The sequence below is a fragment of the Lycium barbarum genome, chromosome 12 (assembly GCF_019175385.1).
Source record: "Lycium barbarum isolate Lr01 chromosome 12, ASM1917538v2, whole genome shotgun sequence".
NCBI classification, from domain to species: domain Eukaryota; kingdom Viridiplantae; phylum Streptophyta; class Magnoliopsida; order Solanales; family Solanaceae; genus Lycium; species Lycium barbarum.
The window spans coordinates 98,966,058-99,110,236 of NC_083348.1; the positions used below are offsets into that span (position 1 = coordinate 98,966,058).

General features: G+C 35.3%; 8 protein-coding genes and 2 pseudogenes across 15 annotated transcripts; 6 read left to right on the forward strand and 4 right to left on the reverse strand.

The window, feature by feature from the left end:
- Window positions 1-27,857: 27,857 nt before the first annotated feature.
- On the forward strand, window positions 27,858-32,572 carry LOC132623233 (uncharacterized). The gene is made up of 11 exons (XM_060337967.1): window positions 27,858-28,089; window positions 28,194-28,275; window positions 28,598-28,702; window positions 28,806-28,922; window positions 29,415-29,945; window positions 30,404-30,759; window positions 30,855-30,954; window positions 31,039-31,098; window positions 31,200-31,283; window positions 31,403-31,519; window positions 31,836-32,572. Exons 2-11 carry the CDS (start codon window positions 28,216-28,218, stop codon window positions 32,136-32,138), a joined length of 1,833 nt encoding a protein of 610 aa, XP_060193950.1. The 5' UTR covers window positions 27,858-28,089; window positions 28,194-28,215; the 3' UTR covers window positions 32,139-32,572.
- An 866-nt stretch (window positions 32,573-33,438) lies between these two features.
- Window positions 33,439-37,563, reverse strand: LOC132622466 (uncharacterized). 2 transcript variants are annotated; one of them, XM_060337073.1, is made up of 4 exons: window positions 37,331-37,563; window positions 35,816-36,741; window positions 35,394-35,722; window positions 33,439-35,309 (listed from the first exon to the last, which is right to left on the reverse strand). In XM_060337073.1, the coding sequence occupies exons 2-4, from the start codon at window positions 36,007-36,009 to the stop codon at window positions 34,711-34,713; spliced, it is 1,122 nt and encodes a 373-aa protein (XP_060193056.1). In that variant the 5' UTR covers window positions 36,010-36,741; window positions 37,331-37,563; the 3' UTR covers window positions 33,439-34,710. The 2 variants fall into 2 exon arrangements, with proteins under 2 accessions (XP_060193056.1, XP_060193057.1); XM_060337074.1 differs by lacking the exon at window positions 37,331-37,563 and having other exon boundaries at window positions 35,816-37,200.
- An 850-nt stretch (window positions 37,564-38,413) lies between these two features.
- On the reverse strand, window positions 38,414-62,059 carry LOC132622073 (uncharacterized). 3 transcript variants are annotated; one of them, XM_060336596.1, is made up of 25 exons: window positions 61,952-62,059; window positions 61,543-61,689; window positions 60,703-60,812; window positions 56,600-56,765; window positions 55,563-55,663; window positions 55,388-55,460; window positions 55,154-55,289; window positions 54,543-54,703; window positions 52,869-52,993; window positions 52,696-52,795; window positions 51,365-51,461; window positions 49,241-49,292; window positions 48,134-48,235; window positions 47,905-48,051; window positions 47,645-47,807; window positions 47,304-47,531; window positions 47,070-47,224; window positions 46,790-46,918; window positions 46,567-46,684; window positions 46,224-46,419; window positions 44,714-44,825; window positions 44,192-44,346; window positions 41,542-42,952; window positions 40,115-40,309; window positions 38,414-39,173 (listed from the first exon to the last, which is right to left on the reverse strand). In XM_060336596.1, exons 2-25 carry the CDS (start codon window positions 61,673-61,675, stop codon window positions 38,703-38,705), a joined length of 4,836 nt encoding a protein of 1,611 aa, XP_060192579.1. In that variant the 5' UTR covers window positions 61,676-61,689; window positions 61,952-62,059; the 3' UTR covers window positions 38,414-38,702. The 3 variants fall into 3 exon arrangements, with proteins under 3 accessions (XP_060192579.1, XP_060192578.1, XP_060192577.1); XM_060336595.1 differs by having other exon boundaries at window positions 61,851-62,020; XM_060336594.1 differs by having other exon boundaries at window positions 61,847-62,020.
- On the reverse strand, window positions 53,802-53,912 carry LOC132625291 (U6 spliceosomal RNA; annotated as a pseudogene).
- Window positions 62,060-72,423: 10,364 nt separating the features above from the next.
- On the forward strand, window positions 72,424-75,720 carry LOC132624719 (putative calcium-transporting ATPase 13, plasma membrane-type; annotated as a pseudogene).
- A 27,218-nt stretch (window positions 75,721-102,938) lies between these two features.
- Window positions 102,939-106,426, forward strand: LOC132623599 (uncharacterized). Its single transcript, XM_060338375.1, has 5 exons — window positions 102,939-103,244; window positions 103,487-103,752; window positions 103,867-103,960; window positions 104,050-104,161; window positions 105,921-106,426. The coding sequence occupies exons 1-5, from the start codon at window positions 103,109-103,111 to the stop codon at window positions 106,105-106,107; spliced, it is 795 nt and encodes a 264-aa protein (XP_060194358.1). The 5' UTR covers window positions 102,939-103,108; the 3' UTR covers window positions 106,108-106,426.
- Window positions 106,427-107,900: 1,474 nt separating this feature from the next.
- LOC132621687 (zinc finger CCCH domain-containing protein 62) lies at window positions 107,901-116,090 on the reverse strand. 4 transcript variants are annotated; one of them, XM_060336036.1, is made up of 9 exons: window positions 115,707-116,072; window positions 115,547-115,644; window positions 114,342-114,480; window positions 109,998-110,059; window positions 109,829-109,880; window positions 109,632-109,737; window positions 109,291-109,389; window positions 109,075-109,207; window positions 107,901-108,977 (listed from the first exon to the last, which is right to left on the reverse strand). In XM_060336036.1, exons 1-9 carry the CDS (start codon window positions 115,844-115,846, stop codon window positions 108,433-108,435), a joined length of 1,374 nt encoding a protein of 457 aa, XP_060192019.1. In that variant the 5' UTR covers window positions 115,847-116,072; the 3' UTR covers window positions 107,901-108,432. The 4 variants fall into 4 exon arrangements, with proteins under 4 accessions (XP_060192019.1, XP_060192020.1, XP_060192022.1 ...); XM_060336037.1 differs by lacking the exon at window positions 115,707-116,072 and adding an exon at window positions 114,730-114,977; XM_060336039.1 differs by lacking the exon at window positions 115,707-116,072 and adding an exon at window positions 114,713-114,977.
- Window positions 116,091-121,026: 4,936 nt separating this feature from the next.
- Window positions 121,027-122,994, forward strand: LOC132624720 (uncharacterized). Its single transcript, XM_060339455.1, has one exon. The coding sequence runs from the start codon at window positions 121,027-121,029 to the stop codon at window positions 122,992-122,994; it is 1,968 nt and encodes a 655-aa protein (XP_060195438.1).
- Window positions 122,995-123,028: 34 nt separating this feature from the next.
- Window positions 123,029-124,649, forward strand: LOC132624721 (uncharacterized). Its single transcript, XM_060339456.1, has 4 exons — window positions 123,029-123,189; window positions 123,277-123,591; window positions 123,681-123,780; window positions 123,864-124,649. The coding sequence occupies exons 1-4, from the start codon at window positions 123,029-123,031 to the stop codon at window positions 124,647-124,649; spliced, it is 1,362 nt and encodes a 453-aa protein (XP_060195439.1).
- A 3,143-nt stretch (window positions 124,650-127,792) lies between these two features.
- LOC132624027 (uncharacterized) lies at window positions 127,793-131,601 on the forward strand. Of its 2 annotated transcripts, none has more exons than XM_060338848.1 (6): window positions 127,793-127,949; window positions 128,490-128,772; window positions 128,847-128,973; window positions 129,061-129,348; window positions 129,597-129,704; window positions 130,977-131,601. In XM_060338848.1, exons 1-6 carry the CDS (start codon window positions 127,808-127,810, stop codon window positions 131,424-131,426), a joined length of 1,398 nt encoding a protein of 465 aa, XP_060194831.1. In that variant the 5' UTR covers window positions 127,793-127,807; the 3' UTR covers window positions 131,427-131,601. The 2 variants fall into 2 exon arrangements, with proteins under 2 accessions (XP_060194831.1, XP_060194832.1); XM_060338849.1 differs by having other exon boundaries at window positions 129,238-129,348.
- The last annotated feature ends 12,578 nt before the right edge of the window (window positions 131,602-144,179 follow it).

Genomic DNA, 144,179 nt, shown 5'->3' on the forward strand with positions numbered 1-144,179 from the left:
AATTCTTTAAAGGTTTTTGTTTAATCAACTGCTGAAACGTACTTTTTAAGTACTTTACAAAATTAATACTACAATTTTTAGGTAGCTCTTGAGCTCTCGAAGGGTAATATAAATTTCTATAATGTAAAAGGGAATTGCTTTTTCGACTGGAAAGACCTTGTTTAAGAGTGTGCTACTGTTCTTTATGTTAAGCTTAGGGCTCCTGAATTTTCATTTAATTAATTTCCCATCTCACAGAAAACAAACAAACAAAAAAAAGGCACCGCACGCATTCATGATTATATTTTTAGAGTTTTTATAATATCATCTCATAACGTGATGGGTCTCGGAGTAATAGAAAAAATAATTTAAGGTATATACAAAGATGTAGAATGCAATTGCCTGGCTGGTAAAGGTTTCATATATTCTGCGAGCAATATATATGTTTGAATAGATTATGCGATTGGTTACCTTTCGGTCTAAAGCTTCTTTTGGTCGTAATAATTATTTTTTTTCCGATTAAAAAAATATGGATTATAGTATTAGTATTGAAGCTACTTAGAATGTGTACTTGACTTGTCTCCAAATATTCTTGTATAGTAAACTAGAAAAAAAAAATCGCTCACATTCTATAATAATTAGAATTGTAAAGTTTTTTTTCTTTTTCAAATTTAGTTGTCTAATTTAATAATTATAAAGCTATCTACTGTAATGCAAAAGTTAAGATATTACTTGGTTATTTCCCAAAATAATTTAAATTGGATAAACTGCAAATAAAAATAAACCTATTTAAAACGTAAGGGTTACATCGGCGTATGGAGTAATTTTGGAGTAACTAAGCGAATGGGAAAATCAGGATTCAGGACTATCGAACAATAAGTCAACAAGTGGCAACAAAAAAAAGTATTAAGTGCATATTTGGCTTATAATTAGGATAGTTTTTCAAGAAAATCTATCAAGGACATCACACATTGTGCAACCAATTACATGATGATTTTCTCAGGAATCGCATTCCTTTTTCCTCATGTCAAGCATATTTTCGAAATGAAAGGTTTTCTGTTCTGTCCTCATAATGTCCTCAGGCACAAAGGCGGGACTAGATCTTTCTGCACTTTTTCCTGTTGGGAATAAATTAAAAAGAGTTTAACATATCCACAAACATGCTGTGTAATTTTGTACCATGAGATAAGTAAATAGATAACTACATTCCATAAAAGTGAGATTGTTAAAATACATGCTCCTATGACAAGATAAAATATTGATCCTATAGAAAGATGAAAGTGAATTTACATTCGTATACGTATAAGATTTATATAAGAATAAGAAGAATCTTTATCTACTTTTTTTTTTTTTTTTGGTGACAAAGGAGTAACGGGCTTCTTTGGAGTAATATGGCTATTAAAATTCTAATATTCGTAGAGAAAGATCATAATAAATCTAAGGAAGAAACATATCTTTTACCCAATATATAATAAAGAGTTTGATCCAAGACTGATAGCATTTAAAAAAAAAAAAAAATAGACCATCAGTAAAACATAAGTCCAATCCAATTAGAAAAAAGGGTCACGAAATTTCTTAAGCAAGACTAGTATAGTATCATTAACATTGTAATATATAAAATGAGGACCCAATAAACACTGAAAATATATAATTATAATATATGGTTATACACTTGGAGTTGCGGCTAAATGTGCAGTGCCTTGGGAGCATGGAGAATATAGACAACTAGCAACTAACAAGTGAAGATAGATAGTGTGCCATGTGAGTTTTATTTTGTTGCTTCTTCACTAGGGGTCGGCCTTAATCACCAAAACCAAACCATCCGTTCTTACTTTACAAATTCATTCTTCTTTTGTTAATTTTCTTTATCTCAACAGGAATCTTCCCACTACTGAGGAGTTAGAGGACACAATCACATGTTCTTCCTTCATGTTCACTGGAAAAGGGCAAATGTAGAACAACTATGAAAATACATATTGTCCTCTTTTCGTGCCTATATATACTACAGTTGTAAATGTGTTTTAACATACAAATTAAAACCTTCTTGCTCCAATAACTTCCACAGTACTACTTTTCTCTTTACTGTACTCTACCATAAATAATATCATAAAGACAATGGCAGCAACAAACACTAGAACCATTAGCTTCCTTATTTTCTTCATTTTGTTGCTCTTAAGTCAAGAGATTTTACATGTAGAGGCAAGGCACCTCAAGTCTAAGCGCTGCAAACACTGTTCAAAAAATTTGAAAGTGAAAAACAGGGGAAATTATGAGCCAGCTTCTAATTTTGGGTCATCAACACAAGCAGCAAGTAGCAGTAAGGCTGAGAACGTTGACAGTTTTCAACCTTCAGGGCCCGGGCATAGTCCGGGTGTGGGTCATTCGATTCACAACTAGAAGTCAAAATATAGTTCTCATTTCTCTATGTGAAACAAGAAAAATGGCGTAGAGACTATTATTTTTAGTTGTATGAATGTATCATAAGTAATTGGTCGTAAGTTGCGACTTTATGTATATATTGTTGGCTTTTAACTTGAGATATATATTTCACTATTTTGAGCTAATTGTTGAAATAATAGTACTAGTACATGCACAAAATAGTACTCCTACCTAAAGTCAAAGCCAAGGATAATCCTTGCTACAGCCTAAAAATATATGTGCATGGAACTCTTAATTAATCTAAAATCAACACTTCCCCATCTACCGGTTACAACATTAATTGATGGAGAATGTAGCCACTAAGTCCTAAATCTTAGTTTCTATCCTGCAAAAAATGATAGATGGGTCATGGCCAACTATGAGCGTAATTATGTTTGTACATGAACTCCACCTGGAGCAAGAATTCGTGAAAATTAAAAATTTGTGAGTTGAGACCAGTATTTCAGTCGAAATACCCATCCTCAAACTGATATTTAGATATTACATTTAAAATTAAATAAATTCTGAAGTTTAACATTGCAAATAATCAAAGTCACTAATAAATGCTAATCTGGAAATACGGATCTATGCCCAACAGCCGAAACAGAATGTGTTTGGAATTTTAATAGTGAAACAAATAAAAAATACTAGTATCACTTATCCTTACTACACAAAGAGCGAGCTTGAAGGTTATTGTAAGTCATTGTGGGGTTAATTTAACTAATGGTCACTGAATTTACTTTTTGTAATATTAAAGTTATAAAATAGTTTTCTTAACAAAACGTACTAAGCTAACTGTTTGTAAAAATAAATTCGTATAATTGATTTTTATATAAATAGTAGAGTCACTAAACTATGTGATAGTTGCTTAGAAAATATATATCACCGGAAAGTATTTCCGGCTCCGAAAAAGACATGTCAACGCCACACCATCATTTTGCTACTGTGTACATACCATGCGAGAAAACATTTATCACAAAATCCACCTTTTCAAAGCCCATATTTTAAACGTAAATAATTAAAAACATAGAAATTGTAAAAATGAAATATAAAAACGATTTGCTGGAATCGTAAGCACAATATCAAGGCACGCTTCTTGCCAACGACGATCGCCCAGAATCAGTCGCTAATCCGGAAAAGTTTTTTTGTTTTCGTTTCCTGTAATTTTAATTTGTTAATGCCCTATACCTAAAATATAGGTTATGACAATGTGAACTTTTTAATTAAAAAAATCGCACGTGGCATGTAACAGTGGTAAAATGATAACATGACAATGACATGTTATTTTTTGGCATCAAAAAGTTGAGGGTCCCAAGCCTAAAGCACTAAAATACACAAAATAAATCAAAAGGGATGTTCCATTCCACAATATACCAAAAGGGATATAACGTGGACTGATCCACATTATACCATCTTTATTCATCTCAAAGGCTTATTCATCTTGCCTTCCAGAAGGCAACATCATTGGCAGGCGCGCGTGCGTGCGCGCGCGCGCACACATATATATATATATATATATATTACCCCGACGTTTTATAAAAATAGTTTGTAAGACATTGGCCAAATTTAAATCATATCCGGCTGTTTTTTTAATAAAAAACAATTTTAGTTATTTTTAAATTTTTAACTCAAACATACGCCACAAGTCATATAATAATTAACTCAAACAAATATTTCAACTCATACAATAATTAAATATGTGTTATATATGCGAACATAAAAAAAAAAAAAAAAACTAAAATATAAGTTAAATAAACGTCACGCATTAATTGAGTGTTTTAGTATTTAACTTATATTTGAGTATTTTTTTTTATGTTCGCATATATAACACATATTTAATTATTGTATGAGTTAAAATATTTGTTTGAGTTAATTATTATATGACTTGTGGCGTGTGTTTTGAATTAAAAATTTAAAAATCACTGAAATTTTTTTTTATTAAAAAAACAGCCAGATATGATTTAAATCTGACCAACCTTCTTTAAAATATCCTGAACAGTTCCTGTAGGTTGAGCCCCTTTTTCAAGGAAATATAAAATAGCAGGAATATTTAAATAAGTTTGATTCTTTATCGGATCATAAAAACCCACTTTACGAAGATCTTTTCCTTCTCTTCGGGATCGAACATCAATTGCAACGATTCGATAGATGGCTCATTGGGATAGATGTAGATGAACAACACTTCTTACAAACTATTTTTGTAAAACGTTGGGGGGGGGGGGGGGAGGGGGTTAAAATATATATATATATATATATATATATAATGTTGCCTTCTGGAAGGCAAGATGAATAAGGCTTTTGTGAGATGAATAAGGATTGTATAACATGGACTGATCCACGTTATACTTTTAATTTTTTATTTTTTTTGTGATCTAACATTAAAAACAAATTGGAGTATAACGTTGGCTCCTCCACGTTATACCCCTTTTGGTATATTGTGGAATGGAGCACCCCTTTTGGTTTATTTTGTGCATTTTAGTGTCCCTTAGGCTCCGGACTCGAGAAGTTGACTTTCTGCTAATTTTTTATTTTCTGGACAACTAGCACATAGTTTAGCAACTTTACAAAAACTAATTTTATGACTTTAGTGTTACCTATAGTTAGTTCACTGATTCTAAAAAAAAAAGAAACATAACTTTAATTTTATAAAGAATAAGACCTCATTTGTTTGCACTTATTGGAGGTCTGAATCTGAATGGTTCAGACCTTAAGCCATTAAGTGCATTTGTTTGCATTAAGATCTAAGCGCTTATTGGGTCTGAATAGGTCTTAATCATTAAGATCTTGAACCAAGTCTTAATATCATTAAGAGATATTTTTGTATGAAACTTTTTTATCACCAGCTCCAACCCCAACCCTCCACCTCAACCCCACCCCCACCCACTCTCCACTCCAACCTCACCCATCCACCTCAACCCTACCCACCCCACCACCCACCCACCTTCCACTCCAACCCCCCACTCCCCACCACCACCACCTCACCACCAACCCCAATCCCCACCCCCACTCCCCACTCCCACTACACCCATCTCCCACCACCAACCCCACCCCTACTCCCCACAAACCCCTACCCCACACCACCCAGCCCCACTCCTTACTAACCAACCTCCCACCCCCACCCCCACCCCCACCCCCACTACCTCCCACCCCTCACCCCAACCACCCACCACATACTCACCCCTCCACCCCCACTCACCACCCACCACGACTACAAAACATCTCCACCGTTACTAGTGAACATAAACGTTTCATTTTTTTTTATCAAATAATATATTTTTTTATTAAATTTGTATTTATTTTCTACTATTTAGTTACTTTTTAATTTGAACTATATATTTATTATGTTTAAATAAATACATTATACACGTTCAGATGTTAAAAAACAAACAGTCTTAATCATTCAGTGTTCAGATCTAGAGACAACATCTTAATCATCCAGATATGTGTTCAGATTCAGACGTCTTAATCTTAATGAATACAAATGAGGCCTAAGTTTAGTTACCACCGTGAACCGTGAAATTAACACAGTTATTATTTCGTGCACATGTATATATATTCCTAGTCAATGGGGCAATCATCTTTATTAGTGCGGTCGAACGTCCATTACTCGGTCCTCCAAAATGGAATTTGAAATTTTAGGACAAATATCTAACGCATGAGAATAAATTTTCGTAATTTTAGTCCAGAAAAGTATATAATCGCTTTGGAGACAATAAGCCGGAATAAAAAGACTGTTTGAAAAGACTCTCTGAGCATTTCGTTGAGGAAAAAAAGGTAAATAAGCAATAAAATCTTGACAAGAGGAATATTCTCAATAGGTAATAAAGAAATGGAGAGAGTTGCGAGGTGTCCCATAATAAAATCTTGACATATAGTTTATTGGCTCTAAATATATGGCAGAACAAAGTCAAGAGGAGCTGTCGATCGACAGCATGGACGGTGGTGCATTATAGTGATATTAGTTTGTGCGACATCCTTGGTGATCATGGCATTCCTATTGCTGAATTGATAAGAGGACGACACATTGTAAGTTGGGATTAGGGGTATTCGTAGGTCCAGATGTGGTACGGTTTTTAATATTTTGATTCAATATTTAATTTCTTAAAATAAAAATGCTATAATAATATTGTTATATGTAATTAAAGTCAATAATGATTTTTTTTTAAAATTTTTGTTTATTCGGTTAGATAACTTTGATTTGTTTGTAACCACCCTTTTTTTTACGAGGTAAAAGAATCTTGGACAAAATACTAAATTAAAGATATTATCTTGTGGAAATTTGTGGAGGACAAGATAAGGGAAGCGAGACTGAGATGGTTCAGACATGTGAAGAGGAGATGTGAGAAATTGGTGGTTGCAAGAGTTAGGAGAGGTAGAGGTAGGCCGAATAAGAATTGGGGGAGGTGATTAGACAAGATATGACACGGCTCCAGCTAACTGATGAGGACATGACCTTAGATAGCAAGATTTGGAGGTCGAGGATTTGGATAGAAGGTTAATAGGTAGTTGAGTTTTGTCGCGTTATGTGTGAGAGAGGTGGGGGGCTAGCCTTTCCATCTCCTCTTCTCCTTTTCTTAGTTGTATTATTTTGACATCGCGTAGATCATTATCTTTTTTTGTGTGCGCCATTTATTTTGTATCTTGATAACTTGTCTTATTTTTTCTTGCAATCCTGCATTGACTACGTTTCTTTTGAGCCGAGGGTCTATCGGAAACAACCTCTTTACCCCACAAATGTAGAAGTAAGGTCTGTGTACATTCTACCCTCCCCAAACCCCACTTGTGAGATTACACTGGGTATGTTGTAGTTATATCTTATGTAACATTCAGCTTTCTAGAGAGTGAGATAAAAGGAAGGCATGCGTGATCGTGTATGAATTATTAAACTACACTAGCTACCATCAGTACCGAAATAAATATAGATGAAAAACTGAAAATGTAATTTCGGATTTTTCAACCCTAAAGGTGGGATTGGAAAGTCCGAAAGATTGGTAGGTATAACAAAAATGAAGAAAAGATAAATATGATTTTGGCTCACTAATTCAGTATGTATCAAATTATGCACACCCTTAATTGACAATCTACTCTAATTTCCATCAAAATTATTACCTATTGAACTCACTGTATGCGACACTTGCATCTACAATTTTGACCACGCGATTAGACATGTCACATTTTATTAGCTTAATTATATTTTAATATGATCACTCAAGTGTGTTTTTTTATTTTTTTAAAGCAAATATTTTGGTGGAGGACTTCACGTTCTCATTCTTTCTGCATATGTACCTGGCCTAGTAAACAAAACTGTAGCTGTACTCAACGTTGAACGTACCTAGACGTTCTTTGTGTCTTAAGGGTGGGGAGAAGGGTACTTGGCTAACTAGCTAGCTCATATGCATTACAAGAGGCGCCAGGAAGATCTGTTCATATAAATTCTTTTCTATTTTGTTTCTTTACGGCTAAAATGATTGAACAAATGCAAAGTAGCTAAACTCCAAATACTACTGTATTGGTCCTCCTTTTTTAAATTTTAAGGCGATGTTTGGTAGGAAGGATAAATATAAATAGTTCTTGGATAAGAATTTAGTAATTTTTTATCCCTTGTTTGATTAGTAATTATGGGATAAGTTATCTTAGAAGTAAAAACAGTGCTGAGATAACTTATACCTGCCATAGGGTGGAATACGTTATTCCTAGATAAGTTATCCTGAGATAAGGAAGAAACCTCTTCTTTTTATAAATTATCCAATGTATAATACTTTTAATCCAACATATCAAACATTCAATAAAAAATAACTCCAGAATAACTAATCCCAGCATAACTTATCTCAACGCAATTAATCGTAATGTAATTTATTTTTGAACCAAACTACACCTAAGGAGTAAAATGAATTGACGTTTCCTAACCGTATGTAAAGATGGAATCTTAACGTTATTTTCTGCAAAGACAAAATTAGGTACAGTACTAGAATAGTATTGTAAGAAAGAAAGTACACATAAAGTTGTATTCCGAGTTTGGAGTTCTGAGCCCACGATTTAATTACGAATTTAGAGATAGTGGTAGTTAAGTTAGTTTATGATTAAGACATAAACTCCACATTGATACTTGAATTACCTTATTATTAAGGTCAAAGATGAGCGTACTAAATTAATTCCCTAGGTTAGTAGGTTGTCTGGGCCTAGATTCTAAGTGTCGGATTTCCTTTTTCATTTTGGACCCCGTCTCACATGGAGACAGAGGTTCATGGGTTGATTAACAAAATGAGCAAGTTGAAGCATGCGCATTAGAGTACGGCTTAGATTTCTGTTTGTCTTAAATATAATTTAATACTAATTCTTTTTCGATTAGGGCTAATTAGTACTTTCTTCATTTCAAATTATTTATCATAATTACTAAAAATAATTGCCTCAAATTATTTATCGTTTGAGAAGTTCAAGACACAATAAATTACTTTTTCCTCATTTTATCCTTAGTAAAATTGTCATTATTACATACAAATAGTGTAAACATTCAATGGAGAGAAATTATAATTTAGACATAAATAAAGATAAAATTAATTAAATATCTCTCCTAATTAATTTTTTTAAGGGACATGTAAAATAAAAAAACACAAATAATTTGAGACGCAGACAATATTGAAATTAAGTAAAAGATCCAGCTGGGACCCATCTACTAATTGGGAGGTTGAAAATGACAGCCCACAATTAGTGGAGATTCTTGATTTTGACTAGCTTAAAAGGGTGGTGAATTGTGATCCTTTCTATAGTCAAACCAAAATCAATATTGAATTAGCTGGTCTCTGCCGTTTTCAAGATTAGTCAACAAAGTACTGTAGTGAAGTAAAACATGGCCAGCAGAGTTGAAGTGTATTTGCTTGTTTCACTTTTCCACTCTATAAACAAGAGATTAAGGGATCTTTAGCTGTAAAGCCCATTAAAAGAATAAGTACGGCCAAACAGCACAGAAAGAAGTTGCCTACTATTAGTACTGAAGATGAAGGTCATAGTCCAGGTGTGGGACACAAGCCTCAAAATTGACCTGCACAAAACTGAACTTTTTTCTACCAGTTTTGTTCCTTCTGTTTTGTATGTGTGTTATTCCTGAACAAGCATAAGTTGTTCGGATTTGAGGGGATTGTTGTTGTTCGATGTTGACCTAATGGGCAAATCTACGTTTATGGGGTCGATAAATAGCTCTGACCTAGATCTTGTATTTGTGTTTAAAAGCCCACTTAATATATATAAATAATATATTCAAACTATAATTTTTCTATAATCTAGAATTCATAAACTCAAAATTCTTGTTCTGTTTATGTTTCTGCTTCCATTTGATTTAAGGAGTAATGTTGTACTCCTACTTGATATTTATACTATATTAGAAGCATGAGTTGGGGTGCTTTCGCCGTCCACCTCCAACTTATATAATTAAAAAAAAAAAAAAAAAGTGGAACCCCTACTAAAAAAATTAACCACTACAAAAAAAATTAAAAAAAAGTGGATCCCGTATTAAAAAAATCAAGCAATATAAAAATAAAAAAAAAAGTTGACCCCATATTAAAAAAACAAGCAATATCAAATGGAAAACAAAACGTGCACTCGATATTAAAAAATCAAACAGTATTCATGTAATTCAAAGTATCCCATTAAGTCAATAATGGTGGATTCATTGCCACATACGTATTAACCCATTAGTGCGAGTAAATGAAATTATTATACAGCAAAAAACGTGGACCCCATATTATTGCTTTTCTTCAAAAGGTTAAGTAGTCAAACCATACAATTTTCTTTCTTTTCTTATATTTGTCTGAGATCTAATCTAGATATTTAATTGTTGTATTTGTTATTCCGTCATGTCATTTATTTGTTATTTGTTATGTTTACTAAAATAATACTTAAAATATTTATATTTTAAAATAAGATAAATTTAATTACTTTTTCATTTTTATTCTTACTCTAATAAATGTGAAAAAAGATTAATGTTGTAAAAGGAAAAATAATATTAAATGAAGATCAAATAATAAATATGGTAAATTAGTCAAATTATAATTCTAATTGATGTTTTCTTAAAAAACGTGCAAAAGACAACATCACAAGTAAAATGAGCCAAACCAAGAATATTCACCAAAAATTAAAAAATTTCGTTTAAATAGAAAATCAGATTTCTACTTTGTTTTGTTTTAAGCATATAAAATTAATTTAATAATTTGAATTAGAATTATCCAAATCAAAATTTGATAAAAATAATAAGTATTGTTTATGTCCAATCTACATACATTAACAATAGAATATTTTACACCTTTAAATTAATCGAATTAAAATTCAAAGTATCAACTGATGCTTAAATATTGTTATTGTTTTGTCTCAAAGAGAGGAAAATAGTTTCCTTTTAAACAAGTCTTCTATTATAAAAAGTATTAACAAATTTTTGCAAACTTTGTATTCGTAGCAAACACAAATATAACAAAGTTTTGGATACGGAGCACAAACTACAAAGTTATATTAATCGTGTTTTGAACATAATGTGTGTGTGTGTGTATGCACAAAAATAGTGCAAACTTATGTATATTTATTAGCAATACAAAATATATATATTATCACTACCCAAACACAACTACATACACATAAATACACTATATTCCAAAGTGTTGGGCCCGTGCGCCGCATTAGCATACACCATCTAGTATACCATCAAACGACCATGGGTTCTAACGTATGCATTTATTTTTTTGAAGAAAATCTTATTTATATTTGTTACTCTATTTACATTTTTGCCACTTTCGTTAAAAGAGAAGAGAGTAATATATAGAAGGTGAAAGTTTTGGACTAGCACGCCGCACAACAAAAGGACATATATGATCAATCTGATGGAATACATGCATAAACAGAGAAAACAAATAGTTAGGATCGAACTTGCATGTAATATAGACAATGCATAATCAAGATATTAATCAAACATAAAATTGATACTTATCTCTTGAAGCGTGAATGCAACATCGAATCTAGCCTTCAAGCACGAGTAAAAACCATCCACGCGTTCATTCTCCAGTTCCACGATCTTCTACTATGTAACGTGAATAATACCAGAATAAAATACGGACTGAAATACGGCCCGTCTTTCAAAATCCGGCCAGCATTTTGTTGGGCGTAAAATTTAATGTTCCAGAACAGTATATGTTCGTCCATATCAGTCCAAATCATTATTTTTCAATCCTTCAAGCCCTAGAACGACCTCCTACCCTCTCTCATCATCAAGAACACCAAGGTAATCCTATATTATTCCAAGTTAATTCTAATATATATCCTTGTAATCTAAATAAGAAATCATTATTCCTAACCTAGGGTTTTCAAGAAAACGCATCTCAAGGTTCCAGATTCAAGATTTTGGAAATCTTTTTCAAAGTTTAAGTCTTTAATTCAAGTTTTGGAGCATTACCAGGTATGTAGAGTTTCTATCCACGTGTGGGAACATCTTTGTTCTTCCCCACACCACGTTCTTATAAGTAAATCATCTACTATATAAGTAAAGGACACATAAGTAAATCATCTCTATACACTAAATCATCTACTATATAAGTAAATGACACATATACCAATACATGATCTATTTAACACTTTATTAAAATTTGAATAAATAATTATTCTATAATAAATACTATATTCAAACACATGGTTAATAGTATATATCCCAACAATCTCCCACTTAGACTTTTAACCATGATAATTGTTAAAATATACCATATCTAAATGCATGGTTAATGGTATATACCCCAACACAATCAATTTAGCAGCAATACAATAAGAAGGAAAGAGAACAAGCTTCAATATTTGTAGTGGGAAAGCTAGAGACTTGCGGTCTTACTCTTAAGAGGTTAATATAATTCTTACTTTATTAAAACTTATTAAGAATATATGACAATATTGCCGATACAATAAAATCAAAAATTTCATAATACTGATTGCAGCAGCAACAACAACAACATATCCAGTGAAATCTACAAGTGGGGTTTGAAAAGGATAGAGTATATGCAGACCTTATCCTACATTAGGAGGTAGAGAGGTTATTTTTGATAGATCCTCGGCTTATAATACGTAATACTGATTGCATATATATAAATTGAACTGGAGGAACTAATAATGTTATAATACTATCCATGGCTCCGATATTTAGACAGCACCTAATTTGGAGATTTAGGACCTTAAGGCCCATTGGCTTTTCTAAACAAAAGGCTCCTATTCACATGAGTTTACATTGTTAGAGTCCATATGCTCTTCCGTGTCGGCCCAATGAATGAAAAACAGGTGAGTACAACAGTACAAGGTTCATTTGTACCTGAATTACTATTTCCAGTACAAATGGCATAACTATTTCAAATACAAATGGCATATCTCATTACATATGCAAGTCAATTACAATTTAGAATGTTGGTTAAGTGCAACCGAGAAAAGGGCAATTCTGCGAATTGCCCTTGTTTTGGAGTGGTCTTTAAATTTTGCCCTTCATATTTAAAATTTTTAAATTTTGCCCTTCGACTAAAACCCATGAGTTCCAGGTTCGAACCCCTACTCAGTGAATTTTTTTTTAAAAAAATCGCAAGGCAGAGTTTAAATTTCGCTATGCCCTCACCAGCATACACTTATTAAGGAATTACCAAAGTTATGCCGGACCCGGCATACTTATGCCTTTTGGGCAGACTTGGCATAAGTATGCCGGGTCCTGCATAACTTTGGTAATTCCTTCACAAGTTTATGCCGGGTTCAGCATACTTATGGGCAAATTTTTAGTTAAGCCTTAACTAAAAGTTTTTTCCTAGTTATGCCTTATGGGGCAGCTTTTTAGTTAAGGCATAACTAAAAGTATGCCCCATAAGGCATAACTTTTCCTTAAGACATATACTTTGTCTTATAGACAAATTTTTAGTTATACCTTAAGGAAAAATTCCGCCTTATGGGGCATACTTTTAGTTATGCCTTATGGGGCATACTTATGCCAAGTCTGCCCATAAGGCATGAGTATGCTGGGTCCGACATTACTTTGGTAATTCTTTAACAAGTGTATGTCGAGTCTAGCATACACGCGACCCAAACCTTGCCTTGCAATTTTTTATTTTTTTTAATTTATGCTTAAGTAGGGGTTCGAACTCAGAACCTCATGATTTCTGCGTGAATGCCCAGGGTTGCAACGCGAAGGGCAAAAATTAAAGACCAGCAACATGAGGGGCATAATTTAAAGATCACAAATATGAGGGGTAAAATTTAAAAACCACCCCAAAAGAAGGGCAATCCGCGCAAAAAAAAGCCGAGAAAGCATCAATTTTTGATAAGGCCCAAGTTATTGTCACACCAGACCCAAAGTTTTGGTGGTAACATTGGTCCAACTCCACTTCCCTAAAACCAAAATTTACAATACGGGAAGCTCTAGAAGCTAAATTAGTTTTCCAGTTTTCAAGAATATGTGCTATGCAATAATAGGAAGTTCAAGTTGTCACACTACTTGGCCTGCACTAAGACGTGCGTAAATATAATTACTTGTATTACAGGGTACATTTAGGCAAAGCAAATACAAGGGAAGTTCAGAATTTGTCAGTCCGTGGACCGTGGTGGTAGTTGGATAGCAGTGACTTACATCTCACATGTTGTCCCTAGCTGTAGTTAGTTACTGATAATGAGAGGATATATTATTACAATAGCAGAAGATAAGGCAGATGCCAATACTTGATGGTTACGAGAGAGAGGAGTGTCGTTGAAATTGTTTCGAAATAGCCGGCAATAAAGGGAACACAGAGAGTACTAATTAGTACACATTAAGCAACCAATATATGGTAGTAATGGTACTTTCCAAGAGGGGCCATCCTATTTACGGTGTCAAATGGGCCAGTTAATTTAAATTTGAGCGAATCAAAATTTCTTAAGTCAATAAAAAGTCATTAATCCGCCCAAAGTTAGTTGAACTGAGCCAAGATAGACCGCACAGTAGGTTATTGTCCAACCCGCTCAACTCTTAGCAAGTTTTAATTTCTTAGTTCGTTTTCTTATAATTTGTTTAATTGCCTATAATACTTTTTTTTTTCATTATGGCTATATATATATATAATATATCACACGAAAAAACCTTTTAAAAATTATTTTGACAAAATTTCTCATGGATCAATTTGGCTTACATATTTAGCCCAAGCAGTTTTGAGTTATGACTTTTAGATAAACTGAATTGAGCGGATCAAAATAAGCTAAATTAATAAATGAACGGGTTATGTTTTCAAGGGCTATAAGTTTGCTACCCCTAAACTTTCTTTCCCCCACAAATGCAAAATTAATTTATCCTTTATCAAGTAATTTAATTTGCTATAGAAGGACATTTAATTTGACACTGTAATAGTTTACGTTGTAAATGGGGGATCTTAGTCGCTCAGTTGGTTGACTACCTAAACTTTCACCTTGTTGGTGAGGGTTCGATTCCCGCCTTGTAATCCCTCCCACATTTCCACTTTTTCTACTCTATGTTAAAAAAAAAAAAAAATGCTGGCTCAGATAAATTGGAGCTTGGAGGATGAATAGGCCAATAGCAACGATTTGATTGGCTTCCATACAATCGCTTGTTGGTTCCATTAAATATCATATCACCTTGACAAATATGTGGTGATGTTTACAATTTTCTGTGAGATTATATTGGGCTCTAGCGACACATGGGATGTAACGCAGTTTTTCCATAAAAAATTTATTTTTTTCAGATTTTTATAAAAATCCAATTTTTCACATTTTGAAAAGAAAAAAAATTAGTGTTGTCCGTTAGTCAAGATTTTACTCGTTAAAATTTTTTTTTTCAAATTTAAAAAAATTCCAAGGTTTCAGATTTATTTTTAAAAGAATAAATCAATTTTTCAGTAATAAAATGTCATGTGCAATTTATTTTTTTTTTTTTTTAAAAAAATTAGTGTTGTCCGTTAGTCAAGGGGAATAAATGAGCCAAAAAGTTGAATTGAGGGGTAGTTTTAGCAAAATAGATGAATAAAGGGTATTTTTATACCTTTTCTAAAAGTTCAGGGGCATTTTTGTTCTTTTCCGTTAAATTTATTTGGGATTGTGACTAAAAGTGCACCACTTATGCAAACATAATGTACTATTAGTGCACCATGTGAAAGAATATGTATGATTTTGATCCAAACTCAAACATTATGGATGATTTTGGTCCTTTTCTCTTGAATGAAAGTGGTCCTTACAATTAAAGGGATATTAATCCAGCCAAGTGAAGGCGACTGATCGGATCCTGTTCAGACTCCTCTCAATTGGGGACCGCTCAAGCCAGCCCATTGCAAAAAAGTGATGATTGTTTGGATTAGGAACAGTAAATGCCGTAGAGAAATAGAGTAGTAGTAGCTAGAATATGCATAATCATTGGAAAAGTGGCCTTACATTTTCCAGGAAGGATTTGGTTGAGACAGATGTTCCTCCTGCAGAAGGGGTGGCAAAACTAGCCATAAAAATATGATGGCTTCAATTCGTCTAATTTAAAGTTGGGTTGAGTTTAACTAAATAGATAATTCAGATTGACCAATGAAATTTTTGTCAAAATCTTATTTTAATTTTTTAATTTGTTATATATAGTCATATTAAAGAAAGAAAGTTGTTAGCTTTGTTTGTTAATTAAACAAATTATAAGAAAATAGAAAGAAATTAAAACTTGATATGAGTTGTGTGACTTGGTCTATGAACTAATGTTTAACATTCCTTGACTCAGCCAAAATAATATTTGAGCAGATTATTTATCTTTTCATTTATTAAATCAATTCATTTTAACTAGTCCAAAGCTAATCAACTGTTCATTTGACACCACTACTTGAGAGCTGAATTGGCATATATCAATTGTGATTCAAGAGGGGAAAATGCCTTTGTTTAAAATTAGAGAGGAATTGAAATGTTTAGGCAAAATTAAAGAGATCTTTACACAAATAGCCGGCGAGAATTTTTGTTAGGCATTAAATGACACTTTCATTCCTATCTTTCTTTGGTAACCAACTCAGAACAAATGACCATTATTCTCCTCTCATTCCTTTATTTTCTTCAATACCTTCTCTTTCATCTTTCAATCCAGAACATGCATAACCTAATATTTTGCAAGTGAGGAATGGAGTCATTCTATCCTTTGTACGAAAACATTCTTTCATACTTAGAGTTCAGTAACTCCTACCATTCAATAATTGAAGACTTTGTTTAATGTCGTCCGTCCTCAATTATTAGTGGTTACCTAATAACACCAACATCAGACAACTAGCAACTAAAATTCGTGCTGCCAATTAGGCAAATATTTTTTAAGAATTTATGAAATTGCGGACTTTTAATTTATTAATTAATGATGTTGAAATTCGATTAGGTTGTTCGCAAGTAGATGGTAGTAGCTAGATAGACACCAAAAAATACTGGGTCCCGGGACAAGGCAGCAATTTGTGAATTGTCTTAGTTTAATTAGCTATATAGCTTGGACCCTTGGACTTCTAGAAATGGGCAATAGGCATCTGAAGTTTGCTAAAAATTGCAAGGCATATCCATATGACTATGACAATATAAAGTTATCCTCCTACTCCGTAAGTTAATTACGATCCGATTTTAATTAGAGGTCTCCAGACTTAGGAATGGAATTGCATTTGATAGAAAAAAAAAATCTACCCGTAAAATAGGATTTTCCATCGCAAATTCAAATTTGTGTCCCGAAGCAAATACCCGATGTCAAGGGAAAAACAAAAAGAAAAAGACTATCGCATATTCCATGTATATTTCCCGCGTTCTAGTAAAACTTGATTTTGTTTATTCGGTGTAATGGTCGCACCATTTAGTCAATTTTTCTGAAATTTAATTATTATCACTTGTTATCCCTATAATAACTTTATTGCATAATGGAAATGTTTGGTCGAAAGAAAGAGAACTTGCAATTTAAATTTTTGGGATATATTCATGCAAATTAAGTAATTATTTGTTTCCTTCATTTCTTCATTCTAAAATGTACGTACTACTACTTTTTTTACTATTACTATAGTTAATTTTCAAAAATGCACCAAGAATTGGTTACTCTACCCTGAAAGTTAATCGTTCATACAGTGGCGTGCTATTAATAGAAAAGAGAAGGCTGTAAGTATGTATTATTGGATGTGGTATGTAAATTTATTAGGCAAATAGAGACACATACATAGGTACAGCCACCATCAATTATTTTTTGTGCTGCTTTCATTATATTATAACCACCATAAATATATGAAGCATTATTATAGTGCAGTAATTGCATGCGGACGTGATACAATATTATATAGAATTGACCAGTAAAATTAATTTATTTACTAGTAGTTGCTTAGTTGGATTTTGAAGTAGAATATTTCTAATAGGGAAAAAGAAGAAGAATACTTGCATATACCTCAAACAATAGAATCAAACCAAACTTTAATGGACAACTATCAAAACGAAAAAAAAAGAGTACATTAGCACAGTTCATACCAAAGAAAAAAGTGATGAATACATTTTTCTAGAATAGGATACAATAGGAATGAGTCTTCAAAACATGTTCAAAAGTTGTTTTGGCTTTCTCCATTTCTTTTTGGAAGTTTGCTCGTTATGAGGAAAAGCTCTGACAGCATTTCGACTGCTAATTAAAGCACTAATGCATGCGCAAGTAAGAGAATTGGCACTATCACAAATACTTATTACTTAGGAGCCGTTTGAACATGATTTGAAATCATGAGATGAAATTATGTTTGGACATACAATTTGGATTTCTTAGGTTGTATTTTTTTCTTATAGACATAAAAACATCACAAATTGTGAAATCTATCAAAACTTTCTCAATTCTTATAAAATCTTACCAAATGAGCAAGTCATAGTTCATAACAAAATTAATACACTACTAGAAAGCCTTTCTAAAAAATACAACATCAATTGATCAAACTTTAGCTCAATAAAAAGGAAAATTTAACATGAATAGTAATGTAACTACTCTTTAATATAATCCTCCCACATGTTATGAACATAAATAACGGTTGGTAGAAGTTAATGAGATTGGTAAATGGTTGATGGGAGTAATTGTTAAAAATATCTACCAACTTATGGGTCAAGTTTTACATTTAAAAATTTTGAAATCATGATTTGAAATCCCAAATCATGCCTTTTTGGATGATTTGGGATTTCATCTCATGAGATGAAATTGCATGTCCAAACTCTGATTTGATCTCATGACTTGAAATCATGACATGAAATTGCATGTCCAAACACCTACTTAATATATAGATCAATAAGAATTATTATGTCACAAATATGTTACGTCAATATTTTATTTCTTCACCATATTTTTTTCTGGATGATAACCATATTAGGTTAAGAAAAAGAATTAAGATGGCATTTTGAGATTTAAGTATGCTTTTATATTATGAGATGGTTATATTAAATTATGTCGTGTCAAAATAAGTGATTAGTAAAAGAAGATGAAGAATTGCAGAGAAGCAGTGTGTATATTATGGAATTTTGAACTTCTTGAACTGAAAAGGGCACATGTGCACAATTATTAATATGTTTCAAAGCTGAAAATGTTCTATGGACAAGCATGGGGATATGTCTTCACGTGCTTTGCTCAATTAAATATAAGTTGTTTTTCACCTTATTTTTACTTTGTATAGTAAAAGTTATGCTATTTTAATGCATCCGGAATGCCTGGAAGTGGATCATTCTTTAAGAGAAGCCACGGATCCAAGTTTGATCGGTATGCAAAAGTAGGAGACCCTCTTTATAGGCTGTCAAAAATACTACTACTACTCGTATATATATAATACTTTGTTATGAAATATATTATGAATGTCCAATACATAAATATAATGCTTCTCCTCCATCGTCTTAATGGTTCCTCCATTTTCCTCCACCATCTTAATGGTTCCTCCATTTTCTCATATATTGAATGCATATGTAGCACTATAATTAGAGGCATAAGTTTTCATATGAAATACACTTGTAACACATTTTGGAGGAATAGTAAAAATCTCTCCTCTTTTGTCATTCTATTTCTATGGTTTTCATCCTTTAATATTGTGACTCTTTTAGCTTCATTTTATAACACGTTATCAGCACGAGACTCTACCTTGAGCAAATATTTTGAAACGATCAAAGTGCATTGGTTTAAAGATTCGTAGAGCGGTGAGAGTACCATTCTCAAACCAATTTCCAGGTAAGTAATTATGGTTGAATTTGAATCCGTATCTTTAAGCTAAATGATGAATGATATATCAAAACAGGTGGGATATATATCATCACCCATTAGTTGATGGTGATAATCTCTGTGTTACTTATTTTGTTGATTCTAGTGGTGTTAACAATAAGTAGATCTCAGTGGTATTGAAAGAAAAGGTATTGATACCTTGGAAATATTAATAAGCTACAGACATAGAATTCTTGGATATTACTCCTCGTTTGATGTTCATTGAAAATTTTGTTGCCATAATCTCCATAGTTGTTGGACATTAATTTTATGGTTCTTTGGTTGCCTTCGAGTATCAGCAGAATTCGTCACTTTCAAAGGTAATTTTTGTTATCCATTTAGTATTACCTTGTTAAGTTTATGATCACCAGAAGGGACAATATTTTCTATGCATTACTATGGCTACAGTTGAAGATGTGTTAGAGAAAAGTTTCTACATCATATATATGCCTCGATTTACTCCTGAAGTAGCAATATTTTGAAAGAAGCTCTAAAATATTACGGTTTGATATACTTAAGACACGTTCAAATGATTGTGTTCTATTCCTGAAGAATGAGAACTTTTGATAAAAGCTAAAAAATACAGATTCATTCCCTGAAGTGAATGTGATAATATTTAGTAAAGCTTATCAATACAGACGTGCTCTTGGTTGTGAAGAAATCACGACTCAACTCCAGAAGAGGTAGAATAATTGAGAAGAAATATTTTGAATATTCTATGCTTTACTCCCGAAGTAGTAAACTCATAAATCTGCTCCCGAAGTAGCAAACTTTGAACTCTACTTCGAATGTTGTAACCTCCGAGCTCTACTCCTCAAGTAGTAGAATTCTGAAATTTACTCTTGAAGTAGTAAATAACTCCGAGATCTACTCCTGAAGTAGTAAGACCTTAAAATTTACTCTCGAAGTAGTAAACATTTAAACTTTACTCCCGAAGTGGTAAAACTTTAAACTTTACTCATGAAGCAGAAAGAATCGGTAAAATATTTGAGAAATATTCTGAAGCAATATCTTCTTGTGCTTGAGGAAAATAACGAGTTATTGATAAATGTCGTATAGCAAGCACATTTGAATAATCAGGATTCATTTCCCGAAGTAAATGAAGAAATACCACAACCTATCTCTTAGAGAGATAAAATACAAGGAATATACATTTTATTTGTGTGGTATGAAATTAAGGCATTGCAACATGTACCTGTCGTATATAGAAACATCTTGAATAATTTTATTAAAGTATCATTTTAAAGAAAAAGGAAGCAGAATAAAGTGCTTTCTACTATAACCACATTGATAAATTATGGTTAGTTGTTATTGATTTCCTTGAAGGAAATAAACATTGGTGTATCCCTTTCCTGAAGGGTGTGATTACTATGTGGTTGTTGTTTTGTTTCAAAATATTCAGATGTTAATGGCTAGTCTCCTTGAAGGAGATATTTGAAATACTGAAGTTAGAACTTAATGTTTACTTTTCGTAATTTACAATTTATAATGTCCATTTAATTACTGTTTCTTTCATGACACCAGTAGTGTCTAACCAATTTTTTTCCCATGATACTAGCAGTATCTACGCAATATTTGGTGATACAAAAATCAAGGACTCCAGAAGAGATAATTGTTTGTTTACGAGTATCATGACACCAACAGTGTTCAAATAATATCTGACTATGAAAAATAAATTAAAGTCTCTTGAAGAGGTTATACATGATTGCACCATTTATCCCAGATCATAATTGTTATAAATCGTAGTAAACCTGAAGTTTACTAGCAATAAAATTGGTTATCACATTGGGACTACAAATGATTGAAAAATTGAATATTTTTAAGTTACTACGGGTAAGAAATATGTATATGAAACGTTACCCGAGTATGATGGATCACGTGTCACAATAAACCAGAAGTTTATGACATAAAATCTCATGCAATATTAAACCATAAGTTTACTAAAATAAATAGCACTCGTCATGGTAAACTTAAGTTTCACGGATATAGATAATTTTATTAGTTGGAAATACCATTTTGGTTGTCCTGATTTAAATATGATGTGCTAATTGAGTATTAAAAAACATATTGAAGAACTAGAAGATTCTTCAAAAATTTGTTTGTGTTGCTTATTCTCATGATAAGTTGATTACACCAGCTAATGTTGGGACTGAATCCCCAAAATTCTGAAAAATATAAAAGGTGAATGTGGGCCCCTTCACCTGCAATGTGATGTCTTAAATAGATGCATCTATGAGGCGGTCACATTTATGTTTATTGTCAACTGGCAGTTTGACATTTACGAAATTGCTTGCTCAAAATGATTGAGTTGGAAGCACAATTTTCAGAATACGTAATCAAGACAATCATCTTGATAATGCTGGTTTATATCTAAGTTGGTTTGGCATTAGATGCTTCCATAATACAGCTAAACCATTGCTTATGAGAACAGAGTTTCAGATGTTGGTCTGAGATATGATATATTGCATACAACAGCATTTGTATGCTTCAGATCAATAAATTTTGATAAATTCTCCCCTCATATTTGGTTCAGGGTCAGGAACTAGATATTTCCATCTTTTAGCATTTGATGTGCGGCACATAATTAATGGATATACCATGATGCACACAGATGGATTTTCCCAAAGAAAATGGGGACATATGTCACTAAAATAAGGGGGAGAGAATAAGCAGCTAAGAAATATGTTGTGAATTATCATCAGTATGATCCTCAGATAATTCAAGTCAAATGCTGAAAGCATTTGCTGACCCAACTATTTCATATTTCATCTGCAAAATGCTCCTAATGTCCCTGAAGGACAGAGTCTACAACATGCATGGAGCATGGTAGACCAATCGGTTCTAAATATAATAATCCTTGAAAAAGGGAGGAGCAAATGATCATAATAAGGAGGCAAAATGCTCTTGAAGAGCCGATGACATAACACTTCATGAAACCTTATGCGAGGTTCAGGTACCTGAAAATGATGAAGTGATGAGATCTCAGTAAGTTATGTCGAATTGCGAACCAATACAAAATGATATCTTGTCGACGATATCTTTGATACAATATGGCGCGCAATATTGTATAAGATTGTGAGGATCTGAGTACTACGTCTCTTAAAGCATGTTGATGTAGAAATAATTACCAAGTAAAATGATGCATCTTGGTAAACGTAATGTTTATTGGACCAGCAGTCCAAACATCAAAAAATGTCACATTATTTATACTGATGGATGCTGTCACAACCTATGTGGCTTACTTGATGAAATTTATATGAAAATTCATGAAGGATATAAAATTCCTGAAGCATTTGGTTTAAAGTCTCGGGAAATGTATTCAATCAGATTACAAAGATCATTATATGGTTTAAAACAATCAGGGCGCATGTGGTATAATCGCCTAAGTGAGTACTTGATAAATGAAGGATATATAAATGATGCCATTTGTCCATGTGTTTTTATTAAGAAAACAAAATCAGGATTCATTATACTTGCTGTTTATGTTGATGACATAAATCTCATTGGAACTCCAGAAGAGCTCCAAGAGGTGATTGAATATTTGAAGGAAGAATTTGAGATGAAAGATCTCGGAAAGACAAAACTCTGTCTTGGTCTGAAAATTGAACATTTCGCAAAAGGGATCTTTATCCATCAATCTGCCTATACTGAGAAAGTTTTAAAAAGATTTTACATGAACAATGCGCATCCTTTAAGTACTCCAATGGTTGTTCGCTCACTTGAAGTGAGTAAAGATCCGTTCCGACCTCAAGAAGAAAATGAAGAGCTTCTTGGTCCTGAAGTACCATATCTTAGTGCAATTGGTGCACTTATGTATCTTGCTAACGCTACAAGACTTGACATAGCGTTCTCTGTTAATTTGCTAGCAAGATATAGCTCTTCTCCTACATGAAGACATTGGAACAGAGTTAAGCATATATTGCGATATCTGAAGGGAACTAGCGATATGAGTCTGTTTTATACTAACAAAGGTACTGCTATATCATGGAGATCCACAAAGCAGTCCATTGTTGCTACTTCTTCGAATCATGCTGAGATAATAGCTATTCATGAAACAAGTAGAGAATGTGTGTGGTTAAGATCAGTGATACATTTCATCAGAGAAAAAAGTGGCTTGAAGTGTGATACAAAAATACCCACAGTATTATATGAAGATAATGCTGCATGCATAACTCAATTAAAGAGAGGATTTATAAAAGGAGATAGAACGAAGCACATTTCACCAAAGTTATTTTTCACACATGATCTCCAGAAGAATTGTGATCTTGATGTGCAACAAATTCGTTCAAGTGACAATCCTACAGATTTGTTCACCAAATCTTTGCCAACTTCAACTCTTGAGAAAATGATATTCAAGATTGGAATGCGAAGACTCCGACATCTGAATATTGGTCTTCGTCAGGGGGAGTGAAATACGTGTTGTACTCTTTTTTCCTTAACCAAGTTTTGTCCCATTGGGTTTTCTTGGTAAGGTTTTTAATGAGGCAACTCTCAAAGCGTATTACTAGATATGTGTACTCTTTTTCCTTCATTGAGGCTTTTTCCCACAGGGTTTTTCCCAATAAGGTTTTTAACGATGCACATCATCTATGGACATCCAAGGGGGAGTGTTATGAAATATATTATGGATGTCCAATACACAAATATAATGCTTCTCCTCCACCATCTTAATGGTTCCTCCATTTTCCTCCACCATCTTAATGGTTCCTCTATTTTCTCATATATTAAATGCATATGTAGCACTATAATTAGAGGCATAAGTTTTCATATGAAATACACTTGTAACACATTTTGGAAGAATAGTAAAAATCTCTCCTCTTTTGTCATTCTATTTCTATGGTTTTCATCCTTTAATATTGTGACTCTTTTAGCTTCATTTTATAACATACCTGTCATATTATTTGTCTTTTCAGATTTTTTACCATTTACCTCTCACCCGACTTATTAGATCAGTTATTAGTCAAAGGATAGATTTGAAAAGAAAAATTTATGCTTTCTTGCTTTCCTAGCGGATCAAATTTAAATTGACGACACTAAAAAATAGACCAGAGGTAGTACATAATAGTAATTGTAACTTTAATCCTGTCTTTTCGGGGAAGATTTAGATTGTAAATTTCTGCATATACCTTTCTTAATTTGGTGGCAACGTGATTCTTCAGTACTTAAATAAGCTTTTTCAGTGTCTGCTGCTACATTGAACATACTTTAGGAACAAGCAACACTTTTTGCACCTTAAATTCATATTCGCACATGGTTTTAAGTCTTTACTAATTAGTAGGAGTAATTTTTTTTCTAATTACTAATTGATAGTACCTTCTAGCAGTTTGTTCACATCTCTCATTAACAGGGGATTGGGTACTTATATTACTGATTTCTTGTCAATTTTTCCTTTTAATTATATTCAGAGATTCGATCTAGCTAGAAGGATTCTGAAAGAAATATTAAATAAATGCAATTAAATGAGCATTTGAAAATCTTGTGGATATGCCGAATTATGAATGAGGAAAGCATAAACCATGAGAAGGCCTTTTCGGAGTTGTACATATATACAGGTAATTAAGAGTTCTTTTTTCGATTGTGTGTGTAAAATTCCTCCATTAGAAGCAACAAAAATTTACAATGATTAAATGAATTTGGCAGACTTATCACACTGCTAATGCATGAGCAGTTTAGTAGTTGTTACGTAATTTCTGTTACAAATTAATGGTGCAAATTAATTGACAGGCGCATGATATAATTACCCAAAAAGAATATAACTGGCCTTTTACTACAAGTATTCTTAGAAGAACATAGTTTGGTACATGTATATCACACTGCTGTCTACTGTGGAACCCATGAAAAGTTTATCGCTTTCCTACGTAATTTTTGTAACAAATCAGACATACTTACAAATCGATTGAAATGTATGCAATAATTACTCCAAGAAGTCCCTACAATTAAATTACTTCTACTGCAAGAATTTTGAATGAATTTGGTACACATATATAAAGCTGCTGTCTACTCATGGGGAATGCACGAGTTTAGTCGTTTTGTACCGTAATTTTTGTGACAAATCAAAAGTGCGAATCAATTCACAGACGTACAATAATTATCAGAGGCGGAGCCAGAATTTGACGTTTGTGAGTTCAGGATTCTAATTCGTTTAAGGTATTGGGTTCTAAAGTCACAATTTGTACATATTCAACGAATTTTTCAAGACAAATACAGAATTTGAACCAAAATTATTGGGTTCGGCTGAACCCGAAAACCATATGCTGGCTCTGTGCCTGATAATTACCCGGAAAAAATATTCCTAAAAGTATTATTGAAGGCCCTATTGGAAATTTGGCATTACTTGCTTCCAAATACTTTATTATAGTATTTGCTACTTGGAACAAGGAGCCTGACTTGGCATTTTCTATTTATGTATGTGTATATTCGTATTATTTATCTTACAAATATTTGTCGTTTTTAATCTTTGGCGTCAGTTTGAACTTGAAATTTTACTTAAATTATATTGTATAAAACTGAAATTAATATCTATGAATAGTAGCAGCAACATAAAAATTGGTTTTGTTATTTGCATTGTGTTGAACAAATCTTTAGGACGATTTTATGAGAAAAAGGGACATTTGGATTATGATTAGGGCTTCATAGCATTGACACTTGCATTTTGAGCATCAATTAAACTTTCTTGAAGTACTATCTTCTGAAACATTTCGTTTTCTTCATATATTGACATACAAAAATAAGTTCAACTGAAAACATTATCCAAATATATATATATATATATATCTTCGTTTTTAATAATTAGAATATTGCATTATTATTTCGTCCATATATATGCGGTTTGTATATATACACAAGAGAGCCACCTCATCTCACATTTATGCAAAACAGCCAAAAAAGAAAAAGTAAGAAAATGAAGGGTGCAGGTCCATAGTGATGAGAGCTGGATAGCATATATATGCAGCTCCATGTTCCAACTGAATAATAGAGGGGCATAGAGAATATATCCCCATCAAACAAAATGAAAGACATGATTTATACATACTAGCATAAGGTTACTTTTAATATTTTATATACTCCATATTGAACTTATGTGCTAAAAAATGCTTAGTTAAATAGTGTCAAAGAAATTAAGATATAATCTCTTCTATTATGGATGATTGATATTTTTCCACTTTTAATTAGGGGTTTGAATTCTAACTCTGTGAATGAAAACTTTTTATAACATGTGTTTTGTTTTCTTGGTAGACCTATTGAACGCGAATCTGATCAATCAGCCCATGATTTCCAATATCAGATATTAAACCAATTTTGTCTTTTTTGTTATTGGGATCTATTTTAATCTCTATATCAATAGTATTATTATGTTGGGAGTTATCGTAATTAGTAACGAGTGATATATAACTTTCACCACCGTCCAGTCCACCTGACCTTCACTTTGTTCGTCCATATTCATTTGTTGTTTATTTACTGACGAAAGAAACTCTTTCCTATTCTTGGAGTCTCTGCTTTCTGTTACATACATTACCGACTTTTTCCGTCTTTTACTGTAATTTAGTAATGGGAAGCAGCAATAGCACCCTCACTTCCCTCCTCCTCTTCTGTTAATTCTCACGCCTCCCAATATCATAGGACAACTATTTTTTTTATTTTATGCATTTTGGTATTTAAAATTTATTGGAATCACTACATTTGGATTTATGCCACATAGACATTTAAAAGAGAAAGCAACTCTCTATCAGGAGTCCTTTTTTACTTTTTTGTCAAATGCTCGAGCTCGGGACTCAGATGGCCATTCATTCATCATATTCTTTGACGATCATATGACATACTATTATCAGCATATTACTACTGCGAGTTTAACTAATATCTACTGAGGATATAAATAATTTGTATATATCAGATCACCTTTACTTGTTATTTTTTGTAGGCAGAGGGGGATGGAGAGTACTAGTAATATTTACGAGATCGATGAACCCAATAACTTTTGTTTAGATTATATATTCGAATTAGAAAATTCATTAAACATGTATTAATATTTAATCATGAACCCAGTCACTATGATAATTATGGATTCGGTGGCAAGTTCAGAACCTATGAACTCTAAATTCTGCCTGTAGGTACCTTTTTCTAGACCCAACAGTGTATTTTTTTTTTTTAACGTATTTAAGTTAAAACTCTATTGCTAATTAGTGTGGTCAATACTCAATATCATACCACTATTAGTATATTAGTATTCAGACTACAACAAGAAACTACTTCCACTAATAAAATAGTGATATGAAGTTGGATCAGTAAGACAGTATACCCTTCATTTATACACAACACAAACAAAGATGCTTGCTACTATGCTCTAGTTCCCCAATCCCACTACTCCTTTTTCTGTGTTTCATCCTTTAACTTTCCCGCTCTCTCCTCTCTTCTTCCACACCCTTCTCCTCTCAATTTTCTTTCTTTCATTATCTCTGTCTGAACCTTTTCATGTATGTTGTTCTTCCACCTGTCTGAATTTAATTCTTCAAAATCCTTTGTATTGGTCTTTGGTTGGAATTTACCTTAAAAACTTTGATACTACCATTGTTTGCAGATTTTCAAGAAAATAAAAAGAAATGAATAATAGATTCAGACAGCCTCCGCAGTCCAAAAAAGTTCCTTTGAATCCTCAAAAGGTGAGTTGTTCTACTTTTGAAAAATCCAATTATTCTCCATGCTTCATCTCTGCTGTGCAACATACCTGATTATGCTAAATTATTGTGATTTCTTTTCTTTTTTTTTGTCTCCTTCCTCCTTTTTCTTTTTCTTCCTTTTTTGGCCATTGTCTTGATATTGTACACTATGAACTGTCATCTATACTGACAAAAGTTATCATCTTTGGATCCAATTTTTCTGAATTGGATGCTTTAATCATATTCTCAATACCCCTTTTAATTAGACATCCAGTTATGTTATTAAATTGGCTCTGATAGAATTGTTGAATCTAATTCTTGATAGGAGAAGAAGATGGAAATACAGCAAACCAAATTCTTGTCTTCAGAGAAGCCTAGAGCTAATAGGCGTCAAGCAGCAAAAGAAAGACAATTAGCCTTACTTCAAGATGTATTCTTGTCTCTTCTTTATATTCCTAACATGAAAATAATTCATTTTAATTCTGAAAATAGCTTCTTAAAATTTTCCTATGTTTTGGCTTTCAAATTGGCAGGTTGATAAGCTAAAGAAGAAGCTGAGGCATGAAGAAAATGTTCACAGAGCTTTGGAAAGGGCTTTCTACAGACCTTTAGGAACTTTACCTCGCCTTCCTCCTTATCTTCCCAAATATGTCAGTAGTTTCACCAACATTTCTCCTATTCTATTTTGATAAATAAGAAAAAACTAATTGCAGAAGTATCCATAAAAGTTGAAATTTCAACCTCTTAAGAGCATAGATGGATCCTGAACTGAAATTTGATGAATTCAACCTTTAAAGTTCTTAGCATGAACTTATTGTACTTTTGAAATTATGGGTTCAAGATTTAATATTTGTTGAAATTCTTGGGTGGGTTCAAAGAAAAAGAAAATTTAATAGCAGAATTATCATAAAAGTTTAAACTTTCAGCTGCTTAAGATCAGAGGTGGATCCCAAATTTACTTTTAAGGTTTTTAGCACTAAGCAACGGGGCTCAGAATTTAATATTTGTTGAATTTTATATTTTTTACAAATATAAAATTTATGTTCTGTTTAGAAATACTAGGTTTAATTGAACGAATTGAGTATAAGCTGCATTCTGGTCTATGAATTAATCTTCAATTTTGTGTGATGACAATAATGCAGACATTAGAGCTTCTTGCTGAGGTAGCTGTTTTAGAAGAAGAAGTGGTCCGGCTTGAAGTACAGGTTGTTAATTATAGACAAGGTCTCTATCAAGAAGCAGTTTCCACATGCTCAAGGAGAAATACGGATGATATCCATTTATCCGATTCATGCCCTCAGTTTCATGGTAAAGGTCCTAAGCAAAAGCATTCAAGATCATTGTCCATGAGTGAGGTCAATCTCGGGTCATCTGTTCCACATTCTTCTCCTTCTCTAAGTAGGAGTGCTTCAAGTAGAAAGTTGTTTTTAAAAGAATCCGTTTTTGATAGCTCGAGAATTTGCTATGATGTAACATCAAATAGCAGACAAACTGTTACGAAGAATTGCAATGATTCATTGAAAGATGGCTTGGGAAAAGAGAACCACTCGGCTGATACTTCTACTAAGGATAAGGCATCTCCACAGAAGCAAGTCAACACGATAAAAACTTCGTCGAAAAGGCCTCCGGTTAAGCCTGAATCAATCAGCCAAATAGCAGATGTTAGGCTGCAGGTATATACACTTACTCGAGATCTCACTTATCAGATTCCATCCTGTAAGACACAATTTTTTCTGAAGAATTTGCCATGATATACCTGATCCATGCATAATATCATGAAAAATGGATACAAATTTTTGACTGCTACTTAGTTATTAGCAATAGTTCTGAAAGTATTTTAAAATATCAAATTTGGATATTTGTACCCTGTCGAAGTAAGGAACCATGGCATATATGTTTGGAATAGATTCCATTTTGAGAGAGTTGAAAAAGCACTTTCTCGTAACTGGTTTGTCCTGGAAATATACATACCTATATTTTTCCGCTCGTCAGCCTGCTTCTATTTGTGTAGATGTAATCCAAGCAGGTTCAAGTGCCTGAAGAGCATATTTACCGACTAGGCAACCAGCAAGAAAGTTGGCATCTGAAGCTTCGCATGCGAATTGATCTTATTATAATTCTATCTGTTCAGTGCAGGGCTGTAGAACAGGCACAAGAGAGCTGTTTAGCTTCGTCAGATGACAGGGAATTCGAAGTTGAAAGCACAGAAAATAAAATTTCTGAAGAAATTTTGAAGTGCTTGTCTAGCATCTTAATAAGGTTGAGCACATCTAAAGGGAAGATAGCAAATCCAGAATCTTTTCGCTCGTTAGGAGCAAAAGCCTTCAATGAAAGCAATGGGGAGAGGGAGTTGCAAGATCCGTATTGCATCAGTTCAGAACTTAGGAAGCAAGATATTGGAGAATACAGATATATACTCAATATAGATGCTAACTCTGTTAATCTAAACCGGAAAATGAATGCTTCATTTCTGATTCACAGACTTAAGTAAGTTCCAGGCTATCATTCATTTTCTAGTAATTACGATTAAGGAATCTATGTATTTGTATGTCCTTATTGTGTTCTTCCATTTTAAACATAAGGATTCTCCTTGGCAAGCTATCATCTGTGAAATTAAAGGGTTTGACCCATCAGCAGAAGCTAGCATTCTGGATAAACACATACAATTCCTGTGTGATGAATGTAAGTGGCCTAATGCTTACTTAAAGTTTCAAATTATATTATACTCGATTTAGGAGATAATTCCTTTTGTCATGAATCTGTCAGGCATTTGTAGAGCATGGTATTCCAGAGACTACTGAACAAGTTGTCTCACTAATGCAAAAGGCAAGTTTCTTAGCCATTCTAGTCCATGCTTCGAATATCGCTGATGCTACAATAATTGATCAGTTACTACATGTATAATTATTAACGGATAATTTCATCAGGCAACAATTAATGTGGGAGGGCATTTGCTAAATGCAATCATGATTGAGCACTTTATCTTGAGGCTACCTTACCACTTAAAATATGTAAGTTACCTTTTCCATGTTCTTTAATCTGTTCTTCAGTTGTCTGAGCTTAGAGAAATTGTTTTTTGAAATTTTCTTTCATTTAACAAATTCTTAAGCTATTTTTCATCACTTGAAAGACATGCTCAAAGTCAACAAAAGACAATGAGCTGAAGGTTCGGACTGTTTTCGGCTTGGAGTGGTCTGAGCCTCTCGTCACATTTGCACTCTCCTGTGGAAGTTGGTCCTCCCCTGCAGTAAGTTCATCGACACATTTACATTACCTTTCAGTTTTAGCAAAATCATACGCTTGATTATTCATTTTCCTGAGCTGGAAACTTCAAAAAGTATATATTTCTAATGTGCCTTGAGATTATCCTTACATGTAAGGTTTTCTCAACATAATTAGAACTTCCTTCAGCCCAAAAAAAAGGCTACAAACAGAAATTAGGTAATTGCAATAATTAAGAAGTAAAAAAGCATAATGGTTGAGAAAAGAATTTTCACAAAGTCAAATGATGACAATAATTTTCGTAATTCTAATTGTATGTTGTGATCTTTTCCATACTGAAGGTGAGGGTGTACACTGCATCTCAAGTTGAGACTCAGTTGGAAACAGCAAAAAGAGATTATTTACAAGCAGCAGTTGGTATTTCTGCAACAAATAAGCTCATTATCCCCAAGTTGTTGGATTGGTATCTTCTTGATTTTGCAAAGGACTTAGATGCATTGTTAGACTGGGTGTGCCTGCAGCTACCAGATGAACTTAGAAATGAAACTATGAAAAGCCTCGAGAGACGAGGAAGAGAACCCCTTTCACAATTAGTGCAAGTAATGCCTTATAATTTCTGCTTCAGGTACCTCATACACCAATAAAATATTCTCATATATCTGAGCTTTCACAAGTTCCAGAGTTGGGGACAAATCTATACTAGCACAGAAGACTAAGTACAGGTATAGGAACTGTATGAGAAGCATACGGTTTCAGAGGAAAGTGTTTACGGACCAAGTGATGGTCATTGAATTTCCAGATACCAGTATAGGATGTAGCAAATTCAATTTGTGAAAATTCTTTGTATCCCCTAGACACCTAGAGTTAATAATCTCAACGAGATCATAATCTCGCGAGTCTAAACAAAAATGTTGCTTGCTGAAACAGAATGTGGAATCAGAGTATATGTGATATGATATGTGTAGATTTAATTCTGCGGCCAAGGTTGTGTGTCATTCGACTACACTTTGGGCACTGCCATCATATTTTACTTTCTCTGTCTCAATTTGTTTGACAATATCACTGTTTCGAGAGTCAATTTTTTTATTTGATTGTACAATTTTTCAAATACTTTGCCACAAAAAATTGTGATCAATACTCTATAGTGCCTTTTCTACAGTCTTGGAAAATGGCGGGCAAGCATTCTTTTGACATTCAATACTTGCTCTAGCTTGAAATATTACTAGTTGTCTATCTTGAAGTTCTCTATCTTTGGTCAAGAAGTCTATGCAGTTGACAGTATTAGGTAACTAAAATCATGTTGATTAGACCTTTTTGATCTCCCATTTTTCGCTTCACTTGCTCTCTTTCTCCTGTATTGCTTTGGATTATTCAACTATACTAGATTATCTTAAACTTCACCTTAAATATAGACTATAAAATAGCTTTTGTTTGAGTGAACAAAAAGGAACAAACAGGTAGAGTCCGGAGCCTAAAGGGCATAAAAATACACGGTATAAACCAAAAGAGGGCTGCCTTTCAGTTATATACCAAAACGGGTATAACGTGGAGGAGTCCACGTTATACCCCAATTTTTTTTTGCCATTGTCAGAATCACAACAAAAAAAAAAATTAAAAAAAATTAGTGGTATAGCGTGGACTGATCCACGTTATACAAAATTATTTGCATAACGTCGATCAGTCCACGTTTTACAACATATATATTTTTATCCCCAATGTTTTACAAAAATAGTTTGTAAGACGTTGACTCTATTTAAATCATATTCGGCTGTGTTTTTAATAAAAAAAATTATTGATTTTTTTAATTTTTAAAGCATACAGTTAATTTCAATGATTAACTCAAACAAATATTTTAACACATGCAATAATTAAATATGTGTTATATATGCGAACATAAATAAAAAATAAAATATAAGTTAAATAAACGTCACACATTAACTGAGTAGTAAATTTAAATTACATACTAACTATTAAACGGCACAAGACATGTTATATATTCTTGGAAGATTACATAAGGAAACAACGATCGTACGACTTAAGAAAAAACATAAAAACCAACAAGCAACAACAACTACTGATTTCTGTCAGGGCAGCGATTCTTGTTATGACCTGTTTGCTTGCACGTACTACACTTTCTAGCCATGCGAGCTGGAGCTATATCCATTTCATTCCTCCTTCTAGTTGTAGTCCGCGCTCCTGAAGTTCGCTCGTATTCAGTGTTTGCAATTAAACTGAAAGGAGAAGGTGGCCAATATGTCTCATCACCCAATGGTGAAAAATTTCCACTGTACGTTTGCTTATAAAATCTGCAACTATAGTACTTGCTAACATAGGTCTTTGGTTGAATTCCGCGGATATCACAAAATTTAATGGCATGTGAACATGGCATATGGTAGTTTCTCCACTTCCCACACGAACACTTTTTCCCTTCGGCAGAGACTTTATGGATATTTCCGCCCTTACCTTAGTGCAAATGTCAGAATCTCAAAGACCCCTTCAGCTGCATTGTATTATTGCATGTCAGTATGTTTTAGGGACCTCTCCCAGTATTCATCAAACTTCTTTTCAATAGCACGCGGCCAAAACTTTTTATCCGCAATCAACAAATCAGCAAGGGTGTTTCTCTCAACAAATCGATCAACAAGATTTTTAAACGTATAACGGACCATGGCAGTAACGGGCAATCCACGAGCTTTCTTCAATAAATCGTTGTAAGACTCGGAGACATTCGTTGTCATAGCCCCCCACCTATGACCGTTGTCCTTATGCAATGTCCATTCTCCTGCGGAAGAGCTTTTAACCACGGATGCGCTGGAGGTGACATTCTTTTGATTTGTTCCATCCTCATTTTATACTTCTTCTTCTAGTGCTCTGTAGCCGCCAACCACATTAGCTTCTCAAGGTCACTGTTGAGGAACTTTTTATTAAAGTTGTTTTTCAAATGCCGAATGCAAAACCTATGGTGTGTGGATGGTGGTTGTAACCAATCATGTGTTTGGACATATTGCAAGATGCCCTGATGACAGTCAGAAATAAGTCCAATTCCTTGTCTCTCACGAACAATATGTCTCCACAACAACATAAGGAACCACGTCCAAGACTTAAAGCTCTCGCGTGCAACAATAGCATATGCAAGTGAAAAAATGTTATTGTTCGCATCAATTCCAACAGCAATTAGCAGTTTCATCTCATACTTACCGTACAGATGAGTGCCGTCTATTGAGATGACAGACCTGTAATTTTTGAATCCATCAATGCTTGGTTTATAAGCTCAGAAAAGAAATGTGAAGATGCGTTCACCTTGCATTGTAGTTGATTGGTGCTTCCACTCAACAACGGTCCCCAAATTGAAATATTGTAAGGCAGCCATGTGTCAGGGCAATGTCTTGAAGGAGGTTTCAAAATCACCAAATACCATTTCAATAGCTTTCTTACGCCCCTTTTATGTTTTTCTATAACTAAGAGTAAACGTATGCAATCCTTGTATTTTTTCTGAACTGACTTAATACTGATGTATGGATCGACCATAATATATGGTATCAACGTAGTAGTAATTAGGTGACTGTTCAAATTGGAATGATCCTTTCTGTAATCATCCGTGAGACAACTGTGTTGGAGAACCGTTTTGCCTGCCTTCCACATATCACTTGAAATTTCTCTAAAATGGATCATCCACTCACATCCCAACATATGACGCTTGCTAATAACCCTCCAAAATTTACCTTTGGACTGATCACAAATGAACTCTTTCTTTTCTTTGAGACAATATTTTCTCACTACGCCTTTCATTTGCTGCTTGTTCTGAAATAACATACCTAATTGCATAATACAAGGAAAATTATCAACCCCCTAAAAATGGGCCAACAAAGAAAAAGAATATTCATTGCCACTATACTAACCTGATTTGATAAATTCAGGTTTTTTACGATCCCAAAGTGCAGATCGAACTGGACCGTCATCTCTCATGAAGGCAAAATCATCCGGGCCTTCTTCTGTGTTATCCAAATATGGAATCGCATTAGAATGGTAGATAACGTTACCATCACTTCGAGCAGTAATGTCTTCATAAGAATGACCATCATCATCAGATGAACGATCATCGTCTGTTTCTGCGTGATCTAATGGGATATCACTATTTGACTCATCGGAGTGATCATTAGCTACATCATTATTGCTCACAATTTGTGTGAGCTGAGTTAATACGGGGTTTTCTTTAAAATCGTTACACCTACAAATATAAGAAAATTCAAAGCGTTCAAATCTCAAAAACAATTAGTTAGAAGTCTCCTAGTTTAAGCGAACAAAACATCGTTATATTTACCTTTCCGTAAATGACTCCACTTGAGTAGGGCGATATCGAACTATACTCCCGCCACCTAATTCACTTGTATCTGGAGCACTACTCGGTCCAGGAATATCACAGCTCTGCATAGTCCAACCAAAGTTATGTGACTGGCTACCAACTCCTACCATTGTTTCTTGTTGAAGTACACCTCTTTGAAGCCCAATATTCATAGCGGGAAGATACGTAGTACCCCGAATATCAAACTCATCGTCTACTCATTGCTCTAAGGTCACGCATGTCAAGCAAATAGTCTAAATTAAGTAAGTCACCGGACTTATCCGGAAATATCGTGCCACCACAAAGCCATAGCAAGTACAACCTAACCCGCTGTTGCACATCAATTTCTGGGGTCTGATCTGTAAAGTCATCTAAGCCTCTAATATATTCAATTAATTTATTTACTTCTAACCTACTAACACCATTAAAACAATCCAGACCGGTTGCCCAACCAGTAAGCTCATGGATTAATTGTTGCCACCCAACAATACTTATATTTCTAGCATTAACATCATTCAAGGGATTACCATCAACAACCATGCCAAACATGAGCGCAATATCTTGTAATGTGATGGTCGCCTCACCCGTACACAGATGAAAGGTGTGCGTCTCAGGACGCCATCTCTCTATAAGTGCAGTGATGACTGCCCAATCATATGATACACATCCTACCTGTACTACTCTCCTAAATCCACACAGGCCAAAGTAGTCAAGGATGTGAGGATGAAAAGGATGACGCTTCACGTGCTTACAAAATTCAGTATCTGCGCGGCGTGGAAACAGGCATCCGGTCAGTCCTCTCAAGGCGCCATCCCACACAGCCTGTGATCGATGCTTCTCCTGGAGTGTTAACACATCGTACACTTCTGGCTCCGGATGTAGGGATACCCGTGGAAGCTCCATACCTTAGAAAAAAAAATTGAAGTCCACATCAAGCTATTTGGAGTAACTTACTATTAAAAAAAATATTATTCCAATTTTAGCAGAACAAATATGCACTGGCAAGATAAAGCCAACTTCCATACGCCTTATTTAGAAACCACTGATAGTGGACCACATTAATACCTATAAGGTATAGACAAAATAATTGTCCACCCACTTGGACTTAGGTCCCACATAATAAAGCATTATCATGACATTTTAAGTATCTTTTTTTTGGGCTAGTGAGGCATCAATTAAGTTTCACTTTTCTGGCTATATAAATATCACATTAAAGGTACAATGAAAAACTTAACAATTCAGATCTTTTATATAACAATCCACAAAAATAACAGTAACATAACAACAAATTTCTTCAAAAGTGCTACTAAACAAATCGGACCTTTTATATAATAATGTTTCTAACAATCATATCTAAAGTTCAAATTAAAATAAGACAAACAGATATCTTATAGGTATTAAAATAACACAAATAAAAAATAACAAGATATATAAGACAAACAGATATCCTACATCTACTATAAATATATAATATTATATGAGTTGAAAAAATACCTTAATTTAGATAGCAACAAAAGATTTTTGATGAAGAAGTTGCTCCAAAAATTAGACTCTAATGCAGGGTTTAAAAAGAAAATAAATGGAGGAGAAGGAGAAGAGATTTTGTAACTTGAAAAGAATGGAGGAAGAAGCGGAGGAGAAAGGAGAAAAATTAGGGCAACAATTTTGGGGATGAGGATGAGTCGTGGACAGTCCCACGTTTTACATATATATGTTGTAAAATGTGGACTGATCCACGTTATACAAATAATTTTGTATAACGTGGATCAGTCCACGTTATACCATTTTTTTATTTTTTATTTTTTTTGTTTGTTGTGATTCTGACAATGGCAAAAAAAATTGGGGTATAACGTGGAGGAATCCACATTATACCCGTTTTGGTATATAAATGAAAGGCAACTCCCTTTTGATTTATACCGTGTATTTTTATGCCCTTTAGACTCCGGACTCCAAACAGGTAAGACCGAAATTGAAATGGAAAACATAAAAGAGACAGGAGTAGGGTTGTCTGCGAATAAATAATTTGTTGTCTATACTCTATAGTGACATGTTCAATTAGGACAGCGTGCGTCGTTTTAGAGTTTTTGGACCATGTTCTAAGGAAAGATGTGCTGATGGTGGTCCAGATTTGCTAGAAAATACATTTACGGGCTGAAAAATAAAATCAGGGCGAATCGCTGAAGATATACCAGTGAAACACAACTAAGAAATAATAAAATGACTTCTTCGCTCGCAACGACTACTTTAGTTTACATACTGAATTAGGGTCTTTTTTTCCACTTTTCGTTTACGATCTATATGCAGGGGTATTTCCAGCTAAGACTGAAATTGTTCACAACAAAATTTGGCGACAAAGGGAACTTAAGAGGTCATCTTGTGCAGTTTATAACAAAAGTAGGTGCCATAGTAACATCTATGTTTCTCTTTTACACAGTGGGTGTAAGGTCCATAGGAATCAGTGTTTACAATGAGTAACATCCGTGGGAAAAATAAAACATGTTGATATGGATATCAAGATGTAATTAAGGAAAGACCATACAAAGAACACCAGCTAATAGCAAAAATTTTAAAGAGAACTAAAAGGAATACTGATTACTCGAATTAGTAACTCAAGGCCAAACTACACAAAGGAACCACTAGAGGGAAAAAGGAGGAAGGGAAAAGATAATGTGCAGGGAACAAAAGCACACCAGATACAAAATGGATATGATTACACTATGTACAAATAATTGCACTATGCTAACACCACCACCACCAACAATCGCAGAATTTCAAGAGGAAATTTTGTTTCCAATGTTCTCATAGCAGACTGATATGAATCTTGAAAGACATATACTAGCTAGAAGTATGAAATAGACTGGTAATTTCAGCCAAATGGAGAGGGAACAGGAACCACAAGTGCATCCGATCTTTTAATGCTTCCCATACCACAAATAATGCAGCCAGGTGATGACAGAGCAGAGAATTTGGCCCCACAGAGATCGCAGACATCATAACCAATGGTTGATAGACGGCTAAGGGTAGCAGCACAGAACTGGGATGGATCTTCTTGTGGATCAATTGACTTGTTGGACAAGCCCCTTTGAACACATATGTCAACCAAGCTCCTCAATTCGTCTTGCTTGCCTGGAGGTGCCTTAGATAATAGAAGTTCAAGCATCTGCTTGGAATAACCATAATTCTGTACATCCATGTTCCTCTTAATAGCAGTTCGAATACAATTTATCCTGTGCTTAGCCAGAAGAGGCAGTGAACCCAAATGTCGAGACAATCGCGCCATTTCATCCTTTGCACTGATTGCACTTGGGCCCTGGACTCTCTGCAGTCGGGTGATTTCCTGCAGTAAAGTGACAAAGGACATAAAACCACCATCCAAACAAAACAATAACTGTAATGGAAACCGAGTGATATTTGCTCAATGTTGTTGTTGGCTAGTAAACAAAAAGGTTCTCTTCTTGCAATGAAACTTAAATTTATATTTTAGTCACCCAGACACCAGTAAATACATATCCCTCCTCCCTCCCTCTCTGTAATCATCCTATCAGTTTACAAAGGCTATCCGAACTACCTTATGCATATACTGTAGGAACAGAACAAAACTAGCCAGTGGGTTTGCTGCATTAAATTCTAATGTGGAGAACTCTCTTGAAAAGTTGAAACCAACAGCATTTTGGGATGAAACACAAGAACAGAGAGAAGGGGTAGTTAGACTCCTGCTTTTCTTATAGGACTCATTGCAATTTTTCTCCCTAAGCAAATTCCAAATTTTGATCCTTGTGTTACCTGACTACACATATTTAACCTTCTAACCTTTCAAGATGTTTTAACTTAAATTTATCCACACAATAAAAGAAAGAAAAAGTTGGAGGAGAAGAACACGATAACAAATAACTAAGAGTACAGTTGTGCACTTTTGGTACTTCCACTAACAGATCTCTGAAAATTATTGGATCTTTAAATATAAAAAGATGTGAATATGTGTCTTCTATGTTAAAAAGAAAGGAAGCTAGCAGCTTGTATTAGGAGCCGTGCAGATTTACTTGATAACTTCTAATGCAGTATATGACAAAAAGAAATAGTAAATAAGTGACATCAACTAATAGGGACAGAAACAGGAGAATGGTAAAACAAAAAGTAGAGAACTGTTACTCTCCCAGCTGTGAGCCAAGTCACCCGAGATACACACAGGTAATTAGAATCAGACATCATTTAGGACAAAGTCAAATAGTCCATTTGGCAACGTAGAAGATTGTAGCTATTTGGTAAACGCTCAAGTACCTGAAGCAGAGTAACTGCAATTTTGTATTGTGCACATATTGTGGCTTGAGCTTTTATGTCAGCTCCACGAGATTGATCCTTAGCCAGTGCCAAGAAAGCTTCATCGAAACAGGATAATGCATCTGGCAGCTGATTTTGCTCAAGATGGGCAAGACCAGTCTTGAAGCAAAGTGGAGCAGCAGCCCCACGAGGGACCTGTGAAAAAGAAAAATGCAGATCAAGCAAATGACGAGCATTCTGAATTGGGCAAATTTGACCACAAGACTTTCAAGTTTCAACTGACACTAGTGCTCAAGGACCACCTAACTAGTAATCTGTAAATCCTTGTTGTATTTAGTTTCTTGAACCCCCATGGAAGGAGAAGGTCTAACTGCTGGCAAGTTTCAGAGAAAACTGTTGTTTTAAAAGCTCAAAAATATTTCTGTTGTATGTGATCATATAACAATAGTTCATAGGTCTCCCTAGCTCATCATCACTTTCTCTTCGGCAGATTTATGTAGAAATTTGTCACTTTGGAGCACTATTTCTCCTTTTCCCTCCTGGCAATGCCTTTATCTTTTTATTTTCCTTTTACTTCTTCTGAAGCGAACCACGAATGAGCATATCACCAGCTTCATGTTTGGCCTATCTGTCTCTTGTTCTTTGTCAGACAGTGAAGTAGAATCCATCGGTCAAGAAGGTTGACCCTAAAAATATACGCCTAAACAGAACCATTATGCTCTATCTTCTTAACCTTTGACTTCAAATCTTTTCCCAAACAAAAGTTTCACCCATCACTTGATTAATCCTGATTTGCAATGATAAAATCTAAAATTGAAGGGCTTTCTTGCAGTACTCCACTTTCTCAGCATCCTTGTATATTCTAGTAGAAGGGATTAACCTTCTCTAGGCCAAATCAATCATATCCAAAATTGGTCAAATTAGACAAATAAGGTAAGCTAATTGATTTTTCCAAGAGCACACAAATCCATATCCGAAGTGTGCAGCATTACATTTTCTCTAACTAGAACGCTCGATATTCAACCATGAACTAATGAAAACAGATCACTGAACATGAGCAATTGAGTAAGGGCCCTATCCTGAGGCCTCACCAACTTAGTGAAGAATCTGATGACGAACCGAACTCTTAGATATGTATTTAAGACAGCTGTCTGTGCTCTAATTTTACAGTTTATGCGAACCCAAAGCAGTCCTAGAAAATTTGTCATGCTACTATCAACATTATAGCATTCAAAAGGCCATTTTTCATTCTTATGTGCCAGCATTTGCACATAGAAAAAACAAAATTGTTAATCCTTATCATCAATCTTCCTGTTATTACTACTGATCCAGACAAGTTCAATATGAAGCAGGATGAAGCAGCAATTGGTCATAGTTTGGTACCATCAATTTCCTAACTATTTAAAAGAGTGGTAAAGCACACTTACTTGTCCAGGACGCACAGATTTTGGAGGAGAAGGTGGACGTGCAGAAGGTTGTCCTGAACCTGGAGCTTCAAGAGAACTGAGATCAAGAGGTTGGTTGGACATGGGAGGTTTTGGCATCTGAACATGAGGTTGCAGGCCAGCAGGTTGACTGAAGGGCTGCGGAGGAACACCCCCATCAGGAAGACCCACGCCCTCAAATGAAACAGGTCGTTGAGTAGGTTGAGGGGGGAGACCACCATCAGGTGGACCAACATCAGCTACAGATGTACTACCCTGGTTAGGTTGCATTTTAGTGGCTTCAGCAACTTGAGAATTTTGGTCCAGCTTAGAAAGGAAAGTCCCAGGAGGAGGCAATGATGCTGCAACCTGGACGGATGATATAGTATTCTGGAAGAAGTCCTCGGGAATGGGCCCTGCAGTAACTCCAGCACCCACTGCCTTAGGAGCAAGATCCGGCATAGATGCAGATTGTGTCAATGAATTTGTTCCAAAAGGATCAGCAGATGTAGAAGCCACTGGAGCTGTAACTGGTACATTGGTTGCAGAAGAAGGTTGAGGTACAAGGAGGCCAAGATCTGGGGATGAACCAGTTAATGACTTTGTTCTACTGATCGGCAGGCCCAGCTGTTTTGTGGCTTCTTTTATCTTGTTCACGTCCACTGTAGTAGATGTAACAGGTTTGTCTCGAATTCTTATGTGTAATTTTTTCGTTTTTGATGTTTCTTCTTCATCACTGCTGGTACAGTCAGCAGCAGATCCATACAGTGATTTCTTGAATTCTTCTTCTGCTTTTGTTTGCTCATCTACCACACTAGAACTGGCAACTTTCTTGCCAAGGCTTTCTAGTCCCATTAACATTTCACCCTCAGGAAACCCTTTGGACTGGTTAGCTGTCGATGCAGCTATAGATTTTTGAGGTCCATTTACCTTGTCTTCACCATTTTCAGCTTTAAATGCCTTCACCAAACTGTCTTCTCTCACTTCCACGACGTTACCTCTTCCTTTTATCAAACCTAGGTAAACACCTATGTGATCCGTGATAATTGATGGGATTGTACCATCATCAGTTCTCATGTATGGCATCACCTCAGCAGCAAGCTCCCACTGAGGAATGCTCTTCAGATTGGTTGGTGTCTTGATCTCCCAATTACCACCACCCCATTCTGGTCCTTTAGGGACCATACTTTCAGCTGCAAAATTTGCAAAGATACCTTGCGTCCACCCAGTTGAACGCACCCTAAGGATCCTTTCACAATATCGTCGTAATTCTGAATCTGCACTTTCATCTTCTAGTTTCTGTGCAAGTCGCCGCATTGCACTTGGGTTAAGGTGGCATATAAATAGGTCAAGCATGCTTTCATAGTCTGATATGACTTCAAAAGTTTCTTTAGCACTATCAAACTGAGCATATCTGCAATCTCATATTATAATCCCATATAAGAATGAATACTAAAAGATGCTGAAACAATATATATGCATATCAGTTTAGCATGAGTCTCCCTGAGAGTTATCTGAACGTTGGACGTGTGAAAGTAATGCAAATATTTAACTCAATCGACGATGTAGAGCAAATCAAACTGCAGACATCTCCAAAATAGAAATTGTATCTTATCAATTCACAATAGACCACTTTTTCAAACATACTTCAAAGTGGCATAATCTCCAGTGTGGTTGATGAGAAAACAGTTCTATTTGCAACTCAAAAGTAGCCATCATTTTAAAAACCAACAAGTAGCTGCTGCTGTTGTCACATGGGCATATTAGTTACACCCTGAACCTAGTCTCACATTTCTGTCATATTAACTATCCTAATGAATCAAAAACATGTCACACTATAGGTCTGTCTCAAATATTTGGAACAAGTAACCTCATGTAGTTCAAGACAAAACAGAGGGAAAGAGGGCTGACATCACAAAAGTAATGCGCAAGGGCCTGAACAAACATTCTTTATTTTTTGATCAGTCAAGTGCCCTAAATTAAACCAGAGGAATTGTTGACCGGCTAAAAAGAAAAAGATACAAAAGAGTAAGATATCAATTTGCGTGACATAAACAAGTATGTTGAGCATGTTACAAGAACAAAACTAAATAGATGCCCATCTGGGGCAAAATATAGAAAAGAAAGAGAGAAGCCTCGTAATGAAACTTTAAAGATCCAGACGTGATTCACTACCGTTTATATAGAACTTATGTGCACGGTTTCTTGCCACCACATTGATAGATTTTTAATTTCGTAAGGAAAAAAAGGAGCAGATATCACTAATTAATAAGAAGTGATGAAAAAAAATCTACTCCATGTGCACAACATTATATAGCTGATTTTTTTTTGCTCCACATGCAAAATAGTTATATTGCTGAGTTAATAATAATAGGAATAACTTGGTGAAAAGCAAGTAGAAAAATCTCCGAGTATGTATCTTCTAATTGGAACCACGATCACGTAATCCAAGTGATATTTGATTATGGCTTGTCAACAAAGAGAACGTAAAGCTGCACATTGTAGGAAAAGTCCACGTAGGTCAAACACCAAAGCCAAAATAAGGAAAGAAAGAATAACAAATAGCAAAGACAAGATGAAATGAATTCAAGGACAGAGCATATAATTTTTGACATTTTAAACAGAATCATAAAATATTGCCACGATTACATACTTTATACAAGCATATCCCAACTGGCGAAAGCGCTGGAACAAATGTGAAGTTGGGGGGCATCTTGGATAATCTCTTGAACGCAAAAATTCGTCCTTTAAGACAGACAATGCGGTAGAAAATCGGAGCGCCTTGATTGCGTAGGTCCCTCTCAATACCTACTCAGATTAACAAATATTAACACAAAGACAATGCAAACTTAACACTGCATATGGTCTGCATACAATTGGGTGGAGGGAGAAGGTAAAGCACTGATGAGTTATTTCAAGTTGTAGTACATCTGGAGAAAGCAAAAGTGATGCACTGCAACCTTCCCATCCACTACCGGAGGACTTCAAATGCTAGCTAACATGGTGGGGTATCTAACACTCAACATTAACTTTAACTCCTCTTTTAACCAACAAGCGAAGTAACTCTTATCCATAAATAACTTTTATCCACTTTTACTTCCCTCCTCCAGTCTCTCCTCCTCACTTCAAACAAGCAAAAGCTGAAAAACAAAGAAAGTTGGTAAATAACTTTTACCTGAGTGAATTGTGGGCCTGACTGGGATAATGATACAGCAAGATCACCACAAATTGGTGGACCTCTAGCAAGTATGTCAAGAGATCTTGGAGTTATACGTAGACTGTCAAACCTTCATATAAAAAAAGCCACAAAACTGTCAAATATCACAACTTAATCATATTATCTCATACCAACAAGCTTTTGTTTACAACCAAAAACCTAAAAGAAAACTGCTATCAGGTCGAACAAGTACCTTCCTCTCCCATTTGTATTCAACTACTAAAGAAATCTGAATATACACACCAAGATATTCGAAATATATAGAATTTATTTGCTCTACCAGTTATAATATAGAGGCATCTTGAATTCATGATACTAGGACAGAAAGCAGAAAGAAAAAAACTAAATACTAGGTATACTTCATAGCAAACTAAATTTTATCTCAATTGCTCATCTGCAGAGAGTACATGGATAATGTAGCCAAAAGAAAGGGAAAAATAAGATTATCATAACTCCATGAGACAACCAATTCTTTTTTTTTTTTCTTCAATAAGAAAACAAACAAAATTTCCCTTAGAGAATTGGCATTTTTGAGAGCTCTGGAGACTGAAAAGATACCAGTAAAACTTAATTAGGACTTCTACCCCATAGATTTAAAGCATTAAACTCGGGATTAATGGTTATTCTTTTTTCATTTTGATATGGAATTAGTGGTTATTCTTTAAAGCTACATACCTTCTCTTTTTACAATAGATGGTAATTATTATTACAACAAATAAGTGATGGTCTCTGTGATATTTGATAAGAAATGACCTTAGGTTTAACTCAACCCCAAAAGCTAATTCAAGAGATAAGGAAGAACAAAAACCCATTTTCTCCCCCAATGTGGGACAATTATCACTCTTCCTCTGCTCAGGGCAGGATATCTCGAGTGTGGACAATATAACATGGGGCCCAACATTGAGTAAACCAAACAATAGGAATGGTATAGCTCTGATACCATGATAAGAAATTGACCTTGGGCCTAACTCAACCCAAACGCTAGCTCAAGAGGTGAAGATTGCTCAAAGACCATATAAAGAGACAACAGCCCATTTCCACACTGACAATATTCTAATAGCAGGAGTGATCCACTAAAATCTTAGTAGTTGGTCTTTGTGCAAACCGTGCTGATTAAGGCAGAAAAATGAGCAAAAAGAAATGTTTTGAGGGTAAAATCTGATTAAAAAAGGAATTTGAAATATGTCACAAAATACTTCTAACTGTCTTTACATATTTACTATTAACTTAATTAATCAAAGATTCTAGAATCAATTTTGTTAGCTAAAACAAGGTGATTCATTCGACAAATCATTAAAAAAAAAATGAAAACTACTTGAGCCAATAACTACATTTCCTGGTTGGCAATTTATTATAAATGCTAGCACCAAGAAAATACTGAATAGGGCAATCAGAACAAACATTTAAGCAGCATGAAAGAATCTAAAGATGCCACACTAAAAGCATCGACATTTTGTAGAACAAAAACCTTGAGGTTATCTGATATAGGATCTCTGAGAGGTCAAGCTTCTGTTCAAAATGTTGTTGCATTGTGGAAAACCCAACAAGGAGAGGTTCAAGAAGTCCAACAAGACAGTTTTTAATTTCAACCCCTTTCTTTTGCCTAGGATTTATATCTGTAGGGTTAGCAAGCAGCAGCCGATCATTCAAAGCTCCAAGCAGTACTGCACAAGGAAGTCATGTACACAAAGTAGGTTAAGCACCCAAGATTGCACGAAAAAAGATGTAGCCAACAGAAAAACAAATAGACTAGGATAGCCCCAAGCATGGAAGCATGTACATGCAGTTTGGAGCAAAACTTAAGTATCCACCTGCATTAGGCATACTAATTGAAAGTATGGTCCTCACTTTGCCATCCCACCCAAGCATACTAACAGCAGTGGCAGTTGAAAAAAGAAGTGCAGGCCCAAGCCATAGAATAGATCTATAGTATCCAAAAGGTTAAGAATCACAGCAAATATAAAATAGTCTACAGAAATATAAGTAAAGAGGCAATATAAATAACAGGAACGATAGGAATGCATCCAAGGATATTGAAGGAAGTCCTTTGTCAAACTTTGTAGAACTGCATGCCAATATATCCAGATCTGCTGAAACAATAAGCACCCTATGTGTGGTCAATACACCTGCAACGTAGCCCCTGAGAGTTTCTTGCCATTGCACCTGGAATATATCATACTTGAGAAGGAAGCAGTTCTTGGGAGAAAAACAATAACAAACGGGAACGGGAATCAATATGTGCAGCTGCTAATTCTTGTATTGGAAGTTCGTTAAACAAGACTTGACAGAGAGAAACATAACCTAAACCGTTTACCTGGAGGACAATCTCATTTACTTTCAATTTGATAAATTTTCTTCCTTCTGCTTTTGTTGATATGTAATGGCCATCAGCATTTGAGAGGCGGTAGTTTTGAACCAGTTTCGCCAAGCCAATCTGGTCACCATGGGAAGCAAATACCAAAGTTGATTCTACAAAACCAAAATACTTGGATCAGGATTGCCACGGCAGATTACAAAATACATCTCATGAAACCCCTTCCTCACATACCTATTGGAGTTGAGAAGATGCGATGAACTTCAGTTTCGAACATAAACTGCATTGGACCCTTACTGGTACCATCAGTGTCAGTAGACTGGTTTTGATCAGTTGCTCCATTGTTTTCATCTAACACTTGTAGAGCAGTTCCAGGCAAAATATACAAGGACAGCCCAGTCTTATCCTCATCAAGAATTGCATAATGATTCTCATTAGGGCCAATAAAGGCAGCGTCTAGACCTGGAACATGACAAAGGAAAGTAAACTCATTATTTTGATACTTAATGAGTTACGACGAAACTTGTTTACATGTTAAGACGCCAAAATTAGAAGCTCTGATAGACAGTGAAAACCTTTAATCGTATTTCCTTTACTGTTAGCAAGTCGGGGATCGGTATTTTCCCAATAAAGAACCACTTCATTTGTGGCGCCACTGAACTCATAAACGACGAAGAATAGGTGCTTCTTTTTACCATAAATAATGTACTTCGGATGAAATTCTACATTTCCAGGAATCTGGAAGAACAACTAATTTGTCAGTTTCAAAAGTGCAATAATACTGCTAAAGTATACTGCTTCAACATGCTAACTGAAAACAGCAATTAAGCATTACCGATGCATAAAGCTTCTTGTAAACATTTTCTACTCCAGAAGACAGATTGTATGCCATAAGGTTTGAGCCTTCTACATAGAAAGCCCTCACAGGATAGTGCAGAACTCTGTTCTCTCTATTGAAAAAATTTAGATCCAGATGAAATGGCTGCACAAGATAGCTAATTAGAGGGTATGTCAAGCAAAACAATGCGAAGAGGGTAGAAACTTAAATAGTTAGCAATGATTACCTGACAAACTGGGACATCTTTCAAATAATGTTTAGTATCCAGGATTGTGATGAGAGGTAACCGAGAAATTGGAGCAGTTTTTGCATGACCTTCCATAAAATGCTGCCAAAATAAGTTCATAAGGTGACTTTTTCTTATATATATTGACTTCTTTCCTCAAAAGGCAAGTTAGTGTCAATTTGACCTTAGAACTAAATCTATTTCAAAATCAATGTCTAAATTTTTCCTTTATTGTTTGCATAATGGTTTAGAGGCATAATGTTTCTTCATTGTACTGTGGCAACTGAACTATGGAACATGTTCTTTTCTATCTTTGGACTGACTTGGGCCATGCCAGGCACTCTAAGAGAGGCTTTTGTGTGTTGGAGCTCCTGGAAAGTTGGGAAGTCCATCAAAAAGATCTGCTCTTTGGTTCCTGCTTGCATTTTGTGGTCCTTATGGATAGAGAGGAACAAAAGGTGTTTTGATGGCATCACAACACCCATCCCCCTTCTTAAGGCTAGATGCTTGATTATTCTTTTTAGTTGGGTCAACCTCTCCTCTGTAATTACGGTTGATTCTTTCCCAGAATTTATCAGCTCCATAGATCTATGTTTAGCTATTAGATAGCTTTTTTTTGCCTTCCTGGGAGCTGATACTTACTTTCTCTGTAATGCTGCATCTTCTTGATGCTTTTTGTTGATGATATCCTTCTTATTTCATCATAAAAAAGAAAAGATAATGGTTTATAGGCTGAAGGCCCCTTTCCTTACAGTCAAGTGGCTGAACGCCCCTCTCCTTACAGTCAAGTGGATGAACGCCCCTTGCCTCTAGGCTTTCTTCTACCCATGTGCTAAAGGACAGCTTTATCAGACTCCTAAGAGGCCACAAAGACTATGATATAGACCAGGATCTATCAGCCGCTTGGTGACGGTCAATAAATAGGAAAGGGCGCTGCCTCATAAGATCTTTTCCAGAAGCTCTTTAATATTGTTCTCAGTACTTCGTAAGATGGAATGAAATCACCCAGAGTTTTTCTAGCCTCCTCAAATTTTAGGAGAGGCCTATGTAAGATAGGCCATACTTTCCAAAGGAAAAAAAATGTGAAACAGAGAGAAAATGGCTTACGCTATAAAGAAAAGCCTTTCTTGCAATATCCGAAATTGTGAGCTGACTTTGTCTGACACAAGAAAATTAACCAAACATTAGTTTTAAAAACCTTGTAGCAACTCAAATGGCTAAGTAGTAAAATCTGAGAATTAAACAAGTAGACTATATGAAAAAATAGTGAACCAACAAAAATACTCAAAGAGAAGTAACACAACCTCATAGTACAATTACTATTTAGTACCATAGATCAAGTATTCTATTCAAAGTACTAGAGTTGCCAAAATGGATAAATATGACAAAAGGACAGGCTACACCCGACAAATGATGAGTGATAAGTAGGTTACTAGTAGATGGCTGATAAACTGATTTGTAATGTATAGTTAATAAATGGACTACAGAGATGAGGATCAGGTATCCTAAGGCTACAAGAAATAAATAAGCATACGAAGCTCTTCAACTTCGCCAAAAATCAGTCAAGCAAATATGATGGAAGATGCCTATAGCCTTACACCACCAAGAAGACAAGAAAACCACTCTACCAAATTTGGTATCATCTCTTCTCCAGTGTGGTTAATTTTTTTGGAGTCAAGATATAATTTCTACTTTCTAGTTTCTACGGTGACACTCCTGCGTATCCTCCATTGTGCTTATCTAACGGTAACTTAAGCTTAGTTTAGTAACGTGAAATGCAATTTAACCCTTTCAGCACCACTTAAACATAATGGAAGATACACTTCCTTTACCACAGTTTTGAAATCTTTTGAATTGGAAATATTAGCAACGACAAGCATACTTGATTCAAACTGAATGAAATAAAAAAAATACTGTAAGCAGGAACGAAGGTTTGAACTCTGACTAGCTCTGCAATATTCTTTGGTTGGTTTATGAATCAGGAAAAATTTGGTTATGTCCTCCCTTGTCGCTTTTGAACACCAAATTACTAATTCAAACCCATTCTGCTTAGGAAAACAAACCATGTCCGAGTTACAAAAATGAATACCTCTTCCCACCCATCCAAAAATGATAATGATGAGCTATGCAATCTAATTCACGACCCCCTTTGGGGTTTTGAAATAAAGACAAGAAGTGGACTGCCTGAAAGACTAGGACTTAGAGGAGAACACACCGCCCTCCCCCCAACCCAAGGGAATCTAGTGAAGATTTAGATTCTACATTAAACTTGGCTGGAAAAGAGGAGGAAATAGCAAGGTAACCAAGTCTCCAAGACCTTTATCCTTTAGTACTTGGTCAAGAAAATGTTTAACTTGCTTTACAAACTTTCTTTAGATCCCTCATCAAAAACTTTCTTTTGATCCAACTGAACATCAGTCTCCTTTTCCTTCATCATCTACTAATTCATGATTTCTAAATCGACTAATCAAAAAAATCAATGATTCACAAATTACAAGAAAAACATCATCTACCAATTCATTAGCAGTCAAAGGTTCGTATGAGCAATGCTTAATCCCTACAAAAGCCCTTCAAGCATAAAAGTTGCAGTGTCTAAAGCTTCAAATGGCCTAAAAGACTTTTATGCTGCAGATGAGAGTAACCAGTCTAAAATTTGTGCTTGAGGGAATGCGCTATTTTAGGAACCGAGGTGATGAAAATGGAGTCACTGCACTGAGATGTCACTTTGTTAGCATAGAATTATTTAAACCTTCACTAGATTCCTTATGACTATACCCCTACAAGTATGAAGGAAAGTCATGGTAAACCCATCACAGGCTTTATACTTTTGAGCGTGGTATGTATTTGGCGATCATCTGAAGGTGCCCCTTTACTTTTTCTTGTAGTTTTCCATACCCCGATTTAGCTATAGCAAATTGGTCATAGTCGAAATTTGTCAAAGAGATAAAACAAAATAAAGAAGAGGAAAACATGAAGCTTTTCCTTCTTCAATCCAAGTAGTTTCATTTAGCTAACGACACACTGATCATAGTTGAAATATCGTGTAAGAGATTAATGTTCTTAAGAACAGTTAGATAATAACATTTTTTTTGACTCACTTATATCACCAAATCAAAAAGAGAAGAAAATTAGAATCCAACAACAAATCAGTAAAGCTTACAGGTCACAACTTGGGTATCCTGAATGTTACTAGCTCTGATAGAAAGTGAACAATGCTAAGGCCCAACTCACCCTTTCAAATAATGTTCTTGCAGCTGTGCTTTAAGTTGGTGATCAGCTAATATTCCGGATGAACCAAGGGCTGAGAGCTTTTCCTTCAAGACAGATGCTGTTCAGGATCATGAAGTTAGAACAACAAGGTGAAGATACAGATCACTTAATACCACAGTTATATCAACGTGATCATCAGACCACATATAACCACATTTAAAGTACAACAACAACATACCCAGTGTAATCCCACAAGTGGGGTCTGGGGAGGGGTAGGATGTACGCAGACCCTACCCCTACCTTTGTGGGGTAGAGAGGCTGCTTCCAATAGACCCTTGGCTCAAAGGAAGTGTAAACGAAGCAGGACAGAAAGGAAAATAACAGCAGCAAAAAAGCAAGGTAAAACATTTGAAGTGTATTTATCCCAAAAAACCACATTTGGATTACAGATTACTTTTTATTCTTTTTGACAAGTATTGATGCTATCGGGCTCCCCTTAAACACATATGCTGTACAAAAGTAGAAAGATTACAGAAAAGTACAGTCCTCTACCAAAAACACACCATCATCTACACACATAAGGACTTTGTGTGGGCGCACTAAAAGTTAACCAAACTCAAAAAGCAACATACTGATTGCATATTCTAAGGGGGGAAAGAAAATAACAGCAGTTAGCAAATGCCTCTGCCACTATCCAATTGAAGACCAGAGAGGGGTTACAAGTAAAAAAAATAAAGAACACAAGGTGCACATAAGCCTCAGCACACTCCTTTAACCCCCATCAACAGCCCAAGATATGTTACACGGTTAAAACAGAATCAATTACATGCATCGATTGATCGTTGCAAATTCTATTATTTTCCAAGATCAATGCACATAGCAACCACAATAGTACAACCACGTAAAAAATTAAATAAGTTCATGGGATCAAACTAGAGTAACTAAATGTATCACAAGATGTTGCCAATTCGGCAACTAATTTTCTCTGCAAGATCATGCACATAGCAACGACAACAGTACAGTCACATAAACAGCCACCACCATTTTGGAAACTGTATTTTTCATGATTAGATAACTCTGTTAATTCATATTAAAAATTGAAGCCTGGGTCCCTGAGAGATCAAATGAAGAGCCGACCAACACTTGAAGAAAAGAAGACCTGACTTGAAAAACAAGTCTGAACAAACCTTCATTGATTATATAAATGCTCTCAGTTTAAAAAGAAGGACGAATCGAACTTGAGACTTGCAGGATAAAATTAAATCAATGATAGGTCCAACATAAGATATGGTATTGAAATCTAATAACTGCTGGAAATAAAGCACACAGCAGAATTCTTAGTTTAGAAATACCTGAAGATCCCCTTGCACCTTGCAGAACTGCAAATAATTGTTTCCTTCCATCCCTAGTAAAAGCAGCTCGATTTTTTCTGTTGTCAGCACCAGTCAAACTCTGTAAACAAACACAGAAATGTCCTGAGTGTCAACACAAGTCACAGGTACATGACATAAATCGAAATGCTCACCATAAAAAGCAATGCAGACAGATTTAATTTTGGGTGAACTTCTAAAGCCCTGATCCGAGGAAGTGGATAAACTGCTTCTCCTCCTTGCTGAGAGAGAATTCTAGGGATATCAATGGATTCAATTGCTGCACCATAGCAGTTAACTTATCAACACATATAGCATCAACAGAAGGGATTACAAAGAAACAAGTAAAAAAGGAGATGTGTATTCCTTCTGTCTTAACTAACATAGAGATTAAAGTTCTAATGTGAAATACATATGTTGTTGGTAGCAGTAGAAAAAAAAGGTATATACTCCCTCCATTTCAATTTATGCAAATTTATTTGACTGGGCACAGAGTTTAAGAAAGAAAAGTAGACTTTTGAGACTTGTGGTGTTAAACATGCCATGACATTTTGTAGCTATGAGACTTTTGAAACTTGTGGTCTTAAACATGTCATAACATTTTTGTGGCTATAAAAGCTTCTCAGAAAGGGTAAAATGGAAAGTTTGTGTTAAGTTGTTTCCAAATTTAGATGAGGTCGTTCTTTTTGGAACAAAGTCACAACAAATAACGAAATAGGGTCACATAAACCGAAGGAAGTAGTATTGCGTTAAGTTGTTTCCAAATTTAGATGAGGTGTTCTTTTTGGAACAAAGTCACAAAAAAATAACGAAATAGGGTCACATAAACCGAAGGAAGTAGTAGTTATTGTTAGTTGATTCGATCCAGAAACCACAACATAATGTACTAAATATGACTTTACAAATGAATTTTATATTTTCAAAGTAGTTGAAGTTATGTAAAATATTCGCAATTTATAGGTGGAAAATACTTTTTCCTTTTGGATGTTCTCAAAATAGAAAAAAATACCAAATAAAACAAAGCAAAAAGAGTACTATTTGAGAACAAGATCCATGATGCGCAATGTCTGTTTTAAATTTTGATTGATCAAAATTTGGACTATTTCAGGATTTGTGCATGTCATCCTTGTGTAGAGGTCTTGCTAATCTTTTCTCTATCATTTCAATTTTTATTGGACGTCCTTGGAAGGAGTAAGGTCTGCGTACATTATACCCTCCCCAGACCCCAAGATGTGGGATTTCACTGGGCTGTTGTTGTTGTTGTTGTATTGGACGTCCTTGAAGGAAGGTAATGGGCAGCCTAATGCATGAAGCATCCCGCATTCACGCAGGGTTTGGGAAGGGACCACACCCCGGGGGGTGTAATGGTCTACCCTGGCGCAAGCATCAATGGTTGACTCCACGACTCAAACCCGTGACCTATAGCTCACACGGAGACAGCTTTACTGTTAGAATAGCTTTGCTTATAACCTGCAGGAAACACCCAAAAAGAGCCTAAACTTTCAAATATGAGCTTTTTGTTTTTTTATCAAGCAAAATGAGTATGCTCTTTGTCCTATTACAGAAGGAATCCTTTCATCCAGCTTGAAACACCATAGAGGAACTTTCTCTACAAGTAAAAACACCACAAAGGAAAACTTAAATTGAGATTAACCTATCATTTTATCACCAAATCTGAATGGTTCATTTAAAAATCTTTACTACCTCTCAAGCCTCTTAAAACAATTGGCATATATTAATAATATTAGAAGCTCCTCATTCATGTTAAACAACTTCAACAAGGTGATCTCATGACAATTTCATCAGGGGATTCAAAGAATTGAGTGTACCAGCAGGCTCGAAAAAGTTTGCTTGCATGGGTGGCTTGTTGGGATTCAGTACCACCCTTGTTTTCCACACTTGAATATTTCCATCCTTGGACAAAGTGACCAGCAACCGCAGCATTGGCAGCCAAGAAACTGATGTGATAGGTTGAGAACCTACTTGTGTACTGTTATTGCAAACAAAACATTAAAATTTAATTTCAATATTTAACATCAGAAACAGGAACTTCTACAATTGGAATTATAATTGTCAGACCCAAGTTTAATCAGCAAAATACATGATTCCAGAACCCATTCAGGTGTCGATTTTTATTCAACATTTCCTTTCAGAATTCACGGGTTATTTATCATGCACATATTTCTACTTAAGAAAACACACTTCGAAAGGAAAATGAGATCTTGGTGAAAGCAATATAACTATTGAATAAGACTGAGCTGTCAGTTAGCTTTCGGAGAAGGAACCGCAACATTAGTAAGAAAATTCCGGGAGAAAGAACTAGCATATCGGTTGCATAGGTCCTACATTGAGCTTGATATGAGAAGACATCAAAAAAAAATGCGGAAATTGCAAAGTATGAAATGTAAAGTCAGCCATAGCTGAACTGTACATCACTTACATTCCAATCATCATAGGCCTTTCAGTTGATACATCCCATGCAAGAAGAGTACCACGTCTATCTCCAATAAAAAGCCATTCCAATGTTGGATGAAATGCAAATGCACCAGCACCAACCAGCTTGATAGTATTATCCACTATATATAGCAAACAAAAGGGATTTCATGCAAGTTCCACTAAGTTCAAACTATCCAAAAAAAGAGAGAATATAATAAGGGACTCTTTCAAATCTCACATTGTAAAGTGTAATGTACAGCATATGTATGGATGTTATAAGCTCGAATTAAGCCTTCTGCGTAAGCTACATACTGAAATCAAAAGGGAGGGGAAAAAGGTCAGATCAAATTGGCAGTCACAACTTTTCCAGTCAATCATGAAATGGGAGGCGTTAGCTGCACCAAACATGTTACCAGAACAGGGAGTCGAGGATGGCAAGCAAGATTGACGATAGGTTTCTTCAGGTCAGTCTTTATTTTTGTTGGCGCCTTCCCACCTTCCACAGTTCCAACAACTTCACAAAGAGAGAATTGGATCAGAAACACTTGCAATAAAATAGCTATTTAGGCACGAAAAAACTGCTCGAATACTAGCATTTGACTATAGAAACATAGCAAATGACGAGACTTTATTTTTAACAACAGTGGTGCCTGGCCAGCTTGCGCACGCCTAGACTATTCTACCTGCTACTTTCCACCACCACAAGTACCGTGTAACTTTGTCCACCAAGGCATAGATAAAAACGACAAGACATCCATAACAAGTTCTGACTAAGTTTACCTGTGTTCTTTTCTTTTTGTTAATGGGCTATAGGCATACAAAGAAAAGAATCAGGTGGAAGGAAAGGAGGCTACTGAATTGCTCTTTCAGGGATAAAACGCTTGAAAGCATGAGAGTGGAATCCAGAAGAACAAAAGACCTCATCCCGAGAAAACCAGAACAGAGGAGAGAGAGAGAGAGATAAAGGCGAAAGTAGTAAAATGTTGCAGGCACCGAATAAAACCGGATACTAATATGGAGAGACAATGTGGCAGCACTGACAGGAAACAAGTATTGACTCGGCCATAATTGATGAATGAGAAAGCACTCTTTTGAAATACACATCAGCATAACAAGTAGCAGAAAAACACAGGATAGTTAATGCAGCTCTCAGGACTAAAATTGCCAAGACTGCAACTCAACAACCACATTACACAAGAAACAACACCACCACACAACTCTGGCTTGCTCTGCAACTCCCAATAGCTGGATTATATATCTCATGTCATGTCCATATAAACCGTCACTCAGATGGTGAAATATCTATAATTAAAACAATAACCCTGGTGCTTTTAGATAACGAGTAAATTTCGAACCAAGGACACATATCCTAGGAGCAGTTATCAGCTCAACTCCAACAATGCGGAAAAAAACTAATTATATATGAGCTCCAACTAAAATTTTGACAGACCTGTTACACTCATCCTACGGTGGAAACCAAAAAAGACAACAGGTTGAAGAGGAGTTAATGCAAGATGAACTTCAGTATCAGAAGAGATGCGTTCTGTCCTCTTCTCAGGTGAATGTAAAACACACGTTTGCTCTGCATCAAAGTCACACGAACGCATTGTACAATCCTGCAATAAGCAGCAAGCAAAATGAGAAAATCTAAATGCAAGATTATAGCAGAATGAGTACAGATGACAGCACTATCGGAGTTCAAATACCCCAAATGCAGTACAAAGGAACATGTGACATTGTTGGAGCTTTAAACTCAACAGTAAGAAACCATTGAAATTCGTACTGGAATAATGTGACTATAAATTTTTTACTCGCAAGAATTTATACCACCGACAAAAGAGGATAATAAAAATGCATGCTAGCTTAATCAAGGGGTTTAAGAACTCTCATGGGAAAATACGAACTCCTACATGGGCATAAGAATGCTGGGAAGCAAGAGCAGGGAATCACAAATCAAGATTGCCTTTTGAACCCGACACTACATCAGACAATATGCAACAGACACCGTTAGGGGAAACTCGCATTTACCAAATAGATGGACACTAGCAGATGAATACATGCAAAGAATACATTTATACTAATATGTACTCTGTCAATCGTGCATAGTACTATATACATGTAATCTGTACAACCAGCAAAAGCCATGTCTTAATATTCTTTTTAGTTTGCGAACAAAAAAATTTATTTCAACAACCAGCAAAAAAAACAACAAAGAAACAAACAACAAAAAGAAAAAAAAACAACAACAACAATAATTATATGCTATCAACAACAATAATTTTATGGTATCAACAACAACGTACCCAGTGTATTCCCACCAGTGTGCTCTGGGGAGGGTGGTGTGTACGCAGCCTTACTCCTACCTTGTGTAGGTAGAGAGACTGTTTCCAAAGACCCTCAGCTCAATAAAGCAAGTTTGAAAAGGAAATACCGTAATTGAGAATAGAACAGTATCAACAGCCAGTAATACGATAGCCGAAAGCAAAAGAAATAACATATGCTAATAGAAATCGACGAATACGATAATAGGAGAGTGATAATAAAGCAAAGGAGACAAGATGTAATAGAAAAATCGGGAAACAACATAATAGGAGAGTACTACTAATACCGATATGGGAAACTAGACACGCTCAACTACCCACTAACCCTCTACCCTAATCCTCGCCCTCTATGCCCGCCTATCTATGACCATGTCTTCGGTAAGCTAAAGGTGTGTTGTATCCTGTGTAATCACCTCCCCCCAATACTTCTTCAGCCTACTCTTCCTCTCTGCATCCCCACCGTAGCCAACCTCTCGCACTTCCTAACTGGAGCATCTGCATTTTCTCTTCACATGTCCGAACCATCTCAACCTCGCTTCCCTCGTCTTGTCCAACAGGGAGGCCACTCTCACCTTGTCTCAAATATCTTCATTCCTAATCACATCCCTCCTAGTATGCCCACACATCCATCTCAGTATCCTCACTTTCGCTACTTTCATCTTCTGGACGTGCGAGTTCTTGATTGGTCAACACTCCGCCCCATATAACAAAGCAGGTCAAACAACACTTTTTAGAACTTCCTTTAAGTCTTAGTGGCACTTTCTACTAAGCTGCTGGATTAGAAAATGAGGAAGCAAATCTCGAAAGAAATGGTGTAGAGCAGTTCCGTCATGCATCTGGTGGACAATTTGGAAGGAGAGGAATGGGAGGTGTTTTGAGGATAAATTTAATACTCTGCAGAAAATTAAGTGGAACTGTATTGCAAATTTTCATTTCTGGTGTAAAGAAGCAAATGTAGAGGGAGCAGAACAGTTGATAGACTTTTTAGGAAGCCTGTAAATAGTTTTTATCTTACAGCTCCTTGTGGATAACTTTTTGGAGGGCTACAGCATATCCTTAATGCTGAGGAATACAATTTAGCGGTTCTCAAAAAAAAAGAAAAAAAAAGTCTTAGTGGCACATTCTTATCGCACAAGACACCAGATGCAAGCCTCCATTTCATCCACCACGCTGCAATAAGGCAAGTAACATCGTCATCAATCTCCCCATTTCCTTGGATGATCGACCCGAGATTACTTGAAACTTCCTCTCTTGGGGATGATGTGTCTATTAATCCTTACTTCTACATCTTCCTCGTGAGTAACGTCATTGAACTTGTACTCCAAATATTTTGTTTTAGTCCTGCTCAACCTAAACCCTTTAAACTCCAGAGTCTGTCTCCAAACCTCCAGTTTACCGTTAACCCCTCCGCGTGTCTCGTCGATTAATACTATGTCATCTGCAAATAGCATACACCATGGTACCTCCCCTTGGATATGCCGTGTCAATCCATCCATCACCAAGACAAATAGGAACAGACTAAGAGTTGATCCCTATTGCAATTGCATAACTACTGGGAGGTTCTGGGTCTCCCCCGACTGTCCTTACCCGTGTCTTAGCTCTTTCATACATGTTCCTAATTGCTCTAATGTATGTTACAGGTACACCTTTAGCCATTTCCAAAGAACCCCTCTCTGGACTTTGTCGTAGGCTTTTTCTAGGTCAATGAACACCATATGTAGGGCCCCCTTCCTGCCCCCGTATTGCTCCACCAATCACCTTACGAGATCGATGGCTTATGTAGTAGATCACCCCGGCATGAATCCAAATTGGTTCTCACCTCTCGGTAATAGACACACCCCTCCTCACCCTTATCTCCACCATCCTCTCCCAAACTTCCATAGTGTGGCTTAGTAGCTTGATACCCCTATAGTTGTTGTTTTGGATATCTCCCTTGTTCTTGTACAACAAGATCATTGTACTCCACCTCCATTCTTCGCGAACATTGAATAATTATATGTTATCAACTTATCAAAGAAGTTCAAGTAAGTTTCTTTTTTATATAGGAAAAAGAATTATTAAGTATAATCTGAGACAATGAGACTTTATTTCAAGGTCTCTAATTGCAAAGAGAAAAGGAACCTAGAGTATCATGATGGTGTGAAGAACACTGTCTGCTATGTCCAGAAGGATAATAAGTTGGTTTGTTGTTACAAAATTATATGACTAAAACAAAACAAAAAAAATGAAATGCACAATAACAAAATTATATGACTAAAACAAAACAAAAAATTGAAATGCACAATAACAGAAGAATACACATAGTTGAAATTCAAAGACATGATCTTTCAGGATATAATAAATAACAAATGGAACTTACTGAAAATTAATAATTAATAAATAAATAAAAACATAAAGACAAAAACACTGAATAACATAGAGATTCAATGTGCTAAAGAGTGAAGACGGCCATTATATAACGCCTCAGTTCTATTATCCTTCTCTATTAAATTTTTGTCCTTGTCATTCTTCTAGCATGCCTTTTGTAGTTTCTTACTATGCGACATAAATCTATAATAGATGCAGTTCTTTTGTTGGTTGGTTGATGCCAGGAAAAAGGGTTGTCTGAAAGTTGTCACACTCAGTCTTGTCACCTCTCCAAATAGGCATCCTAGCAGTAGCCAAGAAGATAATCCTTCTATACGTAACAAACACTCAATAAACTTTCACAACTTATTGGAGCCAATTCGCAGAAAAGAAAGAGGTTTTTTTGTAAGGTAAAGGGGAAAAAGAAGGTAAATCAGTAAATGAATAAAATTTGATACTTTCAGTGGACTGCTGCATGGCAGCACCAAACCCTTGTCTCAAACAAAGAAAACTAAAGGTAATCAAATGCTCAGTGCAAATGAAAGTCTTTTGTGTTGGATTTAGTGATCACCCTTCCTAGACAAACAAATTACTGATAAAACTTAAGCACTCAAACATTGCCAGTATATCACCATGTAAAGCATTTTCTCATGGCTTCTCAAGAAATCAGAACTGAAAACCCATTAAACTATTCCTATCCTGGAAAATGAAGTTGAACAGTTAGTTGTTTTTCAGGATTCAGAGTTAGCACATGAACCTAATGCCCTGATATTTCAGTCCAACTTAAGTTCATCCCAACGCCACTCGTGTCAAATGCAACAAGTCCTATCACATGCAGGTTTTAATAGAAATAATTCAAATCTTTGAAGATATTTAATGAACTAACCTCAAGAATAGCAATTACACAATGTCCACTTGTTGGACTATAAGCCATACGAACAACAGGAGAACCAATGTCTATGGAAGCAATCTTGCTTCCCGTATATGCATCGAATTCTGCCCATTTAAAATATACTCAGCATCATCAAACAGTTTAGGGTTAATAACACTTTTGGTCCCTCAATTATTGGTAAATTTTGATTTTGATCCTTGTGATATCTGACTAAGCACATTTAACCTTCAGTTAATTGAAACATGCGCTTTTGATCCCTTTGCTTATGAATATTCACAAATTTACCATAATCATTAGTCGTTCCACCACTTAATTACTCATATTTGACAGTAATATAGTTCTAAAAGTAGTTCAAATATACAACATACTTCTTACATAAAGGGACTAAAAAACACACATTTCCATTAAGTGAAGGTTAATGTGCTTCGCAGATATCAAAGGATCAAAATCAGAATATACTTATAATTTAGAGTTAATGGTCAAAAACACACCTGAACAATGTTCACTTTTTCTTGAGTTCCTACCAGAACTATCAGGTGTGCGAGTTTCCTATCTGAAGTATCACCAACTATCTATCGAAACACACCTCAATTATTAGTTGTTCACTTTTCCTACCTGAGCGATGACGATTAGTTCAGGTAGGAAAAAGGAACAACTAATAGTTGAGGTATGTTTCGATAAATAGTTGAGGTAGGAAACTGGCTGGCACACCTGATAGTTCTGTTAGGAAACTCATGATAGTTGAGGTGTGTTTTTGACCATTATCTAAGGACCAAAAATGCTAAGCATATGTGATAGTGTTTCAATTGAAATTGTATGAGAAAGGTATTATACCGATTATATGGCTTCCAATTGCGACGGCGAGAAGAGCCTGAGTGGGATGAAATGCGGCGGCGTGAGGCTGTAATAACTTTGAGCTCCGCCCAACGTGCCGGAGATCTAAATGCTGTAGCGTCGCCCACTCCATTGATTTGATCCCACCTAATTTAACAAAACGGTACCAATTTCAACCAATTCAGATTTATATAACAAATGATTGTTGAAGATGAACGGCTTTTAGATCCAGATCATGAAAATGAACGGATCAAATTTCAGATCAGATCCTCAAAAGCTCTCACGACGAAAATTATTAAATTACCTACTGGTCTAATTTGTCGATATTAATCTATAGAAAAAGTGTTGAAGAATCGGATGCGAGATACTTGCAGGGTTGTAAGAAGAAGAACAAGAAGATCCTGCTTACACAGTTGCTGCCTTGCTCGGGGTTTATGGGCAAAAGAAGAACTGGAGCCTGTTTGTCTTAAGCTTATAATTTAAGTGTTTCTGGCCGCTTATAAGTTATTTTATACTTAAAATAAGTTTGGTAGATTAATTTTTTATTTTTTTTACTTATAGGTTGTTTTTTTTTTTTTTTTAAGCTAAGTCAAATGGACCCTAGTAGTATTTTTTTTTCTTTTTTCCTTTTCAAGATCTCTTGTATATATTGATTTGTTTAAGAAAGTAAATTTGGCCCCCAAAAAAAAAAACTCCTTAATGGTGTTGTATCTACTTTACACCAACATTGTGTACGATAGAAAGTAAAAACAAAATTATTTAGCCATTTTTTGTTGTCATAGTAATGTAATTAGCAATTATGTAAATCTTTTTTAAAAATTAATGCATAATAATAGTAAGAAGTATGCCGTCAATTAAAATTGAGGTTCAACTATATTAATTTTTACTATTACCATCGCTCATTTTAAATCGTGTCAGTCCAACAACATACACAATAGCAGAGGCAGAGCCATGACTCGAAGCTTGTGGGTTCAAGATTCTAATTCATTTAAGTTACTGATTCTAAATTAATAATTTATACATAATTTAGACCAAAGTTACTGAGTTCGATCGAACCCCCGAATAATATGCTAGCTCCGCCCCTGCATATTAGTACTAATTAATACTTAACAAAAGTGTATCCGGTCCTCCCTCTATTATACTTCTCATCCTCCTCCTTGCATAACCGCTTTCAACAATGGCTCTCGAGATGTAACCGTAGACATCGAAATTGTAATGGATTTAAAATATGACTGGATAAGATGAGTGTTGACACCCAATTTTGTCCCGCCTTTCCCCTTGAAATACCTATTTTTCGCTTCCAATATTTTGACGACTTCAAAAAATAATTATTTGCATTGTTTACTATAATTATTAGCTTTCATTAATACCGGCATTTCATTATCCTGTCATTATCTTTACTACCGTCACTACTACCATTATTATTATTATTACTATTATCATTATTATTATTTTCTGTTATTATTATTACCAGTATTTGCGTTTCAGCATTTTTACCAACTTCTGCATACGCATCGCATTTATTTCGCACATTTAAATGATAGCGTTTATTTATTGTTAAATATTATTGCACGGCTATTACAACATCATATAATTTTATTGCCTGAGTCCTAATAATTACATATTTTGTATTTGGTAATATTTTGTCACACTCAGTATATGGTTAATTAAAATAGGTCTTTTATTCAAATTTAAAAGCCAAACTATTTTTTGCACTCAGTCCGTATTTTGATTTATCTGACCCAAATCAAAGCCCAATCAATTCATGAATATTTTTTGGACCAGCCCATATTTTCAGCTAACCCGGTCCATTACCCCTTTTAGTCCGACCCAGTCCATTATTCATTTTTACCCGACCCGGATAGCCCAATGCCCATTTAACAAAAAATGAAACCCCTTAGGGTTTCATTTTCTTTTCCGCCGTTCCCTTCCCCCGCTCCCTTTCTCTCTCTTCTGCTTTCCCGCTCCCTTCTCTCCTCTTCCTCTCTCCCTCGTCTCACCCCACTCCGCCTTGTCCCCCCCCCCCACGCTTCTGTTCCCCCCACGTTACCTCCACTCTTTCCTGTTCCCCCTCACGCCTCTGCTCACCCACTCGCCTTTGTCCCCCCACGCTCACTGCCATCCCCATTCCCCCAGTTCCCCGCGCGTATCCCCTTTTTATTCAACACAATGCAAAGCAAAAAAAGGGGAGGAGGGTGGCGTTTTGAATCAGAAAGGGTTTTTTTTTAATCAAAAAAATCCTCTAAAAAACGAGTTTGCAGTCGCCATTTTTCTAAAAAAATAGATATTAAGTTTCTTCAACAGCTTAAATTCCCCAAGAAGGATGGTTTCCAGTGGCCAAAATCCCTCTTAAGCAATATTAGTTACTTCTGCATATCGGGTCAAGAATACCCAAATCAATTTTTGTTTTTCGTTTGCTTCGGTACTGCTTTGAATTCGAGCATTGCAATCTCGGATTTGATAGTGTTCGAGCGTGAATCGAAGGCCTCGTACCCACTTCGCTGCACCCGAAGCAGGTAATTCCCATTTTCATTTATTTTTGCATTTTTCTCGTTTCTTTAGTTGCTATGTGTTAGCTTAAATTTGCCATTTTTTTTATTAAGAATGTTCATGTGATGAGTTAATTAGTTAAATAATGTTTTTTTCGGTGTTAGTTCGTTTTTACTGTTTCTGCGTGATTTGTGTACGTAGTCTAAACATATGTATATGTGTTAGAGTAATTGGTCCGTGTTGAATCATATTCGTGTTCAATCTTGATTTTAGATTGAAAAGGAATAAATATTATATGAATCAATTTAACTAGTAACTTAATTAGTGATTATATGAACTAATTTAATAGTGGTGATTAGTTTGTTGTTGCATTCATTGGACAGTATACTATGTTTAGTCTGCTCATATAAACATGCTTTAGAAGTCATTTGGTCTAGGCTGTTTATGCTAAGTGTGCACTATATATTGGTCGTGTTCTAGTTAATCATGATTTACAGGTTGTTTTGTTAGAATTGATTAAGTAGGCAGATTTAGATGTTGTTTAATCAAGCGAGCTAGTAAGGATTTCAATATGTTGTATTAAATGTTCAGGATGTCTGGCATAATACCATGGCTTCTTAAAGTTGATTATGTCATAGTTGCTGTGCTGATTGTTATTTCCCTTAGATAGGAGCTGATGGTATATTGTGCACCAAAGAGTCTGTTCATTTGTACTTAATTAATCTGTTACTTTTCTTAGAACAATAATAGCTTTTGTCATAATCGGATGCTAATCTTTATCTCTTTTCCCCTTTCTTTTACATGTACACATCGGAGCAAACGGAGTCTTAATTCGGGACTTTATCAAAATAAAGTCTCAAGATGAGACTCGGCACACCCATCCATAGAGTCATCTCGTTCCGCAGTTCTTAAATCACATCGGGCAGGCGGAGCTCGTTAGAGTCTGCCTGTAACATTTGTTCTTTTTTTTTTTCTTATCATTCATTTTCTTTCATCCATTTTTTATGATTGCTAATTTGTCAGTGTTTTGGATTGTGCATGGTTTAAATTAGGTGGAGAACCTATGATTCATGTAGGATTAAAAAGGGGTAGATTCTATCATTTAGGATTACCGCTCTGAACATCAAGTACTTATTTTCACCATATAGAGTGCATCATTCATATAATAATATTTTAAGCTTTGTTAGTTATAAGTTATTTTTTTTCTCAAAAGCTATTTTCTTAAATTTTGAACCTCAATTAATTAACCTAAGTTTGGCCGGACAACCGTAGTTAACGGATCCTAGAGGATGCCTAACCCCTTCCCTTTAGGATAATATAGAACCCTTACCTAGAATCACACTGATTAAGCAGACTATTAACGGAGGTTTAGTTAGTTCTACCTTAGTTAATAATTAGGTGCCCTAATTCACCTTAAAATCAATTAGGTGGCGACTTTTTAAAACAAGCAAAAATAGGAATCACCAATATGTTGTACTCCGCTTCAACCCGGTTAAAATGGGGTATAACAATGAGTCCAATCCTTTTTCAAACTCACCCTCTGTTTGGATGGTTGTTTCCTGTGGTTCATTAATGTACAGTATGGTGTTGTATTGTATTGTACTGTATTAATGAACGCAATGTTTGGATAGACAGTATCGTTTGTTGTGGTTTAATAACATTTGTATTGTTTGGTTTGACTGTATGATACTGTATAATAACTTGTAAGTTTACTAAAATACCCTTAACTCTTAATTAGAAATTAGTTTATATATATTAATAAATTTCAGGTAAAGAATGAAATAAGAACTTTAAAAAATAAATAGGTAGTGAGTGGGGTGGTGGAGGGGTAGGTGGTGTGAGGTGCATGGTTGTGGGATGAAGGTGAGGGTAGTGGATGATAGGGTGGGGGTGAGTGGTTATGAGGGTGGGGTTGGCTGGTGGTGAGGGGTGGGTGGTTGTGGGATAAGGGTGAGAGTGAGTGGTAGGGGTGGGGGTGAGTGGCGTGGGTGGTTGTGGGTTAAGGGTGGAGGTGGGTGGTAGGGTGGGGGTGAGGTGGAGGTGAGTGGCGTCGGTGGGGTGGGGGTGAGTGGTAGGGTGGGGTGGGGTGGAGGGTGGGGGTGAGTGGCAGGGTGGAGGTGGGGTGGATGGTGAAGGGTGGGGTAGGGTGAGGGGATGGTGGAAGATGGGGTATAATGGGGAAATGAAATACATAACCACGGAAAAATCACCAAATCCGTGGTTACAAAAATTGAGACTTTTGATGGTTATATAACCATGGGATGAACCACGGGTTTACAATACCATACCACATAATTTTAAGAACAATGGAAACAAACATGGTTTCATACAAAACCATACATTAATGAACCACGAAAAATCACCATCCAAACAGGGGGTAAGGTCCATTAGCGTTTTTTGGAGGCTACTCTATCCTAAACCCCAGCTCAAGCCTATAAAAAGGGGACACATATGTCCTTGAATAGACATCTCAAATATCCCATAAACTCATGGGTATTCAAAAAGAGGTCCATATGTGGCTGGATATTTCTCGACAACCAAATACTTCAAGAAGATTCATGATATCCTTTCATGGAGATCAAATACATCCCAAGAAAGTCCACACATATCCAAATCCAAATCATCCTACGTTTTAGAAATACGCTGTTAACGGCCCTCGAATCACAGAGAAAAAATTAGGAAAGAAGAATCAAGGGAATAAACCAAATTGTACCTGCACTTCTTTATCAATAAAATATTTGTTTCTTCATATGTTGTTGTATGTACGATCAACATACATTTATTTATGGGAATATTGTAACAATAAGTGCAGTTTTACCGTTAGTAATATGTTTATGTTGGTTGTATGTTGTGCGTGCATACCTATTGTTACGTGTACAACTATCGGTGTGGATCTGGGATGGCATGCTTTTAACAAAAAAACAAAGATTTTATATCTTAAAATGATATGGTTAATACAATTGCAAAACAAAAAATTTAAACAAAATGAATTTTGTGAATTTTAATTTTTTAAAATTTGCACTCTTAGTTCTTGAAATATCGACAAATTCTGATTTTCGTCACGGTGATAATAGGTTAAACACATTAACTTTCAATTAAATGAGACGTTTACTTTTGATTCATTTGCTTATGAATCTTCACAAATTCAATGAATTATTAACTGTTAAACCAATTAGTTATTCACGTGTTTTGTTAAATCTATACTATTACTCAGGGGCAAATTTATATGCTAATTTTGAGGCACGTGAACCCATGGTCTCCATAAAACTAGGTATTTTATGTATATATTTTTTAAAATTGGTATAATATTAATTGGTGACACTCGTGCTACAAGAAGGCTAATGGCGCACTTGGTTGAAGGTTGAGTTATTTACCTCTCACCTCTGCTGTTACTTCATATATGAGACTAATATAGTTCTAAAAATAATATAAATACTAGACGGCGTATGCCCGTGCGCAGCACAGCCCAACACTTTGGATTATAGTGTATCTGTGTGTATGTAGTTGTGTTTGAGTAGTGATAATATATATATTTTATATTGCTAATAAACATACATAAGTTTGCACTATTTTTATGCACACACACACACACACACACACACACACACACACACACATATATATATATATATATATATATATATATATACTATGTTCAAAACACGATTAATATAACATTGTAGTTTGTGCTCCGTATTCAAAATTTTATTATATTAGTGTTTGATACGAATACAAAGTTAGCAAAAATTTATAAATACATTTAAAAGAGAAGACTTGTTTAAAAGGAAACTATTTTCCTCTTTTTTCAGATAAAACAATAGCAATATTTAAGCATCAGGTGATACTTTGAATTTCAATTCGATTAATTTAAAGGTTTAAAATATTCTATTGTTAATGCATGTAGATTGGACCTAAACAATACTTATTATTTTTTATCAAATTTTGATTTGGATAATTCTAATTCAAATTATTAAATTAATTTTACATGTTTAAAATGAAACAATGTAAAAATTTGATTTTCTATTTAAACTAAGAACTACTATTTTTTAATATTTGGTAAATATTATTGGTTTAGCTCATTTTACTTGTCATTTTGTCTTTTGCATGGTTTTTTAAGGAAACGTCAATTAGAATTTTAATTTGACTAATTTACCTTATTAATTATTTGATCTCCATTTAATATTATTTTTTCTTTTATGACATTAATCTCTTTTCACATTTATTGAGTAATAATAAAAATGAAAAAGTAATTAAATTCTATCTTATTTTAAAATATAAATATTTTAAGTATATTTATTTAGTAAACATAACAAATAAATGACATGGCGGAATAGCAAATACAACAGTTAAATATCTAGATTAGAAAGGAAATTGTATGGTTTGGCTACATAACCTTTTGAAGAAAAGCAATAATATGGAGTCCATGTTTTTACTGTACAATAATTTCATTTGCTCCCACTAATGGGTTGGTACGCATGTGGCAATGAATCCACCATTATTGACTTAATGAGGATACTTTGGGAATTACATGAATATTGTTTGATTTTTTAATATGGGGTGCATGTTTTTTTTTTTTTTTGACATTGCTTTTTTTTTTTAATATGAAGTTCACTTTTTTGTTTTTTGATATTGCTTGATTTTTTAATATGAGGTCTACTTTTTTTTTTACATGAGTTTGGAGATGGTGGGGTTCATTTTTTTTTTTAATATTGTTTAGTATTTTTAGTATAGGGCCCACCTTTTTATTTTTTTAGGGGTGATGACTGACGATGAAGCATGGGTAAAACCCATGCTTCTATATAGTAGTAAAGTAATAACATATTTACTAAGTAAAGGGGCCTTTAATTAGCCAAGTAGTATATACACTGTTAAAATAATATTACTATTATAAATGAATTATAAGTATACTTCATATATGAGATTAATATAGTTCTAAAAATAATATAAATATAACATATTTACTAAGTAAAGGGACCTTTAGCCAAGTAGAATATACACTGTTAAAATAATATTACTATTATAAATGAATTTTAAGTAAATAATTATACGCCAAAGCATAAGTACAAGTTTTCGTGAATGATAAATGTGGATTGTCGTATAAAACTTGTTTGTCAGTATCAAGTGGATTAGGTATCATTTGAACCTACAAATATAAACTATCAAAGTCAAAATTAGATACATGTGATTTTTTTTACTTTTTAAATTTTCTGAAGCACAAACATGTAATAAAGCGTATCTCACCTAATACAATTCTTGTTGGTGCATGTTTCTTTCATATGTTTCAGGTGCTCTATCAAGATCGGCTTGGATAACTCTTGTCGCTATTTCTCATGAAAATGCCACGTACAATCGGGGCAACATTGTGGTAGATATGATTCAACATTCGAATTGTTTGACCATATGCTTGCGTTAATTTTATGCCAAACATAAAACATACAAAAATATATTTTCAGACGAACTTGAAAACATATTCTTCATTTTCAGGGGGAGAATGTTGAATAATCGGGATAAACACATATTGGTAGCATATTGACTCAGTAATTTCTGCTTATATGATATTGTTGGCAAATGCTTTATGGATCATTCTTGTACTGTAGTATAATCTATTTGAAGGGACCAAAATTTGTAGTAGCATGATATGTGCATTTTATTCTAAACTAACATGTTCACGGAAACATAAATAAAGCTATTTTTTTGGGGTGTTCGGAGATAAATAGGTATATACGTACATACATCGAGAGAGATCGCAAGCAAGAGATAAGACACGTAAATGGCATAATGGATCTAAAAATGTATTATGTTATGCACCGGTGTTGAACTATTCAGGTACTTTATTTTATAATGTTTGTTGGTACCATATTCTACATAGTCAAAACATTTTATAATGTTTGTTGGTATCATCTTCTACATAGTCAAAACTAAAAAATATATTTTGCTTTCACCAGAATACTTTGGCTATCAATATTTTATTTAGTTGATATACATATTCGTTTATGCTTGCTACGATAGTTCCTTCTATTATGAACTTTACAGAACTAATATTTTTGTGGCATAGTTAATATTTCTAGTTTCGAGCATTCATTTGCCTTACTATTATTGTTGTAGACTGTAGTCATTGAGCATGGTCGACGAACTATTTCGAGCTTGAACTTTCTTGAAATCAGATCACATTTAATTATTTGAAAAATTATTCGAACTTCTGAGAATGATTGGAGTGTAAATCTCAAAAAATAAAAATGTTAACACTTTTCATTGTAAGGAATACCAACGTCTATTTGTTATTTCTCTTATTGACATCCCAATATCCACATCTATAAACGTTGTTGTGCCCTTGATTTCATCTTCCAACCTTGAAACAATTGTCTAAATAAATTAAAAAGAGCTAAACCCCAAGATAAGAAAAGAAAATCCTATCAAGATTATTCCTTAAAACTTGAACAATTGCGCCCTTGATTTCATCTTCCTACCTTGAAACAATTGTCTAAATAAATTAAAGAGCTAAACACCAAGATAACAAAAGAAAATCCTATTAAGAATATTCCTTAAAACTTGAACAATTGGGACATACCAATAGAACACTACATATTTTTTGTACCGACAACCTAAACAAAAATAAAAATAAAAAAAATCAATCACAGTATAAGAGAAGATAAATTTTCTAATCAATAAAACATAAAAATCAATTAAACCACATTATAAGAAGAACAATGTCTTGGAAAAGCACGATTGTAATAATATAAATAACAGAACGATAAAGAAAGACAAAATGTACCTTAGTTGATAAGTTGACAGGAACAAATCAATTACAGTAGTAATAAAGTCCGAAGGACAGAGAATAAAACTGTAATATTGTGCTATAACTTATTAGGTTTCGACTCCTTTTGGTATTATTCATAAACTTTCGAATCTTTTACCTTGGATTAGAGTTTATTAACTTCATCAATAAAAAATCAAATAATGCTATAATTTCAAAAATTCACACAATCTAAATTGGTATTAAGAGGAAGCAAAGCAAAGTGAGATTTAGATAGGTGTCAAGCAGCCGTCTCTTCGAAAAAAGGCATCCGGTAGGTTTGCATTTATTTGTAGTATTTTAGAAGAAATTAAATAAAGTATATAGGTAAATAAAAAGAAGGGTATTTAGGTAATTTAACTTTTAAGTTTAGGAGTTTATGCCTTTAATATAGTGTAGATATAGATTATGATTAGTGAAATATCACAATGACCAAAATTAAAAGGGATTCATTAATAAGTAAGGGATCAAAATGCAATCATAATTTTAACTTTTCCAGAGAAATTACTGGTGGTAATAAATTAGATTTTCATTATGGAATATATATTAAAAATAGAATTGAGTTATAACTTAATGATAGAGCTACTGTCTTTCAAACTTAATTTGTAAGGTCTAAATCATTATTATATTGTGGAAAAAAATTTAAACATATCAAAGACACCATTCAACTTATATATATGTGCATATTAGAAATTTGGATATAAAGGTGATAAAGAGAACAATACAAAACCTAAACATCTTTTCTTTCGTCGCATTTCATTTCATATCATACTTATACTGCTAAATACTAAAGGCGTTAACGTTTTCATCTTCTAACCAAATAAGGGAAGTATTTAACAGATCAACTCAAAAAAGTCGTCAATACCGCGTTATTATTATTGAACGATGTAAGGAAAAAATTTGGATTTGAACGTAACACAACTACACAAGGCTGAAACTGAAAAACTAACCATGTAACACAAGCCAAGCCTGAGTGAAAAACTAAAACACTTGAGCACTGGACTAGCTAGGAGCTTGCTAGGAAGCTTCATTTCACCCTTTGTTTGGAAAGTAGGAAGGAGAAGAGAATACAAATAGTTTAGAGCATTTCACAAATATAAACATGCCCAAGAATATAGCTTATTTCAGTACTATTGGATTTAACAAGCATTTCACTTACTCAAAATTTTAGCATAATCATAAAGTAACATCAGCAGATTCAGATTATCGTATAATAATAAAAAAATATATCAGTTGTTTAATTTCTTGTTCAGGTTTCTAGCATTGAAATTTCGAACTTTCAAATATGCTTCAACTATATTGATGTCAGGAAAGTGAAGTCACGCATGGGACCATAAAAACGTGTATTAATCCAAACTGACTTCCATAATAGTCTAAATTATTTGGCGTCATGCAATTTTTTGAAGCAGCAGCGCTTGGAAGTTTCCTTTTTCTCCTTATTTATACATTAGATCCTTCCCAATCATTCACCATCAAATCTTTCTCTGATTCTAACATCCTTTCTATTTTTAAAGATCATGTGTACTGATCGTTAAAAAGGCTTTCCTATTTTACACTACTAAATCCATAAGTTAGTGTGCACATACGGCCACAGTACTCAAGGGCCAGCTAAGTAGTATAGCTAGCTAGGATGATGGAGGATCGTGAAGACAATGGATCAACAATTGACCTTGAAACTCAGGGGAGTTCACCTCTGCTAATGAACAATGAATTAGCTACTTCTTATGGTTTGATGAGGAGGTCAGTACTCTTTCTCCGATGTACTCACAGGTTCATTGAAGCTGGAGCAAGATCTCTTTCTCGAGTGTCGTCGTCGTCGTCATCCTCCACCACAATCTTTTATACTCCTCTGAGCAGCTTTGATATTCAACCTGGCGGAGATCATGAAATCCAGATTGATGAAATTGTGGCAGCTTCACCTGATGGTGACTGGCGTGTTAGTACTGTACAATCAAACAATGATCACATCGAGATTGAGCTTCAGCCTCATGAGAGTCATCAACAATGCTTACAGATTACCAAGATTAATGAGATTGTGAAGGAGAAGAACTTGGATTCACTTGACAATTTTGGAGGAGTCAAGGGGGTAGCTGAAGCATTGAGTAGTGATGTTGACAAAGGAATTCATGTTGGAGACATTTCTCGCCGCCGCAAGGCGACAAACTTGTCTCATCACATGATCTTCCGACGATTGGCATGCAAGGAACCAACTATTTTGCTCCTTGTAGTTGCTGCAATACTGTCTTTTGGCTTTGGAATCAATGAAGAAGGTGTGCAGAATGGTTGGTTTGAAGGAGCAATTTTGGTTGTGATCATACTTGTGACTGTTTCGTTTAAGTTAGCACGAAATTGGTACAAAAGACGCTGTTGGAAGAAGCAAAAAGATCACAAAGCAAACGCGATACAAGTTATTAGAGGAGGCAATGAAGTGCCAATCTTGGCCTCAGATCTTGTTTATGGTGATATAGCCTATGTGAGGAAAGGACATTCTGTTCCTGCACATGGTTTATTTGTTTCGGGTGAAAAAGTAGAGTTGTTCCATCTGGATGATGGACTAGTGTCTATCGCCAATGAGCAAAGTCCATTTTTGTCTCCTGGTTCTAAGGTGATTAATGGTGATGTTAGAATGATTGTTACAAGTGTTCAGATGGACAAAGCAAGCCAAAAGAGCAAGATTTCTGAGTCGGACTCCAGTTTTTGTGCCTACTTTGACAAGTTGAACAATTACATACATATTAGTGGGCTGTTGATTGGCATTTTGATCATTGTGGTGGTGTTCATTCGCTTTAAATTGGGCGATAAAGATGATGAGAACGGATATAGATTGGAAACCAAGGAAGAACCTGCTGAAATTGCACGGATAATGAATGCCGTGAAGAAGGTTTTAACAGAATCAAAGGGAACAGTAAGAGTTTGGATAACTTTATCGAGTGTCACACTGCTGGGGATGACTGAAGGAATACCGTTTCTTATTTCAATTGCAATGGCATATTGGCATTCGAATTTTGATGTCAAGATGGAATCAGTCAGCACCCTCTGTATAGAAAGTGCTAGCTGGTTGAAAGAGCAAAGAATGGAAGTTACCCAATTTTTTCTTGACAAAAAAGATGTTACCAAGATACCATCACATGTCTGCAGTGTTCTCTCTGATGGAATTGGAATTGGTGTGTCCACTCAAACAGCCCACCACAGAATAGAAGAACCAATACTCTGTTGGGCAGAGAAGAACATGGGTATGGAGAGAGACACTTTGAATCAGCAGTTCACCATAGTGAAGGACAATGATAATGAGAGGAATCCTTTTGAAGAACCTTGTGGGGTTGTCATACAGAAAAATGGGGACAATGGGGAAGAATACTATTCACACTTCAAGGGCCCTGCTGATTCAATATTGGCAATGTGTTCCAATTACTATGACTTGAAGGGTGAAGTGCAGGATTTGGATGACCAAACGAAGAGTGACTTTGCTCAGGCTAACAACAACGTGAACGTAGTTGCATTTGCCTGCAAACGTACTCAGCTTGCTGAACTTGATGAAAATGGTCTAACATTCATTGGTATGTTTGTCTTAAAAGATGCTTTCAATCTAGACAACATGAGGCAATCAATTGCAATTTTGAAAGAAGGTGGAGTGAAGATCATATTTGCCTCGGAAGAAGATGTTGAAGTACTTCGTACCATTGGTAATGACATGGGACTGCTCAGCTCACACGATGCTCTAGTGGTTAGGGGCGAAGATTTATACAACTTCACCGTAGATGATATAAAGGAAAAAGTTGAGAAAATTTGCATTATGGGAAATTCCTCTCCCGCACACAAGCTTCTTTTGGTAGAGTGGTTGAAGAAAATAGGTGAAGTGATGGCTGTGGTAGGAGAACAAGCAGCAGCTGAGAGTAATCTGATTCTTGAAGCAGCTCATTTTGGCCTGCCTGTGGTGACTAACTGGCCTGAAACTATAACTCGCGCGATTAACAGTATCAAGGGAGGAAGAATTGTTTGTGAGAATCTGAGGCAATTCATCCAACTTGAGGTGATCTTGGCAATTACTAGCTTATCAATTAACTTCATACTGGTTATGTTAGACGGAGATGCCCCGTTAACGACCATCCAGTTGGTATGGGTTTACCTTCTTGTTACATTTATTGGAGGGCCAACTTTGCTAATTCAACAGTCCACAAGAAAACTAAGGGATGAACTATCCATCAGACCAAGAAAACCGCCAATTACCAAGGCCATGTGGAGAAACATACTTTGTCAAGCTTCTTATCAGACTAGCATTTTTGTATTTCTTCAACACAGAGGAAGTGCAATACTGGGCATCAGTCCAAAAGTTAATAAATCCACAGTCTTTAACGGGTTCGCTTTATGCCAGCTTTTTAACATATTCAGTGCAAGGAAGTCGGAGCAGAAGAACTTTTTCAAAGGTCTGGGTCAAAATTACTGGTTTTGGGCAGTGTCTGGGCTCTATCTTGTGTTGCAGTTGGGATTCATTGAAGTAGAGCCTGTCTTTGTCTTTAGCAACACGGCACGACTGAATTGGAAGCAGTGGGCTGAATGCATTTTTATTGGAGCTGTTACATGGTTGTTGGATTGGATAGTAAAATGGTCATCAGAATACATAAAGATAGATAAACTTGACTGTGGAGTTTTTCACCTAGCTAGAATCAATTGCTGTTACGGTGGACCAAGAAGTACACCAAATTCAGCTCTTCCTTCCTTGGATTCTCCACTAGTGGAAAGGTACTAAACAAATTATCCACATAGCCTAATTACAGTAAGTTCAAACAAAAATATTTCCTTTTTCTTTCTAAAATTTTGGATAACAAGTTCTAGTTGTTGTTCTATTACAGGGCTGGATAACAAATCATGCGTCGTGTGAAACCAACCAAGCATAGAGCTAATACTTTGGTGGATTAATCGTGTTGCAGTAGCTTTAATTTTGAGTACATATTTTAATTTACACTGTAGTCTGTATGTTAATTCTTTCATCAAGTTTTTCAGTTTCTCAGATGTATTGGATGGAGAAATAAAGATGTAAATTCTTGTTCTTGTTCTTTTCACTTTTAACTAAATTCAAGAATGCAAACTAAATTATATGCAGAAAGCAAGAATTGTATGAATTTCAAACATAAGGAAATTTGCTCAAAATAAAAAACAAAGCTAGTAAGTACACACTCTGCTAATTTACTCGTATAAGAAGATTAACACTATCGCATATGCTAGAATATAGCTTACCTCGATCTAGTTTTTCTCAGACTTGGTGTAATGTATTAGAAGAGACTAGCTAGCCAGGAATGCTACTGCAAGACTTTCTGCAGCAAAGTCAACTTGCAGTGGTCGTTTCTTATACTTTAATACTAGTGTCATTTGGTTGTGCCAAGCCCGGCCCCAACTCACATTAAAATTTTAATTTATTGATATCTTTTAAATTTTTTGTTTTTGTTGCTTTTTTTTTTTTTTTTTTTTGTAACATCAATCTGATACTTCGAAAGGCTTACAAAATATTAAAGTACAAAAACGTATCTGAAAATTAAGGGAAAGTATTTTTATTAGTTTATATGAGTTTTCATGTGTTAAATTAAGTTCATTTGTTTCTTTGATTGAATCCATATTGGCTAACTTATTTTTTTTACCGAAGTTATTACAGTATTCAATTTATGTCAAAAATATTTGATGCGCAAATATTGTTGCATGATGAAATCAATAAAGTTAACTTACAAATAAATATAAATAATTAAAAGCCTTCATATTACAAGAATTTTTTGTAGATTCTTTCAAATTAAATCACAAAAAAATACTGAAAATTCAATAGAATTAATTTTTCTGACGTTAAGCTTTCTTTTACCTTCCAAAAGATGCATGTTAAAAATCACATTTTTTTTACCTTTTCTTAATTTAATAAATCATTTTATGAAATCTACTTTGTAATTACTTTTTCATGTTAAACGTAACTATTTTCTCCTAAACTATATAAAATATTGATTATCCGATATTTTCCAAAATAATTTAATACTTAAGAAAAAAGTAAAAAATATAATTTTTGCAATTGTCTAGTATTATCAAAAATATAATTTTTGCAATTGTCTAGTATTATCATTGTTTGAAAATCAACTTGTATTTGCTTTAACTACATTAGTTTTTCAAAAAAATTCAGAATATATTAAAAAAATATTTTATAGTTACTCTTTTAATATATTAAATAAATTTTATGTTAATAGTGTGCGAATGTAAAATTTATTAATTAACTACCGTACTTCGGAATTCATTTGTTTGATTGAGACGGAGAGACGGTAATTTACATTTTTTAAGTATTTAACAATGTTATAAGTTATTGATTTATTTTCTTAATTTAAAATTTAATCTAAACTTAACTGAAATCCTTATAAATTACTTATGTTTGCCAGCATGTACGACATAAGATTGTAGGATAAAATTAAAAGAAATTACTAAATGGACCAGTAAAAAATTAAAATAGCAAACGATAAATGGTAAATAACATTAATAAATAATAAATAGCATTATAAGAATAATATTTTAGTTCAATAATTAAGCCTATATTAAGATAGAATTGAATGAATGATAATTCTTTATGTTTCTATAATAAATTCTTAAGGAAAAACATAATTTGAAACAAGTTTAATAATATTTCTACAGAAAATATTCAAGGGAAAAGGTGCAAATATGTCACGCCCCGAACCATGGCCTGGGCGAAACACGGCACTCGGTGCCATACTGCATGTGACCGAGCGAACCACATGGCTTGCTTGTCAACATGGGCATCAAAACAATATATTCTATATATGATGCAATTTAAATGAGTCATGAAAATGTAATTTGCGGAATAAAGTCTTGAAATTATCTCATAGCATGAAATATCATGAAAACATAATAGTCTGCAAACATGAATGTACAACTGACTCTGTGAACTAACATCTGTCTATGAAACCTCTAAAACATGTCTAAATTCTAACTACCAGGACGTGGCCCTAGACTATGATAAACTGAATACTAATGCAGACTCCATGTTGAATCCCGAGAGAAGTGGGGCTCACCAATAAGCTGATATCTGAAGTGATCCTACTGCGCAGATGTATGCTCCTGAAAATCGGTATCTGCACCGTGAAGTGCAGGCCCCGGGCAAAAGGGACGTTAGTACATGGTGAATAGTACTAGTATGTAAAACCTGCTGAAATGAAGAACATGGCACAACCTAGATATAGGATACGAACTGAAACTGAATGTAACTTGAACATGAACATGAAACGTGAGTGAAGTCTTAAAACAGTAATCAATAAAAATACTTGTATGTAAAACTACTTGTAACGTGGGGAATGCTATAGTATAACCGACAACATGGTCTGGTACTTGCGTCCTACCAGCAGAACACTCACAACCTTGTCAGGGATATGAGATTTAAGTAATAATAAGCATGTAAGGATCCAAACTGCATAATGAAGGTGTTGCCTCCTTGCTGACAAACCTTATCCTACGGTGGCTACGTAGTTTCAGGCTATCTGAGCCTTCTCGGTTAACTAAGCAATTCCCAAAAACATGAATATAATATAGTTGGCTAAGAAGCCCATGATTTTCGTGAAATAACTTGTAATCATGATTTCATGAAATATCTTGTAATATGGTTTCATGAAATAACTTGTCATAGTCTTGCAAACATGTTCTTGATTCATGAGTAATAACCATAGTTCATAATTATATATATATAATTGACTTGAAAACATGCTTGTAACTTGCCACATAAAATCATAAAGTTTCATATAAACATAATGAAAATACATGAGGAAGAATTCATGATTCATGGATTAAGCTAGGGTTCCTAATAACCGTAATGGAAGATTAGGAATACAATAACGAATATAGATACAAAATTCATGTACATAAATACATAAATACGGGATACCAATATGTTGGGTTTAATGCCCTAGGGTTTGAACTTCATGGATATCAAGAAACGGAGCATGGGGAAGAACGTAGAGATTCCCACATGTGGATGGAAGTTCTACATACCATAATTGCTCCAAAATTTGAATTAAAGACTTGAGCTTTGAAGAAGATTTCCAAAATCTTGAATTCTTGAACCTTGAGATGGGTTTTCTTGAAAACCCTAGTTTTAGAATGATAATTTCTTGTTTAGATTACAAGGATAGGTGTTAGAATTGAATTGGAATAATTAGAGTAGGCTTACCTTGGTGTTCTTGATGATGGGAGAGGGTAGGAAGTCGTTCTAGGGCTTGAAGGAATGAAAAATAATGATTTGAACTGGTATGGACGAATATATACTGTCCTGGGAAAATGCAATTTACGTCCAGCACTGTGCTGGCCGTATTTTCAGTTTACGGGTCGTAAATTGCAATACGGGTCGTATTTTGCAATATGGACTGCACTGCGTCTCTTCAGTAAAATGGTCATAACTCTTTGCACAGATGTTCGTTTGCCGCCCATAATATACCGTTGGAAAGGTATTTCAAAGCTCTACAACTTTCATCAAGTAAGTTTTCCCAAATTCCAAATACGTTTTGAAATACGGGCCGTAAATTGAAATACGGTCCGTATTTAACCATGTGACATCAAATTGCCAAATTCCAGAATGTTCAAAAATTCTTGGTTTCAGTTTACGATCACTGTTCATGGGCGTAAACTGAAATACTGTAACTGTTCATGGGCGTAAACCACCATCTTACAACTGAACAGAAATATTCTAACTCTCACATTCTTTATCTGATTTTCTAAGTCTAGGATCATGATCGAAGTTTAAGTTAAAGGTACGGGGTGTTACAAAATATACCTTTCAAATAATATTTCTAGAGCTGATATACCCCTCGTTAAAAAAGTGGTGTATATATATACCCCTACCATCACAAAATGGTGCAAATCTACCCTTTTCGTTGACGGAATTTAAAAAAAAAATCATTCAGCTTATATTTTTTAATTTATAAAACTATCACGTGGCTTCAAAAAAAAAAAAACGTCTACCTATTTTTTTAGTAGACATATTTTTTTAAATCCATGTGGTAATTTTTTTTACTGGTGTCGGGTCTGATTCGTTTAAAAAAATATCCCTGTGGGCTGTGGCTTTACAAAAAAATTCTACCCATTTTTTTAAACGAACCAAACCCGACCCACCTGGAAAAAAAAATTACCATGTGACTTTAAAAAAATATGTGTACTCAAAAAAATGGGCAGACTTTTTTTAAAGTCGGGACATTATTTTAAATTAAAAAAATAAGCTAAATGATTTTTACAAAAAATTATGTCGGCAAAAAGGGTATATTTGCACCATTTTGTAATGGCAGGGATATACATACACACTTTTTTAACGAAAGATATATCTGCTCTAAATCACAAAGTGGTAGAAGTATATATACACACCACAATAACCCATGTTTGCCGTTGTAATTGTATTGTACTTAGAGCCCATTTGGATTAGCTGGAAAAAAAAGTAATTTTTAAGCATAAGTGCTGAAAGTTATTTTATAAATAAGCAGTTACGTGTTTAGATAAAAGTGCTTAAAGAGTTTTTAGAAGTAAGGGTAGTATTGGAATAAGAGAAAATATAAGGGATAAAAGTATAAAGTTGTTGGTCAAACCAAAATGACTTTTAGGCAAAAATAAAATAAAATTGGGGTTGAGCAACTTATTAGTTTTGACTTATTTTAAGCACTTTTTAACTTAATTTAAGCTATTTTCTATTTTACCAAACACCTAAATAAGTTAAAAATGACTGCCAATCTAAATGGGCTCTTAGTTGGTAACTCATTTTGTATTGTACTTAGTTCGTAACTCGTTCTCCGTGACAGTAAGAATGGAAATAAATGAAATTGCACGAATTTCCATTCAAATGGGCTGGTCTTTAATATTTGCCTTTCAAATGGGTTGGTCTTTAATTTTTATTCTTTAGCAATCAAATCTATATCTAGTGGATATAAGTTCTTCAAGGGCGCATGACATAACTTGAGGGATATTATGATGCGAAAATAAAATTTATATCCTGCGAAAAGATTACTTGTCTTAAGCGGCAAAAATTAAAGGCCATCACAAAATAAGGACATAATTGCCAATGGGTCCAAGGAAATCCATTGGCGATAAACTTCTAACTTCATAATTAGTGGGCTTCACTCTTTGCAGCCTTTTCACGTAATGATCTAAACTTGGTAGCCAATTTTCGCTTCACTATTTAAGTTATATCCAAATTTTTTGAAATGTATAACTTACGGTCAACGTTGAAAAACTTTAAACAAAAATGTGTATGCTCATCCGCTTGTTTTTTACTTCTACTCTTCCTCCTTCCTCCTTGTATATCAGCTTCCACCAACGGGCATCATGATTTTCATATTCTTGATCCAGTGATATAAGTTCCTATTACAATTATGAGTTAAAGAGAAATTACCGCATGAACATCTTACTATGTTGTTCTTCCGTTGAGTAAATTTGGTAGAAAACTATGGCTTGCAAGAGCAATTTATAGCAGTAAATTAATTATCGCAAATAACATCTAGAAGACTATAACAAGGTATGGGAAGAAGAATTGATATTGGGGCTCGAAGTTTGACTTGGTAGTTTAAACATCAGACATACGAGTCTAAAGTTGGAATCGTCAAGCCACAATTAAGGTAAAAATATTTAAAATTTGGGACTGTCAAACCAAAATATTTAAAATTTGCTGGCACAACCAATATGCCAAACTTCAAATGCGTATAAAGATATTGGACAGGCAAAACGGGACTCACTATGCATGCATTTGGACAATTTTTTAGTTGAAGATGAAGAAAAAGTTACTCCTATATGAAGTTGAAGTAATTAAAAAAAACATTTTGGAGGTTGATGTGGTACTTAAAAAGGAACTCCAATTGAGAACTAGCAAAAAATGAAGATTTGAAACTTCGCTTCAGATACACATCACTATTTCAACTTATTGAGATTAATAAATTCTATACGTAAAATTTCATAACCAATCTTCTCATTGAAAATAATTATTTCAACATTTCCAAGTCCCAAATTGGGCCGGCCATATATAAACTCTTCGAGGATACTTTAAGAAAAGACCATAAATTCCACAACATGACTCCAGAATTCCCTTTGTAATACTAACCAATAGAACATAACTATGAAACTATAATTGCATATTTTTTGAAGTCACTCTGAAACTTATAAAACACAAATATCATGTTAATTTGAACCTCCATAGGTCAAAAATAGAGTTCGCATTTATTTTTATTAGAGCATCCAGTGTTACTCATATTATGATACTAGTCTCTCGGCACGTGCGCTGTACGTGTATTCCATATCTTTTTTAACTGAATACATATATATTGAATTAGTTAATGCATACATATTCGGAAAACATTAACTTAGTTATAAAATACAACTTAAATACCCCTAAAAGCCAACATCTAGCGTAACAAATTTAATGAGTAAAGTCAAAATGCATCATCTACAATCAACTCTATCTTAGTTCTTCAAGTCTTTTTTTTTTAGGTCGTTCATCCAGTCTTCACATAACTAAACTTTGGTATATCGCCATTTTGAACGTTGGTTTCTCCAATGGATGATGTCCGAAGCGGATTATCTGATCAAAATTTTCTCTCTAATCAAAACTTTCTTCTCTGTATCTTTCAGGCATAACAATATCAATCACGCTTAAGTATTATTGTGTTCTCAAGGTTGATTGTTTTTTCCTGAAGTGTTCAAGCCTCGCGTTTTCTACTTCAATTTGCATGTCATGCATAAAATCTTCAACTCCACTATATACACCTAAAAGTATTAAGTAATATTTATTTATACGTTAGTAAATATAAAAGGAAAATATCCATATATTCCTTGTACCATTTGAAATTATTCAATGTTTTATTAGTCATATGAATTTAGTTGAGGTGTGTTTTGATCAATAGTTGGTGATAGTTCAATAGAAAACTCGTATACCCGAGTTCAAGTAGAAAACTCGTGAAAAAATGATAATTCAGGTGTGGTTTTGACCATTATCTCTATTTTCTAATAAAATGTGTATCTTCCACAGATGACCACGACCCTTTCTTCGTATTAGCCTTATCACAATAAGGAGCTCTCCTTTCTCTCATTTATCTTAATGGCACTTGAAGGAACACTTCAAAATTTCTTATTTAATCAGAAGCAAGCGGTCCTGTAAGCATTCTTGATTATATCATGTGGGATATAGTTAATAATGGTGAAAATTTTCATTAAGACAGTCTTTGTTGTGTATGTCTACTTGGACATGACAAGCTTTCTTCTAGAAGGATCAAACTCCTTCACCTTTTTCAAAATCTAATGTCATTGCTTACAAACAATGGTCAAGACAAGCTGCTATAATCAAGTAAAGAATTTTAATTTTTTTTCCAACAATATATGTTAAATAAACAATTTTATTGTCAATGCTATGGGCACAAACGTTTAAAGAAGCATTTCACTTTACACATTATATCTTTTAAAAAATAAATTATTTCATGCCAATGATATAATCAGTGGATACAACTTGATGAGTTATGATCTTAGACTGAAGTTATAGTTATAATTTACATATTTATAAATATTTTGGTTAAAATAATTTAGTCAATTTAAATCTATCTTTCCAAACCACCATCATCACCACCACCACCACAACAACATACCTAGCGAATTCCCGACAAGTAAAAACTATTGATCTATGTAATAAATATTGTCATTTTATTTCCAGTTCAAGGCAAGCAATAAAGAGAAAGACCATAGTAATAAAAAGATTTTCCTGAAAGAAAACCAACCATAACAATTACGAAGAATGTTCGCCATATGTTTCTATCAAGAGGTGGTTGTACTTTTCTGTGCAGCCAGGTAATCCTAATAACTTGTTGGAAAAGTACAAAAGTTTGAGTGCGATATTAAATCTGTAAGGGAAATGTTGGAAAAGTACAAAAGTTTGAGTGCGATATTAAATCTGTAAGGGAAAGAAAAGGGATATTTTGAAATGTAAATTACTTGCAAACTAATATCAAACTTTAAATGAGAGACTCTGAAAAATAGTTCGTAACATTCTTTTGCATTTCACATGTACAATATTGATAACTATTGAAGTATTTGAACCATAAAAAGTAATTCCATAAGCATCTCATTTTATCCTAATTTAGTTTAATTGATAAGGAAGACATCACAATTGTAATCACAAAAAGGCTTTAGCCTAGAATTATTGAAATCGTGTGAAATTAAGCATGATCAACAAATTGTTTATAATCCATTCATTAGGCCGCATCCAATCGAACCATGAACACCAAATTCTTAATCAAATTTGTTCATGAAAAAAATATTGCAAATCTAATAGTGATAGCCAATTAGCCATTAGCTCATTAGGCCACATTTCATCCGCAGGAAGAAAGTGTATTCCTTTGTTTCAGAATTCTACTTCTTGACATCATTTTCTTGTTTTAGTTGGAAGAATTTCTGATAGTATTTAAGAAATAATGAGTCAAGAAGTAATGAACAAATAAGATGTACTAAGAAACATTGGCTATAATAGCAAAAGAGATTTGAAGAAAACATGTACATTACGTAAGTTACCAAGGCGTGGTATAAGGGACTAAATTTTCTTTCTTTGCATCTGACAGAAACTGACAACAACCTCCACTATCTTGCTTAGAAATTAATAAATAACTTACTGCTTCAAGTACCTTTCCAAATCCAGCGTATAAAAGGTAAAAACTCCTCCAAATTATTTCTGAAGTTATCCTTTCATAAATTAATTGGATATTTTAGGAGATAATTGGTGGAACATGAGTGACGGAGGCATCCTTTAGTATCACTAAAGAACGGAACATCTTCAAAGAACACGTCCCTTCGTATCAAAGCGGGCATTGTTTTTGAGAGACAACTTTTTCTTATCATTATTTACAGGTAGGGTAGTTTAATTATTTAAAAGGATATTTTGATAATTTTAAACTTATAATTTAGGGTAAAACTTTTCAATTCATTATGCAAAGAAGAGAATAGAACATACCAGTAAAACAATTAAGCTTGGCGGGAGTAAAGTAGAGATTGAATTTGGCTTCTACCAAAACGTTGCAATTCTTTGATGGAGCAAAGTTAGAAACAGCCGAACAGACACGTTGCTTCTCTTTTTAGTTTAGTGTTTTTTTTAGTTTTTAATTTATTATTTATTTAATAGGGGGTATTTATGTTGAAAGGAGGGGTATTAAAGTAATTTAACTTTTCAATTTAGGAGTTCATGCTTTTAATATAATATAAATAGATAAATATAAATAGATAGATGTTCAAACGAGTGAATCATTTCAATATATACACCTGCTAAGATCTTGGAATGATGCAACAAATTAGTGTATGGATAAATTACTCTACTGTCTCGTGAAATTCTTGTCTTGCTGAAATAAACATTAAAAAGCTATAAAGTGCTGGCAATTTTAGCCCCTTTTCTTTTACTAACCTACCCATATTAAACTAGTTGGGTGAGTGATAACGGGTCAAATATATACGGGCTGACACTTGTGTCCCAAAAGTCCAGAAAATTCCATCAAAATGAACAGCTATTGCTTTATCACTTTTTTGTTATTTTACATAAATTAAGAACGGCAATACTTATCCCACATCGGTACCAAATCAATTTAAGTTATCATAATTAAACAATTTCATTTAGTGAAAATGTGAATTAATTAATCACAGTCAAACAATAAAAATGTATCTACTAACACATGTCATACATTTATTCATATGGTGTAAACACATGAAATGAATAATCTATATATAATATAAAGCTATGCATAGACAAGGTGATGTGACACCTCTCTATGACCTCCATTCCTATTTATCTTTTTTCTCTTTTTTTTGGCTTTTTCTTTATTTTTCCCTATTTTTCTTCCAACTAATCAGTCATTTTATCCATTCAATGTTGAATAATTTACTTCATATTGATTAGATCTTAAAGCTCTTCAAACCCTCATCAGTACGTCCCTTTGCTTTCTCATTGTCTTTTTTTTCCCTTTCTCCATAATAACTGTAAATATTTTGGTTTCCTTATTCTTTATGATTAATGTCAATTATTCTGTGTAATTATACGTAATGACTAACCATTATTCCTTTTAATTTACGTTACTAACCATTCCAAAAGTGACTTTCTTCATCCCTTTTAATTTCTCTTTCTCTACTTTCCGCTCCACTTTGTATTAATTTAATGTATATTAAGGTAGTATTCACTTTGTATTCTTTAACCATTGTGTGTATAAAGCAAACAATATAACAACAATTTGGCATTCTACCTTTTCATCTATTAGTTGCACCTATGTATAATAGTATATGGTCTTTTGTTTGTTTGTTTGTTAGATTATCTTTTTATACAAGGAAGCTGACCAACCAGATGAGCTAATTCTTAATTCCTTTTTACTTTTTGCTTAACATATTTTATTTTATTTTCTTGATTATAACACCTTCTCTTCCTTAATTTCTACGGCCTTATTGTTTGAATTTTCATGTCACCTTATAAAGAAAAGATTTTTTTTCTAATCTAAGTGAAGGTGTTGTTTGAAGAAAATATTAATATATATATATTTTGTGATGAGAATATTTTAAGATGACGAGGCTTATCCACACTCTGGTGAAAAATCTTCATCTGAAAGGTAAGTTGCATAAGATAAATGCTTTTATCATATATCTTTCTACTCATAGACATAGCTATTTCAAGTTTAATTTGACTTATGTTTGTAATTTTTCTAGGAAAACAAGCCCTGGATAAGCTATCCAGTTGACACAAAAGTTGATTAGTGAGAATGATTTCATTGCGGTAGTCTTTATGACCTTTGCTATATTTACTTGAATATAAATTCCACAAGAAGTAGTCAAGAGTTTTTTTTCTTTCTGTAATTCCTTTTATTTTTAGTTCTCTTCTCGTATCAAATAGAGATGTTACTATTTTCAATAGTTGTATAAATGCACTTTAGTTTTTATCTGGTTGAAAACCGTCTTTCATTATTAATTACTTCATTGTTCTTTGAGGTGAAGGATGATCCAGACAAGGGTCAAACTATTACTAAGTTGTGTTTTCGCTAAAGGCATGCTAAAAAATCTTTATTGTCACTGATCTGAAAATTGGTGTTAATGAGTCATTTGTTACAAGTTGTCGTTTATTTTGGGAATTGTGTTAGCTTTTGCTTACTATGAAGGTATTATCTTCAATCCTTATATATGTGGAAGAGTAGAGTGATTGCAACACACGTTTGTTGTTTGTTGTTAGCCTTCTTTTTTCCATTTTAGTTCTAGAAGTTGATGGTCAAAATCTGTAAAAATCTCAAGTATTCATATTTTACTTCATGATCCACTGCTTATTGAACTAAATATTTATCGGTGGAAGTGAAAGTTTTAAAGTACTTATTGAATTGAGTACAGACTACTTGATTATTGTCAATAGTAATGAGACTATTCTCTCTTAATGTATTGACAATCTAATCTTAAATTAGTATCTATAGGCAATCGATGTACGGGCCTTTGGCAATATCTTGAATGTTAAAGGTGTTTTTAGGCTCGAATATTGCACATATATTTATACATTAGTGTTTACAGTCCAATTGACGCAAGTGCCTTTTGCACTTTCTTGAATGTTAAAGGTGTTTCTAAGCTCGAATATTGTACATATATCTACATGTGAGTGTCTATAGACCAGTTCATGATGCAAGAGTGGCACTTTCTTGAATGTTAAAGGTGTATTTAGTCTCGAATATTATACATACATCTATACATGAGTGTCTACAGTCTAATTGATGCAAGGGCGGCCTTCGACACTTTCTTGAATGTTAAAGGTGTAGGCTCAAATATTGTACATATATACGTGAATACTAGGTTGAAATTAATTTAAAAAGAATATTCTAAGTTGAAAATATAATTTTGTAAATTTAGCTATACGTTGATTTGTACTTCACTTAGCAAAGGAAAAAGGTTTGGAAAATTTTAAGCCTGGTATGGCTTCAGCCTCTGCTTTGTATTGCTGCACTTGGTAGTTAACAAACCTAATAATAAGTTGGTATTTTTTTTAGTTTTGAATTCACGTGTTCTCTTATTTGAATATAAGAAAAATGATACTTAAAGTAAAGCATGTATTAGAACTCTTCTTCTTTTACTATTTCTTTAGAAAGAAATTGATAATGAAAAATGCAGTTCAACTAACAACTAATTCCAAATAGTAGTATCTTTTTTATTTAATCAATATAATAAAATTAAACTTTCTATGCATATACAATGATTTTTTTATTTTATTTTTATCTATTCTATCTAAATTAATTTTATGAAAACTTATTGATATTTTTATAATCGCGCGAAGCGCGAACAAATTTACTAGTTTTTTATCATTAAGAACTTTATCAATTACTCTTATGAGATCCATTAAACCTAAAATTAATCTCCGTTATCTTTTCGTATAGATTGTATTCTAACAATTAAAAATTGTTAGCCTCAACAAACTAAAAGTGCAAAGCAGACTAGATTTACATATATATCACTGATTATTTCATCTTTTATATGATTCATAATTAGTTTTATTTCTTACTTGTGTGGGTTAAATTACATTTTGTGTTCTCTTATAAAAGAAGTTAGAAAACATATAATCTAGTAAGGAATTTGGAGAAAATAGCCTTCTTTCATATAATTAATTTGTTGTGAATGAGTTGGTTTTATAACTTGTTTTATTTGTTTGCTTTTTTGATAGAAAACACACACTGAAGATAAAAAACATATCACACACAAAACCATTGCTCACGAAAAATATAAGTTATGTTTTATGTCCAGGTGGATCTAAATGAAAGGTAGAAAGCCTTTGATAAATGAGAACATCAATAATATATGATATATAAACAAGTAGGTAGGTTGATTTTATTTCTAAAAATTATTCAAAATTATGGATGAAATTAAGCTATACTACAAGGAAACACGAGAATGAACAACAAAAACAAAAGAAAGAAGATTCGGGGAGGGTTTTCTATAAAATATGAGTGCTTTTCTATAAAATATGAGTGATCATATATGTATTATCCGTCACTCAACTCATATTCAACCCGCTTTTAAATATGGGCGGATTGGGTTTGAACCCATTTTCCGTCCACTCATTTTAACTTGTCTAAATTTAATTTATTTTTTTTGTTTTTGTTTTTGCCCCGTCTAAATTCAATTCAACTCGTTCATTTGCGAGCAGATAGTGACGATGTTCTAAATGTATACTGCGTCGGCAAAGTTACAAATCAAAGGCATGCACCTTTTTTTGGGAAATTAGCAGAAAACTGGGTGGCCCATGCCTTTGGATCTAGGGAGGTGGATTCTTGTTTCTTAGCTTTTGTTTCTATATGCATCTCTGAACTGGATCTGACCTATATATGACGTGATAATGTGCTTATAACTTGTGAAACTCAGATTTAATTTCTGACATCTACGTGTTTTGTGGCCCAATCACCTATTCCCTAGGGTCAGAAGGTATAATAGTTTCGACTACTTTGACTTCAGAACGATAAGATTTGTAAAAGAATCCATGTGTTTTGTGTATGCCATAGGCGGAATAAGAATTTTTCATCAAGGAGTTCAAAAATATAAAAGATAAAGAAACGAGCAAGTTAAGGGAGATTCAACATCTACATTTACTATTTATATATAAAACATAATTTTAACCTTATGTATATATGATAATTTTTTGCTGAAAGGGTTCAGGTGAACACGCTTACCGCCACTTGGCTCCGACACTGTGTATGCCCATCATCTATACACATGTTTGAAGTGGGTGACCGCATTTTTGCCAATGCAGTAAAAACTAGAAAGTAGTGCCCAAGTTCAACGTCACGCAGAAGTATACTCCCTTCGTTTCAAGTTAAGTGATATAAGTTTGACTCGGCACAAAAAAATGAAAAACTTTTAAATTTATTAATTTTAAACATGTCATAATATATATTGAACTTTTTAAATTTATAATTTAAGTATATATATTTGTGTGGTCATAAACCTTCTCAATAAGGATATAATGGAAAAAATATAATTACATGTTTTCAAATACATATAAATGTGTCATTCTTTTTTTAAACATACTAAGGCCTCATTTGTTTGCACTTAATGGAGGCTTGGAACTGAATGGTGCAGAGTTCAGACTTTAAGCCATTAAGTGCATTTGTTTACATTAAGATTTAAGTACTAATTATTTAATCTGAATAAGTCTTAATCATTAAGATCTTGAATAAAGTTTTAATAACATCAAGAGATATTTTTGTATGCATGGATAATTTTCACCGTCACTCTTTCCACAGGCACCAACCACCACTAAAACCACCTCTGTTCATGACCACCACCACCGTCGTTGTCAACCACAAGCCACCACCACAAACCACCTCTGCCATTATAACCAACATTGGCAACCAACACCGCTGCCAACCACTATATTGTCAGTCGCTACTACACATACCACCTGCATCATTATAATTACATCCACGACCACCACATTCGTTGTTTCCTCCACTGCCACCTTCGCTACCACTATCAGCCAAACTTGCAACCAATCTTTATTGCCAACCACCTCTATCATTGCAATTAGCACCGCTGTCAACTACTACCAAAATCATCGTTAACCCCAACATATTCTTCAACCAGCACCACTAACACCGTCAACTGCTACATCAACTAACTCCACAATAAAAAATACCATCACACTATTAAAATAACTCGCAAACCATACAGGAGAGATAATCCGCACTAGGCAAGCCCTATGCGACGAGCTCGACCCAGAAGGACAAATCCCTTGTTGTCGTAGGCAAGGGAATTTGAACATGAGAACTCCATTATGAATAATAATGAGAGTATTGCCGTCAATTAAAATTGAGGGTAGCTGTACAAATTTTAGGCATGGTCTTAGCCTTCTGTGACCATGATCCTTCCACACATTTGACATTCGTGCTCAACTGTGTATCGATCGAAAGGCAGGGCGGCACAACCCTCAATCAAGAGTGTGATTACGCCCGGTATGTCCCATGTTAACATCACTTTATTTAAGTCTTGTTAGTCCAATAATATATAATTTATAAATAATATCTAAATTTAAAAGAATAAAAGAACAAAAAAGACATCAAAATGACTTTAAAGAGTGCTATATTTCTAACCTATTCACAAATAGTAAATTCTCCAGAGGAAAACGGTCAGACAAGTAAAAAGTGTGAAACTTTTAGACACCTAAAAATAGGCCTGTGCACGAATCGGTTCGGTTCGGTTTTGGCCATCATCGAGTTGAAATTTCGAATTTCGACTTTCTAAAATTCTCAATCAAACTCGATCCATTCTAGGTTCAATTTGATTCGTTTTTTATTATTTCGGTTCGGTTACACAAATCGATTTGTTCGGTTTATTCGAAATTTAAACAAGCAACTATTTCATTTCAGTTTTAGAGTAAACATAACAAAAAATAATGAGATCCTAAACTTGCAGCCTTATAATCAAGACATTAACCAAGAAAAAACCATAAACTTGCAAGCATAATAGCATATAAATAGAAAAACAAGAGCTTGACAACTTGTGCAAGTATACAAATCCGCCAACACCACATTACATATACCCAATTAGTCATATTAGTCACTAGTGGCATATAAATTCGGTTTGTTCGGATCGGTTCGGTTGATAATTGAAGCAAACCGTATCCAAATTGTTAAACCATAATATTTTACAATTGCATTTGTAAATCGAAATCGAATTGTATTATTCAAATTGAATTATCCGAATTGTTTCGAATCGGTTCGAAAATTCGGCTTGAACCGATTTGTGCAGAGGCCTACCTAAAAGGCAAATATATAAGTTTCAATAACATCTTTCACAAATGACTTACTATCTTTGGTATAAGTTACTTGATAACTAAAGTCGTACAACAAACATAATGCAGTAGAGATTTAAACTAAAAATTGTAGTTCTATAATTTAAATTTTCCTATTTCGTATATATAGGAGTACAAATTTCTACTCTAAATTTAATAAATTGCATTTTAACACAAGAAAATTCTATCTAGCATGCACTCACAAATTAAAGGAGCATTTTTTGACTTCTCGGATAAAGTGATAACGTTTAGATTCATTGGTTAAAACAAAAAAAATTATATTGACAACGGAACATTGACATATTGGCTTATAGTTTACCCATGTTTGACGTTGTAGTTGTACTGTACTTAGTTCATAACTCGTTCTCTGAGACCATAAGAGATGAAATCAAAGAAACTGCACGAATTTCCCTTCAAATGGGTTGATTGTCAAGATCCAAATATGGATCAAAGTTTAATTGCAAAATTGAAATCGAATCAACATTTTTTTGGGACAATTTTTTGATTATATAACTGAAATGGAATTCAAATACAAGAGTAAAACTAGTTGAATTAAACTAAGCTAAAACAAGGATAGAATAATCTTCAGAGCTATTGATAATCTGCAGAAAGAGAGGAGAAGAGAATTAGAGAGAGGAAGAGAGAGAAGAGGAGAGAAGAAAAATGAGGAAGAGGTGAAAATACCAGTTAATCGTTGCCTTCTTCTCTCTCTTCTGTGCATAAATAACAACCTCAGCCACGTGGCTTCATCGTCACCATTCCTGCTCATTAATATTGAATTAATCCTAGCCATCCGTTTCGAAAGTTAGTTACTCATTTACCCCTTGCTATTCAATTTCGAACTCAGCTGCACACATTTTATTTAATAATTAGTAAGGCCATGGCGTACCCTTCCTCTTCAAATAATCTTTGACCTCAAGGATGAGAATCAAAATCTGGAAATTTGGACTTAAGAAATTGGTAGTCCTCCCAAGTAGCATTTTCTGGAGGCAAGTGTTACACCCCGGAAAATTTTTCGTTCGCGCACAGTGAATCGACGGGCGAAGGATTACGAGTATCGAACTAGTGATGTCTTAATGATATTTAGGAGAAGAATTATAATGCCCCTTATGTTGGTAATTAAGTGCCAAGTAAGTTTCAAGAAGGAACCATAAGCCAAATATGGGCATAAGCCATCCAAAAGGGCGAGTTAAGGAAACATTTTAGGAGGATCTGGTTTGGAGGGGCCAAAACGCCATTGTAAAGTTGGAATTTGGGAAAAATACCACACGATGGAAGTTGTAGATAACTGAAAGATATTTCTAACCATAGGTCGTGGGACCTCACAGCATATCGGGATCAAAAGTTATGGCCACTCTACGACAGACCGTTTCGGGGCAAAATAATATCACCTTGCTGGCACACTCCGCGACACCACCTGCGGCTCGCGGACACGACCCGCGACCACGCCGTTTCATCGCAGATTGTGCCAGTGAGGGTCGGTCGTCTGGCGAGCTCCGTGACACAACCTGCGACTCGCGGAGCATGTCCGCGACTCGCGAAGTGTGTCGCATGTCGTGCCAGTCCAGAAAATTCTGGACCCCTTTTAAATGTACCCAACTCGTCCAAAAATCATTTTTTCCATCTTGTTGGCTAAGGAAAGCTCTAGAACTCTCTCCATCATCCATCTATAAGAGATATCAAAAGAAAACCAAGATCAACAACATCAATTACATGAAATCAAGTGTGTAGATTCAAGTAAAGCTTATCTTCTTCAAGGAAATTCAAGAAAGAGTGAAGTAGGGTTTTGGTGCTAAAGAGGTATTCTCTTTCAAGGCTTGTTCAACCATCATACAAGGTGAGTTTTATGATCATCCCATGTTGTTTAAGGTATTAGAAAGCTTAGATGCTTGAAATGTAGAAGAACATAGAAAATGGGGTATTTTGAGTGAATAGTGACACAATTGGATGATAGTGGGATTGAATCACGGATGTTGGAATGTGGTGACTATGAACATGTTGTGAATGATGTTTAGGCTATGCAATGAGTTTTATGAATGCGGAAAATACGATAATAAGCTATAACCCTAAATGTGAGTTAATTGGAAGAAAAAGGTGGATTTTGCTAAGTGCATATGAATGACGAGTGTTGATTGTGATATTATGAATAATATTGCGAATGTTGGGAGTTGATGTAGAACATGGGAGAAGTAGTATAAACAAAGGAAGTGCTACCCAATTTTTCCTAGAAACTAACGACGCGTTCTCATAGTTATTTAGCTAATGTACCTCACATTCTTTAATGAAGGTGACGACGTGACATCGGAGGTGAATGAGTGACCGATAGCTTAGCTAAACAACAAAGGTATGTGAGGCTAGTCCTTCCTTCTAATGGCATGAATCTCTTAGCTTAAATCCCTATTCCTTTCATGAGCTCTCACCTTCTAAGAAGTTAAAAGCTTATGCCTATGAATGTCTATATGAGATAAGCTATACGATATGAGGATGTTATTCCTTGCCTACGCTCACCTTATGTACTAGTCCTTTCAAGGTGAGGCAGAATGTCCATAATGGTTCCATAATGTAACCGGGGGATTACGACCTTACGTCACCCCGATAGAATAAAGTTGATCTTGAGCCGTATATACATATCATGATAAGATGAGTATTTTATGATGACCATATTATTATGAGCATTTTGCATTGAGCATGTCATGAGCATTTTACACCGTGCCTAGTTGTCCGGGCAGTCACCGCCAAGGCGGGCAGCTATACGGAGACACCATGACCTTCGGGCATGGGCAGACACCACTAGTGGGCGGCATGAGATGGTACCCCGGACGCGGGAGGCCTGGACGCGGGATACTATTATTGATTATCATACCGTTCCGATATGAACGGGCAGCTTGTGTATGATGCATATATGCCATGATGATGAGTATGAGTAAGACAGCATGCATTACTTCTCTTATGATCAGTAGTCAGATCCAGATGTTATGTTGATGCTTCTCTATATTATAGATGTATTCTTTCACTGTTTATGCCTCTCATACTCAGTACAATATTCGTATTGACGTCCTTTTCTTTGGACGCTGTGTTCATGCCCACAGGTAGACAGGGAGGAGACATTGCTCCGGATTCTTAGAGCTGCTAGTTGATTGAAAGCCCTCCATTGCTCCGGAGGTGCCTATGACGATCTTTTGTGTACAGTTGTGTATGTCATCTTATAGAGGCTCGTAGATACTCGATGTGGGGTGTATGGTCTCATGGCAGGGTTATTTTGTATGTATGCACATGTGTATATTTTTTTGCTAGCCTAAAGGGCTCATGTATATATAATGTTTTTGATTCCAAATGAAAATGTTTTTTTTTTTAAATTAAGCATGAAATTGATAACTGATTGATAATAAGATTAAGGGTTATAGAACGAGTGGTGCTCGGTAATTTGCCCCGGGTATCCGTCGGGGCCCCTAGTCGGGTCTTGACAGCAAGTTAGACCACTGAACCAACACAGACCACTGGACCAACACCTTAACCATACCCATATTGTTCTTTTTGACCATTTGTCTCTGAAGAATTGCGACTAGTTTCACTAAGAATTGTCCATCATCATTTGTGATAGGCAAAACAGTTGGTACTACTACTCTATTGCCCACCTTTTTCTTGAGTAAAGAGACATGGAAGACAGGATGTACCTTAAAATTGGGGGGGGGGGGGGGGGGGGTAAATCAAGCTTGTAAGACCCCTTTCCTACTCTAGCCAACACTTTATAAGGTCCATAGTACTTAGAACTTAGTTTCAAGTTCTTCCTCAAGGCAATGGAAGTCTGTCTATAAGGCTGCAGTTTTAAATAAACCATATCTCCAACTTGGAATTTCCTGTCACTTCTTCTCTTATTAGCATACTGTTTCATCCTCTCTTGAGCCTTACTCAAATTATCCTTCAACAACTGTTGCATCTGTTGCCCCTTCATAACTGTATCCTCGGCAGCTTGTACTGCAGTTTCTTGCAAGGGCCCAATTGATAAGTGGGGGGGAGAGTATCCATAAAGAGCTTCAAAGGGGGTACATTGCAAGCTTGTATGGAAGTTGGTGTTATACCACCACTCTGCAACAGTAAGCCAGTATTTCCAATTATTAGGCCTGCTTGCAATCATGCACCTGAGGTAATTCTCCAAGCACTTGTTGACTCTCTCAATTTGACCATCACTTTGAGGATGGTAAGCTGTGCTGTAATACAGTTGAGAGCTTGCTAGAAGTTGCTAAGAAATATTTTGTCTCTATCAGTGACAATAGACTCAGGAGTACCATGAAGACAATGTACTTTTTTCCAAAACACCTCTGCTACTGTAACAGCAGTCTAAGGATAAGAGCGAGCTATAAAGTGTGCATACTTGGTCATTCTATCAACTACCACTAGTATTACTTCCTTGTTTCTAAACTTTGGTAACCCTTTAATGAAGTCCTTGCTAATGTGACTCCAAGCTTGATTAGGGATTGTTAGAGGTTGTAGCAATCCTGGATAAGCCATATTCTCATCCTTACTTCTTAGACACACATCATAATCTGCTACAAATTCAATAACTATTTGTTTCATTCCAGGCCAATAAAACAGTTGTGCAAACCTTTTTAGAGTACCTAGTTGACCGGAGTAACCTCTCATTAGAGATTCATGAAAGTAGTTGATCAGTTGTTTTCTAAGTCCACCAGTTGCTCCAATATAAACCTTGCCTTTCTTCTTAAGAATTCCAAATGAAAGATGTCATATACTAAGCCCTTGTAAGTCTACTATGAGTTTTGTAATCAATTCCAATGCTTGGGGATCATTCTCATAACTGGTTGTCACTACATGTATCCAAGAGGGAATAGAAACACTAAAAGCCAAAAGTTCCCCAACAACAGTTTTAGAGTTATTGTCACAACCCTCAGTCTGTCTAGAAAGAGCATCAACAACTCTATTCTCAGCTCCCTTCTTGTATTGCACCTCATAATTTAGTCTAAGAAGTTTAGTCAATCCTTTTTGTTGTATAGCTGAAGTCATCTTTTGCTCCAGCAAGTACTTCAACTGTGAATTGTGAAATAAGTAAAAAACTGAAAACCATTATTTGCAATTAACGAATTAGTTCACTGATAAAACACTAGACAAACATCCGTTATAATAACTGGTTCGTTGGGCAAATTTACAGGAATATTTGCACTTATACAAAAAAGTAACTTAAACAATTGTTCCAAAAAGTAAGTAAACTTAAATAATTGTTCCTAAATAAACCTAAATAATTGTTCCAAAATAATTGTTCAAACAACTTCTTCATTGGCAGTCTCATAGCCATTTTGACCAATATCTCCAACCTCTTCAATGCCAACCGCATTTAGATTTTCTAAGACATCATCTATTCTTCGATTGGGTGATCTATCTTCACTAGAATTCCCACTAGCAACAGCAGAATCAGCAACCTCACATGAAACATCACCAGGAAGAGCGGAATCAGCAAGAAGACCCAATGAATCATCAACATGATCAGGACTAGAAAGGCCATCAGCATTAGGGACATGGGAAATATCACTCAAAGGAGAACAAGGAAGGGTCTTACAATTGGGATCATCGGCATGATCAAACAAAGGACTAGAAGAGCCATCAGTATTGGTGACATGGCCAGGATCACTGAAAAGAGAACCAACAAGAGCATTCACTGGGTCAAAATTAATAGAGTTGAGTAACAAAGTAATTGACAATAGACCATAAAAGTTTCTACTAACTAACTTGAATGTCACAGAAGTTGACATTACCTTTGTGCCTCTTAGCATTGGTAAATTTCAAACCTTCATAATCCTCTTCCTACTGGACCTAACTGAAGAAGAAACACGTGGTTTAGAACTCCCATTACCCAAATGAGAACCAGCTAGAGCATTTCACTGGGTCAAAATTAACAAAGGTTAGTAACAATAGACCATAAAAGTTTCTACTAACTAATTTGAATGTCACATAAGTTGACATTACCTTTGGTCTTCTTAGCATTGGCACATTGCAATGCCTTTCTGATCCTCTTCCTACTGGACCTAACTGAAGGAGAAACACATTTAGAACGCCTTCTTGGTTTTCCCTCGAGCAATTTGTGAATGCTAACTAGTTCTTTCTTAATTGATGTCAATCTACTTGCAATGACACTTGGCCCACTACCACAATGGCTGCACGCCTCTTTACCCAGTTCTCCAAGATCTCGATCTTGAACTTGGTCTTCATCATGATCATCTTTGTGCCTAGAACCAGATGCAAGTTCCTTTTTCACGGGAAATTGACGAGTATCCTCAATCTCCCTCTTTAGGGCATCAATATTCTGGTCTGTTACTTCATCGTCATAATCTACAGGATTTTTAATGTAGTCCTTCCTCTACTCCGCATCATCGGGGTGTAGAAAAGGTCTCACCACCTCAAGTTAACAAAAATAACAACAGATTAAATCAGAATAGACATTTACCAACCTAAGTTTTAATGGATTAATAGGTTTGTATCATTACCGCATGACTATCAATTGAATTTTTGAAAGGATCAACAAATTCGGGCTTCTCCTCCGTTCGCCATCTCAAAATCCTTGGAATCGGCAAAGGACGTTGTTTAGATGGGGCAGCAGTTTTTCCAGCAAATGACATAGATTCGTATGCTCATGTCTATAGTAAACAAGAATAAACATGTAAGTAGAATAAGCAGTAAGATAGCAATCATTAATATATAATAATATAATCTCTATATTGGTTCGTAATAAAATACTTACAATGAAGGCCCAGGGATAGCCATAAAGAGCATACCGTGCTGGTTTCTTTTGTTCACAAGATAGTTTATACATCTTCGGAATGTCCACCTTCTTCAAATATTCAAAGGCCAGCTTGAAGCATTCCTTGCCATATGGATTTCTGAAAGAAATTAATACTATCCTCCATGGTGACCCAGTTCTTATCAAATTTTTTCGAAACATCGTGATCCAACAAGACGATATGGACAAATACAGCCATTAAAGTCTTAAACTTCTCTAAATTGGTCAATTTATCTTTTTTTTTAAACCAATTTCAACAGCTCAACAGTGGTCAACCCCATGGGTCCGGTAAGCTTTTTAGTTTATTCCAAAAACCCAAACCTCTTGAGAGAAGAACCTTCTTCGTTTCCACACTGGGAAAAGCTCCGCAATTCAAACTTGTGACCAGTGCAAACACCCTCAACCCAAAATAACAGGGCACTCCCTTCACTATGAACCACAACTCATGCTTCTTTTTATTCTTTGTAACTTGACGAAGAAGAAGAGAATGAACAAATTTTCCATTGAATCCATTCCATAAAGTTGACAATGACATGAAGTGGCCAAAACAAGAGTGTTCAAAATATTCGGTAAGTTCTTTAGCATTAATAATTTCTAGCAATTCGAAAAAAAATGACATTCTAGACCTTACTGAGATCTTGCCATGGAAAGTACCACCAAGTTTAGCCCTCCATGTGGTCAGTCCATAACTTGCGAAGTTTATGGTCATCTCATCAGCATTATTTTCTTCTTGTACTTCTTCTTCCTGTTCTTCATCCCTTTCTTCCTCTTCATCTTGGTCTTCTTCATCCTTTTCTTCCTCTTCTTGTTCTTCTTCATCATCATCATCACCCTCTTCTTCCTCCTTTTCTTCTTCTTGTTCTTCTTCTTCATCCTCGTTTTTTTTCCTCTTGCTCCCCTTCCTTTTCTTCATCATCATCATCATTTTCTTCTTCTTCTTCTTCTTCTTTAACATCATCATCATTTTTTCTTCTTCTTCATCATCATCATCATCATTTTTTTTCTCCTTCTTCAACATCATTATCAACAGTTTCTTCTTCCTGAACATCACCATTCTTTTTTTTCACACGTTTATTAGAATGCTTTTTTTGTTTATCCATGTAATTACGCGGCACAAAGTCTTCATCCACTTCCTCCTCCACTCTCAACCTTTTCCGACCTTGCCTGTTATTTCTAGTGGACTTCACCGCCAATTTAACTTTCCCAACATATATTTTACTTGTTGATTCATCTTTCTCAAAATTCGAACCCCAAGATACAAACTGTGAACAAAAATAGGAAATATTACAAACCGATATTCCAAAACTAAATTTAAAAAAAAGGATAAATTAGGGTTCCATACCTATATCTTCAAGGTAGAGTAAATCCTGAAATCGTAGTTTTCAAGGAAGTTGAAGAAGGGGCTATTCAAGAACTTAGAATAACTGCTAATGCAGATTAGGATTTCCTCAGTTTTTTGTAGTTTCGAGAAGCGGGAAGATCAAACAATGGATATGGGCGGAAGACGACGGTGATGATCGATCAATTGGAGCCTAAATTGTAAGTTTTTTGTTAGTTTAAAACTAAATCCCGAAATTTTTAAGGCCCCCGCGTGTATGCTAATCACCTCATTAGTAATTTCTGGGCTGAAAATAAATGGAAAAGAAAATGGGAGCCCTGTTACTTAGAAAATAACTTTTGAGATCCTGCCACCTTATTCTTCCCTCTTACTTATAGGAGTATTTTTCTCTTTGAGTTTTTTTATTATTAATAAAAATAAGTCGCCAAGGCATGTTATACCTCGTGGTTGGTGGTATATTAACTTAAAGAGTTTAAGTTTGGTACACCGTCGTCAGTGTGTTATTTTTTTACACCGTAAGATAACATTAACCAGCTACAGTAGGTTAGCAACTTTCTCCTAATTACTTTTTCATTTTCCTAAAAGTTAGGCACTGAATTTTTTAATTCTCTCTTTCCTTCCTTCAAATCCGCTCTCTTTGCTGCTTCTACTACGTAAGATTTTATTTCTCCTTCAAACCCTGGTTTGTTCTAAAATTTGATTCACAGTTAACAAACTTTACAAAATTGTTGAAAAGCGACATATTTATTCAAAGCTTTCTATTATCAAAATATCAAATGTTGATAAACTTTAATATCTAAAATTCCATTCCAGCAACCTTTCAGATGCTTGTAAACGATCGAAGCGGAGTTAAACATGGAGGAGTTCCCCAAAGTTGGGATTTGGCTCACCTCCAGTAGTCAATCCCTCTATTTCCTCCAGATGTAGGTTAATTCTCTTAGAAATTGGATGGTTCAGATTTATTTACTTAACCCAAATATTTTAACCCTGGTAAATAATTATCTCTTTTCCACATCAAAACCCCTTTCTCTCAACTTGAAGTAATTGCCGATCAGAAATCAACGAAAAACAAGTAGCTGATGCTACCAAGTTTGCAGATTCACGTGAAAATAAAAACAAAAGAAGCAGAAAATATGTTTTGATATGAGTCAAAAGAGTAGTCGCATTCTTGGGTACTTCATTTGGATGTCTTATCATCGAGACTAATTTACTTTACTGACCCCCATAAGTATATTCTTGCACTAATGGCTGTTAGACTGATTATGCTTTTCACTCTTGGAGAAACAAAATCTGTGTTTATCTATTGTGGACTATGGTTGCTGGAGAAATGCAAACTAAACGGATTTTACCGATGGTATTCTATTGTTAAATCTCAATTGAAATATCACCCATACCTATTTTAATTTGACCTCTGTCAACTTCATCTTCTTCCTTAGATATGAAAACCTTAGAAAATATATAAAACCCAGTATCAATGGAACCTGCTTCGACATCAAATTTAATCTAACACTTTCAAAATTACATAGCAGCGAGCTGCTACTTCTGATTTGAGTTGGTGTTGTGAATTCGATGAGCTGCTATTATTGAAAGATTTGGAAGAGAAGGGAATGGGTTCTTGTCTGTTAGTGGCGACTGGAGAGAAAGAGGGGAAGAAAGTGGTATTACATTATTACCATGGTTAAAATATTAGAGTTAAGTAAATAAAAATCTGAACCATCCAATTTTTAAGAGGACACGTGTTATAAAATTAACCTACAACTGGAGGAAATGGAGGGATTGACTACTGGAGGTGAGCCAGTCCCCCAAAGCTCAGAGTGTATGATGTGTTTAAAAAATTACTTATTATAAAGTTCATAATATTTGAAGGATTAAAAAATTATTTCATTAGTGATCTTTGAGAGAGAAAAAACGTCAAAATAGTTTTTGAATTTTTTTTTTGAGAAGGACATAATTTGGTTAGGAGTAAGAGCAAAATTAGGGAACTAATTTTGGTTACAAGTAGGATTCAACTTTTCTTAATTTTAATTATTTTTTCGTAAATTACAATTTCATTAAGAAAAGGCAAATATATTTACTTAAGAAAGTTACTGTATTTACCTTTAAACTTACGTGAAGGTGTATAAAGTTTTGTACACTCACGGTGCACAAAATTTAAATGCTAACTTAAAATGAAAAAGGGGCTACTCTTAATTATAAACTGAAAACTCTTTAAACCCCGTCTCGATTTAATTGGTACAAGCCCTTTTATTCCCAACCAGTTATTTATACTTTATTTGTAACATTTTCAGAAATCCTATAATTAGGTGCGTACTATTTGGTTTATTTTGTGAGCAGCATCCTACAAGTGGTACGTACGGTGGTGGGGTTTACCTGAATGATGAGGCGACCCCTCCATGGTGTGGGACAAGGTTGTCTCTGTCTTGGTTATTGCTGTAATATAATTTTGTTACAAGTACTGTATCTGTTCTTGGTTCCTTACTATGGCAAGTTGTACTGCATGGGGTTCAATATAAACATAGATAATGCAACACTTCAAACAGCTTCTTCTAAAATAACAATGGATATATTTCAAAGTCTAATTAATTGGAATCGTGGAATTGCCAAATCCGTCGAAAATCCAAAGATTAGGGGGAAAGTGACAGTCGGAAACCCATATGTTATAGAACAAACGAGAATTACTTTTTTGAAATGAAAAGAAATAATTACCCCGTGATAGATTCCAGATACATTTGTACTTTTTGAGCAATTTATACATAACTCCGTTATTTTAATGTGGCAAAACATTATCTGTAATTTTTCGGCTATGTACATTGAGTAAAATTCAATCACTTTAACATGACAAAAATAATTTTATAATTTGATGTTATAATGAATAAAATCAGTGCCCATAGGTGAAACCCAACATTTTATTCAGACGAGCACTCTTAATTTTCACAATATTACCACATAGAAAGAAAAACTGAATACAAAAATACAAAAAAGAAAAAGCATTTATTTAGTCGACCAACACTTTATTAATGCGAGTTTAAAATTCATACTTGACAGCAGGCCAATCAATCATTAGGATTGAAAGGATAAGCGTACTGTGGTACTTACTTTTTCTATACACATTACCTAATTCGGAAAGAAGTTCATATATATCCAATTAAACTATAGTATATTGCCCCTTCTATAGGAGGCAGCAAAATTTAGAGAGAGCGACACGACATCTCTCCAAAACCTTCCAACACTAGGAATCTTTTTCAGCTCAAGCACATATAGCTGGCTAGCTGCATTTGATTTCATAGATATACTGAGAAGATATATAATTAAAGGGCGGCGATTAATTACAAGATGCGGAACATGGCTAGTTCCGCCTCATCCAAAGGCATCGCCGCCATTGTGGGCGTTGGGCCTAACCTCGGCCGCTCCGTCGCTCGCAAGTTCGCCCATGAAGGCTATACAGTTGCTATACTCGCCCGTGACTTGGGTTCGTCTTCTTTCTCTACTTCTATTTTGCTATCCAGGATTTAAGTTTTGTGAATTCAAAGTTCTACTATCACTGTGTGAAAAATGAAGATTATTTCTTAGATGATCACTCAACTAACGTTTATGAGATAATAACTATTAGTTCAGTGACCATCTAGAAAATCAACTTGTATGAAATATGAGTGCAGCAGCATGAGTTATATATGGACATGCAGCTGTAGGTTTATATATTTATTGAAACAGGTAGATTATCAAGATTTGCTGACGAGATAGCGAGAGAAGAAAAGGCACAGGTGTTTGCTATTCGAATCGATTGCTCCGATTTACGAAGTGTAAGAGAGGCATTTGAGGGAGTTCTATCACTGGGTTCTGTTGAAGTCTTGGTTTATAATGCATATAATCAGCAACCAGTGTCTTGGAACCCCACAATTTTTACAGACATTAGAGTTGAACAATTCGAAAAATCTATCGCCGTCTCTTCCGTCGGCGCCTTCCACTGCGCTCAACAGGTCCCAAAACTTTACACAAGTTACATACACTGGTGGCGTAAATTAACTTGTCATAACAGATTAAATTACACTGATAGTATAAAAAGCTTATATACTGTTAGGAAGTTTTTTCAGGTACTACCAGGAATGGTGGAAAGAGGAAGAGGGACGGTTCTCTTTAGTGGTTGCTCAGCTTCTCTTAATGGCATTGCCGGCTACTCTGAATTATGTAAATTATTTAACTATTCTCCTGCTTTTGATTTTTTTTTTTTTTTTTTTGGGTTTTGATAATATTAAGGAACAAATTAAAATTAACAGGCTGTGGGAAGTTTGCAATGAGAGCCTTATCGCAATGTCTGGTAAAAGAGTTCCAGCCACTAGGAATACACGTGGCGCATGTCATCATCCACGGCATCGTCGGCGCACCTCGGTAACGTCATTATCCTCTTTACTCTTTTTTTGTACAAGTACTACTCCACTTGTCCACTCACATAGTAATTCAAACTTCTCAATCTCTTTGCATTTACCTTTAAATAATATTCTTTTTATCCCAGAAGATGCAGGAATCTCAGAGTTGTATTTGCCTTTTGGAACAATGACAACTCAGTTCCAAATGATTTTGGATTCTTTTTTTTGTTAGGCTTATTCCATGAGAGTGAATTAATCTGTGGCAAGAAACTACTCATGAATGAATCCATCAAGTGGTGAAAAAGTCAAGAATTATTAAAGACAGTGGACCAGAAATATCTAGTGAAATTCTTTAGCATTAATGAGTAGAATGCTGCTCCTGCCTATTAAGGTGCCGTTTGGACATGGCTTGAAAGTTGAAACCATGGTTTGAATTCCGTTCCTAAGGTGCCGTTTGGACATGGTTTGAAATCCCAAATCATGCCTTTTTGGATGATTTGAGATTTCATCTCATGACATGAAATCATGAAATGAAATCGCATGTCCAAAAGCTGATTTCATCTCATGGTTTCAAACCATGGTTTCAAATGTCCAAACACCTACTAGGCTACTAAGTAGGCGTTTGGCCATGCATTTTCAAATCATGGTTTGAAATCATGACCCCAAACCAGCGTTTGGCCATGCGTTTTCACTCATGGTTTGGATGATTTGGGGTTTGAAACCATGGTTTCAACTTTTTTAAATATAAAATTTAACCCATAAGTTTATATTTTATATAAAAAAAAAACATAAGTTGGTAGATATTTTTACAATTACCCCCATCAATCATTTACCAATCTCATTAACTTCCACCTACCTGTATTTATGTCTACCAACCTTTAATTTGTGTGGGAAGATTATATTAAAGAGTTGTTACATTACTATTCATGTTAAATTTTTGATTTTATTGAACTAAAGTTTGATTAATTGATGTTGTATTTTTTAGAAAGGCCTTCTAGTAGTGTACTAATTTTGTTATGAGCTATGACTTGCTCATTTGGTAAGATTGTATAAGAATTGAGAATGTATTGATAGTTTTCACAATTTGTGGGTTTTTATGTCTATAAGAGAAAATACAACTTAAAATACCCAAATTGCATGTCCAAACATGGTTTGAAACCATGTCCAAACGGGGCCTAAGGCTCTTGATGCCCCAAAAACCAATTATACTTTATACTCTACTGGAGCATTAATAAAGGAACAGTACAGATAGTACTACTGGAAAATTTGCATACAAGTGCTGGAGCCCTGTAGTCATCAGAGGCGGAGTCAGGATTCGAAGCTTGTGGGTTCGGGGTTTTAATTCTTTAAAGTTGCTGGGTTCTTAATTAATAATTTATACATATTTGACAAATTTTTTAATACAAATATATGATTCGAACAAAAGCTACTGGGTTCGGCTAAACCCACACCCGAAGGGCTGGCTCCGCCCCTGGTAGTCATACTGTCCATGAATTTACTCTATTGGGTAATTTTGGATTTGGACTCATTGCCTGGCTATGTATGTAAGGGATCAGCATAAGCGAATCCAACATTTAGAGTTAGTGCATTCAGAATGAATGCGATCTTATTACATGTATATATTTTAAATTATTTGCCTATGTATGCATTATTTGAGCCTTAAACATGATTTCAACTGAATCCTCCGAATCACCTTATAGTTGGGATAAACAATAAAGTTAAACGTATGTGAAGGTGCTACTTGTTGCAGATTAGCCTACTGTCTTGAGTTGTGTATGCAGGGGGGCAGTGGCATCGACTTCACAGCATAGATTGTTGGTTGGGGAACAAGAAGAAGAAAGCCGAGGAAGGGACGGTTTGATGGACCCTGACGCGCTGGCGCAGACCTACTGGCACTTGCACATTCAAGATAGATCTGCTTGGACCCAAGAGATTGATCTTCATCCCTCCAACCAAAGATATATGTAGAAAGAAGAAATGAATTTCTGCCTTTTCTCGAATCATTTTGTCAAAAAAATGCCAATTTGTTCTTTTCCTTTGTTATGTGATTCTGCTTGACAACAAAATGGCAAGGTTATTCATGAGACACTTCCATTGTCGACCCATATGTACTAGAATTGGCCTGCTAAGTTAGATATTTTCAATTTAGTGTGGTATTGTGTGATTGATTGAGATACTGTGTAAATTTGATTTGGTTTGGAATTGTAACAAGTGAATTTGAAGGAATGTGAATGGGATTTTCGCATGAGTTTTAAGCTTTAATGAAAAAGACGAGTTATTTGTGATAGCGAGTTGTGTTTTGGTACAAATTACAAATGTCAATATTCTTAACAATAGACTATAGCCAAATTCAATATATATACTTCAAGTTAAGAATTGTGCGCTCTTTCTATTCAATGTAGATTCCATGAAAGGAGTGGAAGGGATATGGTGAGCGTTTTAGGTACCCAATATTTTTAATTTTAGAAGGGGGAATGATAACATAAGGAAAGGGTCCACGGCAATGAATGGTAGGAAATACCACTTCCATTCAGTTTGTGGCAGCACTTTCATTCCAAATGGAATGATATCTTTTTAATTTTGAAAATAATATAACCTTAATTTTATTTAGTCTTAATGACAAACTTTTATAACCACATAAATAATATACTATTTAAAATCATACATTTTTCTTTCTTTTTTGAACTCCCTATTCAATTAAACTTTGCCAAATAAGTAGAAACCCAGAAGTATGAATTAGGTAGAGGGGCAGACTCAATGGACTAGAAGTGGCATCCGTGTTCTAATTCAGAACACACAGAACACAGGCGCTTTTTGTACATTGTATTACTATACTGTACGACTCTTTTTTTTTTTTTTTTTTTAAATTCTGATATATACGACTCTTTATATCCAATCATAATGAGGCAAACAGTAAATCGGACGTGTAACCTACGATATGTGGACCAAGGAAAAAGATTAGTCGTCATCCAGTTGGACCCACCTAATTTATAGCTGACGCAAACCCAAAAATGATTAGAGTCCAAATGTGTCGTCTAATCTAAAAAAGGCAACGATGCCAACACCAACCCTATCCTTTCATTTTCTTACTGTTGCCTGATGCTACTTTTGAGGTGTTCAGGGATCCAACGGTGCTCTCTCAGAGTACAAAATTTGTACTATACTACAACCACCACCACAAACTCAGTATAATCCCACGGTAGAATTATTTTTAAACGGTTTCAAGAAGTTATTTGCTTTATTATTCTGTATGTACATATGAGAAATCACTCTATTTCAATCCATATGACATAGTTTGAAACTTTGAATCAACATGAAATCTGAAAAAAAAAAAAAACTTTTGAAATTTATACTCTAAAACATGCCATAGAATTAGTGCTATAAATTTTTTAAAACTTGTTACCATAAACATATTACTATAACATTTGTGTGATTATAAAAGCATTTCAATAAGGGGTCGACTGGTTCAAAACCAGGTTTTATCCGGATTATAATCAAGATAGATAATCTCATGATTTTGATATAAATTTTATCCTGATTTTGTAGCTAATACCCACAACCAAACAGCGGACAAATTTAATCCCAAATTTAAATTGGGATAACCCCTAACCCCTGTAACCAAACGGCCCCTAAGGAAAAAAAGAGGGTGCAAAATTAGAAGTGTGTCATTCTTTTCAGAACGGACTAAAGAGGAGCAAATGTCATATAAATTGATGTTCAATCATGGAGTAAAATGCATTTATAAAAGAGGAATTACATAATAAATAAAGAAAATTAGTCTTCATATATGTATGAAATTATCAGTCAATAGCAAACCAATTATATAGGAAAAAAATATCTCTAGTTGATTTTACACGAAATTGAACGGCAATACAATTTTCACCTCTAACCAAATAAGAGAAGCTCATCTTTGTTGAACTCTTTCTTTGTTTTTCTTCTTTGGACACGTCTGGAAGAGGAGCTAGACGTACAAGATTGAAGGTCTTTGGACAAGAATAACTCAACTAAAAGATAAAAGAGGAATAGATGAACAGGATTCAACGGTAAACTCTGAAGTTGCCACATTCCTCTCGAATACAAAAGGAAGAACTAAAACTAAAGACCAGAACTTTAATAATACCAATTAAAGACAAAACACTTCTGCAAATTCCTGTACAGATATTTGAAATTCGACAATACTACAAGGCAATGTTCCAAAAGTCAGTTTACGACCCCTTGCACCATTTTGGTTATGTAAACCCCTTGCTGACCCTAAGTGCAGGGCACAGGCCACAGCAAGATAGTGACAAAAAGCTAAGGGTTCCATCTACGTTCATAGTTTACAAATGGAGTTGAACCTGATGATCTGTGAGTACCCACCATGCCAGGGGAATACGGAAAATTACTAGACTGAGATACATACCTAGTGTATGAAGAATTTGGATAGCTTCCGTGACCATATTGTTGATGTTCTGGAGCAGGCGGAGCATAAGAGTAAGAGCTTAAATGTGATCTTGGTGCTGAACCCCAGTTAGATGAATACGAATATGGTACTCTGTGGCTATAAGCATCTGATTCAAAATGGAGGGAATTATTCGCTGAAGGATAATTAAGCGGCAATGGGGTCTCCCTAAAGGCAGGCACAAAGTTTGGATTCCTCATAGGGGGTCTACTGTTTCTGGACTCTGTCAAATTCAATCTTCCAGGTGGACGAGGCTTTCGCTGGTGGTGTTTCGTTCTTTTGTTTCCTACCATTGCTTTCCCACGTTCATCATTAGAACAATTATGTTTCTTTCCATTGCTTGGTTGCGTCATTTCGCTTGGCCTCCTATGATGATCAAGTTTCTGATGCTTGGTAACTACATGTACCAAAAACTACATTAGAGTAAACATAGAGTTTTAGCATGTATCGAATGAAAACTGGTGATGTGTCAATTTAATTTTCATAAAAGGCACCTTGATTTTTAGAGGATGCTTTTGTCGGCTTTATTGATCTTGATTTTCTTTTTGCTCTAATTAATCTTGCTGCTTCTCCACGTTTGTGCTTCTCTGCTAGCACTTCCAATCTTTCCTTTTCATTCTTCCATCTCTGATAAACCAGCAGCAAATACCATTAAAATGATAGAATATCTGTCAAGAACTACAGGTACTCCACAATAGTTGCAGGTTTACCTGTCTGAAAGTCTTCAATTTATATAGGTTTCGTCCCTTCACGAGCAACGGAAAAAGTGGAGGAAGTTTTTTAACTCCTTGGCTCCATAATACCTCAACCTTGTTAATCACAAAAAGTAGATGGAGAAGTAATTAGCAAAACTTTGCACAAGAAATTGCACAAAAAGGTTATTAGAAGGATGATAGAGCTAGATTGCTAGGTTTTCAAGCACAACAATTGCATTTATTTCCCAAGTTGGAAGCTTATATCCACAAAACTCTCAAGTCTCATCCAGAACAAGATTTCTACCCTTACAATTGGACATATATCTGTGTGCTCAAAGCTTCCTGTTGAGCCTTACCGTAAAGGTATGCTGCTGTTTGGCAGCACCATAACTCTCCTTGACAATTCTCCCAGCGATGGTTCTCTTCCCTAATTGTTCTCCACCCCTGGTCATCTTGTCAAACCTTAGAAACACGACAGGGTTAATCCAAGAAGCAAAGACCACTCCACACTGACAAAATGTGAAACAAACATAAGAATCGATTAGGTGAATACTTCTTGTACACTTTCTGTTTGAATAATACAACATCTCCTTTACATACATCACCTGCACATAGAATCATCAGGTTCAATACTCAAATTTAGAAAAAACAAAAGGGATAATACAAGAAGCATAAGCGAAACAGAGAGATGCTGAGGTCTAGTGATGGGAAATATTAACTACCGGTGCAGTTTATGGTAAATGATGATCTGGGATATTGTCTTTGACCATTTCCATCTTTCATCCTGTGGACAAATCAAGTAATAAGCTTTCAATTAGCAATAGAGGAAAATAATAAAAGATTACTGGAAAGGAACAAATACAGTTCAAAATATGGAGTGACAACATATTTACAACAACAACAACAACCCAGTGAAATCCCACATCGTGGGGTCTGGGGAGGGTAGAGTGTACGCAGACCTTACTCCTACCAAGGTAGGACGGCTGTTTCCGAAAGACCCTCGGCTCAATAAAAGCATAAAAAGAAGTCAGATAAGGTTAAGAGATTCGGATAAGAGATTCAAAGCGATATGGAAATGAAATAATGCAAGCGACACAGATAACACAGGATAATCAAAGCACAGGAAATAACAGATAATAGCAGAAATCGGAGCAGATAACACAGGATAATCAAAGCACAGGAAATAACAGAAATCGGAGCACAAGAAATTATATTGCAATAATGCGACTACTAATAAGAACGGATAACGAGACTATCTACTAGCCTTCTACCCTAATTTGGGTCCTCCAAACCCTCCTATCTAAGGTCATGTCCTCGGTAAGCTGTAGTTGTGCCATGTCGTGTCTAATTACCTCTCCCCAATATTTCTTCGGCCTACCCCTACCTCGTCTGAAACCATCCATGGCCAACCTCTCACACCTCCACACCTCCGCACTGAGGCATCTGTGTCTCTCCTCTTCACATGCCCAAACCATCTCAATCTCGCTTCTCGCATCTTGTCTTCCACCAAGGCCACCCCTACCTTATCCCGAATATCCTCATTCCTAATCCTGTCACTCCTGGTGTGGCCACACATCCATCTCAACATTCTCATCTCGGCAACTTTCATCTTTTGAACGTGAGAGATCTTAACTGGCCAACACTCCGTCCCATACAGCATAGTCGGTCTAACCACCACTTTGTAGAACTTGCCCTTAAGTTTTGGTGGCACCTTCTTGTCACATAGCACTCCGGAAGCAAGCCTCCATTTCATCCACCCTGCCCCAATACGATGTGTGACATCATCGTCAATCTCCCCGCTGCCTTGCACAATAGACCCAAGGTACTTGAAACTACTTTTCTTCTGGATGGCCTGGGTACCAAGCCTTACTTCCAAGTTAGCCTCCTGAGGTGCTTCACTGAACTTACACTCCAAGTACTCTGTCTTGGTCCTACTCAGCTTAAACCCTTTAGACTCCAGAGTATGTCTCCAACACTCTAGCTTAGCGTTAACTCCGCTACGAGTCTCGTCAATCAGGACTATGTCGTCTGCGAAAAGCATACACCATGGCACCTCACCTTGAATTTGCCGTGTCCCCCAACACCTCTCCTCACCCTCATCTCCACCACCCTTTCCCACACTTTCATAGTATGGCTTAGCAGCTTGATACCTTTATAGTTGTTGCAACTCTGGATATCTCCCTTATTCTTGTATAGAGGGATCATTACACTCGCCCTCCATTCTTCCCATTCTTCGGGCATCAATGCCGTCTTAAAGATGACATTAAACAACCTAGTCAACCACTCCAAACCTGTCGGGCCCGCGCTCTTCCAGAATTCCCCCGGAATCTCGTTAGGTCCGGTCGCTCTTCCCCTGCGCATCCTACGAACAACACCCTTAACCTCGTCAACCTTAATACTCCTGCAATAGCCAAAATCGCGACGCCTTCCTGTATGTTCTAAATCTCCCAACACAATGTCTCTGTCCCCTTCTTCATTCAAGAGTTTGGAGAAGTATGACTGCCATCTCCGTCTAATGAGAGTCTCCTCTAGCAATACTTTGCCATGCTCATCCTTGATGCATTTTACTTGATCCACATCACGTGCCTTTCTCTCCCTCGCCTTGGCTAGCCTGAACAATTTCTGGTCCCCTCCTTTCTCTTCTAGTTCAGCATACATGCGTTCAAAAGCTGCCGTTTTTGCCATCGAAACCGCCAATTTTGCCTCCTTCCTCGCCATCTTATAAAGTTCTGTATTCGTCCACTTCTCCACCTCATCCTTGCTTTCTATCAACTTCGCATACGCCACCTTCTTTGCTTCCACCTTCCCTTGAACTACTCCATTTCACCACTAGTCCCCTCGATGCTGACCACGACTACCTGTCGAGACCCCCAACACTTCCCTTGCTACCACCCTAATGCAACTAGCCGTCTTATCCCACATACTGGTCGCATCCCCACCACTATCCCAGGCCCCCATATCCTTCAATTTCTCTCCCATCTCCAGGGCACTAATAGTGGTCAAACTCCCCCATCTGATCCTAGGTCGGTCCTCCACGACCCTCTTCTTCCTCGTCATCTTGATCGCTAAATCCATCACCAAGAGCTTATGTCGGGTTGTAAGATATTCGCTCGGAATGACCTTACAATCCTTGCACAGACCTTTATCATCCTTCCTAAGGAGTAAAAAGTCTATTTGAGTCTTAGCCACCGAACTACGGAAGGTTACCAAGTGTTCCTCCTTCTTTGGAAAACTCGAATTGGCTATCACCAACCCAAAAGCTCTTGCAAAATCCAAAAGTGAGACTCCTCCTCCATTCCTGTCCCCGAAGCCAAAGCCTCCATGCACATCATCATAACCTCCCGAAATAGGTCCGATGTGTCCATTGAAATCACCTCCCACAAATAGCTTCTCAGTAGGCGGTATGCCTCCCACTAATTCGTCCAAATCCTCCCAAAAGCGCATCTTCTCCTCGTCGCCTAAGCCCGCTTGCGGCGCATATACACCAATAATGTTCAAAGTGAGTCCTTCAACGACCACCTTAATCGACATCATCCTATCAGTGACTCTCTTAACCTCTACCACCTGATCCCTTAATTCACTATTTACTAAAATGCCCACCCCATTTCTATACTTCGACCTACCAGAGAACCACAGCTTATACTCGTCTACCTCCTTAGCTTTAGGACCTACCCATTTGGTCTCTTGGATACAAGCTATATTAATCTTCCTCTTCTTAAGAATCTTAACTAGCTCTATGGACTTCCCCGTTAACGTTCCAATGTTCCAAGATCCTAATCTCAACCTAGACGCTCCTTTAACCCACTTACCCCTCCTAACCCTCGCCCCCGTCCCCGAACAATTAATCCAAAACTAAGTGAAATTTGTTATAATATTTATCCTCAGACCATGAAGAATTAAGGAAGTGTGGTGGAGCTTCAATCACTGATGCTGCCTTCTTTTACTTGGTTTTTTTGAGTGGAAAGACCAAGCTCACAGGACAATGAACTATTGAAGAAACAAAAATGAATCAATATCTCTCTATATGCAATTTTTAGCACATTGACTGAGGTATCAATAGAAGAATGAAGTTTATGATTTCCAGAGTCACTGTGGAAATGTGCCTGGAACTAAAAGAACATAAAGTCAAAACAAAGAAACCTTAAGATCAGATGTATTGGCATACTCCGTTATAGCTGACAATAAAGTGCATGCCATTTAAAAGAGAAAAGCCATTTATACCCACATATCAATCATGTGAGATTAACATTCAGAGAGGAAGGGGGGCCAAAGAGAAGGAAAACAACCGGGAAGATAGGCATGGAACTTCAGCTTCTAGTAAGTATGAAATAAGTGTAGCATATCCTCTAAGACAATATCTTAACAAAACTATAGTGCAATTATATGAAACCGTTAAACTGCTCAAGGGGAAAAATTAATTTACTTGGTTGAATCTTCAGAATGATTCAGAAATTGACTGTAGCACATAGAACAAAACTTTTGCTGTCAATTGCAAATTTAGAATGATGAAGTAGGAACAAAATCATGGAGATTTCTAGGTCTCACTAATGAGCCAAACCAGGACAACATACCCACCAGTGTAATCCCACAGGTGGGGTCTGGGGAGGGTAGAGTGTACGCAGACCTTACCCCTACCTTGTGGAGGTAGAGAGGATGTTTCCGATAAACCCTCGGCTCAAGAAAAGCATTTCAAAGCAGTTTGAAAAAGTAAATGCAACAATGAAGAAGACATGACAACTAATAAGAAAACAGTACATATAATTCTGAAAAGAAAAAAAAAAAAAGGAACAGTAACAATATTCCTAAAAATTCGCCAATTGTTCTCCCTTTTTCTTAAATATTCGTATGCGCTCTTAAGCTACTCATAATCAGCAATCTGAATGCTTGAAACTCTAGCTATTAATGAGACCCTTCCTTACGCCACAAAAAGAAAACAACAATGAAAAAGAAAAATAATATAGAAATGGTTGATGGAATGCCATGAGAGCAACGCTTTATTGGACATCTGCAAAAATTCTGGTGCTGCATTCAAATAGATGAGGTTTACAGCTTACACTCCAACGTACCTCCAATGCTCTATGATCCTCTGTATACATTCTTCCTTTGTACCTGATAACCTCAACCCATTTAACCGCAAATATGCTTTATAGTCCGTCAACGTCAGCTTACCCAATTCTGCCCTTAGCTTCCTCAATTTTCTAAAACCTATATAACACACAAGAGGATATGTATTGATACATTCATATATTAGAGAGACTATAACTAGCCAATTTATTGTGTTGAAATTATTAGAGTAGAAATATGACAAAATTTGTTAATAGTTGGAAAATCTTTATGCATTTGCCTACTCCTCCACCTTGAAAAGAGCTCAAGTCATGAACCCCTTTGAAAAATATAGAAGTGCATTCTAGATAAATGTTAGGGATCCACAGTTTACATTGATATTGAGAATACCCCAAATTGTCCATTGAATAATGAGTAACTTTTCTTCACATCTCATGTTTGGTAGTTCTATCCTCGCCAATGGCAGTGCATAGGATCCATATTACTTTGCACCCTTCCTTCCTGTGTGCAAAAAAGCTCGTGCGGAGAACTTGTATCAACTGGACTTCCATATAAAAATTCTCCTTGCTCACCTGGCTCCAATAACACAGGTGTTGCCTCACCGGAATAACCCTATCAAGGTCATGCTGACAAAACACCTAACAAGAAGAAACCACGATCACACATTTGTGCCAAACTGATGGACAAAAAGGTCCCCTTTATAACTGGGTGATCAGCCGCGATCGTTGTTGGTGCAAATGGTAACAAACAATTTTAGTAGCTCTCAAAGTCTCAGCCCCTTCCCTACATGCTAGAGCCAGGTGCAAACACCAATCTGTCCAATGGCATACTCTAAGTTGTACTTGCATAGGTTTATCTAACAACATTGATAGCTCAGGTTGGTCTTGGGCAAATCAATATGTTCTTCAATATTTAACACTTGACCACAACATCATGATGGCTATGCCCTCTCCTTGATGGGGGATAGAAGCAAAAAACAATAGATAAACTTTTTCCCCAACATTTAAACATCATGTCCAACAATCATTTTGCCCAACAACATACCCAATGTAATCCCACAAGTGAGGACGTACACAGACTTTAGCCCTACCTTTGTTGTGGAGGGTTTGCCCAAAATTGTTAAATTGATTAATGCTAACATTCAACATAGTCTGCTTTAAGTTATCCATAAATTTCCAGAAGAGTAAGAGCAGAAAATCCCGAATACCTTGGAGAATGCGAAGGACTCTGTCGGCTTCCTCTTCGATATCATGTTGTTGAGACCCGGAAGAAGAAGAAGACTCCTCCTCATCACCCTCGCTCTCGCTGCCCAAAATTACCCAATTCAGCGCAATTAGTAGCACAATATTGGAAAGATTAAAGAATACCTTGATGCGGAGGACTCAAAATCATCTGTACTGGTGGCATTAAAATCGTCATCCGATTCTGATAATGCTTCTTCTTCTCCATTTTCTTGTTCGGAAGAAGAGGAAATAACACTGCGATTTGCTCTACTCCTCTTCGTCATCTCAATCAGACTCAAAGTTTGTGATTTTTTAACCCAAGAGTTTTATTTCAAAATGCCCCAATTATAAGGTCCCATTTATTCAAGAACGCACCTTTTTCTTTTAAAATTTTAATTTTAAGAAGAAAGCTATTACTAGTAATAAATTCAAGATAGATTTTGTTTTAAATAAATTTCGAGATGGCTTGAATCTATCTAACTTTTCATCGTTAATTTCTCCTGAAATAATTCAAAATGCTAAGCATTCAACTCAAATAAAGGTCTCTTAACAATTTAATGTTCAATAGTTTTTAAAAAAAATTGAAATTTGATTTAACTTTTGCTAAAATCAAGTTAGTTTAGTTCCAGGATTCGATTTGGGTCGTTTTTGGTTAAAATCAAAATCCAATCAATTTATTCAGTTTTTCAATTATTAAAATCAAACCAAATCAAATATAATATATATTTATCAGTTGTTATCGGTTTGGTTCGATTTTTAAGAAATGTAATGGTGTTTCTCTTTTAAACCCCCCCCCCCCCCTCCAAATAAAGACTGAGAAGATTGACTCAAGAACCAATTTAATTCTGAGCTCCATTGTAGAATTCGAACCTAGCCATTAAGTAAAAAGATGAGAACGACGGAACTTGTGAATGCAAAAGATTCTATTGAAAAAGGAATTTTTTTTTTTTTTTTTTTTTGGACTATGAGAAAATGCTTTAAAATATATAAATTTTAATTAAGTGAATAAAGTTTCCAAAAAAGATACATTAGGCAATTTTTTTATAAGTATTTTCAACGAAAAATTTGTCAATGAATTTTACATTTAGAAATTCAATTTCAAGCGAAATATTATCTAATGTTGAAATACTGATTTGAATATTTTTTTGAAGCGAAGTTTCAAATCTTCAATTTTCGCAAGATTTTTTTTTTTCAATTGTAGTTCATGTTTAACTAAGTACAACTTCAACCTCCAAACAGTTCTTTTTAATTTCACATAACTTTTTCTTTATCTTCAACTAAAATATTGTCCAAATGACTTCCCGGAAAATAACTTTGAGTCCGAAGCCTAAAGGGTATAAAAATACACGATATAAATCAAAAGGGGTAGCCAAAAATTTACAGACCAAAACGGGTATAACGTGGAGCAGTCCACGTTATACCCCAATTTTTTTTTCCATTGTCAGAATGATCACGAAAAAATTAAAAAATAAAATAAAAGGTATAACGTGGACTGATCCACGTTATACCTTTCATTAATGTTTTCCCCAGCGTTTTACAAATAGTTTGTAAGGCGTTTCCTCTATTTAAATCATATTTGGCTGTGTTTTTAATAAAAAAAAAATTATTAATTTTTAAAGCATATAGTTAATTTCAGTGATTAACTCAAATAAATATTTTAACATATGCAATAATTAAAGATGTGTTATACATGCGAACAGAAATAAAAAATAAAATATAAGTTAAATAAACGTCACATATTAACTGAGTAGTAAATGTTAAATTACGTACTAACTATTAAACGACACAAGACATGTTATATATTCTTGGAAGATTGCATAAGCAAACAACAATCGTACAACTTAAGAAAAAACATAAAAACCAACAAGCAACAACAACTACTGATTTCTGTCGGGGCAGCGATTCTTGTTATGACCTGTTTGCTTGCACGTACTACACTTTCTAGCCATGCGAGCAGGAGCTATATCCATTTCATTCCTCCTTTTAGTTGTAGTCCGCGCTCCTGAAGTTCGCTCGTATTCAGTGTTTGCAATTAAACTAAAGGGAGAAGATGGCCAATATGCCTCATCACCTAACGGTGAAAATTTTTCACTGTACATTTGCTTGTAAAACCTGCAACTGTAGTACTTGCTAACATAGGTCTTTAGTTAAATTCCGCGGATATCACAAAATTTAATTGCATGTAAACATGGCATATGGTAGTTTCTTCACTTCCCACACGAACACTTTTTCCCTTCGGCAAAGACTTTATGGATATTTCCGCCCTTAACTTCGTGTGCAAATGTCAGAATCTCAAAGACCCCTTCAGTTGCATTGTATTGCTGCATGTCAGTATGCTTTAGGGACCTCTCCCAGTATTCATCAAACTTCTTTTCAACAGCGCGCGGCCAAAACTTTTTATCCACAATCAACAAATCAGCAAGGGTGCTTCTCTTAACAAACCGATCAACAAGATTTTTAAACGTATAACGGACCATGGAAGTAACGGGCAATCCACGAGCTTTCTTCAATAAACCGTTGTAAGGTTCGGAGACATTCGTCGTCATAGCCCCCCACCTATGACCGTTGTCCTTATGCAATGTCCATTTCTCCTCCGGAAGAGCTTTTAACCACAGATGTGTTGGAGGTGACATTGTTTTGATTTGTTCCATCCTCATTTTATACTTCTTCTTCTGGTGCTCTGTAGCCGCCAACCACATTAGCTTCTCAAGGTCATGCTGAGGAACTTTTTATTGAAGTTGCTTTTCAAATGCCGAACGCAAAACCTATGGTGTGTGGATGGTGGTTGTAATCAATCATGTGTTTGGACACATTGCAAGATGCCCTGATGACGGTCAGAAATAAGTCCAATTCCTTGTCTCTCACGAACAATATGTCTCCACAACAACACAAGGAACCACGTCCAGGACTCAAAGCTCTCACGTGCAACAATAGCATATGTAAGTGGAAAAATGTTATTGTTCGCATCAATTCCAACAGCAATTAGCAGTTTCATCTCATACTTACCGTACAAATGAGTACCGTCTATTGAGATGACAGGCCTGCAACTTTTGAATCCATCGATGCTTGGTTTATAAGCCCAGAACAGAAACTTGAAGATGTGTTTACCTTGCATTGTAGTTGATTGGTGCTCCCACTCAACAACGGTCCCCGGATTGAAATATTTTAAGGCAGCCATGTATCGGGGCAATGTCTTGAAAGAGTTTTCAAAATCACCAAATACCATTTCAATAGCTTTCTTACGCCCCTTTTGTGCTTTTCTATAACTAGGAGTAAACGTATGCAATCCTTTTATTTTTTGCTGAACTGACTTAATACTAATGTATGGATCGACCATAATATATGGTATCAACGTAGTAGCAATTAAGTGACTGTTCAAATTGGAATGATCCTTTCTGTAATCATCCGTGAAACAACTGTGGTGGAGAACCGCTTTTCCTGCCTTCCACATACCACTTGAAATTTCTCTAAAACGGGTCATCCACTCACATCCCAACACATGACGCTTGCAAATAACCCTCCAAAATTTACCTTTGGACTGATCACAAATGAACTCTTTCTTTTCTTTGAGACAATATTATCTCACTGCGCCTTTCATTTCCTGCTTGTTCTGAAATAACATACCTAATTGTATAATACAAGGAAAATTATCAACCCCTTAAAAATGGGCCAACAAATAAAAAGAATATTCATTGCCATCATACTAACCTGATCTGATAAATTCAGGTTTTTTACAATCCCAAAATGCAGATTGAACTGGACCGTCATCTCTCATGAAGGCAAAATCATCCGGGCCTTCTTTTGTGTTATCCAAATATGGAATCGCATTAGAATGATAGCTAACGTTACCATCACTTCGAGTAGTAATGTCTTTATAAGAATGACCATCATCATCAGATGAGTGATCATCGTCTGTTTCTGTGTGATCTAATGGGATATCACTATCTGACTCATCGGAGTGATCATTAGCTACATCATTATTGCTTACAATTTGTGTGAGTTGAGTTAATACGGGGTTTTCTTCAAAATCGTTACACCTACAAACATAGGACAATTCAGGGGGTTCACACTACTAAAAAATCAGCGTTTAGTGACGGAATATTAGCGACAGACCATATTCTGTCGCTAATTAACGACGGATTAGCTACAGATACCTCATTTTGTCGCAAAAAAAGAAACTAAAATTTTATCTCATTATATAGCGACGGATTAGCAACGAAAAATGAGTTTCGTTACTAATAATTAGCGCGAATTTTTGGCGCCTTAAATTTACTACAGATTTAGCAACAGAAGAGGCGCGACAAATTTTATTTTTAAGTAGCGACGGATTCAGCAACGAAATATCCGTCTCTAGGCCTTTAATTTTTCTAGAAAAAAATAAATATTTGCAGCAACGGAAAATTTTGTCGCAATATTAACTATTAAAAGAAATCAATGTATTATTTAGCGACGGATTTTATAATCCGTCGCTATTCCGTCGTTAAATGTAAAAAACAAAAGATATCTCCTAGCTAGGTTACGCATTCTTTCATTTCCAACACAGTAGCCAAACACGGATAGAGAGATAGACTGCGAAATTGGTAACATAGAGAGAGAGAGCACAACATAGATCAAAATAATGTGAATCTAGGGTTTACATTGTGTTTTTCTCTTCTTCTACTGCAACTTTTATCTAAAGGAAAGGTATGTTTTGATTTTTGTATGTGTTATGGGCAGTTTATTTCTTCTTTACCTCCTTCTTTGTGTTTTCTGACATTAAATCTAAAACAAAATTAAGATATCTGTGTTTTCTTGCTTATTATCTAAATGACAGAGTGTTTTAAGTGTTTTTTTTGGCTAAAATCAAAGTTGGGTGTGTTGAAAAATGTTGGGTTTATAATTTATTTGAAGGTTAAGTATTGGGAATCTCTATTTGGGCGAAAATCTAATGAAAATGGAAATTCGACCTTTATTTGTGCTAAATCTTGTAGGATAATATTATTTGGTGGTTAAAGTTTGTTTTAATTTATTGCATGTCGAGAAAAAGCTTGAAGAACTCAACATTCTTTATATAATCTGTGATTTGAAATCAGTGTTAGTGAACTGGGTTTCTTACTCGATTTTTTTTTGTTTCAGTTTCAGTTTTGTTAATTTCAATTTGTCATTTATTTTACTAAAAGGTGAATGATATGTTCTGTTTCACTAAGTTATTTCAGCTTGTTCTTCCATTTAGAGGTCATTCGGTTGTATTAATGATATGGAGACAGAACATTAATTTGATTGCTTTGTTTATGTCAACATTAATAGGAACATGAATAATCTAGAGCGTGATTGGATGTACAATAGGTTGGATGGCCGAGGGGGTATAAACTCTAGCTTTGTAACCGGTGTAGATAATTTTACCCAATTTGCACTTTCTCAACGAAATTACATGAGCGGTAACAAGGTTAGATGTCCATGTAAAAAATGTCACAACATTAAATACATGGATGTTGAAATCGTTGAATATCACCTTTTTAATTTTGGATTTGTTGAGGACTATTTTGTTTGGGAGTATCAAGGGGAAAAAGATGTGATCGGTGAGATAGCTTCTGGTAATGATTTGCATGATGGTTATCAACCTGAATCGGGATTCGATAATCCATACCGACAAATGGTCTTGGATGCAGCTGGACCCAACTTTGGTCAGGGTTCGAGTTCGCAATCTTATAGCAATATTGAAGTTGATTCTTCTCATCCTTATGAACCTTCAATAGAGGAGGAGCCTAATCCTTCAATGGAGGAGGAGCCTAATCCCGAGTCCCAAAGATTTTACAATTTGCTACTAGCTGCTGATGAAAAATTATATCCCGGTTCTTCTCTCTCTCAGCTTGCAGTAGTCTCTAGAATGTTAAATATTAAAATGGAGAATACTTTGTCACAGAGAGGTTATAACCAAATGATACAATTGTTGAAAGACGCTTTACCTGAAGATAACAAAGTGCTTGATAGCTATTATCAGACTAAGAAACTAGTGCGTAGTTTGGGTTTGCCAGTTGAAAAAATTGATTGTTGTGATTCAGGATGTATGTTGTATTGGGGTGATGATGAACACCTTACATCTTGTAAATTCTGTGGTAACCAGAGGTATAAGCGTCGTGTCGGCTCTCGTAAGAGGAAATTGGTCCCTTACAAGAAAATGTATTATTTTCCTTTGATTCCTAGATTGAAAAGATTATATGCATCCCATGCTACAGCTGCCGACATGAGATGGCATCATGAGCATACACAAGAGGATGGGGTAATGCGTCATCCATCAGACTCTGAGGCTTGGAAGAACTTCAATGAAACTCATTCTTTTTTTGCTGCTGAACCAAGGAATGTAAGGTTAGGGTTATGTACTGATGGTTTCCAACCGTTTAGTCAATCTGGGAGGAAATACTCTTCGTGGCCAGTGATTGTCACCCCATACAATTTGCCTCCAGGAATGTGTATGAAAGAGGCATATATGTTCTTAACTGTCATTGTTCCTGGGCCAAACAATCCCAAACATAAAATTGATGTTTATCTGCAACCTCTAATAAAGGAATTGACTTTGTTGTGGGAGACAGGTGTAGAAGCATTTGACATCTCGAAAAAGCAAAACTTTCAACTGTGGGCAGCTTTGATGTGGACAATCAGTGACTTCCCAGCATATTCTATGTTATCAGGATGGAGTACTGCGGGCAAGTTAGCATGTCCTTATTGTATGGAGGAAACACAATCCTTTAGATTACAACATGGCAGGAAAACATCTTGGTTTGATAGTCATAGAATGTTCCTTGACCAACATCATCCTTTTAGGAGAGATCGTAAAAACTTTCTCAAAGGTAAGACTGTCAAAAGACTATCACCACTCTATAGAACAGGAGAGGAAATTTTGAACCAAATTTGTGACTTGGGGATAAGGAAAGTAACAGAGTTAGATGCACAGGAAGTTAATCAGAGAATATGTAAGTCTTGTGGATGGAAAAAGCGAAGCATATTTTGGGATTTGCCTTATTGGAGTTCTAACATGATTCGACATAATCTTGACGTCATGCATATTGAAAAAAATGTCTTTGATAATATATTTAATACAATTCTTAATATTGATAACAAAACCAAAGACAATCTACAATCACGTCAAGATATGGTAAATTACTGTGATCGACCACAGTTGGCAAAGGACACTAGTGGAAAATATCCAAAAGCTATATATACAATAGCTAAGGAAGAAAGAGTTATCTTGTTCAATTGGGTCAAGGGTTTGAAGTTTCCAGATGGATATGTTTCGAATTTGGGTAGATGTCCAGACACAAATGCGAAAAGATTATTTGGCATGAAAAGTCATGATTGCCATGTGTTCATGCAACGACTAATGCCTATTGCTTTTCGTGAACTGCTTCCCAGTAATGTGTGGCAAGCACTTACAGAATTGAGCTTATTTTTTTAAAGATCTTACTTCAATCACTCTACGAGTGGATGACATGGAAAGATTAGAGGCAGACATCCCGCAAATCTTGTGTAAGTTAGAACGTATATTTCCTCCTGGGTTCTTTGACTCAATGGAACATCTGCCTGTGTACCTGCCATATGAAGCAAAGATTGCTGGACCTGTACAATATCGATGGATGTATCCTTTTGAAAGGTAAATTTGAAACTTTATGTTCAAATTGTGACAAGTATGATAAACATAACTTTTATAATATAACGGTCCATCCATTTGTGTATTTAGGTACCTCGGAACTCTTAAAAGAATGATTGGGAATAAAGCTAGTGTTGAGGGTTCCATTTGTGAAGCATACTTGATGAAGGAGTCAACACATTTGTTTTCTCATTATTTTGAACCTCATGTCATGACACGTAATCACGATGTGGACCGTAATGATGATGGTGGTGCTGTAGAAGATCTTGAAGGAAATTTATCAATATTCACCCATCCCGGTCGACTATGGGGAGAAGCAAAAAAGAGGAATTTATCCCTTGAAGAAATCAAGGCTGCCCAAACTTACATTTTACTAAATTGTAAAGAGGTTGAACCGTTTGTGAGGTAGCATTTGAATGTTAAACTCAATTATTATTATAAATGTCTCCATATATATCATGACTTTCTATTGAACTTAATTTGTTGCAATGAAGTATGTACGTGCAACGTCTGCAAGGAGAATTCCCGAATCTATCTCAAGGTCAAATAGATGAGAGCCTTGAAGCATATTTCTCTATATGGTTCAAGGAATATGTAAGTTTCAACAATCATTAATTTTTATACAATATGTTATTAAATTCTCAAAATTTAACTAAGTCTTACATTTTTCCAAATAGGTCCGCTGCAACCATATTGAGAATAAATTCTTGCGTAGTCTTGCTCATGGACCACTAATAGGCGCTACATGTCATTCTGTGTATTTTACTAATGGATACAAATTTCACACAGACAGTCATGGTAGCGCAAGATCAACAATGAACAGTGGAGTTTGTATCTCGGATCCAAATTTTGGTGATTACTATGGACGGATAAAAGAGATTATACAAGTGGAATTTCGTGAAGATCCTTTAAAGCAAACTGTGTTATTCAACTGTGAATGGTTTGATCCAACTATGGATGTTGGTGTTAAAAAGCATAATCAGTACAAATTGGTTGATGTTAATCATCGTCGCCGATATAAAAAATATGAACCTTTTATTCTTGCGATGCAAGCAACTCAAGTGTGTTATGTGTCGTATCCTAGCAAGAAAAAGGATAAGGATGATTGGGTCGCTGTGTTGAAAGTCAAACCTCAGAATGTTGTTGAATTAGCCGATGAGGAAGTAATGGTGACAGCTCCAGATTTGAATGTTCCATTCCAAGTTGAAGAAGTTGAAGTCCACGAGATAGATATGAATGTTTCGATTGATGAAAATATACTCTTATATGATCCAAACGGGAATGCAATTGTAATGGATGAACCCATCGATGATAGGTCATTGCCAGAGCATCATGAAATCCAAAATGAATCTACAGAAGAAGAGTTTGAAACTGAAGAAGAGTATGAAACTGAAGAAGAGTATGAAACAGAGGAAACTACGGAGGATGAGGAAGAGTTCGAAGAAGGAACAGATAGTGACTAATGCTTAGTAACATGTGTTGTTGTATCTTTATTGTATTTTGCTTAAGATTTGGGTGTAAAAATTTTCTGATGGATGGTTGAGTGTTTTGATTTTCACCACAGTTTTTCTTTATTGTTTTCTTTAACCTATTTTACCACTTTCATCATTACTTACTGAATCTTGTAGTGTACTATGCGACTATGTTGTTTGATAAATGCCATTATAGTTTTAGTTCAACCTTTGATAGAATCCTCCTGATGTTATTTATATTACAGATACGTAGTGAACAGCTGGCCAGAATTCATTGACGTGCTACTCATTGAAGGTTCTGCATTTTAGCTGTTGTTGTTGAGGTATTATTGAGTTCTTCTCACTTAAGTTTATTTATCTCCTCTCTCTCTGTACAGTAACTTGACTATCTTCTTGGAAGCTGTAACAGTCTAGATTCTCATCAATGTATCAAATTGCTATTAGTCAGCTTTCCAGTTAGCATGTATACATTACTGAATCAGGTTACTACTACCTTGAGCCCTGCTATTTTGTTGCTATGTTCTGAGCCATCTTTGTGGCATTTAAGAGTACAATATTATCTGATGTGTACTGTTTAATTATTAATCCAGTTATCCACCCATAATAGTTGTAAATGCATGGTTCCATCAATCTGTATCTTCACATCAAGCGTTTTCCACCAAAAAATCATATTTCCCATTTTGCCCCTGATCATGAAAGTAGGATCAGTAGCATCATGTTCAGTACAATTTTCAGATATGATGGTGACTTCTAGTATGTTTGTATGGATCTTTCCAATTATCCTTGAAGCATTATCATTCTTTTGCAAAAAACCAGAAAAACCAGCACTAAAAATCATATCATCTCCTATATTAATAGGATCAATAATGCAAAGTATTTGAATGACTTTGCCTAGCCTGAATTTATGCTCAGTATGTGTCAAATCATATCCATAATTTAAAGGATCAGTGCCACCGTACTTCATAAAAAAAAAAAAAAAAAAAAATCCAGGCTGCTAGTTATTCCAGATTTCTTGTACATAGCTTACTCTTCTCAGCAGTTCCTCCAGGCATTAAATAGCAAGAAAAACCAGCTTCCAGGAAACCCCTCCTCACTTGCCAATTCCACACCCTGATAATTTGTCAATAATGAGGTCTTACCCCATCCTCCAAATGCATCTACTATCAGCTCAAAGCACAACAAACACCACTCAATTTCATATCCTGTGCGACCAGCTCAATGTGCATAATGGACAGCATCAGTAGGTAATCCCAGATTAACTACAAGATCACATTCAGGTGTTGATCTTACAAGTTTGCTGAGATCACCATGTAATTCTGCAGCATTCATACCACGAGCTTCCAGTTTGTAGTGTTAAGCTATCTGAGCTTCAACTAGTAGTAGAAGGTGATCCTGATGTTGCAGACACCATGATCCTGCTGGAGCTTATTTCCTCACTTGCCCTTACTGTCTTAACTTCACTCTTCAATCCAAGGCTAGCTAGAGTGAGGGATCCACTGCCACTAACAAGAGGGCCCTTGTTAGCACTAAAACAGGCATTGTGTTCCTAGCACTTGTTTTCCCAATTGCTATCTCATGGAACAACTCAAATTTGATATTCCTATTTACAATGCCAATAATGTCCTCTGATGTAGATAAGCAGATGGTGAAAACTGTAAAACCAAGCAGCATCATAGTCTTGGTTTTATGTTGCCTTACCAAATGCCATGCACTGTCCACTTCAATTTTTTTTTTCCTGCACTTATTTCTTGCTGCATCTTGTGCTGTTCAGTTGCAACTGATGCCTCTCAATTCAGCTGCATATTACGTGCCAGATCAACATCATTTTCATCCTGGCACCATCTGCATATGATTCAGCAGCTAAATTTTTTTTCAGTTCAACAGCAGCAGCAGATGCTAATTCTTTTGCATATGACCGCAATCTGAATATGTTCCAGCTTTAGCTTGTCGTTCTCAATATCCTGTGACTGAATTCTCCTTCTAAGCTCATCAACATATTCATCAGATACACATCTTTCTGATGAGGAATATGATTGTTCTGCCTTGACTGGCGTTAGCTGCTGTTCAAGATGACAAATCTTTCTTGCAGTTCCTTGTTCTCTAAGCACTTGTTCTGCAGCTGTTCCTGGAGAATCCGATTATCTGCAGATTTTTCCCCAGTAATTTTTGGTGCCAAGCAGTAGCACATCCTTTCCTGGTGTACATCAGCAGCAACTGCTGCATGCAGGTTCCAATTCTTTGTTACTGACCATGTTACTGATTGCTGAAGATGATCATGTGACTGTTGTAGCCTTCACTTTCCTTTTTTTTTTTTTTTTCCTTTTTTGATGCACAGCAGCAACAATAATGCTGCATTTATGCATCTTGTAACAACAACCAACAAGTCTGCAAAGTGACACACCAGCAGCCTTTTTTTTTTTTGTGTGTTTGTGTGTGTGTTTCCTTTCTGATGCACACCAGCAGCAACAACTGCTGCATTTATGCACATATTTTGCCTTTTCTCCAGTACATCTGAATTCCAGTACTGTGAATTGTTGCTCTTAGCTGCTTCACCAAGCTTACTACTGAATCTGCACTGATTCCATGCAATTTCACATCTTTGCACCAACTGCATGAAGCTTGTTGCTCTCACCAGCAGCATTACTCTCAAAGTTGTTGAGCAGCTTGAGCAGCCAAGTTATTGGTATCCTCTCCAAGTAGAATAGAGTAAGCAGCAATGATACTCCCTTCATGGTCTCTTAGTATGCAACTAAGGATATGCAGCAAGTTGTTAAGGGGAAGGGTGTGATGAGTGATGTCAAGAAAACCAGAAATTATCCCCCCATAACAGTTGTTAATACATGGTTCCATCAATCTGTATCTTCACATCAAGCGTTTCCCACCATAAAACCATATTTCCCATTTTGCCCCTGATCATGAAAAACAGTCTTGATAGTCCAACCATCAAGTTCTACATACAATATATTGTAAATGATTGTATAAATCATTATCAGCAACCTGTTTGGCACACAAGTAGTGAAAAAGCAGGTCTTTTTTTTTTTTTTTTAACTGCAGCTGATTTTTTTTTTAAACTGTTTCCATTTCATTTGCAGTGCCAGAATCAGTGATACTTAACCTGATTTAACCATGTCCACATTTTTTTTGTAGATATGGCTCGAGGCAGAGGTCGAGGTAGCGGAGGTCGTGTAGGAAAGTCCTCATTAAGGTGTGATTCTACTGGTCGTCCAAACATGCCTACCATTCCCATTCCCACCACAGTTAGTCCTCAACAAGGTGGTACGAGTTTCATAGGTGGGCTAGATCCTATAAACCAAGTTCAAACTTTACGTACGCCACCGGTTCAAGCCTCAGGTCTGTTTATTACTGCCTCTCATAATAGAAACTATAAATTGTAGGTTTGCTTCTGTAACAAGCTGCAGATTTTGTAAATCAAGCTGCAGATTTTGTAAATCATGATTAGTCATATTTGTAGACTTGCAAACAACTTGTATAAAAACCTCTTTACTGATGGTTGCTTTAATTTCCTCACGTCAAAGGTCGAGGTAGTCCTCAACAAGGTGGTACGAGTTCCATAGGTGGGCCAGATCCTATAAACCAAGTTCAAACTTTACGTACGCCACCGGTTCAAGCCTCAGGTCTGTTTATTACTGCCTCTCATAATAGAAACTATAAATTGTAGGTTTGCTTGTGTAACAAGCTGCAGATTTTGTAAATCAAGCTACAGATTTTGTAAATAAGGATTAGTCATATTTGTAGACTTGCAAACAGCTTGTATAAAAACCTCTTTACTGATGGTTGCTTTAATTTCCTCACGTCCACATTTTTTTGTAGATATCGCTCGAGGAAAAGGTCGAGGTAGTCCTCAACAAGGTGGTACGAGTTCCATAGGTGGGCCAGATTCTATAAACCATGTTCAAACTTTAGGTACGCCACCGGTTCAAGCGTCAGATCACGGTAGTAACCCAACCATCCCTGAATTATCTCCCATTACACCTGATCTGAGCGGCCCAGTAGATGAGGGTACATCAAACCAGAGCAACACTGTCAGCGAAGAAGAGTCCAGTAGTCGTCGTAGGCAGCGGACACTTACACTTGTTACTCTTACTCCTGCAGGGTTAGTCCATGCTTGTATTTTTTTTTTATATAATTTGTGGTAGGCCTTGAAATAATATTTTCAAATTTATGCAGGTTGGAACCTTCTAAAGAATGCTCTAATACCATATCCGCATCTTTCAAAAATCAACTTGATCCCAATGGAATCAATTGGAAAGGTGTCTCAGAAGATACTAGAAATTTTTATTTTGGGGAATTCAAGGTATAACTTTCATCATAATTCGTTTTATAAGTGTATTAGCTTTTATAGTTAGGATACTAATAATATTAGTTTATAAACTATTTTCAGAAGACATACCATTGGGACTCTTCGATTCCTGAGAGTGTAATAAAAAAACATTGGAATACTAAGGCAGCAACAAAGTATAGGAATTTCATTAGCAAAATTAAACAAAAAAGGATTAAGCCGGATTATGTGTCTGATAATGTGTGGGAACGCTGGTTGCAACTTTGGGCGGATCCTAAGTGTGTCGAAAAGTCGGAGATAAATGCAAAGAATCGTTGTGGAGGGAAAAAAGTTGCTGCCGGGACTCACACGGGTGGCTCTATCTGCATTGGGGAGCATCGCAAGAGACTTGTAAGTATATATATTTCTTTTCATACACTCTTAAATTTTTTATATTTACTACTTGAAAAATACTACTTGAAAATTGGTTTTTCAAGGTGTTTTTTGCAGTTCTTGATTCTGGTTTACCTAGGTATATATATTGATATTTTCTTGATTACTATGTTGTTGTCTTTCTTGAATTATTTATATTTTTCTATTGCTGGTTATACTGCTATTGTTCTTGGTGTAATTTTCTGAAATGAGTAACTTTTGCATAGGTTGTTACAAAGGGTCGAGATCCAACACCAGGTGAGGTACATTTGCATGTCCATACACATGATCATGATGGAGAATCTTTTGTTGATGAGCGTGCCCGAGCTGTCCATGTAAGTTCAAAATTTTATAATTTCAGAATTAAACTAATGACTCGTAAAGGTGTGGTAAACTAATTTCAGAATTTCAGAATTAATGGAGAATCTTTTACCTAGCTGATGTAAACAGCAGTGTTTTGCCGACGTCTCGTAAAGGTGTGGTTAATGATAACTAAAGACTGTGTTTAGCATAAAGACTGGTATGATGGTTGTGATATGTTTGTAAAGCTATGTAGGATCCTATATTAAGATGTGAAGCATACATTATGAATCCTGTTAGATAGTCTGGTGTTCTGCAGTCAAATATACGACTAAGTTGCTTAGTGGTTATTATTATATATCAAACGAAACCAATCAGCTGTACAAGTAACACTGTCAAAATAAAAGCACAACAATAAACAAATTCTATGCTATGAATCATTGCCCAACACCTATCACTATATGAACTTGGTTTGCTTCCATGCATTTGTTTGCTGTTAACCACAAACTAGTGTCATCAAACCAGCTCAATATGTAAGTGCTTCTTGTTCCTCTCAGTAGTTGTAATGCTATGTAGTTTTGTATTACTATATGTGTCAAACTTAGCCAGATATTGCAAGTTTTCAATAGGAATGAGCATAGCTAATACTGCCCATTAAAAACCATACAATAGCAGTACTTGGTTGGGAATATGGCTAAGGTTGGGAATATGAAACTTATCCATGTTGATAAGCCTTCTTCCAGTACTTGGTAGTTCTGAAAAATGACTGAACTCAACTTCACTTTGATACTTCTCAGTCAATTTTCTGAAAGTCTCTTCCTTTTCCTCTGAAAATTCCTTATTTGCCAATTGAATTTTCATTTCTTCTCTCTTTTTCTTGAGCTCATTGATGGCTACCAGCTTCTTAGCATGCTCCTTTTGCTGTTTTGCAAGCTTTGACTTCTTTTTCTTACCTGAAGCATGTGAACCATGAAGCATGATCCTTTGCTTAACTTGTGAAAGAAATCCTGGATATAAATGAATAGAAATCTGGCTTAGGATGTTGTTAAGACTGATGAACTGATGAGCATAAAGACTGTGTTTAGCATAATTGTGCAGTTAATTGATGTTCGTCGTTCCCCTGCTGACTCGCAGCAGCAACAAGTGCTGCATTTATGCAACCTTGTGCCTGTTAGTCTGTATTACTTGTACACCAACGAAAAATGGATAAATATATGCTCTCTTATCTTTGGAATTCATTTCTCTTTTTATTTGGTAAAATTGAATGGTTAGTATTCTTGATGTTTTAATTTCACTAATTATTACAGGAAAGATATCAAGAAATATTACGGGAAAAATCACAGTCTCAGTCTGATATTGATCAATGTGAAGCATATTACGAAGCTGCTGGGGGAACAAGGAAGAGAAGAATATATGGTCTTGGATCTCAAGCACAAAGTTATTATGGGCCGAATCTTTGCGTCAATTTTGCCTTTAATGCTTCAGCATCAGCAGCACCTTCAACTTCTCAATCAGCACCTACAGAAAATATGGAGGAGTTAGTGATGCGATTGATTCCTACACTGACTGATCGCTTGCTTCCTTTATTTATTGAGAAGGCACGCGGAGTGATTTCTTCACCATCACATCATCCAAATACTCCTGTCGACAAACCATCAGTTGTGACACCCATAGTGCCTCCTCCTACTACTGCCAACGTTGACGATGTTGATCCTTTAGTTTCTAATGGTGATCGTAGTCCTTCACCCATGCATTAGTTTTTTATGTTATCCGCTTTTTGTTGGAAAGAACAAACTTATGCACTAACAATACTTGATGGATTTGTGGGTTCTTTTGGTAGTTGATAGCTTGGTGTTGTCGGTGTTTTGGACTTAACGATTGGGATTTCGCTATCTATTTTGAACTTTTTTTATAAATATTATTTTATGTGAATGTCAGTTATTTTTAAGGGTATTTATTAATTTGTATTTAGTATGTTTCAACAGGTGTATTTAAAAAAAAAACAGAAGAAAAATATTTGTGACAGATTTGCGACGGATTTTGGTCGTTGCTAGAGCGACAAATATTCTATTGTCGCTAAATGCAGGCACAAATAATTCAATATTTTGCGACGGATTAGCGACAATGGTTTTTCGTCGCTAATTTACTAAAACGACGAAATGAAATATGAAATTAGTCACGAAATTTATAACAATAGCAACAAAAATAATCCGTTGCTATAATGTGCAACGGATCTCATACGTCGCTACTCTGTCGCTAAGTTTGCTACGGATTTCAATTTTCCGTCGCTAATAGGTTAGCAACGCGCAAAATCGCAACAGACGACATTCCGTCGCTAATCCGTCGCAACACATGTTTAGCAACAGATATATGCTGATTAGCGATGGAATACGTCCGTCACTAAACGCTGTTTTTTTAGTAGTGTCAAATCTCAGAAACAATAGGTTAGAAGTCTCTTAATTTAAGCGGAAAAAACATCGTTATATTTACCTTTCTGTAAATGACTCCACTTGAGTAGGGCGATATCGAACTATACTCCCGCCACCTAATTCACTTGTATCTGGAGCACTACTCGGTCCAGGAATATCACAGCTCTGCATAGTCCAACCAAAGTTATGTGACTAGCTACCAACTCCTACCATTGTTTCTTGTTGAAGTGTACCTCTTTGAAGCCCAATATTCATAGCGGGAAGATACGTAGTACCTCGAATATCAAACTCATCGTCAGTGGGTGCTTCAACATTAGTAGAGCGTTCAACAGTTGCATACATGTCAAGCGTCACTATACTGATATGATTGCTAAATATATCAGGACTTCAAAGAAATAACGATAAGGAGTCATCGTCCGAAATAAGTGTTTCCTCGTAAATGGAAATTCCCTTAGCCGTAATTGATGTTGAATATCGTCCAGTGATAACCACTGAAAGGTTAGGATCAGATATGGAAATTTTGCTTATGAAAACATGTGGTAGACGATCGTATTTGAGGGAAATTAGAAACCTTTGTACGGCTCCCGGACGACGGTTATATCTCACTAAACCTTCTTCGTACACAACTTCACCACCCCAATATAAATTAACTCCTATATAATTTTCCTTCATATTATTTTCAACAGAATATAAAAGTAAAATTAATGGAGAATGCAAGAGAGAAGTTGAGAATTCGTGATATATGAAGTCTACAAGAGAGAAGTGGAGAATTCAGTGAGATATGCAGAATACAAATCTTAACTGGTATATAAAACAAATGATTCATGGACCTTTGAATGTCATAATGCTGATGTTGAAAAAATATATTTACTGTTTGATTTTACGAATGCACACTTGATTTGATGATTGCATGGCAGATTTGACGACTGCATGCATTCTGCGCTTTAACAACAAAATTTTTACAAATTATTTTACTATTTTCCTTTTACGGTTGCATGCGTGATTTGACGACTGCAACTATTCTTTGGCGTAAAAAAAATTCAAGAATCAATTATTGGTACGTCGGCAGGCTCAGATGATGCGAATGCCTGAAAAGGCCCCTCATTTCTGATTACCGCTGGTGATTGAACCTCGGGAGAAGACTTCGATGAGCTGGACATAAAATCTATTATTGGGTAATATGCATCATCAGCTGCAGGCATCGTTGAGCTGGGCATATCTTGATTAAAACGAACCTCTTCCTCATCAACCAACTGGTGATCCACGGGACCTCGACCCCGTCTGTTACCTGATTGGCGTCCTCTACCACGCGCCGCAGGTCTTGGTACATTAGGACGTTGATGACGAGGCACTTGCACAGTAGGCGGCTCAACATACTCTGCCGGTGGTGTATAATTGGGAGCGAAACTCAACATCGTCCCCAGAGAGGCAGCAACCATGGACTCTGTATTAATGTGGCTAAACATCTCTGCTATTTCCTTCACTTCATTAGACTTGGTTGGATCTTGGATAGTCTGCTGAGCCAACCTGTACGATTCTTGATGTCCTAAAGCCTAAAAAAAATTTACAAGATTTGATAGTGATCTAAGACACATAAAAAGACATCAAACATCTAATAGAATGTAATGTACGTACCAGTGCCTCATGTCTGTCTGCCATGTATTGGTATCCTCTATCCACATTATGCGCAGGATTTCCTATAAAAGTGCGCGAGTGACGTCGATACCAACAAAAATACTCTGATAATGACTCTGGATCTTGAGTTTCATACTCGGCTAGAATTACCCTTTGTCGACGATTTTCCCACAAAAAGTCCGTTTGTATAAAATTTTGTTGATCCTCCACTGTTACAACATACCGCTTGTCACGTTTGTAATGAAAAGGATCAATCTCAGCACATGGTCCCGGAATATGTTGCTTCCTACCGAACTGTCTGAGAACGCGATCTACCATGTGCCACTCTCGATAGATCCCACAAATAAGGGGAACCTGCGCCATCCAAATAACTCGGTCGCGCCATCCAAATAACTCGGCCACGCCGACACCACTCAGGGAGTCCATTAATGATGGCCTCTGAATAAGGCTGCCACACAAACTACGATAGAAAGAACATAAAATTATGTGATAATAAAATAAATAAATTATACATAAGCGTAACTATTATATCAAAACGCCATTAACAACCATAATTATGATAAAATACCTGACCATCTATTAGGTTGTCCATGACATCCCTATATATGGGTAGCACAACACCCTCATTTTCGCAAGCTTTACGATGAGTTCACTTTCGTGCAAGAGCCATGTGTGGCTGAAGGGCCCTGGGTGGTGGCTGCATCGGTATAATTCGCTCCCAAGCCCAAACCTATATTAAAAATTTAAAATAAATACATAAAAACCTTATAACTATCAAATAGGACAACCAAATAAAATTATATAATTTTAAAGGTCACGTACCTGCAATAAGAAAATGAATCCACACACATCCTTGGCTTTCCTCAACGAAGTGCGGCATAAACAAGTATAAAAATATGACAATGCAGCTGCTCTCCAAGCTTGTCTACTCATTGCTCTAAGGTCACGTATGTCAAGCAAATAGTCTAAATTAAGTAAGTTACCGGACGTATCCGGAAATATCGTGCCGCCACAAAGCCATAGCAAGTACAACCTAACCCGCTGTTGCACATCAATTTCTGGGGTCTGATCTGTAATGTCATCTAAGCCTCTAATATATTCAATTAATTTATTTACTTCTAACCTACTAACACCATTAAAACAATCCAGACGGGGTGCCCAACCAGTTAGCTCATGGATCAATTGTTGCCACCCAACAATACTTATATTTCTAGCATTAAAAAAAAAAAAATTAAAAGGTATAACGTGGATCAATCCACGTTATACCTTTTATTTTTTTTAAAATTTTTCCGTGATATACCTGTTTTGGTCTGTAAATATTTGACTATCCCCTTTTGGTTTATATGGTGTATTTTTATACTCTTGAGGCTCCGGGCTCTAATAACTTTCGTCCATAAGTAAAAAAGTTATTTTTCTTCTTTTAATAGAGTAATATTTTTCATTAAAAATGACTTATGTCATACAAACTTCAAAAATTAAATTGCTTATAATTTTTTTTTCCTGAAAGTCACTACCTCTCGTATCAAACGCACACTAATTATTCAAATCAACTATCATTGTATCTCCCAGTGTTTTACAATTTTCGGAATTTAAGAGTAAGAACAAGTTAAAATATAAGAGTATTATTAGTAGCATTGTACAGTCACTTTCCATTCGTTCGATCAACAGGGACTCTTTTTTGCTGGGCTACGCTGGAAAATACTCACTTGAAAGGGACTACCGGTCGACAAGCGAAGAATCCCACATTTTACATCTATCAACAAGAGAAGATGGTGTACATACATAAATATAGAGTCAGCTTCTTAGTTATGGAGTTGGAATATAAGGGCATATCTGAAGCGATCTAGTAATTGCAAGATCATTTTTGAATCAAACTTTAAACAGACAATACGAATGACTAATTTCGCAAAGTTTATGGCTATATTTGGACCTTTTCCATTACTACAATTTGTGATTTGCTCTACCCACCTACCAAGATAAGAAAATATTTTCCAGAATTATCTAACATCAAGCCGAAAGTGGCATTTCAGTATCACGTGCTTTCCACTAGTATTTTAAGGAGGGCACTTTGTTTTTATAACAAATGAAAGGTCAGATGGCAAATTCAAAATAAAATAAAAAATTGTGCCACAACCCAGATCGCTAGTCTTCCTCGTTTGCACTGTTGGGATATATACTATTAATCATGTGTTTGGATATAGTATTTATTACAGAATTATTATTTATTCAATTTTTAATAAAGATTTAAATATATCATGTACCAGTATGTGTGTCCTTTACTTATATAGTAGATGATTTAGTGTATAGAGTTTAACTTATACACGAAAGATTAAATCATCTGTTCATCGGACAAAGCTATCGTTATGATTGTAGCATAAGATTAAATATAATTATCTTCATGATGGGAATGGTATAGTTTCGACTTCTTGTGCTAGTACATTTTGCATGTATTGAATGGACCAAGTAGAGATAAGTGTTTTTATACTGAATATATAAAACAACCTCTCTAGCTCATTAAATGTACTTATACTCTTAATCTTGATATGATTATTATGATCAATGCGATTTGTTCATTATTTTGATATTAAAAGGTACGACTCAATTGCGGGTCTATATATTTCTCGTAAATTGGATAATGGAAAAATACATTTGTGAAATAATAATTAGTTGATAGAATCCATGTCTCGATTTTATGGATGCTTATAACTGTCATGTGAAAACCCTGCAGGTGGATTTTGTATCTATCACATGATATAAGTTAAGTGGAAATATAAAGGATTCAATTAGTCAATGAATTAAATTCTCAGTAATTTAATTTAATTGATTGATATCTGTAATCTTAACATGGGGAGTTAAATAAGTTTTAATGTATGATTTCGAAATTGAACTGAGGAGTGCAGTTACGAATTTGTAGTGGAATAATTCGTAATTTATTATGGTAGGATTAATTCAGATATTTTGAATTAATTCCATAATAGGAAGCCTCGTTAATTAATTTTTGTGGTCCCTATTGTGCCCGAATAAAAAAGAATTAAATGGAATCAGATTTCTTGGTGGAAAAGAAAGACCTAGTAGGTTTGGGAAAAGGGTTTAAACCCTAAAACTGTAGTTATAAAAATGGTTTTATTCCATAAGCAGGCTAGGGCTTTACAAGCTTCTACACCTTTTCCATAGAAATTCGCCCACACGAATTTCACAGATTCTGGTATTATTCGGATTACACAGTAGAAGACCGTGGAACTGGTGGATGAACGTGCAGATGGTTTTTGCTCGTGTTTGGAGGCTAGATTTGAGGTTGCATTCACGCTTCAAGAGATAAGTATCAATTTATGTTTGATTAATATCTTGATTATGTGTTGTCTCTATTACATGCAAGTTCGATCTTGACTATTTGCTTCCGTTGTTTATGCCTGTATTCCATCAGGCACAACATTAAGCTCTTTTGATCCTCCTTGTGCAATATCATTTTCTTTTAGGGCCTGTTTGGAAAGCCACCTAGTAATTGGAATTGGTGTAATTACTAGGGTAGTAATTACACAGTCTAGTAATTACACAATAGTGTAATTACAACGACCTGTTTGTTTGTCATAACGTAATTACAATCGTGTTGTTTGGTTGCACAAGTGTAATTACAAAGTTAGTTTAATTTAAAAATAAAATTTAATTATAAAAAATTTAAAATTAATATTTTAAAAAAAATTGCCTTAAATGATATTAAATTAGTTATTTAATAACACATTGTTTCTTGAAAATATATTAATTAATAATCAAATATTTGTAACTAATATTGTCACAAATAATTGATATATAATTTTCAAATTAATAATATTTAATTTTAATTAATTATAAAACTTAAAAGAATACTTTTTTTGTGAGAACGTCATGGATTGGATGTTTGACAAAAAAATAATATTTATAAATATAATGCCATAACATTATTCAAATGTTTGATACAAAAAATCCATCAAATGTAAGTGAAAAATAAGCAACATGCACTATGAGAACAAATAACTTAAAATTGAAAATATAACCTAAATTCAAAATTCAAAAGAAAAAGTTTAACATAATAGTATGTCAAATTCCAACATTATATAAGTAAGTTCCAACGTAACTTGAGTAAATAGTTCAAAAGAAAGGGAAAATATAAGTCTATAACCTCATTCACGACGAAATTCTAATTTAATAACGTCACTCATTATATGCCAAGTTTGTTAATAACTCATTCTTTCCAATATTAAGAGATGCAGTTTCAAAATTAGAATAATAGCACGGTTATGCTAAATGAATTTTAAAAAAAAATACGAGCAATTACATGGAACCACAAGAAGTAAAGGTTGGGAATGAGAAGAAAGAAAATGAAAAATAAATAATATAAAAATTAAAAATAAATTAAAATAAAATAAATAAAAAATAAAAACATGCAAATAAAAAATAAAAAGAAATTATATAAGCAAAAAGAAACAAACTAAAAAGTAACCCTGTAATTACAAAGTGTAATTTCACCCAATTCTCAACCCCCCCCCCCCCCCCCCCCCCCCCCCCTTGAGAATTGGAGAGTGTAATTACACTCTCTCAATTACACCCAATTTCCATCTAACTGTGTAATTACTTGGTCAAACAAACAGGCCAAAATGTGTAATTACACCCAATTCCAATTACCTGGGTGGCTTTCCAAACAACCCCTTAAGTAATTTAATTGAAAAATCGTAATATATTATTCGATACTTTGGATGTGTTATAAAATGAAGCTAAAAGAGTCACAATATTAAAGGATGAAAACCATAGAAATAGAATGACAAAAGAGGAGAGATTTTTACTATTCTTCCAAAATGTGTTTCAAGTGTATTTCATATGAAAACTTATGCCTCTATTTATAGTGCTACATATGCATTCAATATATGAGAAAATGGAGGAACCATTAAGATGGTGGAGAAAAATGGAGGAACCATTAAGATGGTGGAGGAGAAGCATTATATTTGTGTATTGGACATCCATAATATATTTCATAACACTCCCCCTTGGATGTCCATAGATGATGTGCATCGTTAAAAACCTTATTGGGAAAAACCCTGTGGGAAAAAGCCTCAATGAAGGGAAAAAACGAGTACACATATCTAGTAATACGCTTTGAGAGCTGCCTCATTAAAAACCTTACCAAGAAAACCCAATGGGACAAAACTTGGTTAAGGAAAAAAGAGTACAACGCGTATTTCACTCCCCCTGACGAAGGCCAATATTCAGATGTCGGAGTCTTCGCATTCCAATCTTGAATATCATCTTCTCAAGAGTTGAAGTTGACAAAGATTTGGTGAACAAATCTGCAGGATTGTCACTTGAACGAATTTGTTGCACATCAATATCACCTTTCTTCTGGAGATTATGTGTGAAAAATAACTTTGGTGAAATGTGCTTCATTCTATCTCCTTTTATAAATCCTCCTTTTAATTGAGCTATGCATGCAGCATTATCTTCATATAATACTGTGGGTAATTTTGTATCACACTTCAAGCCACATCTTTCTCTGATGAAATGTATCACTGATCTCAACCACACACATTCTCTACTTGCTTCATGAATGGCTATTATCTGAGCATGATTCGAAGAAGTAGCAACAATGGACTGCTTTGTGGATCGCCATGATATAGCAGTACCTCCGCATGTAAACAGATAGCCTGTTTGAGATCGAGCTTTATGTGGATCAGATAAATAACCTGCATCTGCATAACCAACAAGATCTGTACTACCTTTGTTAGTATAAAACAGACCCATATCACTAGTTCCCTTCAGATATCGCAATATATGCTTAACTCCGTTCCAATGTCTTTGTGTAGGAGAAGAGCTATATCTTGCTAGCAAATTAACAGAGAACGCTATGTCAGGTCTTGTAGCGTTAGCAAGATACATAAGTGCACCAATTGCACTAAGATATGGTACTTCAGGACCAAGAAGCTCTTCATTTTCTTCTTGAGGTCGGAACGGATCTTTACTCACTTCAAGTGAGCGAACAACCATTGGAGTACTTAAAGGATGCGCATTGTCCATGTAAAATCTTTTTAAAACCTTTTTGGTATAAGCAGATTGATGGATAAGGATCCCATCTGTCAAATGTTCAATCGGCAAACCAAGACAAAGTTTTGCTTTTCCCAGATCTTTCATCTCAAATTCTTTCTTTAAATATTCAATCGCCTTTTGGAGCTCTTCTGGAGTTCCAATTAGGTTTATGTCATCAACATAAACAGCAATTATAACGAACTCCGATTTTGCTTTCTTAATAAAAGCACATGGACAAATGGCATCATTTATATAACCTTCTTTTACCAAGTACTCACTGAGGCAATTGTACCATATGCGCCATGATTGTTTTAGACCATACAACGATCTTTGTAATCTGATTGAATACATCTCCTGAGACTTTGAGTTAATTGCTTCAGGCATTTTAAATCCTTTAGGAATTTTCATATAGACTTCATTATCAAGTGAGCCATAAAGGTAAGCTGTAACCACATCCATCAGATGTATTTCAAGGTTTTCATATACAGCTTAACTGATGAGATATCGAAATGTTATGCCATCCATAACTGGTGAATATGTTTCTTCATAGTCGATACCGGGTCGTTGAGAGAATCCTTGTGCAACAAGGCGTGCCTTGTATCTCACAATTTCATTTCTCTCATTCATTTTTCACACAAAAACCCATTTATGGCCAATTGGTTTTACACCATTGGGCGTTTGGACTACAGGTCCAAAAACCTCACGTTTGGCAAGTGAATTCAATTCTGATTGAACTGTCTCTTGCCATTTTGGCCAATCATATCTTCGTCGACATTCTTCGACAGATTGGGGTTCCTGATCGTCAATGTCTTTCATAATATTTAGGGCAACATTATATGCAAAAACATTATCCACCATAATCTTCGATCGATTCAAATTTATTCCATCACCAGAAGAACTCAATGATAGTTCTTTATTTACTTGAGTCTCGGGTTCCCTAATATCTTCAGGAGTATTAGGATTAGTCAGATCTTGAATATCTTCATGATATTCTTTCATAGTGTCATTTTGATCATTTTTCGTGTTTCTTTTTCTAGGATTTTTATCCTTAGAACCCAATGGCCTACCACGCTTCAGGCGTGCATGAGATTCAGAGGCTATGACACTAGTAGATTTTCCCTTTGGGACATCAATTCGGATAGGCACATTCTCTGCAGGGATATATGACTTAGTTATCCTTTTCAAATCAGTAAATGCGTCTGGCATTTGATTTGCTATTTTTTGCAAGTGAATGATCTTCTGGATCTCCTGTTCACATATGGGGGCACGTGGATCAAAATGGGATAGTGATGGAACTTTCCACACAATTTCTCTTTTGATTTCTTTTCTCTCTCCCCCTAATTGTGGAAAATTTGTTTCATCAAATCGACAATCTGCAAATCGGGCAGTGAATAAATCTCCCGTCAATGGCTCAAGATAGCGAATAATAGAGGGTGATTCAAACCCAACATATATACCTAACCTTCTTTGGGGGCCCATCTTAGTACGCTGTGGTGGTGCTACAGGCACATATACAGCACAACCAAAGATTCGGAGATGAGCAATATTTGGTTCATGACCAAATACTAATTGTGACGGGGAGTATTTATTATAATGAGTCGGTCTGAGGCGAATAAGAGATGCTGCATGTAAGATAGCATGTCCCCAGACGGTAGTGGGCAACCGTGTTTTCATAAGTAGTGGTATTGCTATCAATTGTAGTCGTTTAATAAATGACTCAGCAAGGCCATTTTGGGTATGAACATGTGCTACAGGATGTTCAACTTTTATCCCAATTGATAAACAATAATCATCAAAAGATTGAGACGTAAATTCTCCGGCATTATCGAAGCGTATAGCCTTAATGGGATAATCCGGACACTGTGCCCTTAAGCGTATTATTTGTGCCAACAATTTCGAAAACGCCAGGTTTCGAGACGATAGGAGGCACACATGAGACCATCTTGAAGATGCGTCTATTAGGACCATAAAATATCTGAATGACCCACAAGGTGGATGAATAGGTCCACATATATCCCCATGTATACGTTCTAGAAAAGCAGGGGATTCAATATAAACTTTCATTGGTGATGGCTTAGCTATTAACTTACCCTGATAACAAGCAGCACATGAAAATTCACCACTTTCAAGAATCTTCAGGTTCTTAAGTGGATGCCCATTTGAATTTTCAATAATTCGTCTCATCATTATTGATCCAGGGTGACCTATTCGGTCATGCCAAAGCATAAAAGTACTTGAATCATTAAACTTCTGGTTTACGATCGAGTGTGTTTCAATTGTACTAATTTTTGCATAATACAGACCAGAAGACAAAGTTGGCAATTTCTCCAAAACATATTTCTGGCCGGAGACATTCTTTGTAATGACAAGATATTCATCATTTATTTCGTTTAATGTCTCAGCGTGGTATCCATTACGGCGGATATCTTTGAAACTTAACAAGTTTCTTGGGGATTTAGAAGAGAATAATGCATCTTCTATAACAAGTTTCGTCCCCTTAGTCAGAAATATAGTAGCTCTTCCGGAGCCTTCAATCAATTTTGAATTGCCAGAAATTGTATTAATATTTCCCCTTTTTCTATGCAAGTGAGAAAAGTATTTCTCATCTTTGAATATGGCATGTGTTGTTCCACTATCAATCACACAAATATCTTCATGATTGGTCATTGATCCAAATAAAATTTGAGAAATTTCCATAGATTCTTCAAAATGAAATAATAGATAAAGTGAATATCAAAGTAGATATTATGATTAGGCAAAGCACTACACACATTTTATTACATATATTACTATTTAAACAAAGCATTACACACACTTCATTTACATAAACATGGAAACATAACCACATACAAACGACACGTATGAAATATCTAAGTTTTTACAGATCCATCACCGATTAAATGATCTATTTTCCCTTCAGGGAGTTCAAAGAAATCTGCCACATCTAGATGCATGGGCTCAACATTATCTTCAGAAATAAAATTTGCTTCGGCATCCTTTTCTGCCCTTTTGAGAGAGGCTTGATACAAATCAACTAGGTGCTTTGGCGTACGACAGGTACGTGACTAGTGCCCCTTTCCTCCACATCGGAAGCATTTATTTTCTGAATTTTTCTTTTGCACAGCTTTATGCTTTTCATCCTTCCTTTTACACTGCTGGTGGTGAAGGATATTATTTGGTGCAAGACGAGAATCATGATTAAAATTCCTTCCTCGACCACGACCATGACCACGACTGGGGCCACAACCTCTTTCACGCTTAGAATGACGAAAATTTGCCTCATTCACTTCAGGGAATGGGGCAGTACCAGTGGGTCGGCTTTCATGATTTTTCATTAATAATTCATTATGTTGTTCAACCACTAAAAGATGTGCTATTAAATCAGAATATTTCTTGAATTTCATCTCTCGGTATTGTTGCTGCAGAAGCATACTCGAGGCAGGAAAAGTGGAGAATGTTTTCTCCAGCATATCATGATCAGTAATTTTTTCACTACATAATTTCAACTGAGAAATAATTTTAAACATGGCGGAATTATATGCCTTAATAGATTAAAAATCTTGTAGCTTTAAATGGAGCCAATCAAAACGTGCTTGTGGAAGTATGACCATCTTCAGGTGGTCATATCTATCTTTTAAATTATTCCACAGAGTAAGAGGATCTTTAACAGTGAGATATTCCATTTTCAAGTCCTCATCAAGGTGATGGCGGAGGAATATCATAGCCTTGGCACGGTCTTGGTTTGATGCCTCATTTTTATCTTTGATGGTGTCTGCCAGACCCATCGCATTAAGGTGAATTTCGGCGTCAAGAATCCAAGACATATATGTATTGCCGGATATATCTAAAGCTACAAATTCACGTTTGGTAAGATTTGCCATTAGTAAAGAAAGATAGAAAATCAATACCTTCGAAGCTTTAAAGTATTTGCTCGGAACGGCAGAGTCTCGTGCTGATAACGTGTTATAAAATGAAGCTAAAAGAGTCACAATATTAAAGGATGAAAATCATAGAAATAGAATGACAAAAGAGGAGAGATTTTTACTATTCTTCCAAAATGTGTTTCAAGTGTATTTCATATGAAAACTTATGCCTCTATTTATAGTGCTACATATGCATTCAATATATGAGAAAATGGAGGAACCATTAAGATGGTGGAGGAAAATGGAGGAACCATTAAGATGGTGGAGGAGAAGCATTATATTTGTGTATTGGACATCCATAATATATTTCATAACAGGATGAAGTTTATCAACAATTTCTTCCAAATTTTTTGAATCGGTAAGCCTTAATTTTCTAAAGTTGGTTTTCATGGATTGTTAAGTCTGAATACATGTTAGATTGTCAAAGAGTGTAGTCGAGTATAGGGGTGTACATGGACCGGGTTGGTTCGGA

Coding starts and splice junctions, on each gene's coding strand:
- LOC132623599 (XM_060338375.1), top strand. CDS start 103,109: ATGCGGAACATGGCTAGTTCCGCCTCATCCAAAGGCATCGCCGCCATT. Junction 103,753..103,866: donor CCTTCCACTGCGCTCAACAG/GTCCCAAAACTT, acceptor AAGTTTTTTCAG/GTACTACCAGGAATGGTGGA. Junction 103,961..104,049: donor TGCCGGCTACTCTGAATTAT/GTAAATTATTTA, acceptor TAAAATTAACAG/GCTGTGGGAAGTTTGCAATG.
- LOC132622073 (XM_060336596.1), bottom strand. CDS start 61,675: ATGGAGTGGGCGACGCTACAGCATTTAGATCTCCGGCACGTTGGGCGG. Junction 55,461..55,562: donor ATCCTCGACTCCCTGTTCTG/GTAACATGTTTG, acceptor TTTTGATTTCAG/TATGTAGCTTACGCAGAAGG. Junction 47,808..47,904: donor ACAAGAAGCTTTATGCATCG/GTAATGCTTAAT, acceptor TTGTTCTTCCAG/ATTCCTGGAAATGTAGAATT.
- LOC132623233 (XM_060337967.1), top strand. CDS start 28,216: ATGAATAATAGATTCAGACAGCCTCCGCAGTCCAAAAAAGTTCCTTTG. Junction 28,276..28,597: donor TTCCTTTGAATCCTCAAAAG/GTGAGTTGTTCT, acceptor AATTCTTGATAG/GAGAAGAAGATGGAAATACA. Junction 30,955..31,038: donor ACAATTCCTGTGTGATGAAT/GTAAGTGGCCTA, acceptor TGAATCTGTCAG/GCATTTGTAGAGCATGGTAT.
- LOC132624721 (XM_060339456.1), top strand. CDS start 123,029: ATGGAAAGATTAGAGGCAGACATCCCGCAAATCTTGTGTAAGTTAGAA. Junction 123,190..123,276: donor TGGATGTATCCTTTTGAAAG/GTAAATTTGAAA, acceptor TTGTGTATTTAG/GTACCTCGGAACTCTTAAAA. Junction 123,592..123,680: donor GAGGTTGAACCGTTTGTGAG/GTAGCATTTGAA, acceptor GTTGCAATGAAG/TATGTACGTGCAACGTCTGC.
- LOC132624027 (XM_060338848.1), top strand. CDS start 127,808: ATGGCTCGAGGCAGAGGTCGAGGTAGCGGAGGTCGTGTAGGAAAGTCC. Junction 127,950..128,489: donor AGGTGGTACGAGTTTCATAG/GTGGGCTAGATC, acceptor ATTTTTTTGTAG/ATATCGCTCGAGGAAAAGGT. Junction 128,773..128,846: donor GTTACTCTTACTCCTGCAGG/GTTAGTCCATGC, acceptor AAATTTATGCAG/GTTGGAACCTTCTAAAGAAT.
- LOC132622466 (XM_060337073.1), bottom strand. CDS start 36,009: ATGAATATTGGGCTTCAAAGAGGTGTACTTCAACAAGAAACAATGGTA. Junction 35,723..35,815: donor GTGGAGTCATTTACGGAAAG/GTAAATATAACG, acceptor TTATATTTGTAG/GTGTAACGATTTTAAAGAAA. Junction 35,310..35,393: donor ACCTGAATTTATCAAATCAG/GTTAGTATAGTG, acceptor TTATGCAATTAG/GTATGTTATTTCAGAACAAG.
- LOC132621687 (XM_060336036.1), bottom strand. CDS start 115,846: ATGACGAAGAGGAGTAGAGCAAATCGCAGTGTTATTTCCTCTTCTTCC. Junction 114,481..115,546: donor AGTCCTTCGCATTCTCCAAG/GTATTCGGGATT, acceptor TGTGTTATATAG/GTTTTAGAAAATTGAGGAAG. Junction 109,390..109,631: donor AACAGCAGCATACCTTTACG/GTAAGGCTCAAC, acceptor GTGATTAACAAG/GTTGAGGTATTATGGAGCCA.
- LOC132624720 (XM_060339455.1), top strand. CDS start 121,027: ATGGATGTTGAAATCGTTGAATATCACCTTTTTAATTTTGGATTTGTT.